Source organism: Aquarana catesbeiana, linkage group LG04 (genome assembly GCF_042186555.1).
Source record: "Aquarana catesbeiana isolate 2022-GZ linkage group LG04, ASM4218655v1, whole genome shotgun sequence".
Taxonomy (NCBI): Eukaryota; Metazoa; Chordata; class Amphibia; order Anura; family Ranidae; genus Aquarana; species Aquarana catesbeiana.
In genome coordinates, this window is record NC_133327.1 from 566,707,877 (window position 1) to 566,829,772 (window position 121,896).

General features: G+C 42.3%; 1 protein-coding gene across 2 annotated transcripts; it reads right to left on the reverse strand.

Moving 5' to 3' along the window:
• Window positions 1–1,659: 1,659 nt before the first annotated feature.
• Window positions 1,660–119,468, reverse strand: TMEM87B (transmembrane protein 87B). Of its 2 annotated transcripts, XM_073628040.1 has the most exons (20): window positions 119,137–119,468; window positions 103,504–103,567; window positions 79,787–79,878; window positions 69,737–69,847; window positions 63,160–63,195; window positions 53,794–53,838; window positions 53,028–53,118; window positions 52,535–52,596; window positions 45,283–45,466; window positions 45,103–45,202; window positions 39,309–39,402; window positions 38,022–38,097; window positions 27,147–27,251; window positions 27,007–27,065; window positions 14,731–14,834; window positions 9,711–9,781; window positions 9,545–9,615; window positions 7,451–7,503; window positions 7,000–7,030; window positions 1,660–6,573 (listed from the first exon to the last, which is right to left on the reverse strand). In XM_073628040.1, the coding sequence occupies exons 1-20, from the start codon at window positions 119,260–119,262 to the stop codon at window positions 6,532–6,534; spliced, it is 1,617 nt and encodes a 538-aa protein (XP_073484141.1). In that variant the 5' UTR covers window positions 119,263–119,468; the 3' UTR covers window positions 1,660–6,531. The 2 variants fall into 2 exon arrangements, with proteins under 2 accessions (XP_073484141.1, XP_073484142.1); XM_073628041.1 differs by lacking the exons at window positions 27,007–27,065; window positions 27,147–27,251 and having other exon boundaries at window positions 37,984–38,097.
• Window positions 119,469–121,896: the final 2,428 nt, after the last annotated feature.

Genomic DNA, 121,896 nt, shown 5'->3' on the forward strand with positions numbered 1-121,896 from the left:
AACCAAGTCTACTAGAGAGTGGTCTGAGGTGTCTAGCCACCCCAACTTTTCTAAAATTACATGGCTGCTATGGTGTTGGTAGGCAAGGTGCTCATAACGCAGGGTTATACCCATATGAGAGACCCAGTCTCGAAAACACAGGGGAGGGGGGAAGGGATTGTTGAACTTCCAAATGAATAGAATCAGTTTTTGTGCCTAAAACCGTGCCCTAGCGGCTGCCTCTTAACATTCTTCTGTTGTATAATATCATCCAAGATGCCTAGAATGCACTGTTTGGGCTCTCGATCAATATGGATCTGAACGGTCTAGTTAATTACATCAATGACTGTAGTCCGAATAGGTCCTTAAACATCGTAAAAATTAAAATTGCATTATTCTTGTCCATGCTTTTGCTATGCATAGCCGTTTTACATTTATACTGCATATACCTCATATTAATGCTGAGATCTAGCTTTGCACACTGCAGATTGGCAGCATCAAGCAGCAGGGAAGAACAACTGTACAGAGGGTCTGGATTAAAGGTGGGTTTTGCAGCAAAGAATTAAAAAATGTTTTTCTCATTTATTAGCTGCACTGGGCTGAGTTCATCTTTAAAACACACACAAAACAGAATAAGAAACAGTTTTATTCAAAGTCAGAATAAAGTTTAAGGCACAGTAACACAGACTTGTTTCAAGTAAAGAAATTCCTTAAAAATGAACATGCCATCCATTCTTGCATGGCAAAGAAAGAAAAAAAAAAAAAAAAAAAAAAGCAAAATTGTTTAGCAGATCATACCATTCCATCCTCTATCAGCATTAACAGTATAAAAATTATTTTTACAATAGAGTTAAATAAACAAAATATTACATAAAACATTTGTATTTTTTTTTTTAGGACATAGTGCAGTTAAACATAGAGAATGGTCAGTTTCATATGTTGATACAATATTCTCACATAAAATATTTCAAAAATGAATATTTTTCATACATTAACATAAATTTCAGTAAATGGAGAGACATGGAATTCTAATGAGGTTTTCTGTACTGAAGTGTTCTAAAGGAAATAAAATTATCCATAGAATTGCTAATTGTGTCCCAGATGTTTGGGATGTCTCCATTACCTTACACGTGGACTTGACACAATTCAAATATCAGCATTTATTACAGAACTATGACAAACTTTGTCAAAACTGTAATGATCGCTATTAAAATGTAAACTATACAACTTCTCTTATTGTGGAATTTCAGCCAAAACTTTAGTTTGTTTTGGATAGATTGGGGACAGTTAAAATCCTTTTTTTTTCCCGGTTGGACGGGATTTCAACTTCCAAATCAGAAGAATGGGAAGTGAGCAGAGGTTCTCAACAATTTTATTCTTTAAACATCTGACACCTCTTTCCACAATGCTACAGTCTTGTATCAAGTTACCAAAAAATCTTTTACAACAGCAAACTCTGGGAAAATCTCTAAATCCTTCCCTACCTCATGAAATCAAAAAAGTTGAGTTCCAAATGCTACAGAACTACAGTTATTTACAAACGATATCAATAGGCTCTCCAACATTATATCCATTTACAACAATATAAAAATATAAATAAAATAAGCATTAAATGCCACAACTAGAGTCCCATCCACCAATGTGAAAAAGGTGTTCTATATGTGAGGAAGTCTCTCTCCACTTCTTATTGTGACAATGTGTCACTCCGTGTGCGACTCCAATGCACTCACCCAAATGTAAAGACCCCCCTAGCAAAAGGGAAGGTCGTAATAGCTTAAACCTAGTACACATGATCAGAAAAATCAGATGAAAAATACCGCTTTCGAAGTGATTGGACATTTTTTGGTATCTAGTTTCTCAGCATGTAGAGCTTTGCTCTCGGGAGTCGGCGTGCGTTCTAAAGACCGGAACCAGAAGTGACGTCACCATATAAACCAGCTTTACATGGTGATGTCACTTCCAGGTTTCGGTCTTTGGAGCGCTCGTCTATTCCCGAGAGCGGAGCAGGGGTGAAGATTAGATACTACAAGCTGAGTGCATTGGTGCAGAGCAACTGGGCACCGAAAAATGTGAGTACTTTTTTTTTTTTTTGTGTGTGGGCACCTATATTCAATAAATACTGCACTATGAGAACATTCTTTTTTTTCTGTTGTGCATTGTATACTCCCTGAGATGAACTGGCAACATCATTGGGAAGAAGCATTTCTGTCGATGGATTACTGCCAATATCGGTATCGGCACCGATACCGAGTATTTGCCCAAGTACTTGTACTCGGGCAAATGCTCCCGATGCTTCCCCCGATACCTGGAAGTTAGCGGTGATCGGCACGTGCGGGAGTTGCAAGCTTCTCCCCAGCGGCTTTCATCGGCTTTAGTGACATACAGCAGTGATCGGTGCTTGTAACTCCCCCACACGCGATCACCGATGACTGTCACTGCATCCTCCTCCATGCCCCCTCCGTTCCTCTGTTCCCTCCGTTCTGCTGTTCCTCTCTGCTGTCCCCCTCCTTCCTTTGTGAATGGACAGAGTCAGCTGTCTATTCACATAACTGAAATATTGTAATCTCCTGTGATTACGATGTGTCAGTTTATGAATGGAGAGAAGCCGCTGTCTTCTCTCCATTCATTCTCAGTGCAGCTGAGGCTGCAGAGAAAGGGACTGGGGGATCTCTATCCTCGGTCTCTTTCTTTGTCTCAAGGGGGAGATATCAGAAGCCTGTTAAGACCCCTGATATCTCACTAAAGCCCCCGAACAGGGCTGATTTAAAAAACAAAACAAAAAAAAAAAAAAAAAAAAACAACACATACACCGTTCACCCCCTTCCCCCCCGAAAAAAAATAAAGCATTGTAAAAAAAACAAAAAAAACAAAAACAAACCCCCCCCCAAAAAAAAACCCACTGTCACGTGACATTAAAAAAAAAAAAAAGAAGTATTGGTAATCGGTATCGGCGAGTACTTGAAAAAAAAGTATCGGTACTTGTACTCGGTTCTAAAAAAGTGGTATCGGGACAACCCTAGTTACAACCTTCCCTTTTGCTAGAGAGTCATATCAGTGGAATGAGTGTATTGTAGTGGCGCACATGGTGACACATTGGGTTTTATTTACTAAAGGCAAATTCACTTTGCACTACAAGTGTACTGCAAGTGCACTTGGAAGTGCAGTCGCCGTAGATCTGAGAGGGACATGCAGGGAAAATAAAAACACACATTTTTGCTTGCACATGATTGGATGATAAAATCAGCAGAGCTTCCCTCCATTTCAGATCTTCCCCTCAGATCTATAGCGACTGCACTTTCAAGTGCACTTGCAGTGCACAGTGGATTTGCCTTTAGTAAATCAACTCCATACTTATACTTACATATAGAACACCTCTCTCACATTTTTACAATAAGAAGCGGAGAGAGATATACTCGCGTATAGAACACCCTTTTCACACTGGTGGATTGGACTTTTGTTGTGGCATTTAATGGTTAAATGGAATGTTTATTTTATTTATATTGTTGCAAGTGTATATAGCGTGGGAGCGTCAAGTCCATTAAATCCTTTTGTAAATCGTTTAAAGTGTTAACACACTTAAAGTGTTACTAAAGCCAGGACCCTGCATTCACTATATTCGGTCTCCCACAGTACACAGAACATGGAAATGCAATTATTTTAATTAATATAAAACTGCTAAATACTTTTTCTCATCAGCAGTAATAGCAGTCTTGTGACTTATATCAGTGTCCAGCCAAGCACTGGTTAAAGCATGTAGGGGGAGTTTTCTGACTGTCCTATTAGACTGCAAGACCCCTGACCCTCTGTCTGGACAGTGCTGATTGGCCCTGTGCTGATCACATGCACTCTCCCAAGAAAAAAAAAAAACCTCTCTAACAATACACATCAAACTGAGCATGTGCAGCCTGACTCCATAGACTCGGTTATCAGGAAATTATCAGGGGACAGTGGAAGGAGGGGAGAATCAGAGAAGCAAGGATCAAACAACCTTTTTACACAATGCGGAGGATTAAACTCTTAGGTTCCACAGTGAGTATAACAAGCATGCTTTACTGCATATACACACACACAGATTTGTACTGTTGTGGGTTTAGTAACACTTTACAGCTATACAATCTTTATAGGAAGAATCTGGTTTTGAAGTGGAGCAGCACACAATCTTCGTGGAAAGGAGTAGGTGCCTACTACTAATCTATTGAGAACTACAGGGATTTTGTGATTGCACTACATCATGATCAACTTGCCTGTGCTAGGGAATGATCAGCTTACAAGAGGGATCTGTACTGATTCTGAACAAATGTACAAAGCTATCACTGTTCACTGTCTTCAGGACCCAAACAGCAACATTCAGGCTTCATTCAAATCTAAGCAGAGGTACAATGCAACCAGCTACAGCCATATCAAAACATGGAACTGGCACACAAATCAATCAAGGCATTCATATTTGTGCTGAAATGCAGTGTATAATGGAAAACCCAGTCTGAGTCATTTTTACAGGATCATTGTGTGTTGTGGGGGCTCATAAAAATATTAATTTTGTTATGATTTATTTAATGCAATATGCTTTGTGATCAACACCTTTTTTTTGTCACGCAGTACCATGCAAAATGTGTGCAAGGAAGCGCAGTAAAGGCACATCAACACCCAAAACACATCACAATGCAGAAAACTGCACGCAATTTCACAATGCAAAGTGTGAAGCCAGCCTCACAGTCATTTGTAATATAACCTACATTTTTTTTGTAGATTGGCAGACATGATTCCTGGTCATTAATTAGGTTGATATAAAAAACACCCAAGTAATAAAGCACTAAAAAACACAAAAGGCTTTATTTATAAGTCAATGCTGCACTTTTGCAGTTGTGGGTAACTTGGTCCTGCAGGATCTTCTGCCTGTGTATATGTCAGAATCAGCTAGAACTCTACAGGTGTATAGCTCTGTAATGGCAGGGATAGGGAGCAAAATGTGCACAAGACTTCAGAGCAGCAGAGTGGGTGCAAAGGAACAATATAACACTTCACTGAGACAGGTCAGGTGTAAAGCTGGCCATACATTATAAAATTTAAATAGTATATTCTCCTTTAGATTTACCAACTCTATGTAATATTGAACAAACCTAACAACACTTTCCATTTGTGTCAAACCAGGCAGGCCCTTGAACTATATAGTTGATGGTAGAGCTACAGGTGATTGTACAATCAGACTGTATAGTGTATTGTCACCTTCACCCTCTCACTGTGCAAGATAAGCAATTTTGTGCAGACTCAGTGTTCAGAAAACATCATTCTTTGATAGGACAATACTAGATTCGCAAAAGCCAATTCCTGATTGGCACCTGCTCATTACTGGACATAACTGCGCAGTGCTCCTTTTACCTAGAGCTAAGATTTTCTGTTGAGTCTGAAACAATTGGTAGCCTAGCTAACATTAGTCATCAAATTAGTCAACGTCATTATCATTTGTGCAAGCTTGCTCCAACATAACATATGTGTCTATTATCCATTTCACAATAGTAGTACAGACCTATAGGACCATTAAATCTTGCAAACAATAACGACATCCATTATGGGCATATACTAAATGAACCTCTTTAAAAGATTTAGTTCTTCATCAGATTCACATTTTTAAAAACAAAAATTAATTCGAACCAAAATAGCTGCATACGCCCCATCACCAAATAAATGTAATATTCAGACATCTTCCCGAATAATTATTGCTTCTGTTATCAATGCCGCTGATTAGAATGCCAGCTATTGCATAAGCAATGTGTGGGGATAAAGTGCTGACCGCTCTCCTATCACAAGTGCTTTAAAAGGATCCTTTGAAAACTCAGCAAAAATGTATGCATATTAGCAAAGAAGCTTGCATCATCTATACTTTCCCAGAAAACATCTGCCAATTGCCCAAAATGTGCTTGCTTTGTTAATATGTTATGCATGGACAATGCAAAAAAAAACATCTGTAAGCAATAAAAAAATAGCCTGGACCATTCACACAACTGTATTGGAATGGCTAACATAAATTTGTTTGAAACAGAAATCACAGAACACACAGATTGTCTAGAATGAATTGCTGTTCACTGCAATATCCGTTATTGGAAATAATCAGCGACTATTCTGTAATGGTGAATGACCGGAACAGACATTTTGAAACTGTTGTTACTGAAAAAACATCTCATGATGCTCAATTGGCCAAGCATAGTATGTTTTAAGAGTGTGAAATGTTGCATAAAGTCTTTTTTTTTTTTTTAAATAATCTTAGAACTTAAACTGAATACAACAAAATTGTTTTTTTTTTTTTTAAATAGTGAATAATACATTCAAAAATTAAAATTTGCACGGAAGGTAAAGTCTTTATGCTGTAAAATAATCCCCTTATGAAACATTTTCAGTCAGATGTATAAAGGAGGAAGATCTGTTTATGAATGGATAGTACAAACACACCATATACTGAATTATCATAAGTCTCCAACACTGAAGTAGCCAGTACCAATCCTGGCCTCCCGGTGAAGCAGTTCACAGTTCATCGTCAAGGAGCAATCTCTGTTGACATCACTCGATCTTTGACATTTCATATTTGGTCATCATGATCTCCTGAAATAAAAAGTTAAAATCATTAACTCACAAAGTAAAAGGATTCTTTATCTATTTGTATATCTTCTAGCTTGGGATGTGATCTCTGCCAGTAGTTCTTCATTGTTGTTAGACTAATCAGGGTTTCACCTATTATCATATATTCTTTTTCTAAAGCTTGATTCCAATGAGGCTTCTTCACATACTTTTTATTTTTCTGTATCACTATGTCTTGTATCGGTGTTGCATTATGTGAAAATTGATGTCACCGTTTTTCCTTTTGTTCCTCTTTATGGTTTATTAGCATTGAGGATACAACTCATCTGTATTTTGTACAAATCTTAATAAAACTTTTTCCTGATAAAAAAAAAAAAAAAAAAAAAAAGGGGGGGGTGGGAAGAGATGTCTTTATCTCTTTATTATGCATCATTAATAATGCTCAATTACCTCATCGGAGTCCAATAATACTGGAAGCGCCCTAAAAATAAAAAAAAAAAGAAAACATAAATCATACCCCATAACCCTAAAGCAGGGATGCATGCAGCAAAAAAAAAAAAAAAAAATCTTTTCCACCCGACCCAAAACTCATTTGGCTTTAGATGTACATTAACATGACAAATGTTATCTGACACTAGGTCCACTTAAAGTGTTAACCAACTCAAGTTCTGAAGAACCATCAACAGATCATGCTTTCCAGAATACATAGCCAGCCGTATTAGTCACAGTTTCAAAGAAGCATTTCACATATGACTATATGAAGAGATCTAGAAAACATGACATGTAGGGCATCAGGGTCAGGTGTGGATTCAGAAAAACTGTCAAGATCTGCACACAAGAACACACCTTAAAAAGCATACAGAAAGGAAGAAAAAAAAAATATATATATATATATAATTACACATCAGCAAATGAAGATGGGATATTTTCTTCCACCCACTTAAGGTCTTCATCCTGGCAAAAATAGAAAACCATGTTACTTTAGAAGCCCCAAGTAATAAATGTCAAAGAAACACCAACACAACCCTTCCAGTATTAACTGGCACTATTAGTAAATGATGCTATATGGTCCCCACATTGTAGTTTGATAACGAGAATACAACTCTGTATGGATTCAGCTGGCTGTCTTCAGTACCGTTATCTTCATTGATACAGGTTTGACTAAGAGCACCGTCCAACACAAATTATGAATACGGAATACAAAAAGCACATTCAGTTCCCTACTATAATAATAATAATAAAGTTTAATATGGAACAAGAAAATGCTTGATGCTGGTTACAATGCAGTTGTTCGGCATTTCACCAAAAGCTGTGTCATGCAAAAATTGGTATTTTGAATAAATATCTGCCAGAGAGCATTGTCTAAAGTTTTCCTGCAAGTACAGTACATATTGTATTGTATATTAGTCTCTCTTGTGGCACTTCACACGTGAACCAGAAATACCTGCGCCTGTACTAAAGAGGCACATAGTACAATCTATGGGTCATCTTTGTTTCTGTTATAGAATTGTGTTTTCTCCTTCACCGACCGGCACTGATGAGGCGGCACTGATTTACATCTGTGATGGGCACCTCTGATGGGGGCTGCGCTGATAATCAAAGCCCTGATTAGCCGATCGGCTCTCCTCTGCTTGTGCCTTGTCAGCGGGAACTGAGGAAAGTCAATTACCGGCACATCCTGGTTACCACTGTGATCAGCTGTGATTGGTCACAGCTGATCACGTGGTAAAGAGCCTACGTCAGAGGCTCTTTACCAAGATCGGAGATGCGGTGTGTTAGTGTGACACACCGCACCACCGATCGCCATTCTGCGTGCCTCCATGGGCACGCACAAGTGGCTTATCCTGCTGAACGTCATATGACGCCCAGTCAGTATAACTGAGCCTCCTTGCGGACATCATTCCAGGCTGGTAGGGAAGTGGTTAAAGAATATCTAAACCCAAAAAACTAAAAGCTTTTAAATGTGGTAGCTGCATTCGTTATTTTTTCAGGCTAAGCACAGTTTCTGCAAGTACAGAAAAATAACAAATTATCTTGCAGATGTCCTTGTAACTTCTGGTGCACTGAATTGTTATTTTAAACAATTGCATTAATTTTTCCAGCTACCTGCTGTGAACTACCAAAAACGCCTACCTATACAATGGAGATGAGAAGTGGAGAAGGGGTTAGTAGTCCAAATCAAGAGACCAGCCTACAGACAACCATGGTTTATTCTATAGGTATATGAATATAACCACCCTAAGACGGGACGTGAGTATTTTCAGCTTTACCAAGTGAAGATAAATCCAGAAAAAAAAAAAAAAAAAAAAAAAAAAGGAAGATAATGCAGCCACCACATCTAAGAATGTATAAGCTACAATATAATACACTTGTGTTGCTGGGTCTAGATACATGTTAAATCAGAAAAAGGTTTAGGCTGCTTTAAATACCTACTGGGTGTGACACAATCTCCGGAAGATTTACCCCCCTTCATGACCAGGCCACTTTTTTGCGATATAGCACTGCGTTACTTTAACTGACAATTGCGCGGTCATGCAACGCTGTACACAAATAAAACGTAAGTAATTTTTTTCCCCACAAGCAGAGCTTCCTTTTGGTGGTATTTGATCACCACTGCGTTTATTTTTTGCGCTATAAACAAATAAAGATCGACAATTTAAAGAAAAAAAAAACCCACACAATATTTTTTACCTTCTGCAGATCGGCTTCTGCTGTGAATAATTACAGCAGAAGTGGTGTGCGCACGCCCCCTACATGCAAAAGTGTGCAATCATGTATATATACGTGATCAGGCACGCAGCTGCCGCCCTCTAGCAGTAAAACTGCTATAGGGCAGTCAGCGGGTTGTTAAAGATCCGATATAGAAAAGAAAAAAAAGAATTATTATTATTAAGAATAAGGCTTTTACACAAAAGTTCATCCTTTGAGGTTGATTGGGCTGATCCAAACTAATGTGAAATATTTTGCACAAATCATCTTGACAGTCTTCACTCACCATATTAGCAGCTGTAGACTTAGCTGTTCCATTAGGCTCTGACTTTGTTCCCCTTAACTTCATACCTTCCGCTATAAACACAATATAAAAACCATTTACCAATTGAGGATTGGGGAAGGAAGAGAGTGGGGCCAGTAAAAGTCAAAACTGCCAGAGCAGAAATTACCTAAATGATCTGTAACAAGGAATTCTTCTACTTCATCGTCTGAATCATCCATAAGAGGGGTGAATGCATACCTGTAAATAGGAAAGACCAGTTTAGTAAGCAAAAGCAGACGCCATTTTTGAGATCATTAAAAAATAAATTATTTGTTTATATATAATCTGTATGTTTAACCTCAAATCGACACTCAAAATTTAAAAAAAAAAAAAAAAAAAAAAAAAAAAAAGGAAGAAAAATGGTATTAAAAAGGCTACAGATGAGGATCTCCAAGCGAATATAAAATAAACCACTGGAGTCTCATTAAATATTCATTAGAACCACATAAAAATGTATTTTTACCATACCGCTGGTAAAACTGGATTTTGCTCTCATAGCAGTCAATTTACAGTGCCTTCAAAAATTTTTCATACCCCTAGAAATTTTCTATATTTTGTCATGTTACAACAAAAGATGCAAATGTATTTTAGATGATAGACCAACACAAAGTGGCACATTATTGTGAAGTGGAAGGAAAATGGTAAATATCTGAAAAGTGTGGCGTGCATTTGTATTCAGCCCCCTGAGTCAATACTTTGTATATCCACCTTTCACTGCAATTACAGCTGCAAGTCTTTTTGGGTATGTCTCTACCAGCTTTGCACATCTAGAGAGTGAAATTTTTGCCCCTTCTTGCAAAATAGCTCAAGCTCTGTCAGATTGGATGGAGAGCGTCTGAACAGCAATTTTCAAGTCTTGCCACAGATTCTCAATTGGATTTAGGTCTGGACTTTGACTGGGCCAGTCTAACACATGAATATGCTTTGATCTAAAAAAGGGGTCTCAAACTAGTGGCCCTCCAGCTGTTGTGAAACTACAATTCCCATGAGGAATTGGAAGGCTGACAGTTACAAGCATGACTCCCACGGGAGGGGCATGATGGGACTTTTAGTTTGGCAACACCTGAAGGGCCACCAGTTTGAGACCCCTGATAAACCATTCCATTGTAGCGCTGGCTGCATGTTTGGGGTTGTTGTCCTGCTGGAGGGTGAACCTCCGCCCCAGTCTCAAGTCTTCTGCTGACTAACAGGTTTTCTTCTAAAGCCCCATACACACTGTTAGATTTTCTGCAGATTTTTGTCTTCAGATTTACCAAAACCAGATAATGAGGTCAAACCTTTAGAGTTTCAATTTGTATGCAATCAGGCAGGCCCTTGCTCCCACCATCATGTTTCACGGTAGTGATGGTGTGTTCAGGGTGAAGTGCAGAATTAGTTTCCCCCACATATAGCGTTTTCCTTTTAGTCCAAAAAGTTAAATTTTGGTCTCATCTGACCAGACCACCTTCTTCCACTTGTTTGCTGTGTCCCTCACATGGCTTCTAGCAAATGGGACTTCTTATGGCTTTCTTTAAACAATGGCTTTCTTCTTGCCACTCTTTCATAAAGGCCAGATTTGTTGAGTGCATGACCTTGCCCGGCCTGTCAGTTTAGGTGGACAGCCATGTCTTGGTAGGTTTGCAGTTGTTTGCCACACTCTTTCCATTTTCGGTAGATAGATTGAACAGTGCGCCGAGAGATATTCAAAGCTTGGGATTTTTTTTTTTTTATAACCTAACCCTGCTTTAAACTTCTTCACAAACTTTATCCCTGACCTTCATGATACGGTTTGTTCATTAACTTCCCACCCGGCCACTGTATATAAACGGCCGGGTGGGCACTCTCTCCTTCTGAGTGGGCGTTCAGGAACGTCCTGCAGAAGGAGGGGGATCGTGCGTGCGCAGGCCCGCGCAGCGGTGCGATCCTGATGCGCTCGTGTCACCTGGACACGGCACATCTCTGATCGGCAGGAGGGCTCTGTGATTGGCCCTCCTGATCACATGACAGCCATGTCCAATCACGACCGTCATTTGATGTAAATACAGGCAATCGGCTCTCCTCACACAGAAGTTGTTGATGAGGAGAGGAGAGCGGATTGCTGCAGCCGGCTGGTGATCAGTGAGTATGAGCTGTTTTTTATAGCTTTTTACTCACTGATCACCAGTCTAGTGTGCCCACAATGTAAAAAAACACAAGTCCCTAAAACACATGTCCCCACAGAGTAAAAACACCTGTCACCCACATATGTAACAGTAAAATCACATGTCCCAATGATTATCTGCACAAATATGTCCATGATCACCTGCGCACATCTGTACCTGTACATGATCATTTGCGTATATATGTCCGTGATCACACGAACCAATTATTATACACTTAATGGAATTTTTTTTTACCAAAAACATGTAGCAGAATACATTTTGGCTTAAATTTATGACAAAATTAGATTTTATTGGATTTCTTTTAAAATAGAAAGAAGAAAATATTGTTTTTTTCCCAAATTTCCACTCTTTTTTCGTTTATATCGCAAAAAAAAAAAAAACGGAGTAGTGAATAAATACCACCAAAAGAAAGCTCTATTTGTGTGAACAAAATAATAAAAATGTAATTTGTGTACAGCGTTGCACGACCGCGCAATTGTCATTGAAAGTGCAAGAGCACTGAAAGCTAAAAATTGGTCTGGGAAGGAAGGGGGCGAAAGTGCCCGGTATTCATGTGGTTAAGGTTCTCTAACCCATCTCTGAGGGCTTCACAGAACAGCTGTATTTATACTGAGATTCAATTACACACAGGTGGATTATTTACTAATTAGGTGACTTCTGAATGCAATTGGTTCCACTAGATCTATTTAGGAGTATCAGAGTAAAGAGGGCTTAATACAAACGCATGCCACACTTGTAAACATTTATCATTTTCCTTCCACCTCACAATTATGTGCCACTTTGTGTTGGTCTATCACATAAAAATACTAATAAAATACATGTTTTTGGTTGTAACCTGACAAAGTGTGGAAAATTTCAAAGCACCGTAACAACTCATTGAAAGGCAAAATAGATGGTGTTTATGCAGCTTACAGAAAGAATCTCGCCAATGTGATTTGATGGCCAAAGAATAGTGAGCACACAAGTGTCAGCGGAAGCAGAAAAGTTGCCATGGGAAACCTTTCCAACTGTGTAGCATTGCAGGCCAGTGTGGCTAAACAGAATATTTTGGCAGGTAAAAAGCTCACAAACAAGTATTTCAACAGTGTAGTCGGAGGTTTATTTTAATGTATAGCAAGGCCTTGTAAAATGTTAGAAAATGGTCTTTACTGACCATCAGCTCTTCTCCGACTAAGGACCCCGGATGTATGCCTTAAAAAAAAAAAAAAAAAAAAAAAACCTCTAATTATGGCCACTCTACTGCTATAATTAGTGAAAGCAGGCTTTTAGATCTGTTTTTTTTCCCCAATTTTTTTTTTTTTTTAAACTATTAATATGCAATTTCTTTTCCACTACAGTATTCGTGCCAAATTTTACGTTTATTTTTTTGGGTTCCCATAAAAAAAAAAAAAAAAAAGGCACCTTTTGCTGTGCTTACCAAAACATGTATTTTTCATCTCATAAAATGGAACAAATTAGAAGTAATAACCAAATCAGCAAGACCCTATCTTAAATGTGCAGCAAACCAATGTGAAACTTTGCCTCTGTGCAGGAGCTTCCTTGAATAAAGACCACTCACTGCTGCTCTCTCTCCTTGTGCAGGGGAACTGGTCTTGTATCCACCCCTTCCTGTAGTTTGTCAGGCACCCTGTAGTGGGTGGACCTAATGGGTTCCTCCCACAGCTCTGCTCAAGATATGTGAAGCACAGCGGACGAGGTTACTGTTACTCTTACAAGGTAATATCTGGGTTTGAAAAAGCATTTGGTGCAGACATAGTGAATTTAAAATACTTGTGTCTATTTAGGCATATATTTAGAAGAAAGGTTTTTTTCATCTTTAACTTGTACCAACCATTGGTGCACATCCTCACTCTTCCTGTTAAAAGGGAACCCATCCACACCACTGGGGTGTGCAAGTGCACACTCAGTGTGTGTTATGCCAAGCCAACCTGTTCATTTGAAACGGCTGCCTAACATCCAAAAGAAAACACGCGTACCATTTCTGACATCTCTGCACCACAACATGTCTGTTGGCAAAGTGCATTGGGGTGCATTGGGGTGCCATTCACAATTAAAAGAGGAAGTACGGTCAAAGCTCTTTGGCCCTACTTCCCCTGTAGGTCACAGACTCTGGAGAGATCCCGACTTTAAATGTTGGGTCCACCCAGATGCCTGACTGGCAGCTCGATCAGCATCTTAGCATGCCGTTGAGAGCCTGAGCCAGCCGCTCCCGCCTCGAGTAGCTTGGCGCTCCAGTGAGTGCAGGGGGGGCAGAGCAAAGAGCCCTCAAAGAGGACTGGGTGGAGCTTACAGAACAGTTCAAATGTCTTTACTTGCACTTCTGCCAAGCCCCAGTCAAAAAGACGCTAATTCTGTGAGAAAATGCTTAACTGGGGGGGCTTGCAGAATTGCAGAAAAGTTCTCCATGCTCCACGCAGTCGTCTTTGAGGGCTCTCTTCTCTCTCCTTCCAGCGCTCACTGGAGCATTATCAGCCACTAAAGAGCATGGCAATTTAAAACTCAGCTTAAAGTGACCCTGTCCCACAAGGTCACTTATAAAGAGGTCAGCCCTGTAAAACAAGCTCATCTGGACTTGCCTATTTGGGCATCTGTCTTAAAATACCTTCCTGTTCCTTCTGCGGACTTGTACATGACTACAGAACGTACGAGTCCATGTGAGGTGCAGGTATTCGACCCATCCAGATGGTTCTAATACCTACAGCAGCCAGAGGAAAGTGAATCAGCAATGTTTCAAAACAAAGGCCACTGAAAAGGTAAGTAAAAATGAGCAGAGATGGGGTCAGCATAAATATGTACATGGCATAGGGATCTATACCAAAGACCCAGGGGAACAGGGGAGTATCAAGATCCATGTGACATTAGCAGGCACAACTAAAAGATATGGCACTATGGTGCAAATAGGGAGTTTATGTTGCCTTCAATTGAAAGGCAAAAGGTGTTGAGAGTCTGGAAAAAGCTAAATAAAACTAAGCTATTAATAAATGACCCTTGCAAATGTGTGTGTACCTTTGGTTGTTTGCAGATGGCCTCCATAAAAACATTATAACGAGTAAGACCACAGAAAACAGGAATCTCCAGAAAGCATCATCCACCCAGAGCTCCATCCAATCCTTTAAAACACAAAGTTAAAAAAAAGATTCAGTGTAGTCAAGACAAGTCCAAGGGAACAGTTCATTGACATTTGATGCGGATTCTTGTGTACATAAAGAAGTGTACTCTCCATAGTGCTTAAAGTTGAGTTCCACCCAAAAAAAAAAAAAAAAAAGTCATTATTGTGCATGAAATAAATTAAAAAAAAAAAAAAAAAAACACAAAACATTGAGAACATTTTTTTTTTACTTACCTTTTTATGCCTGTTGCTATGTGGTCCCTCGAAATCTGCCTCCTTCATCTCCTAGGCTCCTGATGTCTCTTCCCTTGGTGCCTCTGCTCGCTACTGCTCCTGGGAGATGTGTGTCATAATTTCCCAGGAGGCAGCGCCGAGGGCTAGGTTGCCATAACAATGGGGCGGGCAATTCCGACGATGCCGCCCGTTATGGCAACCTGTATACATTGCAGCACCCCTACGGCGCATTACTGCACATGCACAAGAATGGGCGGTGCATGATGGTCGCTCAGCTGCACCATGTCCCGTAAGATAGTGCTTGTGGGCTTCACATGCCCACAAGCAATATGGAAAATGCCAGCAAGGCAGAATAAAAGTTACATTAGTATAGGAAGTCGGCAATCGAGCGGCGACCTATATGAAACACGTGAGTAATATAACTAAGAGTATTAAAAAAAACGATATTCATGAAAAAAAAAATTAAACTGTGGGAACTCCGCTTTAATACCCGCGTTGCTTTTATAAGTGCAGGTAAAGTGATTGGGGAGTAAACAACTTTTATGCCTCCCAGAACACTTTTTTTCCCCGTGTTTAGTTCCTGCTTTATCAGATCCTGGACAAAAACAGAATTCTATTTCTAAATGTAGCTAAATGGACTGCATCTAAAACACAGGTAAATACAGAGTGTGAATGGCACCATTGAAAAATCATTACATGCATTTACACATATGCTCCAAATGCATAGAAATGCAGATGGGACAGGGCTAGTCTGAACGAGGCCTTACCCACCCTCTAGACCAGGGGTCCTCAAACTTTTTAGACAGGGGACCAGTTCACGGTCCCTCAGACTGTTGGGGGGACGCACTATAGTATAAAAAAAAATATGAACTAATTCCTAAATTCCTATGCACACATCTTTTTTGTAGTGCAAAAGAATAAAAGAATGAATAATAAATAATAATATATATAGGGGATGGACAGGGGGACAGAGGGATGGACAGGGGGGTGGACAGGGGGACAGGGGGGGGGGGGCTGAGGGGGGGACGGGGGGGGGGGGGTGGACAGGGGGGGGGGTGGACAGGGGGACGGGGGGGGGTGGACAGTGGGATGGACAGAGGGGTGGACAGACAGAGGGGTGGACAGGGGATGGACAGGGGATGGACAGGGGGGACAGAGGGGATGGACAGGGGGGACAGAGGGGATGGACAGTGGGATGGACAGAGGGGTGGACAGGGGGACAGAGGGGATGGACAGTGGGATGGACAGAGGGGTGGACAGGGGGACAGAGGGGGGGACAGTGGAGTGGACAGTGGGGGTGGACAGAGGGACCAGAGGGGATGGACAGGGGGACCAGAGGGGATGGACAGGGGGACCAGAGGGGATGGACAGGGGGACCAGAGGGGATGGACAGGGGGGACAGAGGGGATGGACAGGGGGGACAGAGGGGATGGACAGGGGGGACGACAGGGGGACAGGGGGACAGAGGGGTGGACAGGGGTCCTCACTTGTTAGTAGGCTGTTGCCTGAAGCCTCCGCTCTCGCTGTCACTCTTCGTGCCTCCTGTCTCTCTGTCACCCTCCGCGCCTCCTGTCTGCGTGAGGAAGACGTGAATCCGTGCGGGACTGTGCTGGAAACTACACTTCCCAGCATGCAGCGCGGCACACGGAGCCCTCCATTACTGGGGTGGGGGAGGCAGCTTGAGCGGAGCGGATATGCTCCCTGCCGAAGCAGAGCCGACCTGGCCCCGGCCCGAGCCTGGCCTGTCGGGAATCCGGCCCTGGGTGGGGTGGGCCGGATAAATGTCCTTGGCGGGCCGCATGTGGCCCGCAGACCGTAGTTTGAGGACCCCTGCTCTAGACAGTCAAAGGCACCAAATTTAGAAAGCCTATAGAACCAACATTTAGGCAATCAGTCCGCTTTAAACAATCTGTTAACTGCACCATTCAAAATGGTACCACCGCTACAAAAGGGCAAGAAATCGCAAGGGGGTCCCAAGCTCTGACATCTGATGCTATAGCAGCCAGATATTAACCCTACCTACATATTTTAGGAGAAGACACTTGCTTGTCTATAGACACTTTAAGAGTATGGACTCTTATTTAGAGATTACAAGAGGTTGTAAAAAAAATGCTTGGTAACTCATGAAACCAATGAGGAATATACTTTATTTTATTAAGCTCCAAGTACAAAGAGCACTGATTTGCAGTTACCCATACATATTGAAAAGACCTTTATCATTTTACAATCAAAATAATAAGATTATGTTAAAAGCCAAAATTGAATCTGTTTATATCCTATCCTGGATTCTTTCTCTGCCCACCATCAACATGCAAATTACTTTTCTAAATTAAACCAAATTTCATAACAGAACATAGTCATGGCCAAAAATATTGGCACCCCTGCATTTCTGTCAGATAATGCCCAGAAAATGGTTGCAATTAAAAAATGTTTAGGCATTCTCGCGTTCATTTCTTTTGTTTGTATGACACAAAAAAAAGTGAAGAAACAAAAAGTCAAAATCTGACACATTCCATGCAAAACTCCAAATTTGGACTGGACAAATTTATTGGCACACTCAATTTAATATTTGGTAGCACACCCCTTGGAAAAAAAATAACTGAAATCAATCGCTTCCTCTAACCATAAGTTTTACACATCTCTACTGAAATTTTGGATTACTCATCTTTCACCAACTGCTCCAGGTCTCAGATTGGAAGGGTTCCTTTTCCCAACTGCCGTTTTGAGATCTCTCCACAGGTGCTCTGAGGGATTTAGATCTGGACTCATTGCTGGTCAGTTCAGCACTATCCAGTGCTTTGTCTTAAACCGTTTCTGGGTGCTTTTTGACATGTGCTTTGGGTCATTGTCCTGCTTTAAGACCCATGACCTCTGACGGAGACCCAACTTTCTGACACTGGATCCTGCATTGCACACCAGAATTCATTGGTAGTCTTTAGATTTCACAATGCCATGCACAAGGTCAAGACATCCAGTGCCTAAAGCAGCTAAGCAACCCCAAAACATCAGTGAACCTCCACCATGTTTGACTGTAGGGTCTGTATTCTTTTCTTTAAAGGCCTCATTTCTTTTTCTGAAAACAATAGAATGGGCTTTACCAAAAAGCTGTAATTTTGTTTGGTCTGTCCACAGCACATTCTCCCAAAAGGATTTCGGCTTCCTCCGGTAAATTTTTGGCAAACTCCAATATGGCTTTTTTAGGTTTCTGTGTCAGCAGTGGGGTTCCTTTACCATAGCGTCCCTTTTCATTCAGATGACAACGTATAGTGCGAGCTGACACATTGTACCCTGTGCCTGAAGGTCAGCTTGATTTTGTCTGGAAGTTGATGGAGGTTCTTTATCCACCATTCAAACAATCCTTCAATGTAATCTTTAATTAATTTTTCACTTTCGTCCATGTCCAGGGAGATTAGCTACAGTGCCATGGGCTGTAAACTTCTTGACAATGTTGCACACAGTGGATACAAGAACATTAAAGTGGAAGTAAAGTAGGCATGGTATTTATGACAGAAGAGACCCTATTGGTCTCTTCTGCCATAAATGCATCCTTCTGCCGGTCAGTGCTCATGTTCGTTGAGCCACGCATGCGCAGCTCAGTGAACATTTGCGGCCCGATTTGTGCCGCGCTGATGTGACTTCCATATGCATGCACAGGAGTCACGTTATCGTGGCCTGGTCTATCAAAAGGCCAAAAGCACAGGAGAAAGACCAGGCGAAGGTGGAAGCACCGGGGGACAGCCGGATCGGAACCAGCGTTGCGCCGAAGGACACCATAGGACAGGTAAGTCTGCCATAATGTGCCAATATGCTGTGCATACTAGTACCTTATGGCATAACCCACCTGGGGGGTTTAACCACTTGCCGACTGCCTAAGGCAGATATACTGTGGCAGAATGGCACGGGCAGGCAAAATCACGTACCTGGTATGTGATTTGCCTCCCGCGGGCGGGGGCGCATCGCACCCCCCCCCCCCCCGGTGCCTGAGGCGGTCGGCATCATTAGGGGATCGATCAATGCTGAGGGGGAGGCCACTCATTCGTGGCCACCCCCTCGCGATCGCTCCCAACGAATGAAAATCTTCCTCTGCTGCTGTAATGTAAACAGCGGCAGAGGAAGTGATGTCATCTCTCCTCGGAAAGCCTTTTCGTTCCGGCTTCCGAGGAGAGAAGACATCCAAGTAAGTCTGCACCAACACCACGCTTACAGTAGAACACTCAGGCACGCATTTCACCCCCCAGTCACCCCCCTGTAACCCCTGTCACAGTGACACCAATAGCAGTTTTTTTTTTTTCTGATTATTGCATTGGTGTCAGTTTGTGACAGTTATAGGTGTTAGGGCAATTAGTGTTAGGCCCCTTGAAGTCTAGGGTACCCCCTTACAATGTTTTAACCCCTTGATCACCCCCCATCGCCAGTGTCACTAAGCAATCATTTTTCTAAACGCTGTATTAGTGTCACAGGTGACGCTAGTTAGGGAGGTATTTAGGTTCGCCGTCAGCATTTTATAGCGTCAGGGACCCCCATATACTACCTAGTAAAGGTTTTAACCCCCCGATTGCCCCCTAGTTAACCCTTTCACCAGTGATCACCGTATAACTGTTACAGGTGACGCTGGTTAGTTAGTTTATTTTTTATATTGTCAGGGCACCCGCCGTTTATTACCTAATAAAGGTTTAGCCCCCTGATCGCCCAGCGGTGATACAAGTTAAGTTTTAGGGTCAAATAGGGTCTGCGTCGCCATGGGCATCCGCAGCAGGGGGCAAGGGGGACAAGTGCCCCCCCTGGAATCGGCAACCTGACAGTGCGGGCAGTGCCGGCTAAACTGTGCTTGATGGCAGATGAACATGCACATCAGTACACAGTCACAGATCACTACCCAAATCAGACCTAAAGTGTCCTTGCAGAGCTGCAGCGGGGTGCCGAGTGCTGGAACGCTCCCTGCGCTCCTACACTCAGCTGAGAAGACATCAGTTACACTTCTCTGTCAGGAGGAGTGAACGCCGCTCCACAGATCATTTCTAGTCCCCGTCTCTGACATGATGTCAGGAAGAGAGAGAGAGGCACCCCGAGGGAGCATGCATGTTGCTGGAATTAGGTAAGTGTGCAATGGCAGACAGGGGGAATATATGTTGCTTAACAGTGTAATGTTGCAGTGACGCTTTTCCAGTGCACTGGACTGTTTAAAGTCTTGGGAGCTGGGGTGGGGTTTTGTGACTGGGGGTTAATTAAGCCATTAGCCAGTAATATGCAGCATGAAGGGGTTAATGTACTGACACTGGCCACTAATTCAGCACAAGGCGTTTATGAACACTGCCATTGATCTCTAATGCATTAGTGGCCAGTAGCAGTTAATTAATCCCTTTGTGCTGCATTAGTGGCCAGTGTCAGTGTTAACCTATTCCTGCTGCAATACAAAGGGGTAAATTACACTGCCACTGGCCGCTACTGCATTAGTGATCAATAGCAGTGTTCATGAACCCCTTGAGCTGAATTAGTGGCCAATGTCAGTGTTAATTAGCTCCTTCATGCTGCATGGTTTTAAATTAGCATATCACCACTGACATCTATGCTGGGGCTAATATTGCAGCTACTGCACCAACGCTGGGGATTATTATTGCAGAAACTGACACCAATATTGGGGATTATTATTGCAGAAACAGACACCAATACTGGGGATTATTATTCAGAAACTGACACCAATATTGGGGATTATTATTGCAGAAACAAACTGTGTCAAATGTGGCAGTGGAAGGGGGAGGGTTATCATGCTTTATGTGATAATGACTAAGCCCCTCCCCTTCATAACATTATCGAAAAGGGGCGGAGCATTGATGATCCTAAAATGATGCCCCCCCTGAAAAAAGTTCTGCGGACGCCCATGTGAGTCGCCCCAGGCAGCGTCAGGTTAGTGCCAGTACTGCTAACACCCACGCACGCAACATACACCTCCCTTAGTGGTACAGTATCTGATCCGATCGGATCTATAATAGCGTCCCCAGCAGTTTAGGGTTCCCAAAAATGCAGTGTTAGCGGGATCAGCCCAGATACCTGTTAGCACCTGCGTTTATCCCTCCACCCAGCCCAGCGTAGTATCGATCGATTACTGTCACTTACAAAACATACATAACTGCAGCGTTCGCAGAGTCAGGCCTGATCCCTGCGATCGCTAACAGTTTTTTTGGTGGTGTTTTGATCTAGTCGCTAACAGTCAGGAGCTTTTTTACCTGCGAGTCTCACTAGTGTACCACTAAATTTAGAGCCCAAAATGGCAAATCGAAGGTACACTAGTGAAGAGGCCTACATGTTTCTGAGCATGACAGATAGTGAAGAGGAAGTCACTCATCTGTCAGATTCAGGCTCAGAATACGATCCTGTAGAGGACAGCGGCTCCATGACAGATAGCTCTGACGACGGAGTTGTGGTCCCTGCCAAGGTCAGGCGTACCAGACCCCGAACTTCTTCTGTCGTTGAAGTGCAAGAACCGCAGGTCCCTCGTATGGAGCAGAGCAGTACTAGCGCCGCTATTCCTTCTGGTGAACTGGCAAGCACCAGCGGCCTAGTACACCCTGGTCATACATCCAGCACTGCAGTGTCACGTGGCGAGTCCCATAAGTGCAGTTTAAGCTGGTGAGGTGGCAAGCACTAGTAGTGTCCCGCTGCCACCAAGAAGATGAACACAGGCCTGTCGTGCCCATAGTGCCCTTCCTGCTGCATTCGCCAATCCTAATTGGGAACCCACCACTTCTGCAGCACCCGTACTTCCCCCATTCACTGGCCAACCCGGCATTCAGGTGGAAACAGTTGATTTTACGTCACTTGATTTTTATTCGCTGTTTTTCACCGAAGATCTCTATAGATCTATTATGGACCAAAGCAATTTGTACGCTGGTCAACACATCGCCGCCAATCCCCAGTCCTCCCTTGCCAGAGATTGGAGACCAATTACAGTCTCCGAATTTAAGCTCTTTCTGGGCCTTTCCCTCAACATGGGCATAACTAAAAAGAGTGAGTTGCGGTCATATTGGTCCACTGACCCAATTCACCATATGCCCTTGTTCTCTGCCTCCGTGACCAGGGCATGATACGAGCAGATCTTGCGGTTCATGCACTTCAATGACAATGAACTCTGCCGTCCTCGTGGAGATCCTGGATATGATCGGCTCTACAAAATTCAGCCCCTCGTAAACCACTTCAACCAACGTTTTGCAGACCTGTTTACTCCCCATCAAGTTGTCTGCGTTGATGAGTCCCTGATTAAGTTTTCTGGCATTGTCTTTCAAACAGTACCTTCCCAGCAAGTGTGCCAGATACGGGGTCAAGATGTATAAGCTCTGTGACAGGGCCACAGGCTATACATGTAGTTTTATGGTTTCTGAGGGAAAAGATAGCCACGTAGAGCCGATAAACTGCCCTGACTACATAGGAAGCGCTGGCAAGGTTGTGTGTGACTTGGTGTCATCCTTATTCGGAAAGGGGTACCACTTATATGTGGACAATTATTATACGAGCGTGCCAATTTTTAGGCACTTGTTTGATCAGCAGATTGGAGCATGTGGCACCGTGCGACCTAATCGCCGGGGCTTACCCCAGCGGCTTGTAGATTCCCATCTTAGGCTGGGGGAGAGAGCCTGCTTGCAGTGTAATAATTTGCTCGTTATGAATTGGAGGGATAATAAGAATGTTTTCGTTCTTACCTCCCTTCATGCAGACACAATGGTCCAAATTACTACGGCGGCTGGTGTTGTGGAAAAACCCCTCTGTGTCCATGAATATAACCAAAATATGGGAGGGGTGTACCTCAACGACCAGTTGTTGGCACCATACCTAATTGCCCGTAAGGCCAGACTCTGGTACAAGAAAGTGTCTGTTTATTTATTTCAATTGGCTTTGATGAACGCTTATGTGCTATACAGAACTTCAGGACGGACTGGATCCTTCCTTAAATTCCAGGCAGAGATCGTCAGAGCCCTTCTGTTTCCAGACGGTGCTCCACCTCACCTTCCCCAACCAAATGCAGTAAGCCGGCTGCATGAGAGGCATTTTCTTTATGTCCTCCCGAGTACCCCTACCCAACGAGCCCCCCAAAAAAAGATGTCGTGTCTGCAGCAAGCGTTGATATAGGCGTGACACCCGCTATTATTGTCCCTCCTGTCCTGACAATCCTGGTGTTTGCATTGGTGAATGTTTTGAACGCTACCATACACTAGTAGCGTAGGGTACAGCACTGCACAGACTAGGCACACTTTCACAGGATCTCCCAAGATGCCATCACATTTTGGAAAGACCCGAACCTGGAACCGGTTACAGTTACAAAAGTTAGTTACAAAAAAAAAAAAAAAAATATATAAAATAAAAAAAAAAAAAAAAATAGTTGTCTATTGTTCTGATCTTTTTTACTGTATTTTATTCTGCAATGTTTTATTGTTATTATGTTTGCTTTATAGGTTTGCAATTTTTTTATACTTTACTGTTTACTGTGTTTTATTGTTAAACATTTTTTTTTATTTTCAGGTACGCCATTCAGCTGCAGAGCGGATTTATTTATCTTGACAGCAACAGCGTTTGCTCCCACGATACATAAAGCCGTGACTCCAGCTCTGTAGGAGGCGATTTCACCACCAGACTTAAAAAAAAAAAAAAAAAAAAAAAAAAGGAAGAAGAGCATATATGCCGAAGCATGGGGGCAGACTGAGCGATTTGCTCTGGCTCTCCTGTCCCAACAGAGAACCTGAGAATGCAGCCGATGATTCAGCCAGCTGACCATAGAGCTGATCAGAGACCAGAATAGCTCCAAACATCTCTATGGCCTAAGAAACCGGAAGCTACGAGCATTTTATGACTTAGATTTCGCCAGATGTAAACAGCGCCATTGGGAAATGGGGAAAGCATTTTATCACACCGATCTTGGTGTGGTCAGATTTTTTGAGGGCAAAGGAGAGATCTAGGGTCAAATAGACCCCAATTTTTTCAAAAAAAAAAAAAAAAAAAAAAAAAAAAAAAAAAAAAAAAAAAAAAGAAGAAGAGTACCTGTCACTATCTATTGCTATCATAGGGGATATTTACATTCCCTGAGATAACAATAAAAATGATTTAAAAAAAAAAAAAAAAAAAAAAAAAAAAAAAAAAAAAAAATGAAAGGAACAGTTTAAAAATAAGATTAAAAAGCAAAAAAATAGAAAAAAAAAAAAAAGCACCCCTGGCCCCCACTGCTCTTGCGCAAAGGCGAACGCAAGCGTTGGTCTGGCGTCAAATGTAAACAGCAATTGCACCATGCATGTAAGGTATCACCGCGAAGGTCAGATCAAGGGCAGTAATTTTAGCAGTAGACCTCTGTAAATCTAAAGTGGTAACCTGTAAAGGCTTTTAAAAATGTATCTAGTCGCCACTGCACGTTTGTGTGCAATTTTAAAGCATGTCCTGTTTGGTATCCATGTCCTCGACCTAAGATGATCTTTTTTATTTCATCAAACATTTGGGCAATATAGTGTGTTTTAGTGCATTAAAATAATTTTCTCATGCAAAAAAAAAAAAAAAAAAAAAAAAAAAAAAAGTGTCAGAAAGGCCTTTGTCTTCAAGTGGGTGATGTGTGACATAAGCTTCTAAATGTTGTGCATAAAATGCCAGGACAGTTCAAACCCCCCCCCCCAAATGACCCCATGTTGGAAAGTAGACACCCCAAGCTATTTGCTGAGAGGCATGTCGAGTCCACGGAATATTTTATACCGTGACAAGTTGCGGGAAAAAGACACAATTTTTTTTTTTTGCACAAAGTTGTCACCAAATGATATATTGCTCAAACATGCCATGGGACTATGTGAAATGACACCACAAAATACATTCTGTTGCTTCTCCTGAGTATGGGGATACCACATGTGTGACTTTTTGGGAGCTTAGCTGCGTACGGGACCCGAAAACCAGCACCGCCTTCAGGCTTTCTAAGGGTGTAAATTTTTGATTTCACTCTTCACTGCCTATCACAGTTTCGGAGGCCATGGAATGCCCAGGTGGCACAACCCCCCCCCCCCCCCCCCCCAAATAACCCTATTTTGGAAAGTAGACACCCCAAGCTATTTGCCGCGAGGTATAGTGAGTATTTTGCAGACATCACTTTTTGTCACAATGTTTTGAAAATTGGGGAAAAAAAAAATTTTTTGTTGTCTTTCTTCATTTTCAAAAACAAATGAGCTGCAAAATACTCACCATGCCTCTCAGCAAATAGCTTGGGTGTCTACTTTCCAAAATGGGGTCATTTGGGGGGGGGGGGGGGGGGTTTGTGCCATCTTGGCATTTCAATATTTAATGGGCTCAACATGCCTCTCAGCAATTTCCTTGGGGTGTCTACTTTCCAAAATGGGGTCATTTGGGGGGGTTTTGTACTGCCCTGCCATTTTAGCACCTCAAGAACATAGGCAGTAAAACTAAAAGCTGTGTAAATTCCAGAAAATGTACCCTAGTTTGTAGACGCTATAACTTTTGCGCAAACCAATAAATAAACGTTTACTGACATTTTTTTTTACCAAAGACATGTGGCCGAGTACATTTTGGCCTAAATGTATGACTAAAATTGAGTTTATTGGATTTTTTTAATAATAAAAAGTAGAAAATATCTTTTTTTTTTTTAAATTCAGTCTTTTTCCGTTTATAGCGCAAAAAATAAAAACCGCAGAGGTGATCAAATACCATCAAAAGAAAGCTCTATTTGTGGGAAAAAAAGGACGCAAATTTCGTTTGGGTATAGCATTGCATGACCGTGCAATTAGCAGTTAAAGCAATGCAGTGACAAATTGTAAAAAGTGCTCTGGTCAGGAAGGGGGTAAATCCTTCCGGGGCTGAAGTGGTTAAAACAATTTTTATAGCGGGCTTTACTTCCTCTTTAAGATCTCTGGAGATGGACTTGTAACCTTGAGATTGTCCATGCTTTTCCACAATTTTTGTTCTCAAATCCTCAGACAATTCTTTGCTGCTCTTTCCCTTCTCTGTGCTCCGTGTGGCACACAGACACAACAGAAAGGTTGAGTCAATTTTTCACCATTTTAACTGGTTGCTGGTGTGATTTCTATATTGTCAGCACCTGTTAATTGATGCAGGTGATTTTAATTACAAATTACAGGAGCATAACAAACTTGAAAGGAAATTATTTCCTACAATTTTGAGAAGGTGCCAATACTTTTGTCCAGTCCATTTCTGGCGTTTTGCGTAGAATGTGTCAGATTTGGCTTTTTGTTTCTCCGCTTTTTGTGCCATACCAATACAAACAAAAGAAATAAACATGAGAATGCCTAAACATTGGTAATTGCAACAATTTTCTGGGCGAAGTGGTGCATTATCTAACAGAAATGCAGGGGTGCCAATATTTTTGGGCCATGACTGTAGCTTCTCAAAGCAAAGCAGACAGATGATGGCTAGGTTGAAGTGCCAGCAGCGTGCTAAACATAGCTACACGAAAATATCATAGGACCCTACAGAATCTTGCCCTGACTCAAGCAGTGGGCTGGCTCTTGGTTGTTTCTTAGACAGTATCAATCTTCTATATACCAGAGTGTCAGTCTGGACTAGGGGCGTACTAAGGCAGACTGCATTTGTATGCAGACCACCCTATATAACACTAAGCCTCAACGATTGAAAGACCTAAAATTCAATGAACACAGTGTGGGACTGAGACAGTAAGCCAGAGAAGAGCTAGATTATGGTGTATGTCTTCCAGCCAGGAAACGAGGTAGGCTCTGACTTGCTACAGTTTTCTAATGCACACTGAGAAGCTCATGCTGCTCAGTGAAATGAAAGTAAGCAATTTCAGTTCAGGAGAGGAGTCTATACAACTGAGAAAAAACTGAAGGTAAGGCTGGAGTTCAGCTTTAATAAGGCAAAGAGTTGCATCCCATAGAATATGTCAGAATGATTATAAAGACCATATAGAAAAATATACTTATACTACTTACAGATGGACATGGCGCCAGTCTGAACTTTTTTGTTGTCCATGCCATAAATATTACAGATGCTTAGAAGAAAAGAGAACACACACACATTACAACATGATCTTTGTAATAAACAGACTAAAGTAAATGGAGTTTAAACTTACCTAATATGGCAAAAATGAGTGTATTTGTAAAATGTCTGTATAGTGAGTATTTCACTGTGTTTTTTCTTAACTTCAGTGTCTTCATTGTTTGAGCCAAGCTTACAAATATGTATGGAGCAGCTAAGGAGAACACTAAAGGAATTTATATGATCCAACTACAAAGAAGCAAGCACAGACAGGAAATTCATACCTCTTAGCAAATAGCACTCTTCCCACATTAGGATGGAGCTCAAAGATCTGCACAAAGTTATTGCAATAAAAATGCCAGGATCAAGAGCATGTGTATTTTTAACCCCTTAACCACTTCAATACTGGGCACTTTCACCCCATTCCTGCCCAGGCCAATTTTAAGCGCTGTCACACTTTGATTGACTTGCATAGTGATGCAATGCTTTACCCAAACTAAGGTTTAATAATTTGAGACACAGAGCTTTTTTTTTGGTGGTATTTAAATCACCAAGTTTTTTTATTTTTTGCTAAACAAACGAAAAAAGACCAAAATTTTTTGGAAAAAAAAACAAAAAACAAAAAGTTTTTCTTTGTTTCGGTTACAAAATGTTGTAAATAAGTAATTTTTCTCCTTCACTGATGTGTGCTGATGAGGCTGCACTGAGGGGCACTGATAGGCGGCACGGATATGCAGCACTGATGAGCAGCCTTTATGGGCAACGATAGGCGGCAATGATGAGGAGACACTGAAAGGCATCACTGATGGGGCTGCACTGATAATTAATCCTCCCTGTCAGCAAAGCCACTTGTCGGCTCTCCTCTACTCAAGCGTTGTCAGCATGAGTAGAGGAATGCCAATAACCAGCACTTTCAATTTACACTGTGATCAGTTGTGATTGGACAAACCCAGTCACATGGTAAAGAGCCTCCGTGATAGGAAATGCAGTGTGTCCGAGCAGCACGCCGCCCCACTGATCACCGCGCCAGACGGCTTGTTCTGAAGGACATCCAGTCAGGACAATTAAACCACTGCCCGGCCGAGAAGTGGTTAAAATTAGCTGTACGCCAAGGTTTTGAAATTTATATGGGGGAATACGCGCACCCTACATACACCAAAGATAAGTGGTGGCCTGGGAGTCCCAGACTTAGCTAGATATTTTTATGCAGCACAATTGGCACAGCTAACCCGCTTTCACTCCTCAACACCCCCGCCCATCTGGATGAAAATCGAATCCACCTTGCAGCCCACTAAACTAATCAGCCACTTGATGTGACTGAGACCAAAAGATAGACCAGCCATGATGTGTCCTACACTATCATTTTCATTGAACCTATGGGACAGACTGACGAAACCCCATCATTTAAAATCTCCACATACTCCCATGGCCACCCTTGTGGGCAATCCAGACTTGACCCCAGGTCTCAATTCCCAGTCCCTCGCCTGGTGGACAAATAAGGGATTGATACGCATAGCCGATTTCTGCGATCATAGGGGGATTTTAACACAAAGATTCCTTCAAGAGAAGTATCTTCTCCCAAATTCAGAAATTTTTCATTATGTGCAAATAATGCATTTTTTTGCACACCCTACAACACACAGCCAATTTAACCTCATCCACCTCAATGGAGTACTTGTGTAGAACCTTTGACAAGCACACTGGCTTCATTTCCAAAATCTATAGTATATTGACTTCTACCCCAGAAAAATTGTTTTATATGACGAAGTGGGAACAAGATATAGGCGAGACACTCACACTTGCCAAATGGTCCACAACGTCACAGTGTGCGTCAAAATCATACATAAATACCTCATTAATCAAAGCAAACTACAAGGTTTTGCTTAGATGGTACATGGTACCAACGAGAATAGCCTAGTTTGTTCCAGGGGCCTCTCCCTCTTGCTTTCTAGGGTGAGGAATGGAAGGAACGGTGATCCATGTATGGTGGTCCTGTCCCAAGGTCAAATGTTTTTGGATCCGCCTTTATAATTTTATCTTCTCACTAACACAGGTGAACTTAATTAAATCACTGCAACAAGCTCTCCTGGGACGCCCAGTAGAGGGTACACCTAAACAGGCAGGGAAACTTGTAGCCTTTACTTCCCAAAACCACCCCCCCCCTCAGGGGAACGGGACTGTTCATATTTCCCATCTAGACTACAGTAATGTTGACTGGTTGCGTTAGCATTTTGTTCTTTTCGAAATTGTAATTATACGGCACTGGATGTGCAGGCCGGAAGAAAATGATTTACTTTTCTGTTAAGATCACATTGTATAACTATATTAAGGTATGGCAAACATTTTACACCAAAATGTCAGAAATGCTTTGCAATTTTCAATAAAAATGATTGAAATATAAAAAATTGGCCGTACACAAATATGTAGCAGCACAGCGGTGGGCTTTAATGCCAAACTGATGCATATGTGTGCAGCCCGAGCCCCTTGTTTGTTCTGGGCTCCTGAACAAACAGGCTCCTGATCATGTGATCATTGTGACAAGCCCATGATCTGGAAGCTCACCTCCCAGTGTTAACAACCCACCCCTTATAGGGCTGGCTTTCACTGGATGGAAGGGTTGATAAAGAAAACCTGTACTGGGAAAACAACTGATGCTACCAATTCTGACCACTCCTTTCAAAAATGCTAGTTACTTACTTGTCCGTCATACTTTTCCAATGACTTTATTATTCAAGAGTCACTGACCTGGTACAAAATAAGTAGATTAGGAGTTCTGACTTCACTTCTGCAAAACACTATTTGCTTCGAACTGACTTAAATTATCCCTGTCCAAAACTAAAAAAAACAGTCCCCTTCCATGATAACGAAACAAACAAAAAAAAAATTATTATTTAACGAGTTCCCAAGCCTCCAACAGTCATATGCATGTGAAAGGACTAAAAACAAGCTATTCCTCCTTAAAAGCTATAGTAAAGGCCATCTGTTGATTTATAGCTACAGGTAAGCCTATAATAAGGCTTACCTGTGGGTACAGTAAAAAAAAAAACAGTGCATGTTTAGGAGATATTTGCTTAAAGTTTTTGTTACCTCAACATTTCATATTCCTGATATGTGCCTGCTGTACCATGTACTTGTATGAGAAAGTCTCCTGTTTTCTTTGTATTGCTTCCTTTGTGTGAAATCCTTGGTGTTCCTGCCAGTCCCCATGCTTTTCTATTAAAAAACTGTCAATGGCGGAGAGTGCTGATCAAAGTGTTCTGGCGGGAAGGGGGGGTGTCCCCTTGTCAGAACACGACAGCTCAGCTGACTTTTTTGTTCAACCCGCCAGGTTGAATGGGAAAAAAAAAAAAAAAAAAAAACTTGTAGCGTGTACCAGGCTTTAGTTCTGCACTCCTGTGATCCAGATTCAGCTGACAGTGGGCCAAAAGTCACTCAGCCGGTCTAGGCGCTGCAGGAATATCAACAATAATTTCGGAATGCACCCAAATGCCTGACTGGTATAGCTGGCTCAGCCTCTTAGTAAATCTCTGGAGGGGCAGAGAACAGAGAGGTGACTGACAGTGTAGACGCAGGCGGACAGAAGAAGAATTGTATCGATGCTGAATCCACTTAGGGGAGTATGGATGTGTTTGGTTTGTCTTTTTTATAAATCCCGCACTTCTAAGTTTTAGGCTACAAGAGGAGACCGACATTACACACAGAAAAAAAAAAAAAAAGTAGTATAAATCCAAAATAATCAATTCTCTTGTGATTCTAGCAGTTCTTACCACTGATCCATTAACTATACAATACACTGATTAAAAATGTTGAAGCTCCCTTTTAACCATTTCATGCCTAAGCATATTTTTGACCTTTGTTGCTTATAAGTTAAAATCAGTATTATTTTACTAGAAAATTACTTTGAACCCCCAAACATATACATATTTTTAGCAGAGACCCTAGAGAATAAAATGGTGATCGTTGCAATATTTTGTGTCACGCGGTATTATCGCAGCAGTCTTTTAAACGCATTTTTTGGGAAGAAAGACACTTTCATGAATTAAAAAAAAAAACAAACAAAAAACGAAACAGTAAAGTTAGCCTTATAAAGTGAAAGATGTTACACCCAGTAAATAGATACCCAACATGTCATGCTTTGAAATTACGCACACTCATGGAATGGTGAGAAACGACGGTACCTAAAAATCTCCATTTGCGACGTTTTTTAAAAAAAATGTACTGGTAACCAGGTTAGAGTTACAGAGGAGGTCTTTTGCTAGAATTATTGCTCTAAGTCGCGGCGATACCTCACATGCTCTATTGCTCTAAGTCGCGGCGATACCTCACATGCATGATTTGAACACTGTTTACATTTGCGGGCGCAACTTACATATGCGTTTTCTTTGTTGCATGAGCGCTTTTAAAAAAAATTGTTTTTTTTCTAATTTTTTTATTTTACATTGTCCCTTTAAAAAAAAAAAAAAAAAATCTGAACACTTTCATTGCATCCCTTGTGACAGTAATAGGTGGTGACAGGTACTCTTTATGGAGGGATTGGGGGTCTAACAGACCCCCAATCCCTCCTTTGCACTTAAAAGTATTCAGATCACCAAAATTGGCGATTCTGATTTCTACCCAAAAAAATGCGTTTGAAAGACTGCTGCAAAAATACAGTGTGTCATAACATATTGCAACGATCGCCATTTTATTCTCTGGGGTCTCTGCTAAAAAAAAATTATATATATATATATATATATATATATATATATATATATATATATATATATATATATATATATATATATATATATATATATATATATATATATATATATATATATATATATATATATATATATAATGTTTGGGGGTTCCAAGTAATTTTCTAGCAAAAAATACTGAATTTTAGCCACTTCGGACCCCCGATTTACAGTCAGGTCCATAAATATTGTGACATCAACACAATTCTAATCTTTTTGGTTCTTTACACCACCACAATGGATTTGAAATGAAACGAACAAGATGTGCTTTAACTGCAGACTTTCAGCTTTAATTTCGGGGTATTTACATCCAAATCAGGTGAACGGTATAGGAATTACAACAGTTTGTATATGTGCCTCTCATTTTTTAAGGGACCAAAAGTAATGGGACAATTGGCTGCTCAGCTGTTCCATGGCCAGGTGTGCGTTATTCCCTCATTATCCCATTTACAAGGAGCAGAGAAAAGGTCCAGAGTTCATTTCAAGTGTGCTATTTGCATTTGGAATCTGTTACTGTCAACTCTCAATATGAGATCCAAAGAGCTGTCACTATCAGTGAAGCAAGCCATCATTAGGCTGAAAAAACAAAACAAACCCATCAGAGAGATGGCAAAAACATTAGGTGTGGCCAAATCAACTGTTTGGAACATCCTTAAAAAGAAAGAATGCACCGGTGAGTTCAGCAACACCAAAAGACCCGGAAGACCACAGAAAACAACAGCTGGCCAGATCAAGAACACTCTCCAGGAGGTAGGTGTATGTGTGTCAAAGTCAACAATCAAGAGAAGAAGACTTCACCAGAGTGAATACAGAGGGTTCACCATAAGATGTAAACCATCGGTGAGCCTCAAAAACAGGAAGGCCAGATTAGAGTTTGCCAAACAACATCTAAAAAAGCCTTCACAGTTCTGGAACAACATCCTATGGACAGATGAGACCAAGATCAACTTGTACCAGAGTGATGGGAAGAGAAGAGTATGGAGAAGGAAAGGAACTGCTCATGATCCAAAGCATACCACCTCATCAGTGAAGCATGGTGGTGGTAGTGTCATGGCATGGGCATGTATGGCTGCCAATGGAACTGGTTCTCTTGTATTTATTGATGATGTGACTGTTGACAAAAGCAGCAGGATGAATTCTGATGTGTTTCGGGCATTATCTGCTCATTTTCAGCAAAATGCTTCAGAACTCATTGGACGGCGCTTCACAGTGCAGATGGACAATGACCCGAAGCATACTGCGAAAACAACCAAAGAGTTTAAGGGAAAGAAGTGGAATGTTATGCAAATGGCCAAGTCAATCACCTGACCTGAATCCGATTGAGCATTCATTTCACTTGCTGAAGACAAAACTGAAGGGAAAATGCCCCAAGAACAAGCAGGAACTGAAGACAGTTGCAGTAGAGGCCTGACAGAGCATCACCAGGGATGAAACCCAGCGTCTGGTGATGTCTATGCATTCCAGACTTCAGGCTATAATTGACTGCAAAGGATTTGCAACCAAGTATTAAAAAGTGAAAGTTTGATGGATGATTGTTAATCTGTCCCATTACTTTTGGTCCCTTAAAAAGTGAGAGGCACATATACAAACTGTTGTAATTCCTACACCGTTCACCTGATTTGGATGTAAATACCCTCAAATTAAAGCTGAAAGTCTGCAGTTAAAGCACCTAAAATAGAAAAGGGTTTTGCCTGGATCAACCACCAATGAATAGATTGTAGATAATGAGATCAGATATTCATCCACAATTGGATGCAGTTTGGGTTGCCATATAAACCATACAAAACAACTAGGAGAAAGAGATTCCCCCAAAGAAGGCAATTACCCAAACACCATCTGCAAAAAACAATAAGTTTATTAAACTACAAAACACCATATATTTTATACAAAAGACGGGCAGATTAGGGAATACACCATAGACCAAATTAAAACAGATAACGTTATCGTTAAAAACAACGGAGCCGCGGCCAAACATACCCCATACACACACCAATCACCCCAGCAGAATCCTACTAAATTGGGTATTATCGTGTAAACTGTATCCTGAATCAATCCAGGTATAGGTAGGGTGGTATGAGGGCAAGGTGAATGAATAATTGAATATAGCTTGCGAGCTAATCAGCACATCAATGAAATTAAAGGCAGTCCGGGAGCGCGACCCATAACATGTGTATGGCAGCAGCAATGACCGGCAGTATTGCTTGAAAAGGCATTAGATCCAGGACATATAAACGAAGCAGCTAAGTTTTATAGAAGACAACAGGGGGAGCAGCTCAGGCTATATTGTAGGTATAAACTGGAGTAATACTTCTCTCACCAGGTTGATGGTTCAGTAGCTCTTGAGATCGAAAGCTCTACCCACAGAGAATAGCTGCAGATGTCAGTCCGAACGGCATCGGCCGTCAATTGGAAATGTCCCACTATGTCAGCGCCATCAATAGCGGTAGTGCAAGCCGGCCGTCAGCTGTCGGTTCCCGGTCAGATATTCAAACACCATATGTTCGCGGCTCCGAGGTGACGTGCTGACGTCACGTGGTGACGCGTTTCACCAGCCAATCACCGCTGGTTTCCTCAGGATACAGTTTACACGATAATACCCAATTTAGTAGGAATCTGCTGGGGTGATTGGTGTGTGTATGGGGTATGTTTGGCCGCGGCTCCGTTGTTTTTAACGATAACGTTATCTGTTTTAATTTGGTCTATGGTGTATTCCCTAATCTGCCCGTCTTTTGTATAAAATATATGGTGTTTTGTAGTTTAATAAACTTATTGTTTTTTGCAGATGGTGTTTGGGTAATTGCCTTCTTTGGGGGCATCTTTCTCCTAGTTGTTTTGCAGTTAAAGCACATCTTGTTCATTTCATTTCAAATCCATTGTGGTGGTGTATGGAGCCAAAAAGATTAGAATTGTGTCGATGTCCCAATATTTATGAACTTGACCGTACGTATTAACTTTGAAGAGGAATATATTAACTTTGAAGAGGAATATCGTTATGGCAGCAGCTAGCTGCCATAACCACGGTATCCCCTTCTTCGGCCGGTGGCCCGGTTTCCGACAATAGTGGTCTCTGCGGCCGATTCGCCACAAGATCTTTTTTCGGCGGCGGGAGAGGGGCCCCCCCTCCTCCGCTTACCGGAGCCGTCGGCTGCGGTGGAGTCGACTGGATGCTGTCCCTTGTGTGACATGGAGACGAGTGAGGAGAAGATGGCCCCACCAATCTCCATACCATTGCACTGCGTCAAAACGTCACTTCCGCCCATAGCTCTTAAAAGGGCCATTTTTTTCCCCCCTTTTTTTTTTTTTTTTTAACCGCTTCCGGACCAGCCGCCGCAGTTATGATGCGTCAGGTTGGCTCCCCTGCACGAAACCACATAGATGTACGTTGGCTCGCGGGGTCCTGATAGCAGGCGCGCCCGTGCCCACTGCGCAGCTGGGGTGCCGATGCTCGTGGTCGACGGTCGCGATGACCACCAGCCACGAGAGATCGTGAGCAGGAGACACAGGACAGGGACGAGAGTGTGTAAACACACACTTCCCTGTTCTGACAGGAGTGACAGATCGTGTGCTCCTATTAGCTAGGAACCACGATCTGTCACTTCCTAGATCGCCACCATTACTAGTAAAAAAAAAAAAATAAATAAAAAATAATAATAAAAATTCTATAAATCTATCCCCTATTTTGTAGATGCTATAATTTTTGCGCAAACCAATCAATATACGCTTACTGTGATTTTTTTTTTTTTTTTACCAAAAATATGTAGAACTATATATATCTGCCTAAACTGAACACAAAAAATTAGCTTTTTTTTAAAAAAAAAAAAAAAAAAAAATATGGGGATATTTACATAGCAAAAAGTACACAATAATAGTGTTTTTTTCAAAATTGTCGCAATTTTTTTTGTTTATAGCGCAAAAAATAAAAAACCGCAGAGGCGATCAAATACCTCCAAAAGAAAGCTTTATTTGTGGGACAAAAAGAACGTCAATTTTGTTTGGGTACAGTGTCGCGCGGCCGCGCAATTGTCAGTTAAAGCGGCGCAGTGCCGAATCGCAAAAAAAAAAAGTTTTGGTCAGGAAGGGGGTAAATTCTTCCAGGGCTGAAGTGGTTAAATGACAAAATCTCTTTTTTTTATTATTATTATTGCATTCTAGTGTAAATATGAGATCTGAGGCCTTTTTGAGCCCAGATCTCATATTTAAGAGGTCCTGTTATGCTTTTTTCTCTTACAAGGGATGTTTACATTCCTTGTAATAGGGATAAAAGTGACAATTTTTTTTTAAAGAACAGTGTAAAAATAAAAAAGGTGAAATAAATTAAAAAAAAAAAAAAGTTTAAATGTGCCCCGTCCTGCCGAGCTCGCGTGCAGAAGCGAACGCATACGTGAGTAGCGTCCGCATACGAAAACGGTGTTCAAACCACACATGTGAGGTATTGCCGCAATCGGTAGAGCAAGAGCAATAATTCTAGCCCTAGACCTCCTCTAACTTAAAACAAGCAACCTGTAGAATTTTTTAAACGTCTCCTATGGAGGTTTTTAAGGGTAAAAGTTTGTCGAAATTCCACGAGAGGGCGCAATTTTGAAGTGTGACATATTGGGTATCAATGTACTCGACGTAACATTTTCTTTCACAAAATAAAAAAAAAAATTGGGCTAAATTTACTGCGGTCTTATTTTTTAATTTAAAAAAGTGTATTTTTTCCCCAAAAAATTGCACTTCTAAGACTGCTGCGCAAATATGGTGTGACAAAGTATTGCAACGACCGCCAGTTTATACTCTAGGGTGTTAGAAAGAAAAAAAAATATATATGTTTGGGGGTTCTAAGTAATTTTCAAGCAAAAAAAACTTAAAAAAAAAAAAATCTCAAAAAGAGGCTCGGTCCTTAAGTGGTTAACTTGTAAGCAACAAATGTCAGAAATATGCTTTAGGCGTGAAAAGGTTAAAAGGAAGCTTCAAAATTTTTAATCAGTGTATTGTATAGTTAATGGATCAGTGGTAAGAACTGCTAGAATTACAAGAGTATTGATTACATTGGATTCTGAATACTGTCATTTTTTTACAATCCAGCCCAAGCCAATTTTCAGCTTTCAGCGCTGTGACTTTTTAAATGACAATTGTGCGGTCATGCTACACTGTACCCAAACTAGATTTTCATCATTTTGTTCCCACAAATAGAGCTTTCTTTTGGTGGCATTTGATCACCTCTGTGTTTTTTTTTTTTAATTTTATTCATTTAGCAAAAAAGACTGAAAATTTTGAAAAAAAAAAAAAAAAAAAAAAAGAAAAAAAAACATTTCTTTTTTTCCCGTTATAAAATGTTGTAAATAAGTAAGTTTCCTCCTTCACTGATGGTTACGGATAAGCTGCACTGATAAGGCGGCACCAATGAGGCAACACCAATGAGATGGCACTGATAGGCGGTACTCTCGGGTGACATTGATAAGCAGCACTGAAAGGTGGCACTGATAGGCATCACTGGCAGGCAGTTTAATTGCAACTGATTGGCAGCTGCCTGGGCACTGCTTGGCAGCAGCCTGATCTAGGGTGGCATACATGGTGGTCCTGGGCAGGCATCTGAGGGGGGGCTGCACTGATAAACAATCAGCGCAGACCCCCGTCAGGAGGGCAGCCAATCGGCTCTCCTCTACTCGCGTCCGTCAGAGGCCATTTACCGAGATCGGTGTAGCGGTGTGTCAGACTGACACATCGCACCACTGATTGCCGCGATATGCGCCCCCAGTCAGGATAACTGAACCACCACCCGGCCATCATTCTGCTATAGGCCGGGCGGAAAGGGGTTAAAATCGGCGCCATTGGCAGCTGAGTAAACCGAAAGTGACGTCGTGACATCGCTTCCGGGATTTTACATCGGAGCCGAATCCAGCTTAGTTACGGTCTCAACTTAGCCGGCTGGTGGCTGGGGTCTTCCGGTGGGACAGGAGGCCCGGAAAGAGCGGCAGAAGGTGGCGGGAGTGGGGGGTAAAGTCTCCTCCCGCTCCCTAGGATAACAGCCGAGCAGCTTTTAGCAGCATTGGTTGTTATTACTAACGAGTCAACCGCCCGCTATAAAAAAAAGGTACCGGGGTGATGCCTGCAGCTGCAGGCATTACCCCCGCAAGCCATGAATGCAAATTTGAGTAGGTTGCCGTGAAGGGGTTAAGGGACAGAATTATTAAAATGAACTGCATTTACTTCCTTTCTAGAATATATGTGATTTTTCCTATTAAAGGATATCCACCAGCACAATGCTGAGTCCAGAAGAGCCAATGGGATGCTTGCCAGTAAAACCAAGTCAGATTCCTTTGTCTGCAACAAAAAGAAAATACAGTCAAGCCTATTTGTTTTAAGATATAAAATACTAATTATGATTTTTCTGCTCATCAATTAATTAATGGTGCCCGATCTTTAGGAATTAAAAGTCTGCTAATCCTTGAAAATCTCTGACAGACATTCATGGGGTAAGCAGAATTAGTAGTTTCAAAATCGGCCACAAGGAGATGCAATCAAAAAGGCCTCAATGGATTCTAAGGGGGGAAATCCAATCCAACTGCTTTTAACAAAATGCATTTTTTTTATGGCTTTGATCAATTTTTATTTTTTATTTTTAATAAACTGTAATAAATTAATTTACAGCTCAACTTGTTTGATCGACTTTATGTATTTGATTCAACTCATGGGTGGTATAGCTTGTTTTCAGGCAACCACCTTTAATTCTATGTTCGAATCTCAGTCAATAAAAAGTAGTCAACATTGCCTGAAAATTGCTATATACATGGCTAGCTTTACAGTTGCTTAACGCAACCATTGATGTTCAGGGGATACATCACAGCTGCACTCCGTATTCTCTTGATGATCAAGTAGATGGCGCCACTACAGAAACCAAAAACCAAAATATCCATTTATCTCACCAGTACATCCTTATGCTGAAGATGGGTCACAGAAGTGCAGAACAAACTGCACTCCTGTGATACACAAGAGAAGTACAGCCAAACAAGCTTTGGCTGTACTTTTCCTTTATGAGGGATATGAGGGAATGTGTGGTTTTGTCAATATCACCATTTATGCTCCAAATTTCGGGTTTAGATTCCCAAATCTGTGCTCCTTCAAAAGTGCCATCCTCCATCTCCAGTTGTGTAAACTTCTTGCATCTTAACTCACATTTTGGAAGCTGAATGCACACGACGAAACGAAAAAGATATGCCTAAATAATTCTATCATCAGCCCTGTGCAACACTTGCCACACTAGGCAAGCTGTGAAATTCCAAAAGGTTACCTACAGCTGGCTCTGAGAAAGACATCTGGCACAGCAAAACATCCATACCAATATAACTATACGGGGGCCTTACATCACCCATCATTAACCAACTCCTCCACCCCAGTGTAACTAAAACGAGGACTCTCTTTGTGCTGCCAACAGTGCAAGATTTGGTAAATTTTATAAAAAGGTTAGCAGATTTAGTAACATAACCAACTTAATAAACACCATACTAAAAGTATATTAACAAATTTTCTCTTACTCCAATAACTCGCATCACTCCTTCAATGGTGGCGAATATCATATAGAGGACACCCATTCCAACTACACGATGCATCAGCGCTCCCAATCGTGGCCTAGCCAGGAACACAGGTTTGAGATATAAACATACATAACCAAAAGAGTTAAAGAACATTCGACAAAAAAAAAAAAAAAGATTTAAAGCGAAACTCCATTTATCTTGGAAGAAAAAAAAAAAAAAAAAAAAACACATTACCCTCTGGGTAATGTACATTACAAGGATTTTAACAAACTTTGTTGCAGATTCCAACCTTTTGTTATTCTGAAGAAATCCCTGTGTGTTAGTCTGTATCCATGTGGGAATGTGAGTCTAATGGGAGTGGTTTCATAATTATCAATCAGCTGTGCACCTGCAGGGCTCCAATAAAGAAAGCTGCTGGGCCTGCATCCTTTTCGATTTCCTATTGGTAGTATCTCACCAAAATTGACATTTTTGTTGTAGGGGATGCCTAAAATCTGACTTGTATCTTAGGGCAGACTTCTGGGAAAATTGGTGAGCCAATCACACAAGAAAGAATGGTTTCTGGGGGCGTTCAATTATCAGAAAATTACAGAACTGCAAATTAAAAAAGGAAAAGGTAATTTTTAACAACAATATGATTTGTGTCACAATTGTATACGCTATATAATTTTTTTCCTTTATTTGCTTTTTTTTTCCCCCCACGAAAGCGGAGTTACACAGTGCTAAAAGCATTTGACCAGAAGAGGACATTATGAGGGAAACCTTTGCACTATGTCCAAAGTGTTTAGAGCGGGGGCTGGCAACGAGTCAATCGCGGGCTACCTGTCGACCACCGACAGGTAGACCACGAAGACGTCCCGCTGTTGCCGACCTGGCCCTTGCTCTAGAGCGGTGCATGAGCACGCTCACCTAATCACAGGCTGAAAAGGCAGTCTCTGCCTCTTGCATACGTGCGGCTGCGGGGCGGGGAAAGGCTCCAGAATAGCTTGGGTGGGTTTGGGCTGTTCTCCGAAACCCAGCCCTCCTGAGCCCCTGAGTACCATACCCTCCAGTCCCATGCCCTTTTGAGACACCAGCCCTCCTGATCCCCCTGTACTGTGCCCACCATATCTCCTAGTACCATACTCTCCTGCCCCCCCCCCCACCCCAGTACCGTGCCCCCCTATACCTTGCCGAGCTCTACCCTACCGACCTCTGCACGCCGCCCTACAGCCTACCAACCTCTGCACGCCTAACCTACAGCCTACTGAGCCCTAGACACCGCCCTACAAACTACTTGCACTGGCTAGAAATCAGAGCAGATAGCCAGGCCTGAAATTAGTCTAGAAAATCAGCTTGCAGTAACAGAAGTTCTGTTTCATGATGAACTCCAACATCAGACTTGTGGGAGTGACCAAATACTCGGCATGAAACATGAAAAAAAAAATTGTGACTGAAAGTGAATGCTGAGTTTCTCACTGAAGCTAACTTTTAAAAGGTAGGCTAAGTTTTTATTTTATTTTTACAGTGATATTAGTTTTAGTAGATTTTTTCCAGGTTTTTACTTTTTATTGTGGGCTTGCTAGTTAAATGTCTTTTTAAAAAAAGGGGTGCTGCACCCTGGTGATCTTTGATCTCTTAAAATGTTGTCCAGGTAGGTCTCCACCACTCAAAGTTTGCCTACCCCTGGTTTAGAGATTCCTGTGCTCACCAACAATAGTGTAATCAATCAGCTACTGCAGAGAGTCAACTCTAATACAGAATCGATACAATGTTGTAGAGAAGCAAAATCGGTTGTTTGACCAGTGTACATATATAAGAGAATGGATAGTGGGAGGACTAATGGCACCACATACCATAATATGTTGCACACACACATAGATAGATAGATAGATAGATAGATACATACATACATACATATATATATATACACACATATACACACACACACAGTGGGGACGGAAAGTATTCAGACCCCCTTAAATTTTTCACTCTGTTGTATTGCAGCCATTTGCTAAAATCATTTAAGTTCATTTTTTTCCTAATTAATGTACACACAGCACCCCATATTAACAGAAAAACACAGAATTGTTGACATTTTTTCAGATTTATTAAAAAAGAAAAACTGAAATATCACATGGTCCTAAGTATTCAGACCCTTTGCTCAGTATTTAGTAGAAGCACCCTTTTGATCTAATACAGCCATGAGTCTTTTTGGGAAAGATGCAACAAGTTTTTCACACCCAGATTTGGGGATCCTCTGCCATTCCTCCTTGCAGATCCTCTCCAGTTCTTCAGGTTGGATGGTAAACGTTGGTGGACAGCCATTTTTAGGTCTCTCCAGAGATGCTCAATTGGGTTTAAGTCAGGGCTCTGGCTGGGCCATTCAAGAACAGTCACGGAGTTGTTGTGAAGCCACTCCTTCGTTATTTTAGCTGTGTGCTTAGGGTCATTGTCTTGGTGGAAGGTAAACCTTCGGCCCAGTCTGAGGTCCTGAGCACTCTGGAAAAGGTTTTCTTCCAGGATATCCCTGTACTTGGCCGCATTCATCTTTCCCTCGATTGCAACCAGTCGTCCTGTCCCTGCAGCTGAAAAACACCCCCACAGCATGATGCTGCCACCACCATGCTTCACTGTTGGGACTGTATTGGACAGGTGATGAGCAGTGCCTGGTTTTCACCACATATACAGCTTAAAATTAAGGCCAAAAAGTTCTATCTTGGTCTCATCAGAGCAAAGAATCATATTTCTCACCATCTTGGAGTCCTTCAGGTGTTTTTTTTTTAGCAAACTCCATGCGGACTTTCATGTGTCTTGCACCGAGGAGAGGCTTCTGTCGGGCCACTCTGCCATAAAGCCCCGACTGGTGGAGGACTGCAGTGATGGTTGACTTTCTACAACTTTCTCCCATCTCCTGACTGCATCTCTGGAGCTCAGCCACAGTGATCTTTGGGTTCTTCTTTACCTCTCTCATCAAGGCTCTTCTCCCCCGATAGCTCAGTTTGGCCAGACAGCCAGCTCTAGGAAGGGTTCTGGTCATCCCAAACGTTTTCCATTTAAGGATTATGGAGGCCACTGTGCTCTTAGGAACCTTCAGTGCAGCAGAAATTTTTTTTGTAACCTTGGCCAGATCTGTGCCTTGCCACAATTCTGTCTCTGAGCTCTTTAGGCAGTTCCTTTGACCTCATAATTCTCATTCGCTCTGACATGCACTGTGAGCTGTAAGGTCTTATATAGACAGGTGTGTGGCTTTCCTAATCAAGTCCAATCAGTATAATCAAACACAGCTGGACTCAAATGAAGGTGTAGAACCATCTCAAGGATGATCAGAAGAAATGGACAGCACCTGAGTTAAATATGAGTGTCACAGCAAAGGGTCTGAATACTTAGGACCATGTGATATTTCAGTTTTTCTTTTTTAATAAATCTGCAAAAATGTCAACAATTCTGTGTTTTTTTGTCAATATGGGGTGCTGTGTTTTTAATATATATATATATATATATATATATATATATATATATATATATATATATATATATATATATATATATATATATATATATATATATATATATATATATACACATACATATATACATATATACACACACACACATAAATATATCAAAATATATAGGAACACAAGATCTCCAACTTCTTTCCTCTCAGAACAGTCATCTGCCTTGTTTACATAGGCAGATCGCCATTCTGCCTCTCTGGGGAGCGATTGGGGCTGGCCGGCGGACATCAGGCCCGCTGATTGGCTTCCCCTCTGTCCAATCAGCGTAAGTGCGTCCCCAGTGTCTATTGCACGAAATGACGTACAGGTACGTCGTTTCGCGCAATAGAGCCACCCTGCTGCAGTATATCTGTGGTAGGCGGTCTTGTGTATATAAAATACAGAATGATATTTAACAGTGATAAGTTACAAACCTCACCTTGTTTTTTTTTTACAATGTCTTTCTTATGATGTGCAACTAGCCACCTTGTTTCCATCATATGTATGACCTGTTTTAATAATGGTTATATCATATTTCTCAGTCCCATCTTGGGGTAATGCCCTATGTTTCTTACTGATATGGCCCAGTTTGGGGACTTTTGGTGGACATACAGACACATGGGGCGCAGTGGGAGTTCAGGGGGGAGAGATGGATGGGCTCGTTGAGAGCAGCACACGAAGCTTGGCCTCTGCTCTCCTCCGCCCCCCTGTGTGTGTCTCCGATACCTGCTGACCGAGATCAACAGATCAGGGTTGGGCATGCCCAGTAGCAATTTAAAGTCATACTAAAGTCTCGTTTTTTTTTCTCTTTAAAAATAACAACCATGTTATACTTGCCTGCTCTGTGCAGTGGTTTTGCACAGACAGCCCAGATGCTCCTCTTCTCAGGTCCCTTCCTCCTGCTCCCACAGCAAGCAAGCTTGCTATGGGCACTCCCAAGCCGAGCCATAGCTCTGTGTCCATTCAGACACGGAGCCGTGGTTCGGCCCAACCCCCTCTGTCTTCTCATCGGCTAACTAACTTTGATTGACAGCAGCTGGAGCCAATGGCGCCATTGCCATGTCTCAGCCATTCAGAAGGTAGAGTCCTGGATGGCTGAGGCACTCGTGCACATCGCTGGCTCGAGAGGAGACTCAGGTTAAGTATTAGGGGGGCTGAGGGAGGCTGCTGCACACAGGCGTTTATCTTAATGCATAGAATGCAACAAGATAAAAAAAACATTCTGCCTTTAGAACCACTTTAATGCGTCTGCGATGACGTTACACACTGACAGGGTGGGAGGAGTATACATAACATTCCTCCATCGGCCATTTTGCAGACGTATGGGGATGTCTGTGCTATTTTGTGCTGTTTGACACGTTTACCATATTTTAACTCTTCACAGAATGAGCAACTGATAATCTAACGCAAAGGCGTTCTGTTACTTGTCTAGGCAGCCCATCTGCTGATACTTCACTCGCACACTTCCAGGTGTGTATAAAATCATGTCCCCCCTCTGGCTGCCGTGGTTCCTCCCGTTGACCCCTATATCATTACTGTGCTCTGTAAAGGCTAGGGGTCAGCTGGAGGAATAAAGTGGCCAGCAAGGAGAGGGAGAACTCCTCTAGGGTGATAAATTTCTGCAAAAAAACGGTGTTCAAATTTTGAAAACTATTTACAATTTGTTTGGTGTTATTTGTACTATTAGGCAGAGGTGCACTTTTATGTCTTTGTTCAATGCTAAACCACTATACTATATGGTGGTTTTTCTTTGAAATCCCATCACAATTATAGGTGTTTAGTTTACACCTTCTATATTCTTGTGTTCACTTTTTTATGATTTTTTTATCACTTAAGATTGCTTATATTGGCACAATTTACTGGTGGTACCGTAAACCACCACTAGGGGTTATGGTGTTTTTTGTAAACTTCATTTAGATATTTGGTACAGCTTACACTATCACACATCAGGACACCAAGGGATAACAACCCCCCCCCCCCCCCCCCCCACACACACACACACACACACACACACACACACTTCGCTGTAGCTGCTCATCCCATATAATCCTATAGGGAGCGCCATAGCCCATTGTGAATAATCTTTAACTCTTTTGGAGGATCCTTAGGGAAGCTCCTTTCAGGGGGGCTGCATACCTCAATTCTTTGCCCTAAGCGCAGCCATTATACATATTTATTTATTTACCAAACCATTTTCCTGCCCATAGGCCTTCTAGCCTTCGTTTTCCCCCAAGCTAGAACTGAAGTCTGCAAGTCTTGTTCCCTATTCAATTTACGTTCACAAAAAGTAAAAACACACACACACACAGACTTACTTCACTATACCATATCCTAAGCTAACAATGGTGACCAATAACCGAGCCAGGGTTCTTTTGATGGAAGAAACCAACTCCGCAAACACCAACAGACCGGGCGCTGCATAGAGAAGAGAAGGACATTTAATACTGATAAGTGTAGTACATACCGCATTTATGTAATACTGAGTCAAAACTTACACGACACTCCCGTACTGTTGATATTTTGATATTCAGCATAGAATACTGCTTTTTCCAGCATTCCCAAGAAAATGACAGCAGCAATCCAAAACTGTATCCTTAACAAATCTTTCCAATAGCAGGCAGACCAAACGAACCACATGAGTCCAAAAACTATGTACATTATGCACATCACCATGTAAAACTGTAACAAAAAAATATAAAAAAAAAAAAAAACACTCAAATACACAAAAATGTATAGTAAAAACTTTAAAAAATTTACACCCACATAACAGAGTAATGTGGATGTACTTTCTTAAATTATAAACACTGAAACCTTTCATATGCGGGGGGGAGCTTTGGAGCCCATTCACACTACTGCATTATATTAGTGTGTGCAACATTAAGGCAATCGTTAATTTGAACGTGTCACCTCATGCACCACAAGAAGCCATGTACCCAAACATGTTACATAGTAAAGCCTCATACACACGATCAGATTGTTGGCAGGGGATTGTCTGCTCACAGACTGTTGTCCTAAAATCTGACCATTAGTAGACTCCTTCTGACAATTGTTGTCCAACTTCTGGCCAACAAATGTTGGATGGCAGGCTAGTAAATTTTCAGTGGACAACGGTCTGTTGTCAGATTTTCATATAGTCAATACACAAGTTCGTCACACAAAAGTGGAAGGTACAAACACGCATGCTCGGAATTAATGCTCACCAAACACGAAATTAGCAGAAGGTGCCCAAGGGGTGGCGCTCAAGAGCTGAAATTCCTCGTAGTACTACACTACGTTCACGTTTGTTGGCAGACAATTGTGTATCGTTAGTATGCAAGACAAGTTCCTGGCATACGCCCTTTGGACAAATATCAGACGTTTGGTTGGCCAACAATCGGATCGTATGTACGAGGCTGTAGTCTGGTTGAAAAAAAACACAAGTTCATCTAGTTCAACCAGAAAAATATGAAGAGGGAGACAGAGCGCTCTCTAATAATGGGATTGGGGGGGGGGGGGGGGGGGATGATGTATCTGTTTAAAGTGAGCCAATACCACAGTAGTTAATAAAAATATACATTTTATTGCAAATATTTAAAAGATACACTACAAAAATTCCAAACAAACGTCATAATATATAAACCAAATTCACCAAAGGAAAATTATAGATGAAATAGTGGCGCTTATCCCCAGGTGGGGAGCTGCCAGACACTCTTATCCAGCCAGTGAGCTGGATACAGACGTGACTAGAGAAAAAGTGAAAAAACATATATTGCTAAATATCCCAAAAAGTAAAAATTATTAAATAAAATAAATTATTCAATAAATTCAATATGAGCTAATATAAATTATAACACTCAGTGAAAGTGATATACAAAATATATAAATCCAAGAAAATATATATATATATATATATATATATATATATATATATATATATATATATATATATATATATATATATATATATATATATATATATATATATATATATATATATATAATGAGAATTAAACACAGTAAATGTCTATAAAGTCCAGAAACCAATCAATCGTGAAAAATAATCGTGAAAATATTTGAGGAAAGTCCAAAAAAAGAGTGAGGGTGACTCCAAAACTGCTCAGCTGTGTTTTCAAGCATCCACCACACCTCTGTGACGTGAATCCACTCCCTGCTGCAATTCAAACTCACCAGCTGTTAAGGCCTCTCACTCTCGTGTTTGGCCTGACAGAGCCTCTAACCCACTTACATGGGGGTTAACATGCGAGCATACACCTCCACTGCTCCATAGGAACACTGCTTTTCTCAGGTTGGTAGTATGACATAAAAATAAAAGAAGCTCCAATAGTGTAATCTCGCTTAAAAGATTTAATCACATATAAAACAACTTGTGATGAACTCACATTTAAAATAAAATAACAGGCAAGTCACTTCACGGCAAATGGAGAACTCCCACACCACAGCAAGCAATAGCAACTGAAATAACAGGCAGGCCACAGCGGACCCAGGAGGTGTGTGTGCTCACGTTCGTCTCACCCGTCCGCAGCACTCGTCCCTTCACTGGAGTTCCGCTCTGCCCCCCTTCACTCCCTCCTCTAGCACTCGTGTGAGATTGCCGTGTAGTAACATCCCGCGATGAGACGAACGTGAGCACACACACCTCCTGGGTCCGCCGTGGCCTGCCTGTTATTTCAGTTGCTATTGCTTGCTGTGGTGTGGGAGTTCTCCATTTGCCGTGAAGTGACTTGCCTGTTATTTTATTTTAAATGTGAGTTCATCACAAGTTGTTTTATATGTGATTAATTCTTTTAAACGAGATTACACTATTGGAGCTTCTTTTATTTTTATGTCATACTACCAACCTGAGAAAAGCAGTGTTCCTATGGAGCAGTGGAGGTGTATGCTCGCATGTTAACCCCCATGTAAGTGGGTTAGAGGCTCTGTCAGGCCAAACACGAGAGTGAGAGACCTTAACAGCTGGTGAGTTTGAATTTCAGCAGGGAGTGGATTCACGTCACAGAGGTGTGGTGGATGTTTGAAAACACAGCTGAGCAGTTTTGGAGTCACCCTCACTCTTTTTTGGGACTTTCCTCAAATATTTTCACGATTGATTGGTTTCTGGACTTTATAGACATTTACTGTGTTTAATTCTCATTATATATATATATTTTTTTTCTTGGATTTATATATTTGTATATCACTTTCACTGAGTGATATAATTTATATTAGCTCATATTGAATTTATTGAATAATTTATTTTATTTAATAATTTTTACTTTTTGGGATATTTAGCAATATATGTTTTTTCACTTTTTCTCTAGTCACGTCTGTATCCAGCTCACTGGCTGGATAAGAGTGTCTGGCAGCTCCCCACCTGGGGATAAGCGCCACTATTTCATCTATAATTTTCCTTTGGTGAATTCGGTTTATATACATTTTATTGTTAAGTGGCAGCTTTGGTAAGGTTTTGACATTAATATAGCGCGGAGGTGGTAATACAGGTCAGGGGTGGCGTAATTTGCACCTGGTTATCTCCGGTTTTAAATGTCATAATATGACTATACAACAGGCTTGTGCTCTGAAATCAGTTCTCCCTCTTCATATTTTCCTGGTTGTTATAGGGATTGGGAGTTCCGTCTCTGTTTTTTCTGAAATACAGTCCAATCACCTATATATATGCTACATCTAGTTCAACCAATAATTGTCTGTTGGCAAGGTGCATTGGTGCAACACGTAACGAGTGTTACTGCAATGCAATAGTGTGAATGGGACCTTTTGATGTTCCTACTTCTCCCAATGCCATCTAAAATGTAAAAACTCGACTCCTATGCAGCTTTGGTGAACATTAAAGGAGATATATAGTCACAGCATACACTTTCATTTTAAAACATCAGCATTGTAATAGCAATACATACAATAGTTATTTGGCAAACCAATGTAAGCTTAGTTGAAAAATCTCCTTTCATGTTGTGAGTGGTGCCCCTCTGCTGGCAATCTCTCAGCTTTCAAATATGTGCTTACCAAAATTGGACAAAATTGTTTTTTCTTTAAAGCTAAAGACCAGGCACTACATAAAACAAGCCACATTATACCAAACACATTGGTAGCACTGGCATTGCTAAAATAGAAATATGTTTTACTCTATACCCAAGTTTAACATGAATCTCCTGTTGCAGTCTGGCAGCATCGATATTCAAAAATTACAGCTGTATGGATAGGCCAAAACAGCAGTGTTTTATGCAGTTGTGTTCAAACTAATAGCAGTGTGGAGTTCAATTAGTGAGGTCATTCAATCTGAAAAAATCAGGCGTCAAACAGGTGGCCCTTTAACCACTTGCCGACCGTAGGACGTCCATGGACGTCCTGGGTTTGTGGGTGTATATCTAAATGATGCCTGCAGCTAGATACATCATTCAGATATTGCCGGTTTCAGCCGGCGATTCCTCACACCATAAGAACGATCATAGCGGCGGGTCAGCCGCTTGAGCGTAATTACGGGCAGCGAGAGGGGACGTCCCCCCCTCCCACCGCCCTCTGGTGCTTCCTCCGGTGCTTCCTCCGACTCACCTCTGCAATCGGTGAATCGGAGAGCGGATCCGCCGGCCCCGGATGTTGATCATAGAGATTTCCGGCGGACCAGATGGTCACTGGAGTCTCTATGATCGTCGGAGGCCGGGCGCGATGTTATGACGTCACGCCCGGCCTCTGCATTAAAAAAAAACGGCGCCGCTTCGGCTGGGAAGCGGTGATCGCTTTTTTTTTTTTTATTTCAGGCTTCCCAGCCTAGTGGTGAGATGTGGGGTCTTATTGACCCCATATCTCACTGTAAAGAGGACCTGTCATGCCATATTCCTATTACAAGGGATGTTTACATTCCTTGTAATAGGAATAAAAGTGATCAAAATTTTTTTTTTTTTAAAAGTGTCAAATTAAAATTTAAGTAAAATTAACAATTAAAAAAAAAATTTTTTTTTTAAAGTGCTCCTGTCCCCGTGTGCTCGCACGCAGAAGCGAATGCATACGTAAGTCCCGGCCCACATATGAAAACGGTGTTGAAACCACAGATGTGAGGTGTCGCCGCGAACGTTAGAGTGAGAGCAATAAATCTAGCCCTAGACCTCCTCTGTAACTCAAAACATGTAAGCAGTAAAAAAATTTTAAAGCATCGCCTATGGGGATTTTTAAGTACCGAAGTTTGGCGCCATTCCACGAGCGTGTGCAGTTTTGAAGCGTGACATGTTAGGTTTCTATTTACTCGGCGCAACTTCATCTTTCACATTATGTAAAAAAATTGGGCTAACTTTACGGTTTTGTTTTTTTTTTAAAACATGAAACTGTTTTTTTTCCAAAAAAAAAAGTGTTTGAAAAATTGCTGCGCAAATACCGTGCGAGATAAAAAGTTGCAATGACCGACATTGTATTCTCTAGGGTCTCTGCTAAAAAAACATATATAATGTTTGGGGGTTCTATGTAATTTTCTAGCAAAAAAAAAATGATGATTTTTACATGTAGGAGCAAAGTGTCAGAATTGGCCGGGTTGGTAAGTGGTTAAGGACGAAGGCAGCAAATGTTGTACATGCTGGGTATAGTGCATTTCTCTCTGAAAATCTGAGTAAAATGGGTCATTCCAGACATTGTTCAGAAGAATAGTGTACTTTGATTAAAAAGTTGATTGGAGAGGGAAAAACATAAAAGTGCAGAAACTGATATGCCACTCAGCTAAAATGATCTCAAATGCTTTAAAATGGCAACCAAAACCAGAAAGACGTGGAAGATAAATGGAAAACTACCATTCAAATGGATCGCAGAATAGCCAAAATGGCAAAGACTCAGCCAATGATCAGCTCCAGGGTTATAAAAGAAGGTCTAACATTACCTGTGAGTACTGTAACAACTAGAAGACTGCCTATGTGAAACCAAGCTAATCTGTAAGAAACCCTTGTAAAGTCCCATTGTTGAAAAAACTGTGTGTGCTAAAGAGGTTACTATTTGCCAAAGAACACATTGACTGGCCTAAAGAGAAACGGCGCAAAATTTTGCGGACCGATGAAAGCAAGATTGTTCTTTTTGGGTCTAGGGGCTGCAGGCAGTTTGTCAGACGACCCCCAAACACTGAAATCAAGCCACAGTACACGGTTAAGAAAGTGAAGCATGGTGGCACAAGCATCCCGATATGGGGAGGTCTCTCATACTATGGTGCTGGGCAGTGGTGGCCTGTGCATTGTGGGCGCAAGGCGCGCCGTCCCCCCTATCCCTGCTGCCGCCTCCCTATCCATGCGCCCTTCCCCTTTTAGGACACTGGATGCATGGACTCCTATGACGGGGGCAGGAGGGGGTGTATTTAGGCTCTAATAGGCTTCAAAAAAGGGTGGGCTCAGGGTAGAGTGGTAGCAGGGTGTCAGCATATGATGGGCAGACTGGCAGCATATGATTTGATGGGCACAGTGGCTGCAATTTTTTTTTCCAAAATTTTTTTGTGCCTCCCCAAAAATTTTGAGCACCAGCCGCCACTGGTGCTGGGGCTATTTAATCGCATAACAGGGATCCATGGATCAGTTTGATTACATCAAAATACTTAAATAATACGTGGTCATGTTGTCTTAGACCGAAGAGGAAATGCCCTTGAAATGGGTTTTTCAGCAAGACAATGACCCCCAAAGCATACCATTAAGCGAGCAGCACCTTGGTTCCAGACCTATAAAATGAACGTTATCGAGTGGCCAGCCCAATCCCCGGACCTTAATCTGATAGAAAACTTGTGAGGCCGACATCAAAAATGCTGTTTGAGGTAAAACCAAGAAATGCAGAGGAATTTCATTGTGGAATGTAGTGCAATCGTCCTGGGCTGGAATACCTGTTCACAGGTGCAAGAAGTTGGTCGACTCCATGCAACACAGAAGCAGTTCTCAAACAGTGGTTATACAACTAAATATTAGTTTAGTGATTCACAGGAAAGCTAAATCTTCAAGCATTTTTCAGTTTATACAGTAAATGTTTGAGTTTGTAAAGAAAAATTCAGACACTATTTTTTGGAAAAACCTATTAATTCCTTTTTCTTCACTTTCTGTAAAGTAATAACAAATTTGAAACATTTTCATCACTTGAGGTTTTGATTTGGAATAGATGGCACAGTGCTACCAATGCATTTGCGTTTATGAAAATAAAAGCTATTATAAGGATTTTGAGCTTTACTCACTTTTTTGGGGATCGAATGAAAAATGGACAGGCGATCTGTTATCATCTGATCTCCCCATAGAGGAGAGCAGGGCTCTGACAGGTCAGTCTCAGCACAGCGAGCGGAAACAGGTTCGTCATCAGCCTGTTCAGCGGGGATCAGTGGATCGATCCCCCGCTGGACAAGCCCGTGTGAAATAGACACTAAAAGTGCTTGCTGCCCCATCAATTCATATTCCTGATATGTGCCTGATGTACCATGTACTTGTATGAAAACATATCCTGTTCTCCTTATATTGCTTCTTTTGTGTGAAATCCCTGGTGTTCCTGCCAGTCCCGCAGCTTTCCTATTAAAATATTGAAAACTGACCACACTAAGCAGGAGAGCACAGTGTGGTCAGGTCTCTAGCTGTGCTGGGAACTCAGCCTGCTCTACTCCAATGAGCAGGCTTGTCCTGACAACCCCCCCCACCCCCCCACGACAGCCATTCATTGAGAAGTTCAGTAAGCTGCTGTTTCTATTTTCCAGAAGGTCCAGTTAAACAGTTTTCTATTTAGTGGTCATGGCATTTCCAATAGATCAGCATACATACTTACAATCATTAATGGCCAATCTGAAGCAGAAATGTACCCATGAGGACCTTCCATTGAGGTATAAACTGTTCAGGAGTAAACAGAAAAAATAAATCAATCACAAACAAAAACGCTTTGAAATATTTATAATGGATACTTTGCCAAACAGATGTCATGTAAGTAAAAATGCACATAGGAAGATCATCAGCAATATTAAAAAAAATAAAGAATAGCAGGCTCTGACTGACAATATACCCATGCAGCATTTTATAATCTAACAATTTAGGAATCTTGCCATTTAAAAAGTATGGCAGACAGAAATAAAAAGACCTTTTGGTAAAATTGTGTGGAAAGGTTAGAACCTGTCAGGTTTTTATTTCTGCCTTCTGGGAGCTATGTCCTCAATTTTGCAACACAGGTTACTAACAAAGAACAATCATTAATGAACTCTATGGGCACCAAATTTATATTTCCTGTAATTGTTAAACCCCATTAAATCACGTCAAAAGAGCACTACCTGATAAACTCCAATCTTCAGCACTCTGCTCCGATTTTAGTGAAACTACAAAAATAAAGGGCCCATCTTGTGGTGTTTGAGCAACATAACCCTGGGGAAAATACAAGTATTAATATTTCTGACAGTCAATTGGACATGAGATCATTATGAAAACTACAAATAAAATTGAAAAAAGTCAAAAAATGGAGCAAGCAAATGAAAAAAAAAACACACATGGAAACTGGAAACCAGGAGGAGAGACACACACTCCCTACAGGACCTCAAATCACGTACCGGATGTCCCCAAATAGGATTTTTCATCCTTGTGTTCACTTTCTTTGCAAACTAGGCTCTCTAGTGCTTTCATGCCTCCTGTGATTGCCTGCAGTCTGGGCTTTGGTCTTAGGGTGTCTGCTTGACCGCCTGAACCATTATCAATTGCAATATAATTTGGGAAGCTTGGACAGCATCCCCTGAGGAAGCCCCATTTTATGGCAAAACATGTTGGGAACCACATCATCGTGCAGTACCTTTAAGGACTGTACTGTATACGTCTTTTCTAATGCAACTACATTTTTTTTTAATGCATTAATAATATTTCCACTTTTTAATACATTTTTCCTATTGATTTAATATGCACCCAAAAAAATCCCACAAATCTCTGATATACAAATTAGCATGAGGGCTGTTTTAAACATGCAGCAGCTGACATTTTGCCGATTAAATCTGTTACGCCAACAAGCAATGTCTCCACATATAAGAACATGCATCCCTGTTTTTTCCTTACCTTTGAATTGGAAAGAAAAGGATTGGTCTTAGAAGCGTTCTTATTCTAGGAAACAAGAAAAAGGGTATATGTAAAAGAAAAAAAAAATCCTCCAAGTTTTGTTATAAGCAAGCTTTACTTGCCATTTTTTTTTTAATGTAATTTATTTTATTTCTTTAGAGATTTTACTTCTGTGCCTGCACATGCACTAATTGGGACACATCAAATTAGAAGCAAGTCAATAGAAATAAAAAAATATTTCACTGCAGAACGTGTTATCGCTCCCAAATTTTTATTCTGCAGCAGGACAACGGCCTCGAACATTCAGCCAATGTCATTAAGAACCATCTTCAGTCTAAGGAAGAAGAAGGAGTCCAGGAAGTGATGGTTTGGCCCCCACAGAGCCCTGATCTCTACATTGAGTCTCGGATTACATGAAAAGACAGAAGGATTTGAGGCAGCCTACAGCCACAGAGGATCTGTGGTTATTTCTCCAAGAAAATTTGCGTGCATGTGTACCAATACTTGATAATGTTTTGAAGGTAAAGGGTGGTTGCATAAAATACTGCAATCTCTTCTTTTCATTTATTTTCCATTTTGCTAATTGCTAAAAAAAAAAAAAAAAAAAAAAAAAAAAAAACTATTACCACGTCCATTAATGAAAGCATTCTTGCTTTACAGCATTTCTTCACACTTGCCTTAAACTTTGCATCCATCTTTGGATACAGGAATGGTAGAACTTCCAGCCCTGACTAGCCATAGTACAAATACTGCAAAAATTTCCTCTACTACTTTTTTTTTTTAGGGGTCCCCCATTAAACCTCTTTAAAAGAAAAAGTATGCTGAGGAGAAAGGAGAGGGAAACAAAGTACACCAAAAAAAGAGAGAGAGAATGCACAAACCATAAAATATACAATTTATCCTTGCATATACTGTTATATATGCGATGCATACTAGCACGTTATGCAACTGTCTTGCAGGGGAAAGTTTTTTGTTTTTTTTACTGCAGCAGTTTGCAACCACTTTAAAATCCACGGTTCCCAACAAGCCGACATTCACATACAGAAAACGCTCAGGAAAGCAAATTTCCCACTCGCCCTATTAGAGAAACGCAACCTGGCAACATGTACCAATGTAGAAAACTGAAATGCCTCACATGAAAATAGGTGTCACATGGTAAAAAAGCCTTTCAGGTAAATGGGTAAAAGTCTCAAATTACTTTCCTTCACAATTTGTAGACAATTTCCCGATTTGCCCATGCAGGTTATTGTATGTAGGCTGAGCCATTAGAACTTTACATACTAGATCTAAGGAGCATAATAGGATTTTAAAAACAGCTTACCTGTAAAATCCTTTTCTTTGAAGTACATCAGGGGACACAGAGCCATAGTAGTTACTATGTAGGTTACCTGGATAAGGTTACAAACCAGAGAGTATGAAGCAAGTGGTCGTTGAAAAAAACACCGATAAGGCCGACGCCTGGCCCTTGATAGTGCTGAAGGCCAGCTTCATTATTGATCTCATCTGTAGGAAGTCAAGGATCCTACCTATGATATATTTCCTGGGGTGCCAACCCCTGGATTCACACCAGGAGACACATGCCTTTTTAGACTCTATAATATATGATTCTGGAGGTCGGCTTCCTAGCATTAACCAAGGAAGAAACTACTGAAGCTGACAGCCCACGGTCCTTTAGAATGTGGGTCTTAATAGCCAAACCGTTAAACTTAGCGTTTGTAAGGTAGGACGGAACACGGGACCATGCGAGAGTAGGTCTGGCCACAGGGGCAGGGTCCAAGGGTCCCCTACCGCCATCCTTATGATCTCGGCAAACCAAGATCTCCTGGGCCACAGAGTCACTTCCTTTTCCTTGATCCTGCGTAGGAGACACGAAAGCAGCAGAACAGGAGGGAATGCATAGATCAGTGAAAACTGATCCCATGGAAAGACCAAGGCATCTGTTCCGTATGCCATCGGATCCCTTGTCCTTGACACAAAGTTGTTAATCTTGTTGTGGATCTGTTTGCGTTCCGGTTCAACGTCCAGAACTCCCCATTTTTGGCATATTGACAGAAAGATGTTGGGGTGAAGGGACCATTCTCCCGGGAACAATTGTTGGCGACTCAAGTAGTCCGCCTGCCAATTCCCCATCCCTGGTGTGACACAGTGCGACTCTGAGCAAAGCATGAGAAGGTACGTGCTCATACAGCCCCCAGTGGTGACACTTAGGCATAACAACAACAACATTTACTTTAAAGGAGACAATGCATAAGAAAATTTTAAAAACTTCTTAGAAAAACTCCACTTACCTTTCCCGCCACAGGGTTTTCTGTGGTAAACCAACAGACCCAATCTTCACCCTTCACAGTGGGTTCCGTTAAACCTTCAGGAGCTGGGGATCCTCGAGGAAACCCACAATCCTGGACCTGCAATAGCACCACTGGCAGTAAACTTTATGGCCTGAATACCAAAAAGTACTGGATTCCGGGGTCCAGCTCTCAAAAGAGAAGCATTCACAGGCAAAAACCTCGCTTCTTCGGACACGATGCCCGGGTACCATTCAATTTGGCCAGAAAGACACCTTGAATGGATCCGTCTGCATAGCTAGCCCCAGCAAGGATTGCTCCAGAGGAGTTTAGCTCAGCACATCTTTACTCCGTGACCAACACAGACACTGGCGAAAAAACTGAGGTACTCCCAGTAGTGGGAGGAGTTATATAGGGAGTGCACTTTTTGTCTTAGGGTGTGCGAGTGTCCATCACCTGAAGGTGGCCTATAACCCACATAGTAACTACTATGGCTGTGTCCCCTGATGTATGAAAAGAAAGAAGGTTTGTGGAAGATGGGAACACAAAGCATAGCGTGTTCCCAGACACTTTGCTGAATTCTATGGCCTCTGATGTTTGTGTGTCTGGATAAGAGTTGGTCTCTAACAAATGACCTACTGCAGAGCAATTAATAAAAAATCATGCACGAGGTAGACATCCTGGATTTATACTTTGGATTGTATACTCCTTGTACCTGGGGTGGCTTCAATGAGAAAACTGAGATGAACGGGTATAAAAATATTTCAGCCGGACCCAGTTTATTTCAGATTTTCTTAATTTGCAGGGATTTCATTTTTATCTCATGTTTTGGCCACAGGACAGGAAGTGAGGGTAAATATCCCCAATGAGACACAGGTAACAAAATTAAACCCGACAGAGGTTGTAACCCTCCCTTACTCTATCCTAGATGAAGAAAAAAAAAAAAAACAAACACATTGCCTATAGTTCTACTTTAACCAGTTAAAGACCGCCCACCTCATATATACTTAAGCAGGGCGACTCTATTGCAGGAAATAACGTACCTATACGTTGTTTCCTGCAATAGATACTGTAAGCGCACGCCCGCTTCACGGAGGAGGTGCCGGCGTGTCCGGCGGACCCAATGTCTGTTGGCAACCCGCAATCACTCCACAGAGGCAGAATGGGGATCTGCCTATGTAAACAAGGCAGATCCCCATTCTGACAAGGAAGAACATGAAGATCTGCTGTTCCTAGTGACACAGTAAGAAAGCACAAACAGGGACTGCATTTAACCCTTTGATCGCCCCTGGCAATAACCCCTTCCCTGCCAGTGTCATTTAAACAGTAATCGGTGCATTTTTTTAGCACTGATCACTGTATTGGTATCACTGGTCACTTTGGTGTCAGATTTGCCGGCCGCAATGTCACAGTCCCGCTAAAAATCGCTGATCGCCGCCATTACTAGAAAAAAAAAACAAAAAAAAAAAAAATAATGTAAAAGTCCATAAACCTATCCCATAGTTTGTAGATGCTATAACTTTTGCACAAACCAACCAATGTACGCTTATTGGGTTTTTTTTAACCAAAAATATGTAGAATACATATTGGCCTAAATTAATGAAGAAATGTTTTGTTTTTTGTGATATGTATTATAGCAGAAAGTAAAAAATATTCTTTTTTTCAAAATTGTTGGTCTTTTTTGTTTATAGAGCAAAGAATAACTGCACAGGTGATCAACTACCACCAAAAGAAAGCTCTATTTGTGGGGAAACAAAAAAAAAAAAAAAAAACTACATCAATTTTATTTGATTACAGCATCGGACGACCGTGCAATTGTCAGTTAACCACTTGCTGCCCGCACGCCGTCATATGACGGCGGGACGGTGCAGCTGTTCTGGGCCGCCGTCATGTGACGGCGCAGCCTTCCAGGTAGCCCAGGGGGCGCTCGCGCCGCATCGCTCGGGTCCCGGTGCGCGTGCCCGGTAACCGAGCAGGACCGTGGATCTGTGTGTGTAAACACACAGATCCACGTCCTGTCAGATGGGAGACCGATGGTGTGTTCCTTGTACAGAGGAACACCGATCGGTCTCCTCCCCTTGTGAATCCCCACCCCACACAGTTAGAATCACTCCCTAGCAACACATTAACCCCTACAGCGCCCCCTCCTGGTTAACCCCTTCATTGCCAGTCACATTTATACAGTAATCAATGCATTTTTATAGCACGGATCGCTGTATAAATGTGAATGGTCCTAAAAATGTGTCAAAATTGTCCGATGTGTCCACCGCAATATCGCAGTCACAATAAAAATCGCAGATCGCCACCATTACTAGTAAAAAAAAAAAATAATAATACAACTGCTATAAAATCTATCCCCTATTTTGTAAACGCTATAACTTTTGCGCAAACCAATAAATATATGCTTATTGCGATATTTTTTACCAAAAATATGTAGAAGAATACGTATCGGCCTAAAATGAGGAAAAAATTTGTTTAAAAAAAAAAAAATTTGGATACTTGGATACGAGGGAAGAGATAGCCATGTAGAGCCGACAAACTGCCCTGACTACATAGGAAGCGCTGGCAAGATAGTGTGGGACTTGGTGTCACCCTTATTCGGAAAGGGGTACCACTTATATGTGGACAATTATTACACGAGCGTGCCACTTTTTAGTTACCTTTTTGATCATCAGATTGGAGCATGTGGCACCCTGCGACCTAATCGCCGGGGCTTTCCCCAGCAGCTTGTAGAGTCCTGTCTTAGGCTGGGGGAGGGAGCCTGCTTGCAGTGTAATAATTTGCTCGCTATGAAGTGGAGGGGTAAAAAGAATGTTTTTGTTCTTACCTCCCCTCATGCAGACACGGCTGTCCAAATTACTACGGCGACTGGTGTTGTGGAGAAACCCCTGTGTGTCCATGAATGTAACCAAAATATGGAAAGGGGTGGACCTCAACGACCAGTTGTTGGCGCCGTACCTAGTTGCCCGTAAGGCCAGACGCTGGTATTAAAAAAAAAAAAAAAAAAAAAAAAAGTGTCTGTATACTTATTTCAATTGGCTTTGCTGAACGCTCATGTGCTTTACAGAGCTTCAGGACGGACTGGATCCTTCCTTAAATTCCAGGAAGAGATAGTCAGAGCCCTTCTGTTTCCAGACGGTGCTCCACCTCACCTTCCCCAAACAAATGCAGTAAGCCGGCTGCATGAGAGGCATTTTCCTTATGTCCTCCCGAGTACCCCTACCCAACTAGCCCCCCAAAGAAAATGTTGTGTCTGTAGAAAGCGCGGATATAGGCGTGATACCCGCTATTATTGTGCCTCCTGTCCTGACAATCCTGGTCTTTGCATTGGTGAATGTTTTAAGCGCTACCATACATTGAGTTTTAGCGTAGGGTACAGCATTGCACAGACTAGGCACACTTTCACAGGGTCTCCCAAGATGCCATCGTATTTGGAGAGACACAAACCTGGAACCGGTTACAGTTACAAAGGTTATAAAAAAAAAAAAAAAAAAAAAAAAAAAAAAAAGGGATTACAATATATGCCCAACAAAGATCAGCAACATACTGGTATGTTGCTGAACTTTGAGTGGTTATACCAGAATGATGCCTGCAGGTTTAGGTATCATCTTGGTATCATTCTTTTCAGCCAGCGGTCGACTTTCAATTAAAAGCAATCCTAGAGGCTTTTACAAGCAGTGGGAGGGAATGTGTCCCCCCTCCCACCGTCTTCCATGGTTTTCGCTTTCCCAACAGGGAACCCGAGAATGCAGCCGGTGATTCGGCCAGCTGACCACAGAGCTGATCAGAGACCAGAATGGCTCCAATCATCTCTATAGCCCAAGAAACCGGAAGCTACGAGCATTTCAGGACTTAGATTTCATTGGATGTAAACAGCGCCATTGGGAAAGCATTTTATCACACCGATCTTGGTGTGGTCAGATGCTTTGGAGGGCAGAGGAGAGATCTAGGGTCTAATGGACTTTTTTTTTTTTTTTTTAAATTGGAAAGTACCTGTCATTACCTATTGCTATCATAGGGGATATTTACATTCCCTGAGATAACAATAAAAAAAAATAAAATAAATAAAAAGCACCCGTTGCCCCTTGCTCTCGCGCAAAGGTGAACGCAAGCGTCGGTCTGGCATCAAATGTAAACAGCAATTGCACCATGCATGGGAGGTATCATTGCAAAAGGTCAGATCGAGGGAAGTAATTTTAGCAGCAAACCTCCTCTGTAAATCTAAAGTGGTAACCTGTAAAGGCTTTTAAAAATGTATTTAGTTTGTCGCCACTGCACATTTATGTGCAATTTTAAAGCATGTCGTGTTTGGTATCCATGTACTCGGCCTAAGATCATCTTTTTTATCTCATCAAACATTTGGGCAATATAGTGTGTTTTAGTGCATTAAAATAAAAAAAAAAAAGTGTGTTTTTCCCCAAAAAATGTGTTTGAAAAATCGCTGCTCAAATACTGTGTGAAAAAAAAAAAAATGAAACACCCACCATTTTAATCTGTAGGGTCTTTGCTTAAAAAAAAAAAAAATATATAATGTTTGGGGGTTCAAAGTAATTTTCTTGCAAAAAAAAAAAAAAAATTTAAATGTAAACAAAAAAAGTGTCAGAAAGGGCTTTGTCTTCAAGTGGTTAGAAGAGTGGGTGATGTGTGACACAAGCTTCTAAATGTTGTGCATAAAATACCAGGACAGTTCACCCCCCCCCCCCAATGACCCCATTTTGGAAAGTAGACACCCCAAGCTATTTGCTGAGAGGCATGTCAAGTCCATGGAATATTTTATATTGTGACACAAGTTGCGGGAAAAAGTTTTGCACAAAGTTGTCACTAAATGATATATTGCTCAAACATGCCATGGGCATATGTGAAATTTCATCCCAAAATACATTCTGTTGCTTCTCCTGAGTACAGGGATACCATGTGTGTGAGACTTTTTGGGAGCCTAGCCGCGTATGGAACCCGAAAACCAAGCACCACCATCAGGGTTTCTAAGGGTGTAAATTTTTTATTTCACTCTTCACTGCCTATCACAGTTTCGGAGGCCATGGAATGCCCAGATGGCACAAATGCCCCCCCAAATGACCCCATTTTGGAAAGTAGACATCCCAAGCTATTTGCTGAGAGGTATGGTGAGTATTTTGCAGACCTCGCTTTTTGTCACAAAGTTTTGAAAAAAGAAAAAAAAAAAAAAAAAAAAAAAAAAAAAAAGTTTCTTTTCTTTCTTCATTTTCAAAAACAAATGAGCTGCAAAATACTCACCATGCCTCTCAGCAAATAGCTTGGGGTGTCTACTTTCCAAAATGGGGTCATTTGGGGGGGGGTTTTGTGCCATCTTAGCATTTTATGGCCTTCAAAACTGTGATAGGTAGTGAGGAGTGAAATCAAAAATGTACGCCCTTAGAAATCCTGAAGGCGGTGCTTGGTTTTCGGGGGCCCGTACGTGGCTAGGCTCCCAAGAAATACCACACATGTGGTATCCCCATACTCAGGAGAAGCAGTAGAATGTATTTTCGGGGTGCAATTCCACATATGCTCATGGCATGTTTGAGCAATATATCATTTAGTGACAATTTTGTGCAAAAAAAAAAAAAGTTTGTAATTTTCCCGCAACTTGTGGCAAAATATAAAATATTCCATGGACTCGACATGCCTCAAAGCAAATAGCTTGGGGTGTCTACTTTCCAAAATGGGGTCATTTGAGGGGGCTTTGTGCCATCTTGGCATTTTATGGCCTTCAAAACTGTGATAGGTAGTGAGGAGTGAAGTCAAAAATTTACGCCCTTAGAAATCCTTAAGTCAGTGATTGGTTTTCGGGGGTCCCGTATGCGGCTAGGCTCCTAAAAAGTCCCACACATGTGGTATCCCCGTACTCAGGACAAGCAGCAAAATGTATTTTGGGGTGCAATTCGGCATATAACCATGGCATGTGTGAGCAATATATCATTTAGTGACAACTTTTTGTAAAATATTTTTATTTATTTTTTGGTCATTATTCAATCACTTGGGACAAAAAAATAAAATATTCAATGGGCTCAACATGCCTCTCAGCAATTTCCTTGGGGGGTCTACTTTCCAAAATGGTGTCATTTGGGGGGGGGGGGGTTACTGCCCTGCCATTTTAGCACCTCAAGAAATGAGAGTCAAACTAAAAGCTGTGTAAATTCCAGAAAATGTACCCTAGTTTGTAGACGCTATAACTTTTGCGCAAACCAATAAATATACGCTTATTGACTTTTTTTTACCAAAGACGTGTGGCTGAATACACTTTGACCTAAATGTATGACTAAAATTGAGTTTATTGGGTTTTTTTTATAACAAAAAGTTGAAAATATCATTTTTTTTTTTTTTCAAAATTTTGGTCTTTTTCCGTTTATATCGCAAAAAATAAAAACTGCAGAGGTGATCAAATACCATCAAAAGAAAGCTCTATTTGTGGGAAGAAAAGGACGCAAATTTCGTTTGGGTACAACATTGCATGACCGCACAATTAGCAGTTAAAGCAACGCAGTGCCAAATTGTAAAAAGTGCTCTGGTCAGGAAGGGGGTAAAACCTTCCGGAGCTGAAGTGGTTATATAGACAAAAAAAAAAAAAAAAAGTCTATATAACCACCTTAACCACTTCAGTTCACTACTCCTCTAATGACCAGGCCATTTTTTGCGATACAGCATTGGGTTACTTTAACTGACAATTGCACGGTCGTGCGATGCTGTACCCAAATAAAATTGGTCTTTTTTTTTAACATTTTGGACAGAGTAGAGAGGCCACCAGTGTTTCTGTGCTAGGGAATGTCACCCTCTTGGTTTCTCCTGTTTATCATTACACACTGAAAGCGAAAGTAGTTTCAAAACTTTTAGCTGTCACAGGAACAAAAGAGGATATCTTCTAATGGGGACACTAGTACTAATGGCCCTTGTGACAACCAAGGGACTTCTCACTTTAGAGGGATTTCCTCTTACTTCACGTTATAGTTGGGACAGGAAGTGAAGCGAAAGCTCCCTAATGGGACATAGATAACAAAAAACAAAAAACAAATCTAGACAGGGATAAAAAAGGATAAAGCACAGGATTTGCAAACAATCAACATACCTCGTTTTCAGAGCGCTGTGCATTTTGCAACTTTAACTGTGACAAAACACAAGACAAAAAAAAAAAAAAGAGAAGAGTAAAAATTGTAAAACCCAAGCAGAATGTCAGACAGTTTGTTATATAAACGAAACCATGCACAAACTGTTACAGTGAATATCTACAAAAACTACTATATATTTTATTTCAGGTACTTATATAGCGCCATCAATTTTTACGCAGTGCTTTACATTCTCTTTAAAGATATCGAATACTTGCACTTTATGGCAGACTTACCACTTGGTTTACCCTCCTCCAGCGCTGACAGCTCCACATTTCCTATCAACGCTTTTTTGCTGTCAACTTTTGTGCATCTTTTTCCTTTGAAATGATGCAACGCTTGTGTGCTGGAGATGTACCATCCTGAAACTTCTCTCCACTCTCGATTTTTCACCTACAGGCAGTCCCCGAGTTAAAACATCCTACTTACATACAACTAATACTTACAAATGGAGGTAGACAACAGAAAGTGAGAGGAAATCTTCCCCTAGGAAGTGAATTCACTTGTGTAAGAGTTATTATGGGAAAAAGGTGAAGCTTTAAAATCACCAATCCTGGTTTCCACGACAACCCAAAATTTTCAAAATTCAATTGTCACATGAACAGAAAGTGAGGTGAAATCTTATGAACAGGGGCACAAACAGCAAAACAAAGTTACAGGGGTGTTAACCCTTCCCTATGCCTTCTAAAAAACATTTATTTTTGGCTAGTGTTGCACTTAAAAAAAAACCTTGTCCAACTTTCAAATTCAACTTAAGAACAAACCTATGGGACCCACCTTGTTTGTGACCCGGGGACTGCCTGTACTGGGAATGGGCTGGAAGTGTAAACCACAAGCAGAATATAAAAATAAATAAATTGCTAGGATAAAAAAGGACAGTTTTTTTTTTTGTAGCATATGCAAAGCCTTTTCTGTCAAAAAGCTCTACCTCTGCGAACCTATGTCTGGACCGAATGTCCTTGGGGCAGCAGTCTCCCATGCCAAACCGTGACACCAGGTTCAATCGCTTGATGTCTACTTTTAATTTGGTGGATACCTGGCGATACTTGCACCCCAACCGCCAGGCTTACTCCTACTTTTCTAGTTCATACTCGTCAAGGTCTCGTATAGACTATATATGGCTGTCCCGTGCCTTAATCCCTAGGTTGCGGGCTGCAAAATCTGGCCCCCGAATATCATCAGACCACTCCCCATTTTGGATTGAACTCTCCTCATATACTGCTCCACCATCCTTGAATGTGGTATTGAATCCATTCTGGCTAACCATTCTCCCTGATCGCGACAGGTTGGCTTTTGAATGGACAATTTTCTTAAACAACAATGCAGATACAACCTCTCTCTTAGTGATCTGGGAAGCTTTTAATAAACATGCCAGACTATTACTTACTGAATCCATTTCTAGGTTTGAATGCAATTCTAAAGCAGATTATGTACATGCCATGACTCAGTTGACAATGTCGGAGGACTGTTATGTCACCTAACCGTCATCTGACCCCCTGGCACAATTGAAACTGTAGAGCAGCTGTGCCAGGAACAGGCTTAACATAACTTGTTTTTTTTTAGCAAACAAAAGATTTTTGAGCAAGGCGAGCACCCGGGTAAATTACTGGCCTATCTGGCGCATCTGGACTCCAGACCCCCAGTGGTAATTACCTTGCATTCAGCCATGGCAGGGGACATCACAGACCCCGCGATCATTGTCAGGGAATTTGGGGATTTCTTCCGGGAAGTCTACACATCTAAAGTGCACTATCCCCCTCAGGGTCTCCTAACCCTTCTTGAGACACTGGATCTCCCCAAACTATCTGCCAAACAGGTTGATTTGTTGGAGGCTCCGATCTCAGCAGACGACATTACCCTCCCCCTAGCTCAATTTGCAAAGGCTAAAGCACCGGGCTCAGATGGCCTGCCCGACAAATTCATTGTCCATTTATCTAATGTGTTCCACCCCAACTTAGTCAAATGGCTCACTATACTTTATGATACACTGCAGGCTAGGGTGATAGGAAGGGATGCCCCATTTCGTCCCTTCTATATGCACTGGCTGTAGAACCCTTAGCGGTGGGACTTAGGGACCACCTCAATATTAGAGGGTTATCATCTGGATCTGGTGGTTGAAAGGGTGGGACTATATGCAGATGACATGATCCTTTACCTGGCTGACTCAGGTCCCTCACTTTCAACTGCAATATAGATCATAGACAATTTTGGTAGATTCTCAGGCCTTAAAATAAACTAGGACAAGTTCCAGATCCTCCCCATGGATAGGTTTCCCCATCTGAAGACCAGGCCAATATGCCCTTGCTGAGAGTTAGCACTTTTAAACACTTGAGGGTCCAGGTCCCTAGGGATGTAGCTGACTATATCTCGCTGAATGTAGAGCCTCTTCTCCCGCTGATTAAAGCCAAAACAGACGTGGACCAAAATGCCATTGGGAGTTATAGGCCACGTGGGACTGGTCAAAATGATACTGTTGCCCAAAATTCTTTATGTACTATGGGACTCTCCAGTCTACATTCCACTTAGATACTTTAAAACTATGGACACTTTATTAGTCTTTCAAATGGGGGCCCAGTAGACACAAATTATCCTGGAAGGTTCTTCAGATCCCAACTTCCCTAGGGGGGCTGGCAGTTCCGGACTTTGGATCTGATTACCTGGTGGCACAGCTCTCGCATTTTTATCATTGATAAGACTGACAAATGTAGATACCTCGCCTTGGCATGCCACTCAGTGGACTCACGGGCTCCACATCCATTCTACGACCTGCTGCGCAGCCTGCATGGTTCGTTGGGGCTCCCAAGCCGCTCGGGCCTTATATTCCAGCACAAACGGATATGGGATCTGGCAATGTCCAAGATCAGAACAACTGGGTTTCACATTAATACTCCCTTGTGGTACAACAAACTTCCCCTAAAACTCCTTTAGATAACCAATCCTACTACATGGATATCCAGGGGAGTTTACCTGTTGTCCCACGTTCTCACAAATGGAACACTCAAAACATTTGACCAATAAAAAAGGCAGAATTTACCCTCCCCAACTACATGTTCTTTCATTTTCTTCAGGTGCGCCATGCCCTATATACCCAGTTCACAGGCTACTACCCCGACCTACCATCCCTGGATGCACTTGATATAATCTGTGGAAATGAGCCACATCAACTCATATCCATTTTTTTTTTAGAACATGCTCATTACTCCAGCGGCCACTAAACTTGCCTACAATGCCAAGACCAAATGGGTTGACGATGCTGGGGAGTTAGATGATGAGGACTGGGGTAAGGCTGTAGAGACCTGCACTCGTCTCCCCCAAAATGTCGGATAGGCTTACAGAAGTCTACATAACACATAGGGCATACTCCACACCGCTTAGCCAAATTCTGTCCTTCGCATAGCTCTATGTGCCCCAGATGCTTGATATCATTTGCATTTCCTCTGGCATTGCCCCCGTATTCGAGGATACTGGTCACGGATTGTCCAGTTCCTACATGATCAGATGGGCTCACCAGTGTCCCTCGATCCTAAGCAATGCCTGTTGGGAATCTTTCCTGACACTGATACAGACAAACACACTCTTAGATTCCTACATGAAACCTTGTTTGTATCTAGAAAGATTATAGCCTGCAATTGGATCTAGGCAGCAGCTTCTACAATGGCCGTTTGGATTGCTGAAAATAATAATACACTAACATACAAAAAGATAATTTACATCAATAGAGGGTGTCCAGGCAAATGCAATAAAATGTGGGACAGATCTCCAGTCCTCGTCAACCTGTGTCTCCTGAAACTGCAATATGCATTACTAGCTGAATGCACCTGGCCCTATGTGGCATGTGTGAATTATTTACACCATTTGGTTTATACTGTAAATGGAACACAATCATCACCAGTATTGTTAATTCTTGTGGGTTTATTTTTTTATGTATGCATACATTTGTTTTTCTTTATTGGGTTATGCCTCCTTGATAGGACTCGCGATGCATGAATACCCTGTATACTTTTGCATAAAACTTTCTAAGAAAAAAAAAAAAAAAAAAAAGGCTCTACCTTTTTTTCAGTTCACCCCCAAAAGCCCCTCCCTAAATCTCCTTTTAACCTGACTTCTAACTAATCACTGGCGAAGGAAAAAACAAAATAAAAAAATATATTTACCAGAAGTCACATGACACACAGGTCCTGAGTCTTCACACTTCTTTTTACCTTCCGATGCCTATGTTACGGCTTGCGTGACCTAGACAATTCCTATAGGTTGTCCTGCAGTAGGGTCCTCTCAGGATGCAGAGGAGAACCGACATCAGGGGAGGGCACTATATTGGGATTAGTTGTCACCGATGGATTTGCATGTGATTAGCCGTGTCCAATCACAGCTGATCACAGTGTATATAGGAAGTGCTGGTTATTGGTATTCCTATCCTCACACTGTAAAAACATTTTGCTGCGCTTAGTGTTGATCAAATTCATATATACATACAGGACACACATAAAAAGGAAAAAAGTCCCATTAGGCGACGATAAATAGTGCTTGTGCTTAAATTGACATCTCCTGTGCAATGGTGCTCAGACTGGGTGTCCCACAGATGTAAACTCACCCTGGATGTTGACCAACTATCGCTAGTATGGTCTCTTAAGCATGTGGGGATACCACTATGGGAGCCTGTTGAAATGACGTCACATGCAAAAATACACCTCATGAGCATGGATGGAAATGACAAAGGAAAGCCTTCATTGGCAATGCCATTAAAAATGGAGTTTACACCGCGTCATCACATCACTTCCACCCATACGAAACTACCTGGGAATCTAGCAGAACGTGGTGAGTGGCGATTTCCCATGCCAGGGCCGATTACCCGCTATACATGCCGGGTGCCAGGACTATAAGACACTTATAAATGTGAGTGGAATGATTTCATTTATGTATTGAATAAACCATTTTTAATGGCATTGACAATGAAGGCTTTCCTTTGTCATTTCCATCCATGCTCATGAGGTGTATTTTTGCATGAGACGTCATTTCAACAGGCTCCCATAGTGGTATACCCACATGCTTAAGAGACCATACTAGGGATAGTTGGTCAACATCCAGGGTGAGTGTACATCTGTGGGGCACCCAGTCTGTGCACCATTGCACAGGAGCTGTCAATTTAAGCACAAGCACTATTTATCATCACCTAATAGGACTTTGTTTTTATGTGTGTTCTGTACGTATATATATGAATTTGATCAGCACTAAGCGCAGTAAACCATTTGTTTACATAAAACATTTGTTCTTTGCTCTTTTGCTGGATTGCTTTTTACAAGTTTTTTTTGCAAGTTTTTTGCTGCAGCTGGTGGCTGAGAATCAGTTATTCTATCCAAAGGGCATTAAAAGGTTTTATTTTTTTCCTATCCTCACACTGACAGCATGTGAGAAGAGGAGAGCCGATAAGCAGCTTTTCTCAGTGGGGGACATCTGCACTGATAATTAGTGCAATGATTATCAGTGCAGCCCCATCAGTGATGCCCACCAGCGATGCCTGTCAGTGCCACATATTAGTGCCTTCTCATCAGGGCTCATCGGTGCCATCTCATCAGTGCTGCCCATCAGTGCCCATCAGTGTAGCCACATCAGTGGAGAAAAAATAACTTATTTACAAAATTTTATAAACAGAAACTAAGGAAACCCCTTTTTTTTCAAAATTGTTGGTGCTTTTGCGTTTGTTTAGCAAAAAGTAAAAAAAAAAAAAAAAAAAAAGTGGTTGTTAAACACCACCAAAAGAAAGCTCTGTCTCAAAACAATGATAAAAATTTTAAATGTTGTTTGGGTACAGCGTTGCATGGCCGCGCAATTGCCATTCAAAGTGCGACAGCACTGAAAGCTGAAAATTGGCCTGGGCAGGAAGGGGGTGAAAGTGCCATGTATTGAAGTGGTTAAAAGTCTGCGCTACCATTCATGTAAGCCTTATGTTGGTGGCAGTGAAGGTGTTAAAAGGGTAAATGCATTTTCAAATAAAAGCATATATCCCCACCTCCTTTATGGTGTAAAACTAGAGTATACACCACAGGTGGCTGGGACATTTTTTAGTAGACTACTGGCATTGTTGCTGGATATAAATACCTGTACTGTCCAGCCCTGGGCAGGCCACAGCAGTAAGAAGTCAATATCTGTTTCTGAGGTTTATAAATCTATTTTGCAATTGATGATGTATACACGTTTGAGAGACTGTCCCCCTTAAAAGTGAACCTGTCATGAAAAAACGGACACAGGAGGTGGGGAAAGGGACAGCTGCCACTGCTGATCAGTGTACTTAACCGAATGACTGTTACGTTGACCCGCTAACTTTTCTAATTTCTGAATAATTGACCCAGAATCAGAAAAGTTGCATACGTGTCAGTCATTATCTGCTTATTTGTTTCAAATCAGTGACTAAAACAGTGAGAAAAGAGGGTCATCCCAACACCCAAGCAAAGAGATCAGCAACTGCAGACTACATGCTTCGTTCATGACTTTTTTTTTTTTATAGAAATGGCTGCATTTTCTGAACAGAGAACAGATACTTACATTTTGCACTTGCATGGAGGGAGCTCCTTTTTCACAAACTATCTCCTTAGAATTTTCATTATACGGCCCATCCACTATATGTTTGCGCACATCATCATTTTGAAGAGCCTCCTGATAAAGGAAAGTAAAGAAGAAGGTTTTGTAGAATCTAAATCCCAAAGTAAAACAGTTAAAATCTATAAAAAGAAAAGTTATCACCAACAGCACAAACAGAGAATAACAATGACACATTCATAATTGACCACTCCAATGCCTCTATTCGGACACACGTCTGAAATAAACATAATAAATGGAGGGCACAGTCTAGCTCTTGAGGAGAGCATGTGCCAGCCCTCTAGTTGTATTAACCCATGCCGCACTGAAATATTACAGCAGGGGCCATCAGAGGAGAAAGATTTAATATAAAAAAAGGAGTACACAGCAGCACAAAAGGCACACCCAACTTAAAGTGGTTGTAAACCACAGTTATGAAATATGAACAAAGCATATCCCTCTATAGTGTGTACTTATCTTAATTAAGAACACGAAGTGTCATTTCTGTCAGCTGCTTCGTTCCTCTGCTATCAGGATGAGTCACTTTTGACAAGTTGAGTTTTCCTGACATCAAGGAGAAAAATGGTGATGGCGGAGACCTCCAGGAGATGGACAGCCTTAGCTTTATTCCTGTGTGCTGTGTGGAGAGGGGGGGGGGGGTGTAAATCTCTTCCCCCAAATCAGCTCTGAGCTCTCCTCACTGGGCTCTGCAGAAGGTAATTTCAGCTGTCCACCCCCTTTTTTCTGAACACTCAGACAAGCTTAAAGTGCTGAATTATAAAAACTGCTATAGAGAAGAGAAGGCTGCAGATAAATAGGCACAACTTACAGTGCAAAGAAAAGCAACTTTTTTCATACCGCGCTAAAATACATAAAGTAACAAGTGAATAATTAAAAAATCCACCACCAAAACCCACACAAAGTGCTGATAAATCCTCTTAGAGTATCAAAAAAACGATGATAAAGTTGTGAAGTGCTAATTTCTCCAGTGCATTACCTTCCACCAACCACTAGGTAGATGTCCTACTCACCGGATGGGGTTGACATCTATTACAGGTAGTCAAAAACGGCAATGCATATTGCCGCCCTGTAGCGACGAAACGACGTAGGGAGGAGGAGCTACGTCCTGACGACACCGCTATTCGAGTCCCGGAAATTACGGGCTGTTCTGGAGCCGGCCAGCTTTTTTCTTATGCTGATTTACAACTGATGTTTGTAAGTTTACCTTTGTTTTATTCAATAAATGTGAAGATTTTATGCTATGTGGAGCAATTTATGTTTTTCACGCTGACACACCAACCCTGTTGCGGTCTGTGGAGAGGGTTCCTGTGGACATGATGATATCCAGTGCCTGTCTCTGAGATCCCGGGCTGGGGTTACAGCCGTCTGCCCAGTGAGGTCTCCTATAATCCATGGACCAACGTCCTCTGGTAAGCGGCAGCATTTTTGAAGGTGGAAGTTTCATCTACGCACCCCATTCACTGCAGCAAGAGTTTTTTTCACCTGTCACTTGGGGATATTGTTTTTTTTTTTTGGTCTTTGTTTTTTGCCTAACACTTTTTTAATACATGGACTTTCTTTTTTTGGGACTTTTACGTTCTTAATTATTCACTGTATATTGCGCACAGATCATATGGACATTTTTTGCGCCCTTTAAGATTGTTTTTTGTACATTGAACATCACTTGTTTATAATTCATTTTGCACCTTGATACTTGTTTATATATTTATTTCATTCCTTAATGAGGTCTTGAGGCATATATTTGTTGCCTTCATCACATTATTAGCGCAACTTTTTTTTATTATTTATCTGGCAATGCATATGGATATCCAGAGACTGGCAGCTCAGAAATTTTCACAAGTCATCAAATAGAAATTGCATATTTATCGGAGAGACAAGAACAGAAGTTCCTCAGTGCAGTAACATTAATAAAATGTATTAAGAAAATACAGGTTGCACTTACATAGATAGGAGATAAAATTGCGTGTTAGAGTATGGTAGGGACACAGTTTGCGCTCCACCTGCATTCCAAAGGGTGGCGGAAGTGACGTGGTACGTATCACCGGACCCAAAGCATTTTGTCAGCAACGTCTGACGTCATCACATGACCCCCGATGATGCCAGACGCTGATGAAACGCGTTGAGTCCGATGATACGTACCACGTCACTTCCGCCATCCTTTGGAACGCAGGTGGAGCGCAAACGGTGTCTCCTGCCATACACTAACATGCGATTTTATCTCCTAAGTGCAACCTGTATTTTCTTAATACATTTTATTAATGGTACTGCACTGAGGAGCTTCTGTTCTTGTCTTTCCGATAAATATGCCATTTCTATTTGATGACTTGTGAAAATTTGAGCTGCCGGTCTCTGGATATCCATATGCATTGCTGTTTTTGACTACCTGTAATAGGTGTCAACCCCATCTGGTGAGTAGGACATCTACTTAGTGGTTGGTGGAAGGAAATGCACTGGAGGAATTAACACCACAAATTTGTCATTTTTTGATACTCCAAGAGGATTTATCAGCACTTTGTGTGGGTTTTTAATTCAACCCTTGGTGGTGGAGTATTGGACTTTTTTCATTATTTAGTCGCTTGTTACTTTTGTATATTAGCGCGGTATAAAAACCGTTGTGTAAAGAAAAACTTTTTTGGGGCTTTGAGCCTTACTACCAGCTGTTTTATTTATACACCAATTTTTGTATTGCATTATATATATTTTTTTTTTTTTTTGCACAATAATTTTTGCACTGTATACTTAGAAATCCAGGGTGCGCAGGTTAGAAGGGATTTTTAGGCTCATTTTTTTTTTTTTAATCACAACTTAAAATGCACCCGGAAAGTATTCACAGTGCTTACATTTTTCCCACATTTTGTTATGTTACAGCCTTATTCCAAAATGGATTAAATTCATTATTTTCCTCAAAATTCTACAAACAAAACCCCATAATGACAACATGAAAAAAAATATCACATGTACATAAGTATTCACAGCCATTGCCATGACAATTTAGCTCAGGTGCCTCCTGTTTCCCCTGATCATCCTTGAGATGTTTCTACAAGCTGTGGTAAATTCAGCTGATTGGACATGATTTGGAAAGGCACACACCTGCTAAGGTCCCACAGTTAGCAGTGCACATCAGAGCACAAACCAAGCCATGGAGTCCAAGGAATTGTCTGTAGACCTCCGAGACAGGATTTTATAGAGGGACAGATCTGGGGAAGGGTACAGAAAATGTTTTGCAGCATTAACAGTCCCAATGAGCACAGTGGCCCCCCATCCGTAAATGGAAGTTTGGAACCACCAGGACTCTTCCTAGAGCAGGCTGCCCGGCCAAACTGAGCGATCGGGGGAGAAGGGCTTTAGTCAGGGAGGTGGCCAAGAACCTGATGGTCATTCTGACAGAGCTCCAGCGTTTCTCTGTGGAGAGAGAACCACCATCTCTGCAACACTCCACCAATCAGGTCTGTATGGTAGAGTGGCCAGATGGAAGCCACTCCTCAGTAATAGGCACATGACAGCCTGCCTGGAGTTTGGCAAAATGCACTTTTAGGACTCTCAGACCATAAGAAACAAAATTCTCTGGTCTGATGAAACAAAGATTGAACTCTTTGGCCTGAATAGCAAGTGTCATGTCTGGAGGAAACCAGGCATCGCTCATCACCTGACCAATACCATCTCTACAGTGAAGCATGGTGGTGGTAGCATCATGCTGTGGGAATGCTTTTTAACAGCAGGAACTGGGAGACTAGTCAGGATGGAGGGAAAGATGAATGCAGCATTGTTCAGAGACATCCTTGATGAAAACCTGCTCCAGAGCGCTCTGGACTTCAGACTAGGACGAAGGTTCATCTTCCAACATGACAACAACCCTAAGCACACAGCCAAGATAACAAAGAAGTGGCTAGGGGACTACTCTGTGAATGTCCTTGAGTGGCCCAGCCAGAGCCCAGACTTGAACTCGATTGAACATCTCTGGAGAGATCTGAAAATGGCTGTGTACAACGCTCCCCATCCACCCTGATGGAGCTTGAGAGGTCCTGTAAAGAAGAATGGAGAGAAACTGTTCAAAAATGTGCCAAGCTTGTAGCATTATACTGAAAAGGAATTGAGGCTGTAATTGGTGCCAAAGGAGCTTCAACACAGTATTGAGCAAAGGCTGTGAATACTTATATACATAGGGGTTTTTTTTAGGTTTTTTATTTTTAATAAATTTGCAAAGATTTCACACAAACTTCTTACACATTGTCATTATGGGGTATGGTTTAAAGAATTTAAGAAAATAATGAATTTAATTCATTTTGGAATAAGGCTGTTACATAACAAAAATGTGGAAAAAGTGAAGCGCTGTGAATACTTTCCGGATGCACTGTATGTAGGAGGATTTGTTTCATCTCTGAGTTTCACAGTCACTTCACCGGATATACGTGAGGGTTTACAACCACTTTAAGGTGAGCAAATGCTTTTTTTTTTTTTTTTTTTTTTTTTTTTTTTAAACTTAGGCTTTAAGACTTAATGTAAATGGGAGGATGCAAAACCTCTCCTGAACGACATAGTAACCAAATGTTTAAAAACGTCCATTTTGCCACGTTTGCAAGCTTTTTTTCCCCCTTCAAATAGTCAAAAATGTATCTCCATTAAAAAAAAAATGCCTGTAAACCAAATGCGGCTAAAAACGCAAGTTACGTTTACAAGCTGTTACAGGCATTTGGCGTTTCAAAAGCCTCTAAACATCCGTCCTGAACACATTCTTTGCTTTCCAAAAAATGCTTCTAAACTCAATTGCCTAGAATCGACACCTATAAAATGACCATGTGTACATGTACTGATAAAATAACAGAGGAGAGTTCAAGGGCAGCTTGAGAGAAAAAAAAAAAAACACCCAACTGCTCCTAAACGTTCGTTTACCAGCAGCAGTGTGCATGAAGCCTAAAAGTGCACAGACTATGATCATTACACAGTTTACAGATCTTAACAAGCAATTAAAGCTTTAAAAAAAACAAACCTTAAAAATACCCTCGTAGCTATTTTGAAGGGTGAATATATTTTTATTGACACATTTTTAAAAAGGTTACAAAAACAGTCACTCAGAATAAGTGAGGTCAAATACACATACAAATTTTTTATTACCACCGGAGCAGAAACTATATGGTAAAATGAAAAACAATCTCAAAATGGGTCAATATCCACAACAGAGCACGGTTTGTGAGGATTATTATAGAAGTAGTACAGTAAACAACCATGAAACCAGGAGACCAACAAACAAAAAGAACAAAAAGAAATGGGGGGGGGGGGGGGGACCACAAACAAACACACCACACAGGTCCTCAATAATATTCATGGTAAGAATCAGAAGACAGAAAAAAGTATAGCAAAAGAAGTGAGCAGAAAAGACAGAAAAGAGAAAAAAAAACAGTGAAGACGAGTTCTCTTAGAGTGAGAATAAAAAAAAAGAAAAAGAAAGGGGGGGGGGGGGGCGGTTTGAATCTATTGACGAATTCAATTGGTCAATTTCTAAGAGGAGTAATGCATCCATATAAACTAGATGTTGGTGAATGTTTCCCACTAAACCTCTCTAGCTTGCATCTCCTCCATGAGCATATCATTAATTTCGCTTACCCACAAAGATAGGGGTGGAATAGATGTACTCTTCCAGATTCTGGAAATTAGTTGTCTAGCAGCAGAGTGGAAAAATCTAAGCTTGGTTTCTGGGATTTAACCCTGCCCAGGAGGATGGATAACAGAGCTATGGAGGGAGAAGGGATGAGAGGCCCATCATAAATCTGAGTAGATCTGGAAGATTTGTGACCAAAAAGGACGTAGCTTGTAGTTTCTCTTGAGCGTAGTCTGAGATGGAGGATTTATCAGAGAAGAGAAATACAGTCTGACGATCTCCGCTGGGAAACTCAAACCCCAGCTCCCTGGACCAAAGTTTAGTGTAAGCATGTATTTTGAGTGCAATCCAAAATTGATTTGTAAAATCGCTGAAAGCGTGTGATGGGTAACCTCTGGGAGAAGAAACAAGCGTTCAAATTCCAGCAAAGGTCTATGTATTTGACTGGAAGTGAATAACGACTTACAATAGGTTGATAATTGGAATTTCGTCAACCAGTTGATCTCAGAGAACGAAGCATCAGGGTGAACTACAAAGGACCCGAGAGACTCATGTGAGTGCTGTAGGCCAGGAGGATCCATTATATGACCCAAAAGTTGACACTCTTCTGCTCTCTGGGAGGGTTGGATTACGTAATCCCGCAGCTATTTTTAATGTGAAGAAGTTATTCATGCTCAAAGTTCTTAAAAAAAAATCAAAGCACAGGAGGAAGTGAACAAAATCATGGAGGCAAAAGGATGGGTTCACGTTACCAGCGATAGAGAGTAACAGTTCAGGGACATCTGGTCTAGTTTAATGCATTACGCTCTTGAAATTGATAAACTTGTTTGAACACATCCGGTCATGGATGAGATCCCCTGACCTTCAGCTGCCAACGGATTTGCTATTGCAGGATACCAGATCCTTACATTTCTATCACTGTTGCTTAATGATCCATACACCCCTGGCTCTCAGAGTGCTGAGTGAGTACTGTTTGACCAATGAACCACTTGCGCTTCAGTAAGGTTTTGTGTCTGTCTGTCTCCTTTACTGGATCTGGTTTTCTCTTCACTGTCTTCTATACAAGGGGGGCTGCTAATTGTTTTTGTTACTTTCCCATTCTATCCAAAACTGGAACACGGTAGTGCACACGGTGTTAATATTTTTATCTACACTGACCTTGTGAATCTTGTACTTCACCCATAAAGTTATGTATGAAACATGGAACTACCTATAACAACTCATATTGTATTCTGTATTATGATGTGGATACTGTATGCTAGGTGACCCATGATATTACTGATATACCTTCTAATGGCTGAATACAGTTTTTTTTCTTCTTTTCTTGTATTCTATCCTTCTTGATGAAAACATTTCAATAAAAGGAGTCGATTACAAAAAACACAAAACAAAAAAACACAAATAAAAAAAACACACACACACACACAGTAAAGTCCATAATGTCAGGTTTCAACACATTCCTTACAAATTCTGATTGAGAAACAACTGCTGATTGTCTTTACATCACAGGGCTGGCAGGCTGCAAAGATCTGCTCTAAGACCCCTTTCACACTGGGGCAGTTTTCAGGCACTTTAGGGCTAGAAATAGCCTCTGCCAAGTGCCTGAAAACTGCCTCCCATTCATTTAAGTGTGACTTTTCACACTCAGGAGGTGACCTTGCAGGAAGTTCTGAAAAGTCCTGCAAGCAGTATCTATGGGGCGGGTTGGGGAACGCTGTATTTAGTGCTCCCAAAATGCCCTGCCCATTGGAATGAATGGGCAGCGCAGCAGCACGGGAGTTTTTAACCCATTCTTTGGAATTAAAAGCACTCTGCTAGTGGCCGAAAAGCACCGCTAAAACAAGCGGCGCTTTACCGCAAACGTGGCCCCCAGTGTGAAAGGGGTCTTATTGAAAATAGGCTTAGATGGGAATGCCTCTGTTGTGATAGTTGAAGATCAATTTCTACATAGCTATAGAGACGAATGAGGGATTGTTTTAACCACCGGAAGATTTTGCCCCCTTCCTGACCAGGGCATTTTTTGCCAATCAGGCAATTGCTCGGTCACACACATTTCATTTTTTTGGTGGTATTTAATCACCACTGGGTGTTCTTGGAACGTAAATAAAAAAAAAAAAAAAAAAAAAAAAAAAATTTGCCAAAATCAGTGTATAAAAAGTTTTTCTTAGATTCTGTTAAATAATTTTGCAAACAAATAATCTTTCTTCATAAATTTAGGCCAAAATATGGTCTGTCACCTTTCTTTAGTAAAAAAAAAAAAAAAAAAAAAAAAAAAAAAAAATTGCCCAAAATCAGTGTATATTTTTTAGTCTGTGTGGAAGTTAGAGTCTACAAACTATGGTATATATATTTGAAAATTGATTTTTAAACATTTTTTTTCTTTTTTTTTTATCTGGTCATCAGAGTAGTTCAGTGTTACCATTGTTGGGGGTGATCATATATTTTTTTATTTGTTAATACAGGTATTGCTTAGAACATCGATGATCGCTGTTATAAGAAATAGTTTTAGCAGTCAGTCATTCATGATAGCTTGCTTACCATTTTGATATGTGATTGGCTACAGCTAATCACATGGCACAGGTACCATGTGTTGGCTGTGGAACAAATCACAGCATCACAATAGTAAGCACATGGTAATCATGTGATTATTATGATTGGTCATAGAAAATCACGATACCCCGGCCATAGGAGCCAAGATCGCAATGCTGCGCTCCCCAGGGGGTGCACTAGTGATGTACCAGTACGTCACTGAGCCTGTAGCTCCTGCCCGCTTGCATTAAAAGTATTGTGAGCGGGTTGGCAAGTGGTTAAAGTACTTTTACTGTTTGCTTGGACTATAAAAGTACTTTAGTGTGCATGATCTGGGCACAGTTTCACTTTAAGCATGCGTTTATCTGAGTGCTAAGATTTTCATACTGAATACTATATTTATAGCTGCAAATTGTTTTCCAAACATTGACTAATGTGCATAAGTTTGCCTTACTTACCGTCTAAAGTGTGTACAATTATTATAAAACAGAAACAATTCAATGTCCTACATTGATTTATAAAAGATACTATTTGCTAGAAAAAAAATAAACTTTAAAAAAAAGAAAAAAAAAAAAATTAAAATTAGTCATGGGTATTTAATACAAAGTTACATTGGTCCAGCTATTAACTATGTATATACACACCAAACCTGGCCAATGCCCCTGGAAGCGAAGATCCCTGAAGTAGACAATGCTATTCCTGTGATCTCAACTAGCTTCCGAATCCCATGACAAGCCGCTGCAATCACAACGCAGGGAGTGGGCCACTTGGCACAATAGCCAGAGACTGGTTTGAATATATATTCTGAATGAATGTACAGAGTTCTCTGACTGGAAGACGAGGTGGAGATCGTGAAGTCACCACCCCTCTACACCTCATGCAATCTGAGAACGATTTGCATCCATTCAAAACATGAAAGCATTCTCTGAATAGCACCTGTGCTGAATCACCGACCTCCTTGGTTCAGTGAGCATAAGTGCAGCCTTTCAGGACAGGACCTGGAAGCTAGTAGAGATCACTGGAGTAGTGTTGTCTACTTCAGTCATTTTCAGCTTCCAGGGGCATGGGCCAGGTATGGTATTGTGACACTATGAGGCTCTGCCACTGTGAAAATGTTTGGAAAAAGGACACACGGTTCACACATTTGTAGAATGCGGGACTCCGGAGTATTGATTTTGAAGTGGTGAAAACCTTTCCCTGGATCTCGGTATTCTCAGACTGGGCTCCGTAGTTTGGAGATTTCTAAGTGCATTGGGAGGGAAGAACTTTCCAACCCAGTGTCCAGATTTTGTTAAAGATCAGCAGGGTGTGTGTATGTAGGTACACACAGCCTTTATAATGAAGGACTGAGAATAGTTTAGGGCTCCAGCCAGGAGGGAGGTGCGCTTCCATTTTGGAGACAGGGCTTCACCCGACAGGCATGAGCCAGTATCGGTGTGTTCTGCTGTGTGCATTAAGAAGGAACCATGTGCACCGATGTGCTTGAAGCTATGGGCACTGAAGAGACGATAATCTGAGGGACCCATTATTAAAAGCAGAGGTACTGCTGAAGAGAGCCAGGTGGCTTGGTATTTTTGTTACCTGTTTCTGCTGTCTGCAACCAAAACCCCGACATGGTCAAGTTTGTGGACTTTATGTTAGTCTGTTTTAATAAAAGTGGGCAACCAGGCCCTTAAAAACAGTGCCTACTGGCATGGACTTCACTAAAAAATGCATCTACCACGAGTAGATGCGAGTCTAATCACCCCAGTATCACATTATATTCTGTACAAAACGTATACGGTATGGTATAGAATGTACCCACTTATAAAATACTCATGCCTGTAATTAACAGCAAGCAAAATTCTTGGGATAATCAGTGAAACACTTACCTCAAGGGTAGAAAACTTATTGTAGCAAATGTAATGCATCAGATACCACCTTACAGTAATCTTAACAGGTTTGGGGCACTGGAAGTTCTCAACTGTGAAAGAGAATGAATACATATAGATCAATCAGAGGCTCCCAAACACATTAATCTGAATAACTTACACGAGGACGACAGCTCCCGGGAACCAGGGAGAACACCAGCTTATAACCTGTTGCTGTTGATACATAAAGGCCCTATCATACTGAAATATACAGCCAATTAACTTTTTTCAATCCAAAAGAGTTAGTATTGAATTAAGCAAAAAGTAACAAAATAAATGTTATGTTGTACATATTCAAAAGGAATGGATAATTATTTCAACTAAAGTGGGCGCACTGTCCCTTAAATTCAAAAGTGCTACTGTGTATACAATAAAGGTTTATCATACTATTACTATACCATGAGAAGGTAACTCTGTACGGATATATACACTTTATAAGTTAAGTGCCTTTTGCCACTTCTAAACTAATACTGAACAGCACTATTACACCATTGGTACCTTTCTCATGGTATAGCAATAGTATATAACATTGTATGCACTGTAGCACTTTTTTTTTTTTTTTTTTTTTTTAAATACAAAAAGGAAAGCATGCCACTTTAGTTGAAAAAAGTTTTTTTTTTATGTCTAGTATCTAGATTGTGTCATGGATGCAGCAGTACTTCTTTTAGATTTCGCTAGCGCAAGGAATTTAAATTTGGTTTGTCTTTACTAAAGGAACAGATAAGACAAGGTCTCTCTAATTTGCCATACACAGAATGAATGTATTATATAGGCAATTGACATATTATTAAAATTGTTGAAGACAAATGAAACAAAAGACCTAAACAGACTGTTTCTAGGGATAAGTGCAAAATAAAAATACCAAAACCCATATAAAATAGGAGTATAACTGGTGGAGAAACTATGGAGAAAAAAAAAAAAAAAAAATTTATTACACAACACCAGCCCAAATGTGCTGTGTGCCACCTCAAATATAAGGGTATATTTGGATCTTAGGCTGCATTTGTACCTGAGCGTATCGTTTTCAGGTGGAAGGTCACCAATGTACAAAGCAGAAAAAAAAAACAAAAAAAAAAAAACAAAAAAACAAAAAAAAAAAACGGCCAAATCTGCCCGAATTGAACTACAAAAAAAAAAGCTCCAGAACTTTGGCTTCAGGAGACATGGAGTGGAGATGTGACCCGATTCCATAAAGAATAATTGATTTTTTTTTTTCTCCTCTAGCGTTTGAGCTTCAGGCTTTAAGCTACAAAAACGCTGAGGTGTGAATGAGGCCTTAGTAGTACAACAGATCACAAATATTTGACACTGCAGCATAAGTACATCGGATCTGAACACATAACAGGCACTGTTTAAAGTAGCATCTGTTTGGCCTTCTTCTTGTTCCGGTAGACCTAATATACGGACATTATTGCGTCTTTGTCTATTCTCTATTCCTTCCATTCTTTGAGTTTGATCCCTTATCTGTGTTTTTATCAGATGTATATCCTTTTTTATCATCGTTATTGAGTCCTCCAATTCTCCTACTTCCACCGCAGTAGTTCTTTCACATTTTCTGATTCTCATGTCTCATAGTTGCGATGTCTCCTTTTAGTTCTGACATCTGATTTGTTAATAACAGTGAATTATTACAGGCCTGTAATGCCATAAGAACGTCTCTCAAGGTTGGTTCCACCATTACAAGGGGGGTGGGGATGTTCTGCCGTATATTTACATCTTTATTTGTGTTACATCTCATAATCCATCTTGTCCATCTCATAATCTGGTGTCTCCGTACATCCACTTGGATCTGTTACTGATACCACAGACGTATTTGCGACCGATCTCCCCTCCAATCCCCATGAGATTCGTGGGATCTGTGATGTCTGTACTGTTTCGTGCTCCATCTGCGAGTTTTCCATTATGTCCAGATTTACCATTAGTTCACTGCTTTCTTTCACAATGGATTTTGCTTGGTTGAGAGAGTCTATTCCTTGATTAGCTAGGTTTTCTATAGGCCCTTTTTTCTGCTCTGACTTTTCATGGATTGTTTTTTGTCTGGGCCTACTATATAAAAGACTCCTCATTAATTTTCAATGCTTTCTCCATTTCTGCATCCTGTTCCCTCCTCCTTTGTTGTGTCATATTCCACTATGGTTTCAGATAGCGTTTGCTAATAGCGGTTTAGAGGTGGCAATAGTTTATCAGCTGTTCGCAATGCTAACAGCTTGATGTAATTAGTCTCCTTGAGTTCATTCCACAATATTTCCGCTGTTTTAATAGCAATTTACTATGTCTTTTATATAAGTAGGAGAGAATATTATATATATATATATATATATATATATATATATATATATATATATATATCATTATTTGCTGTGAGCTGTTATCTGTTATAACTCTAGGCATATGACTTCCACTCAGCAGTTAGTGGAATATAAAACAAACACAGTCTGTCAATATGCCGAGTTTATTTTCATTTATTTATTTTTTAATTGGCAACAGTTTTTAATTAATAGTGGTTGACACCATCCACAACAACTTATAGTTATCAGCTTTTTAAGTCACTCCATCAAGAACTAGTAGCAACAATTCCCCAGTACATCAGTATCCACAGCAAGATATCAAATAACAATGATTCAATTACTGCCATCAGTCTTTGAGAAAAAAAAAACAACTCCTTCAGTTGTGAGATTTAGTAGTAGGCCGGATAGCTTTATAACATTTATATGTAGCACTATGTAACAATAGAAATATGTAGCATGTCTTTGAGCAAACAAAAAAGATATTTAGTTACAGTTTGTCACAGTAGCAGAGGTAGCCAAAAAAAAGCAGTACAATGGATTGTTGAAGCAGCAGTTTGACAGTTTAGTTTTGGCTGTTTTAGGAGTTTTTGATGGTATATGGCGTATATGACAACAAAGCAGCAGTGTGATAGAATGCTGAGGCATCAGTTTGACAGTTTAGCCGTTTTTAATGGCAGTAGAATATAGCAGTATATGGCAGAAAAACTCCAATGCAATAAACTGCTGAAGCAAAATACTGAAGCAAGTGTTTAGCAGTTTTTAATAGTATATGGCAGCATGTGGTAGTGTTAAATACTATACAACGTATCTTTATATAGTCCAGAAGCAGAATGAACATACAAAGTCTGTGAAGAGAAAAAAAAAAAGGAGAAAGCAGTTACCACAGCTGCCACTGCTTTTATCTTCCGTAACTTTCCTTCTCCAGAGAGGCAAAGTGCCGTGCTGTTACTGTTACTGCTGATATTATAGCATCTAATGCCCCGAATTATTGCTTTTTATAGCCATATAGCCACACTCATGAGCTGGTGAACTTTTGGCTGAGGGTTCAGATTTCTTCTAGCCAAGAGTGGGAGTCAACAGGTGTTCAGTGTTTTTATCATCCTGTGCTTTCTGGAATTCCTCCGTTCTCCCGTCCCGCTCGGCATTCAGAGATGTCCTGACCTCAGGTATGGCAAGAACAGCAGGAGAAACAAACGGCTGAGGTATGGGGAGACCGAGGCTTGCCCATACCCAAACGAACAGGTGGAATATAGTGCGTCTCCGCTCCTCTGTACCCTCACTATCCTGGAGAGCTTAGATTGGTTTTAAATTTTTAGCAGCTTTAGCTTTTTTTTTTTTTTTTTTTTTTTTTTTTTTTTTAGGAGAGCTCGTTCCCCAACTCCTCCGCTTCTCAGCAATCCAGGCACCGGTGTCAGCTTCCACATGGAATAGAAGTTTAGGACTCAGGAGTATCAGTTGTCGGAGCACCAGCTGAATGAGCGTGGTACATCACGGAGCAGGCAGATCACCGCCCGCTCAGCCTCCGTCACATCAGAACGTGCCTACGCCAATCAGCTGTTACATTTTTTGAAAAATGGTTAAATGGACATTTTTGGGGTGGAGGGCTTCTCAAAAACATTTGCAACAGAACGAGCACATCGTATAACAAGTCGTGCCCCCTCCACTGAAGGAAGACCTAGGCCAATTATTATTAGATTATTAAATTGCCAAGATAGAGATAATATACTGTCTAAAGCAAGACAGAGGCAGTCCTGAGTATAAGGGCAACAAAGTGTCCTTCTACCCAGACTTCTCAGTAGAACAAGTACAGAAGCAGAGGGCAAAATTTACGGAAGTTAAAACGGCGCTTATTTGCACTAAGGATTAAATATGCAATGCGGTTTCCGGCAAAACTACGTATTACAGATCGGGATGGAGTTCAGTTTTTTGATACACCAGACGCAGTTAATACGTGGCTGGATAGGAGGCAGGAGTAGTCTGGGCATAAAGATCGAAGAATAGATGAGAAAAGTCGGGGTGAGAGGGGGATTTTTTTCACCTCCGGAGCCTACCTGTAGCTTTTTTTTTTTTTTTTTTCTTTCCCATGGGGGGTGTCATACTCCTCCTCCCCCACCTGGGTAGATATGGTACGGATGTAACATTGGAAATGGCTACAGTGGGCCCCCTGTATGGGTCCCGTGTGGACAAGAAGCATGTTGGTGTAGCTGATCCCTCCACCCCCTTTGGGGAGGGACTCTCAGCTTGGAATGGTAGTGTCCAGATACAGATTGAAGTGAGATGGGAGGGGGGAAGGGGGGATGGAAGTAGTAGGATTTTATGTAGTGAAGGAGGTTGGGGGGGGGTGGGCTTTTTTTTTGTATGGTTTCTCTCTCTCTCTCTCTAAAAAATTCTTATTCTCTATTTGTATTCTTGTCTTCTTTTGATGCAAGATGACAAGTGAAATTAAAGTGATGTCATGGAATGTCAGAGGATTGGGGGATAGTAGAAAGAGATGTGCGGTAAAATAACTAATTGAATTTTATAATCCCACAATAGTCTGCCTACAGGACACACATAAGGGGAATGAGGATGACAAAATGTTTTGTACATTTAAATATAAATATGAATTTCATGCTACATATTCTACATACTCCCGTGGTGTGAGTATTTTGATTTCGAACTCTATTAGGTTTACCTGTAAGCAGTGTATTAAAGATCCGGCTGGTCGATATTTGATGCCATTATGCTTCATAAATGATAGAATAATCTTCTTGGTGAATGTGTATATTCCCCCTCTATATAAAGACGACGTATTAAAAAAGGTTTTTGAAAAAAATGGCACAACTGCCTCATGTTCCAACAGTGATAATTGGGCACTTTAATAATGTACTAAATGAAGAGTTGAACAGGCAAAGTAACAAAAAGAGTAATGGGAGGGGAAAGGCCACAAGATGGGCCAGCAGGATACAAGAGATGGGTCTATCAGATATATGGAGAGTAAGATTCCCGGTTAGTAAAGAATACTCATGCTATTCAAGTACTTATGGATCACTATCCAGAATTGACATGGCCTTGGGAAATGGTCATTTTTCTCCCATTAGTGAAAATAATTCAGTACGAAGCAAGGGGAATCTCGGACCACTCTCCATTAACTGTGACTTTGGAGTGGACAGAACACCTGATCCGGCCAATGTGGAAAGTCAATCCACAGTGGCTATCCTTGATCCCAGAGAGTAGTCAAATAAAACAACTGCTAATGGGCTTTTTTGGAGATAATAAGAGCTCAACTTCAGCGATGATGGTGTGGGATACAATGAAAGCATACCCTAGAGGCCTAATAATTAAAGAAATATCTACTTCCGGTTCCGGCGCCGCATGTAGTAGCTGCTCTCCTCACCAGCTCCCGCAGCTCGACTCCAAAATCTGCATATAAAGCCAGAAAACCCACAAAAAACACCGGCACTCACCCCACGCCATCCCAGGGCACAGGATGGACCGATATGTAGAAAAAACCGGCTCGCGATCGTACGCGGCCGCGGCGGCGCAGACCCCACAGCCGCAAATCGAGGCTCCGGCTTCGGCCTACACGGAGCCTCCCACAGAGCCAGAGCCTAACATGGAGGTAAGCGGCGCTGCGGCCCCCTCCTCACCTGCTGATGCAACTCCACAACTCACAAGCCCATCCAGCACATCCGACATAGAAATGATAGCACAGGCTGTGGCAGCCCTCCTCTCCCCAATGATTACAGCCTCGGTGGAGAAAGCAGTCAGCGCAGGCATGCAGCAACTACAAGCTCAGCTAGGGGAACATGCCTCCAGGCTTAATGAAACGGAGCACCGTATAAACTAATATAGAGGAAGAACTATACCACTCTCAATCCTCAGTACAGGCCCTAAATAAAACCAACAAATATATTCTTGAAAAGCTGGACGATTTGGAAAATAGATCCAGAAGGAACAATTTGCGATTTGTGGGCGTCCCTGAATCGCTGCAACCCTCAGCTCTCACTGACCTATGCGCCAAACGCATCCCTGAAGCATTAGGCCTGCCAGGCCCCTGCACAGTAGAACGGGCACATCGCATGGGATCTTTTAACTCAGAACGCAAATCGCCCCGTCCCATAATCGCAAAATACCTCAATTACTCGGACAAAGCCTACATTTTGCAAAAATTCAGGCAATCTAGATCTCTTCAAATCGACGGCATGAAAATCCTGATTTTCGCAGATTATTCTATTGAAGTGTCCCAGAAGAGGAAAGCCTTTCAACAGATATGCTCGGAACTGCATCATCAACAACTCAAATTCACTTTGGCTTTCCCGGCCACCCTCCGACTCAAAGCCCCAAATGACGACCAACTCTCTTTCCAAGACCCAAAAGAAGCTGAGGCCTTCCTACGGTCGCTACACTCAGGCCCCAACCTCAACCCCTCACCTAGAGCGGCTCCTATCAACCGTGCCCTAGACCAAAGGAGCCCACGCAAAGACTCTCCAAAACGTTTCAGAGCATCGGCACCGGACCAACACCGCTCCACTCCTTACTGAAGACCACAAGCACGGTCCCATATTGCTACCACATACCGCCTCGCCTCTACGGCTATGGTGGTCTAACTCTTAACGGGATATCCCACTCAAGAGACGAAGTTAAAGGGTTCTCTTTCAAGCTTGTTCTCTCCTCCTTACCAGGCATGATAACTACTGGTAGGCCAAGCGATTTCTCTCTCTCTTATGTTTTATACTTACGGTTTACATGTTACTAACTGGTAAATTTGTTTTTTGTGACAACCAAGGTTTTGACTCTCTCCCCTGGCTCACCTGTGTATCCAACCCCCCTGTCAACTACTGCACAACTCAAGCTGCCAATACAATTCACCTTTTTAATAAGGGTTCTCAAATACAACAGACTCTGAGTCCTGCAATGGGAGGTGGATTACACAGTCGACTCCATGCGGAAAAAAGTGAAGTTCTTTGAATATGTTTTATTGTTTCTCTTTTCTACCCCCTCCTTTTTACACCCCTCCTTATACTACGCACCCCCATCTTATGGCACACACGCCCTTAGCGGCCACACAAACCTTCGTTCAAACAAAACAACCCCCTCTACAACCCAGCCTACTTTCACACCACATCACCACCTATTAACAGGCGAAAATTATACAATATCTTCACATACCCCCCCAGTGACCCCCCCTATATGAAACTAGTCTCCTGGAATGTTAAGGGGCTTCGATCACCCAATAAGAGAATGAAAATCCTCCGTCACCTCAAAAGACTTAAAACGGACATTGCCCTACTCCAAGAAACCCACCTTTCCACCCCTGACTTCCACCGAATGAAAAAACTATGGGTAGGTACAGTACTAGGCTCAGACTCCAATGGACGCAAAGCAGGAGTCCTGATACTCATCCACAAAAACCTGCCATGTGAGGTCTTATCTACCAAAGCAGATGCACAGGGTCGCCTTATCTCAGCCCACATCAAAGTAGGAACCAAGGAAATGATAATATCAAACATATATGCGCCCAATAACCCCACAAAACAATTTTATAGTGAACTGTCAACATGGCTCCTCAGCGACCCGACTCTCCCGCACATAGCTGGCGGAGACTTTAACTCCACAATACACCCGATAGACGACAGATCCACCTCAAAACGCACATATCTCCCCTCAGATCTCGATTCACAAACCCTACTAGCCTCAACGATGGAATCCCTCCATCTACACGACATTTGGCGACTCCGGCACCCAGCTGATAGAGATTTTACCTTTTACTCCAATCCCCACAACGTATTCACCAGAATTGACTATCTCTTCTGCTCGGACGACCTTTTACCACTGATATCAGACGCAGACATCCACGACATTGCCATATCCGACCATGCACCAATCTCGACCACGATTGATAACCCTGACTTGCACCCGAATCCTAAAATATGGCGTTTCCCTTCTTATCTCCATAACAATTCTGACTTCCGTCAGTACATGGAAAACGTCTGGTCAGAATATACTTCGACCAATGACGAACACTCCGACAACCCCAATTTATTCTGGGAAGCAGGCAAAGCATTCCTCAGAGGCCGTATAATCTCATACGCAGCATCCTTTAAAAGAAACGCACTCAAAAAATACAAACAAGCCAGCTCCCAACTGCACCTAGCCCAAAGATTACTTTACATTAATAACTCCAATGACAACAGGAAGGCATGGCAATCAGCAAAACAATCCTTTGATACTTGGGCTGAAACCCTAGAACAAACAAAAAAAGCACACATGGATGCCACCCTCCACAAATTCGGCAACAAGGCAGGTAAACTCCTCGCCAACCTATGTAAGGGACCCTACCGACCGACACACATCTCATCTCTCCGCGACTCTCAGGGCAACATAAATACCACCCAAAAAGACATAAATAGAACCATGCTACGTTACTACTCATCCCTATACGGACCAGATCCCATAAACCCAACACAAGCACAATCCTTTCTTGAAAAGGTAACCCTTTCTCAAGTAACACCTTCACAGTTAGAAGCACTAAATGCCCCAATATGCCCGCTTGAAATCTCCACTACAATTAAAAACCTAGCCCCTTCAAAAGCCCCAGGTCCTGATGGATTCACGGGAGAATTCTACAAGTCACTACAACCACTCTTATGCCGCGTACACACGGTCGGACTTTTCGTCTACAAAAGTCCGACAGCCTGTCCGACAGACTTCCTGCGGACTTTCGGCGGACTTGCAGCAGACTTTCTAACGAACGGACTTGCCTACACACGACCACACAAAAGTCCGACGGATTCGTACGTGATGACGTACACCGGACTAAAATAAGGAAATTCATAGCCAGTAGCCAATAGCTGCCCTAGCATGGGTTTTTGTCCGTCGGACTAGCACACAGACGAGCGGATTTCGGGGTCCGTCGTAGTTACGACGTAAAGATTTGAAGCATGTTTCAAATCTAAAGTCCGTCGGATTTGAGGCTGAAAAAGTCTGCTGAAAGTCCGGAGAAGCCCACACACGATCGGATTACCAGCCAGCTTTAGTCCGTCGGCGTCCGTTGGACTTTTGTAGACGAAAAGTCCGACCGTGTGTACGCGGCATTAGAATCCACACTTCATGAAGTTTATCAACATATCTGGTCAGGGGGAACATACCTACCCACGGGCAATCAAGCCATTATCAAATTACTAGCCAAAAAAGGTAAAGACCCCCAAGAACCAGGCTCATATAGGCCAATTTCACTTCTAAACCTAGATGTCAAAATCCTTTCCAAAATTATTGCCACAAGGCTAGCGGACATCATTCCCTCTCTGATACACCCTGCCCAATCAGGGTTCGTGAAAGGCAGAACTGCCACTATGAACATCAGGAAGGTAATGATGGCCCTGGAACATGCCAAATGCAACTCAGAGGGAAAGTATGCTATCACTCTGGACGCGGAGAAAGCCTTCGATAACGTCAGCTTCGAATGGCTCTCTCTGGTCATGAACAAAATGGGATTCTCCGGTTCCTTCACCCATCTTATAAACACTATGTACACCGCCCCAGCCGCTAGACTGGTAGCGGCAGGCCTCCTATCAGAAGAATTCCACCTATACAAAGGAACTCGGCAAGGTTGCCCCCTATCACCTCTCCTCTTTAACATCGCATTAGAACCACTATCTAGGTACTTATCACACGTAGCCCCACTAAATGGCATCCCCATCGGCAAACATGAAATTCGCACCTCACTCTTTGCTGACGATGTCCTTATATTCACAGCAAACCCCTCCTCTGACATGTTCACGATTAAGCTAATCTTTGACCAATTTAGATTATGCTCGGGCCTTCGCATAAACTACAACAAAAGTGAAATCCTCCCCCTAGGCACCGTATCCAATCCCCCTTGGACACAGAATTCCATATTCTCGGTAGCACATTCCCACATCACCTATTTAGGCATAAGAATAGGAAAATTACCCTCCTCTCTCTAGCACCTCAACTACCCACCTTTACTCAAAAAGATCTCTCAGGAACTAGCAAACTGGATGGACCTCCCTCTCTCGCTACTGGGAAGATGTCATCTAGTGAAAATGGTCAGCTTCGCCCTCCTACTTTATCCATTACAAACCATTCCTTTACTCCTGCGGCATAAAGATACAAAAATTCTTAACGAGGCAATATCCAAATTTTTATGGCGGAATAGACGACCACGAATTGCATTCTCTAAATTATACCTTCCCAGGCGCGAAGGGGGTATTAGTCTCCCTAATGTCAGGATCTATAATTTAGCTTGCCTCCTGAGGATAAGTCTAGATTGGGTAGCGCAAACATCTCGTTACTCCAACTTTTACCTCGAAACCGAAATGGTCAACCCATACTCAATGGTAGCCCTCCTCCACTGCAAGTGGAAATCCATCCCTCCACCCCTTCAATATAACCTACTACTCCGGGACACGGCAATTGCTTGGAGGGAGATCCGGAAAACCCTCAAACTTTCACCGTTTATCTCTAGACATCTCCCAATACAAGGAAACCCGAGCTTTCCCCCAGGTCTGGAACGTCAGCCATATAATACTTGGCAACAAAAGGGCATCTCCAACTTTTCTTCACTTTGTGATCCAGAATCTGGCCGCCCCATTCCCTTCAAGTCATTAGCGGAGACATTCCAACTTCCACAGTCACACATGTTCCATTATGGTCAATGTATAAGCTTTCTCAAAAACGCTTGAAGAGACGATCAAAAAAGATTTAGAACGTCCCTATTGGACTCTCTTCTTTCAAAGGGCTCCTACAAAATTTCAGACATTTATCAGCCTCTCCTCCTAAAAGCCATTCCCTCACTGGAGACCTCATCAGTAGCTAACTGGGCAAAAGACTTCCCCGATGCCGACTTGGTCAACAAAATTCTTCAAGGCCTCAACACTATTCACAAGCTGGTGCCCAATGAATCCTGGAGGGAAACCCAACTTAAGATCGTCCATCGAGCCCACATACCTTTCCTCTCGAACAAACAAGCTCAAACCTCCTCCACGTGCCCCCTATGTATTCACCCCAGACCTTCTTTGACCCATCGTTTCTGGGCATGCACTTACATATCCAGCTTCTGGGACCAGGTCCTACAATACATATTTGAGGTGACTCTGCTAAAAATACCTAAGGACCCCCTACTCCTCATTTTTGGACACTGGGACCCCCAACTGCTACCCTGGTCTTCAATCTCTACCCCTTCATGCAAGGATTGGATCCTGATATGCCTCCTCTTCGCTAGAAGAGCCATATTAAAAAATTGGATCTCCAACTCCTGTCCCAACACCTCTCAAATCAAAAGGGACCTCCTACAGTTGCTCTACAAAAACAGGATCAACACGGACTTCACGAATGAAAGAACCAGGACACGCTTCCACCACAAATGAGGAACTTTCATGACCTCAACACTCTCTCCCACGGATATAGCTCATCTGGAGACTTTCTCTTTCCTTTATTATCAACCTCCCCCCCCCCCCCCCCCATCTTAGACGGAATGATCCCCCCAAACCAAGATTCTACAATATAAGGAATCCAACTCCTACCAAATACTACAACATAAACCAGGACGTCCTCACGCTCTTCAAAACTCCATATTCTCTCCATATAAGAAAGTGATGGCCACAACTGTTACAAAAGACATAAACGACATTACCACAAAACCATAATTAGTATTATCATTTTAGCCTTATTGTTATCATTTTAACCTGTATTTTCTACCCACATGCTGCATATTTCCGTCCAAAACATGATCTTGGTGCTCTTTCCTTCTCACCCCCCCCTGATGTTGTTAATCTGCATCTACCTGGCTTTCCCCCACTCCCCCCCCCCCCCACCCTACGCGGGGTACATCCAGTAACATTCTGTTAGCAACCTCAGGGAATCCCCCCCCCCCACCTAGATCCATCCAGTTTTACCTCCTCTTTTCCACATAAAAGGTTACCTTTCTCCCCATTCCCCAGGTTACTAGTCTTTATCAGCTGCTTTATATTTCTATTCTGTATCGAGCTGATGTTTTTCTTTGTTATTTTTGTATAAAACACAAAATACAATGATACTGTCTTTTGATGTCATTCCCTGTATGTTACATCCTTCAATAAAAACTTATTTAAAAAAAAAAAAAAATGAAATATCTAAAATTAAATTAGCGACAAGACAGCGGGAGGAAGAGTTAACCCAGAGAGTTAAGCAAACAGAACAAGAATACACATCAGATCCCAATAGGGAGAAATTTGGAGCATGGCAGGACGCGCAGAAGCTATATAAAAATCTGGTTATAACTAAGACAGAGAATAATAACAATACTTCTTGCAGAACCAAAAGCACTACGAAATGGGGGAACAGGTGGGTCATATGTTAGCAATGATAACACGGAACCAGGAAGGCTCATCCACTATAGCTGCCATTGAATACAGAAAGGGGATAGTAAAGTATGATACAGAGGGCATCCAAAAGATATTTGTAGATTTCTATTCAGTTGTATGAATCTGAAAACTTAAATGTAAGGGAAAAAAGACTTAACAATTCTTAGATAATTTAACTATGCCCAAGCTGACCTCAATGGAAATGGAATCCTTGGATATTCCTATAACTATGGCAGAGCTGGAGGAAGCAGTGGGACAAATTCAAAACAACAAAGCTCCAGGGATGGATGGAATCCCCGTGGAGATATATAAACTATACGGTCAGATCTTGATCCCAGAACTCCTCGAAGTATTCAATGAAGCATATGTCACACGGGAACTCCCTAAATCAATGATGGAAACAAGAATAATAATTCTAAAACCGGATAAAGATCCACTAAAGCCCGGTTCTTATCGCCCAATATCTCTCCTTACATCTGATGTCAAAATACTAGCTAAGGTCTTGGCAAATAGGTTATCTAGACACATTGATACTTTGATCCATAGGGATCAAACAGGTTTCATCCCCTCCGGATCAGCAGCAACAAATATTCGCAGGCTCTTTTTGAATCTGCAATTGCCAATGGATAACGGGGGAGCTGGTGCCATTCTATCGTTGGATGCCCAGAAGGCATTTGATATGGTAGAATGGGAGTAACTATGGATGGTATTGATTGCCTTTGGTATAGGTCCAGGCTTTATAACCTGGCTAAAACTATTATATAAAGATCCTAGGGCAAGGCTGCGGATCAATGACACTATGTCACCAGCTTTCCCGTTATCCCGGGGGAACTAGACAAGGCTGCCCTCTATCCCCATTGCTGTTAGCATTGGCAGTGGAACCATTGGCCGCCACGATTAGACAGTCTTCGGGGATAGAGGGATTCTATGCAGGAAGAGGGGACAAAATAGCCCTATATGCAGATGACGCCTTAATCTTCCTGAGTGACCCCACAAAATCCTTAGAGGAACTCATGACACTTGTATCTGCATTTGGACAGTTTTCTGGGTTTCGCATCAACTGGGAGAAGTCGGTATTGATTCCGCTATATAAAACGCAAAAATTTCATTACCAGACTGTGCAAAACAAATTCAAATAAAACATAAAATTAAGTATTTAGGGATCCAGGTAACACGAAAAGTGGGGGACTATGTGGACCTTAACCTTGGACCACTATTGACTAGGCTTAAAGATAAATGTCGGACCTGGTGCAAACTCCCATTAACTGTGATTGGCAGAGCCAATCTTATAAAGATGATTTGGGCCCCACAATTATTGTATATTTTTCATAACTGCCTGATGTGGATAGCCGCATTTTGGTTTCAAAGGATAGAATCTCTTTTTCGCTAACTCATTTGGAAGAAAAAATATGCACATATTAAATTAACAACCTTAATGCTGGCTTAAGATGAGGGGGGCTCTATCCCACATACAAAAAATTATTTTTTGGCTTCACAAACCCAGCAATTTTTTGGCTGGACAGAGGTAGATGAGAATGATCCCATACAGGGGTTATTACTTCCACGGGGTAAGGGATATTCACTGATGTCCCTACTAGAGACAAAAACCTTTCAAAAAGATAAGAAATTCATGACCGGTGAGCTATTCAATAAGGTATGGCTAGCAAAAAAAAAAAAAAAAAAAAAAAAAAGAAAATTACTAGCATTACAGGTTATACTTCCTATACACCAATATGGAATAACGCTAACTATGAGGAAGTGCAGAGATTGGAGGGATTTGGGCTTTGGCAAACTCAGGGGCTGAGATATGTGGAACAACTGTTCTGGAACGATAACATAAAATAATTTGCGCAAATATCTGAGGAATTCGGGATTCCAAGACAGAGGTTCTTTCAGTATCTCCAGCTTAGACATGCCTTTCATGTCCAGGCCCGTACATCTGTATTTAAGTTTAATGTCTCTAAAATAACAATATTGTTGAAGAAAAGGGATCAAAAGAAGGGACTTCTCTCTAAAATATATGAGATATTGCAGTGTAAATTTAAGGAGTCGGTAGTGGTTCCGGCCAGGGCGCAGTAGGAATGAGACCTGGGAGCACTGACTGACGCTCAGTGGTCGGAGGTCTTGTCTGTGATCCCAAAAGGTATCTGTCAGCTACTCAAAAATTAACACAACTTTTTATTACACATAGATCATACTATACCCCCGAAAAACTATTTAAGTGGAAACGCAGGGAATCCCCCTTATGCCCCCGGTGTAGTGGTGCACCGGCTAATCTAATACACATGTTGTGCAAATGGCCCAAACTCCATCGATATTAGCAGGATATAATTAAAAACATAAATAGTGCATTAGGTACAGAAATTTCACTAGACCCAAATTTATGTTTATCAAATATAGTGGAGGAACCAAAAATATTTCAAAACATACCCATATCGCAATGACGAGAGGCTTGTTTCAGGCACGAAAGCTATATACCCCCCCAACGGTCGAACAATGGAGAACACAAATAAAAGAAGCCATAATAAAGGAGGAATTTATTTATACACATAGACGGAGCCGAAATAAATTTGATGCCATCTGGAAAAGCTGGGTAGAGGCCTGGGACAATGAAAATAAAAGAGGAGTCAATATGGGAGAGGGACAATATTGGTAGAGGAAGGGAGGACGGGGGGAGGGGGATACAGTAGGAGGGGAGGAAATCTTTTTGTTGTTGGGTTTTGTTTTTTTTTTGGGGTGTGTGAATGCTAGAAGTTAGATTATGTATCTGGAATAAAATGTATGTATAAATTGTACTGCTATGAAAAGAATTAAAAAAAAAAAAAAAAAAAAAAAAAAAAAAATAGTAGCATCTGTGCTGGACAGAAAGTAGAAAATTCTGCAAGCCACATACAGTGCCTTGAAAAAGTATTTATACCCCTGAAGTTTTCCACATTTGGGCATGTTACAACCAAAAATGTAAATGTATTTTATGTGATAGACCAACACAAAATGGCATGTAATTGGCAACAAGTAATCAAACTAAATGACCCGTTCAAAAAAGTCTGTATACCCTTACCTATACTGCGTATTGCCCCTTTAGCATCAATGACAGTGTGCAGTCTTTTGTAATAGTTGTCTATAAGGCCCCAAATTATTGCAGGTGGTATAGCTGCCCATTCGTCTTGGCAAAATGCCTCCAGGTCATGCAAAGTCTTTGGTCGTCTTGCATGAACTGCAGGTTTGAGATCTCTATCCCCCCCCCAGAGTGGCTCAATGATATAAAGGTCTGGAGATTGATGGCCACTTCGGAACCTTCACCTTTTTTTGCTGTAACCACTGGAGGGTCAATTTGGCCACGTGCTTAGGGTCATTATTGTGCTGGAAAGTCCAAGAGAGTCCCATGCACAGGTTTTGTGCAGAAGAATGCAAATTGTCTGCCACTAATTTTCTGATAACATGCTGTATGCATCTTGCCATAATCACAAGATTCCCCGTGCCTTTAGAGCTCACCGCTCCCCAAAACATCAATGAGCCACCTTCATGCTTCAGTGGGGATGGTATTTTTGTCACTATAGACCTCGTTATAGAATACTTTGTTTGTTGACCCATATCCAAACATAGCAAGTATGGTTGTGACCATAAAGCTCCATCTTGGTCTCATCATTTCAGATTACATCATGCCAAAAGCTGTGAGGCATGTACAGGTGTTGTGCATATTGTAACTGGCCTTTTTTGTGGCATTGGTGCAGTAAAGGATTCATTCTGGCAGCTCGACCATGTAGCTCATTTTTATTCAAGTATTGTTGTATTGCACTCCTTAAAACAAACACACCTTTTTCCAGAGCAGCTTGCATTTCTCTTGAGGTTACCTGTGGGTTTTTCTTTGTATCCCAAACAATTCTTCTGGCAGGTGTGGCTGCAATATTTCTTGGTCTACCCGACCTTGGTTTGGTATCAAGAGATCCCTGACTTTTCCACTTTTAAGTGATTGACCAGTACTGACTGGCATATTCAAGGCTTTGGATATCTTTTTATATCCTTTTTCATCATTATAAAGTTACATTACTGTACCTTGTTACACAGTTATATTACAGTTCTTTTCTTCTGCCCATGGTTCAGTACCTAGTCTGCTCAGTGCATCCACATGAGAGCTAATAAACGCATCAACTATGCACAGACACAAATTACAATTTAAAAAGCCACAGATGTGGGAAATTAACATTTGATTGCCATTTTAACCTGTGCGTGTCTGCAACATTCCAGAGTATGGAAAACTTTTGATCAGGGCCATTTGGGTGAATTCTGTTATTATGATTTAAAAAGGAGCCAAACTATGTGATAATAAATGGCTTCATATAATCCACGTGCTTAAAGAGGAAGTAAACCCTGATGGGTTTTATAATAAGCTGGTGTTCAGACTTACAATGCCTGCTGCTGCTGCTGCTATTTCCTTTTCTGCAGTTATAGCTTTTTAACCTGTCCCCAATGGCTGATCCTGACTTCAGTTGTAAGAGTGGCTGCTTGTCTTGCAGGATTCTATGGAGAGCAACCCTTGTGTGCACTCCGGCAAACTACTGGCCAATGTAAATATGCTGCCTGCGTAAGCAGCTTAAAGTGGTTGTAAAAGTTCAAGGTTATCTACCATCATTCATTCTATATGTAAAAAAAAACCTGTGTGCAGCAGCACCCTCTGGTCCTCAACCCCCCACCCCCGCCCCCCAAACTTGCCTGAGCCCTATCTCGATCCAGTGATTTGCACAAGAGCTTCGGCTCTCCCGGGTCTCCCCCTCCTCATTGGCCGAGACAGCCATTGTCAATCACAGCCAGTGAGCCAATGAGGAGAGAGTGGGGGTGAGGCCAGGCAGGGGTGTGTGGGTGTGAGCGAATGGACACAGTAGCAGCTAGAGAGTGAGCCTGCTCGGGTGCCCCGATAGCAAGCTGCTTGCTCTGGGGGCACTGGAGAGGAGAGGAAAGGAAAGGAGAGAGGGACCTGGAGCACCGGCAGGGAGCCCAAGAAGAAGAGGATCAGGGCTGTACTGTGCAAAACCATTGCACAGAGCAGGCAAGTATGACGTGTTATTTTGGGAAAAAAAAAAAAATGAACCTTTAACCACTTCAGCCCCGGAAGATTTTACCCCCTTCCTGACCAGAGCACTTTTTACCATTCGGCACTGCGTCTCTTTAACTGCTAATTGCGCGGTCATGCAATGCTGTACCCAAACGAAATTTGCGTCCTTTTCTTCCCACAAATAGAGCTTTCTTTTGATGGTATTTGATCACCTCTGCCGTTTTTATTTTTTGCGCTATACATGGAAAAAGACCGAAAATTTTGAAAAAAAATGATATTTTCTACTTTTTGTTCTAAAAAAAATCCAATAAACTCAATTTTAGTCATACATTTAGGCCAAAATGTATTTGGCCACATGTCTTTGGTAAAAAAAAATGTCAATAAGTGTATATTTATTGGTTTGCGCAAAAGTTATAGCGCCTACAAACTAGGGTACATTTTCTGGAATTTACACAGCCTTTAATTTATGACTGCCTATGTCGTTTCTTGAGGTGCTAAAATGGCAGGGCAGTACAAAACCCCCACAAAAACCCCCCCATTTTGGAAAGTAGACACCCCAAGGAAATTGCTGAGAGGCATGTTGAGCCCATTGAATATTCATTTTTTTTGTCCCAAGTGATTGAATAATGACAAAAAAAAAAAAAAAAAAAAAAAAAAAAATTACAAAAAGTTGTCACTAAATGATATATTGCTCACACAGGCCATGGGCATATGTGGAATTGCACCCCAAAATACATTTAGCTGCTTCTCCTGAGTATGGGGATACCACATGTGTGGGACTTTTTGGGAGCCTAGCCGCATACGGGGCCCCGAAAACCAATCACTGCCTTCAGGATTTCTAAGGGCGTACATTTTTGATTTTACTCCTCACTACCTATCACAGTTTTGAAGGCCATAAAATGCCCAGATGGCACAAACCCCCCCCCAAATGACCCCATTTTGGAAAGTAGACACCCCAAGCTATTTGCTGAGAGGCATGTTGAGTCCATGGAATATTTTATATTTTGACACAAGTTGCGGGAAAGTGACAATTTATTTTTATTTTTTTATTTTTTTTGCACAAAGTTGTCACTAAATGATATATTGCTCACACAGGTCATGGGCATATGTGGAATTGCACCCCAAAATACATTCTGCTGCTTCTCCTGAGTATGGGGATACCACATGTGTGGGACTTTTTAGGAGCCTAGCCGCGTATGGGACCCCGAAAACCAATCACCGCCTTCAGGATTTCTAAGGGTGTACATTTTTGATTTCACTCTTCACTGCCTATCACAGTTTCGGAGGTCATGGAATGCCCAGGTGGCACAAACCCCCCCCCAAATGACCCCATTTTGGAAAGTAGACACCCCAAGCTATTTGCTGAGAGGCATGGTGAGTATTTTGCAGCTCTCATTTGTTTTTGAAAATGAAGAAAGACAAAAAAAAAATTTTTTTTTTCTTTTTTTAATTTTCAAAACTTTGTGACAAAAAGTGAGGTCTGCAAAATACTCACTATACCGCTCAGCAAATAGCTTTGGGTGTCTACTTTCCAAAATGGGGTCATTTGGGGGGGTTTTGTGCCACCTGGGCATTCCATGGCCTCCGAGACTGTGATAGGCAGTGAAGAGTGAAATCAAAAATTTACGCCCTTAGAAAGCCTGAAGGCGGTGCTTGGTTTTCGGGGTCCCATACGCGGCTAGGCTCCCAAAAAGTCTCACACATGTGGTATCCCCGTACTCAGGAGAAGCAACAGAATGTATTTTGGGGTGTAATTTTACATATTCCCATGGCATGTTTGAGCAATATATCATTTAGTGACAACTTTGTGGAAAAAAAAAAAAAAAAAAAATTGTCTCTTTCCCGCAACTTGTGTCACAATATAAAATATTCCATGGACTCGACATGCCTCTCAGCAAATAGCTTGGGGTGTTTACTTTCCAAAATGGGGTCATTTGGGGGGTGGGTTTGAACTGTCCTGGCATTTTATGCACAACATTTTAGAAGCTTATGTCACACATCACCCACTCTAACCACTTGAAGACAAAGCCCTTTCTGACACTTTTTGATTACATGAAAAAATTATTTTTTTTTTTGCAAGAAAATTACTTTGAACCCCCACACATTATATATTTTTTTAAAGCAAATGCCCTACAGATTAAAATGGTGGGTGTTTCATTTTTTTTTTTCACACAGTATTTGTGCAGCGATTTTTCAAACACATTTTTTGGGGAAAAAAAAAAAACACACTTTTTTACATTTTAATGCACTAAAACACACTATATTGCCCAAATGTTCGATGAAATAAAAAAGATGATCTTAGGCCGAGTACATGGATACCAAACATGACATGCTTTACAATTGCGCACAAACGTGCAGTGGCAACAAAATAAATACATTTTTAAAAGCCTTTACAGGTTACCACTTTAGATTTACAGAGGAGGTCTACTGCTAAAATTACTGCCCTCGATCTGACCGTCGCGGTGATACCTCACATGCATGGTGCAATTGCTGTTTACATTTGACGCCAGACCGACGCTTGCGTTCGCCTTAGCGCGAGAGCAGGGGGGACAGGGGTGCTTTTTTTTTTTTTTTTTTTTTCTTTATTATTTTTTTGCTTTTTTATCTTATTTTAAAACTGTTCTTAATTTTTTTTTTTTTTTTTTTTTAATCATTTTTATTGTTATCTCAGGGAATGTAAATATCCCCTATGATAGCAATAGGTAGTGACAGGTACTCTTTTTTGAAAAAATTGGGGTCTATTAGACCCTAGATTTCTCCTCTGCCCTCAAAGCATCTGACCACACCAAGATCGGTGTGATAAAATGCTTCCCCAATTTCCCAATGGCGCTATTTACATCCGGCGAAATCTAAGTCATAAAATGCTCGTAGCTTCCGGTTTCTTAGGCCATAGAGATGTTTGGAGCCACTCTGGTCTCTGATCAGCTCTATGGTCAGCTGGCTGAATCACCGGCTGCATTCTCAGGTTCCCTGTTGAGACAGGAGAGCCAGAGAAAAACACGGAAGACGGTGGGGGGGGGGGGGGGGGGGGCATTCTCTCCCACTGCTTGTAAAAGCAGTCTAGAGGCTAATTAGCCGCTAGGATTGCTTTTACATGAAAGCCGACCGCTGGCTGAAAAGAATGATACCAAGATGATACCTAAACCTGAATGGTGTACCTGAAGACAAAAAAATGGTTAACAATAAAGCACAGTAAACGGTAAAGTATAAAAAAATTGCATACCTGAAAAGCAAACATGATAAAACATAATAACAACAATAAAACATTGCAGAATAGAATACAGTAAAAAAGAGCAGAATAGAGAGAATAGAGAGAGAGAATAGAGAGAGAACAATAAAACGACAACTATTATTTTTTATTTTATACTTTTGTTTGTGTTTTTTTTTTTTTTTTTTTTTTTTTTTTTTTTTTACACTTTTTTTGTAACTGTAACTTTTATAACTGTAACCGGTTCCAGGTTCGGGTCTCTCAAAATGCGATGGCATCTTGGGAGACCCTGTGAAAGTGTGTCCTAGTCTGTGCAATGCTGTACCCTACGCTAATACTCAACTAGTGAATGGTAGCGTTCAAAACATTCACCAATGCAAAGACCAGGATTGACAGGAGGGACAATAATAGCGGGTGTCACGCCTATATCCGCGTTTGCTGCAGACACGACATCTTTTTTGGGGGGGTTCGTTGGGTAGGGGTACTCGGGAGGACATAAAAATGCCTCTCATGCAGCTGACTGCATTTGGTTGGGGATGTGAATGTGGGAATTACGGGCGCTGCAGAAGTGGTGGGTTCCCAATTAGGATTGGCGAATGCAGCAGGAAGGGCATTATGGGCACGACGGGCCTGTGTTTGTCTTTTTGGTGGCAGCGGGACACTATTTGTGCTTGCCACCTCACCAGCTTGAACTGCACTTATGGGACTCGCCACGTCACCAAGTGTTACTGCAGTGCTGGTTTGACTACGACCGGGGTGTACTAGGCCGCTGGCGCTTGCCAGTTCACCAAAACGCTACCAAAAAAACTGTTAACGATCGCAGGGATCAGGCCTGACTCTGCGAACGCTGCAGTTATGCGTTTAGTGTTTTGTAAGTGACAGTGATCGATCGATACTGCACTTGGGTGGGCTGGGCTGGGCCGGGCGGAGGGGCAAAACGCAGGTGCTAGCAGGTATCTGGGCTGATCCCACTAACACTGCGTTTTTGGGAACCCTAAACTGCTGGGGACGCTAGTATAGATCTGATCGGATCAGATATTGATCCGATCAGATACTATACCACTAAGGGAGGCGTATGCTGCGTGCGTGGGTGTTAGCGGTACTGGCGCTAATCTGACGCTGCCTGGGGCGACGCATATCACCGCCGGGCGATCAGGGGGCTAAACCTTTATTCGGTAATAAACGGCGGGTGCCCTGACACTATAAACGAACTAACCAGCGTCACCCGTAACGGGTATACGGTGATCAGTGGTGAAAGGGTTAACTAGGGGGCAATCAAGGGGTTAAAACATTTATTAGATAGTATATGGGGGTCCCTGTCGCTATAAAACGCTGACGGCGAACCTAAATATTTACGTCCCTAACTAGCGTCACCAGCGACACTAATACAGCGATCAGAAAAATGATCGCTTAGCGACACTGGAGACGGGGGGTGATCAAGGGGTTAAAACTTTATTAGGGGGGTTAGGGGGGTATCCTAGACCTAAAGGGGGCCTAACACTCACTGCCCTAACACTGTAACTGTCACAAACTGACACCAATACAGTAATCAGAAAAAAAAAAAAAAAAACCTGCTTGGTGTCAGTTTGTGACAGGGGGGGGGGAAATCGGGGTGTTTTGTGTGCCTGGCATGTTCTACTGTGTGTGTGTTGGTGCACTCACATTACAGTCTTCTCTCCTCGGCCCGGAACGGAAAATACCGAGCCGAGGAGAGATGACATAATTTCCTCTGCCTCTGTGTACAATACAGAGGCAGGGAAATGATCCCATTGGCTGGGAGCGATCGCGAGGGGGGGGGGGCCACGAATGGATGGCCTCCCCCTCACCACCGATCGCCGGGGGAGATTTGCCGACCGCCGCAGGCACCGGGGGGGGGGGGGGGGGGGGGTCCGATCGGACCCCCCACCCGCGGGCAGGCAAGGATGTACCTGTAAGTCCTTTTGCCTGCCCGTGCCGCTCTGTCGACGTACATCGTCGTGCGGCGGTCGGCAACTGGTTAATGTCACTTTAAGAGTAATAAACACATTTGCTTCTTTAATACACTAGAGGAAGGCAAGAATCCCTGACAGGTTTTTATCTGGGTCTGGTGTTGCCGTTGTATATTCCCACTTCCCGTCTGGTGAAGCTGTTGTCAACAAGACAGGAAGTGAGAATACATCTCTCCAACAGAGCCCTGGATAGGAGTGAAAATTTGACGAAGTTCAAACCAGTGCCCATGCCATCCAAAACGGGTATTTGAAAAAAAAAAAAAAAAAAAAAAAAAAAAAAGTGGGGTAGGTGGTTTTGGGTTGTAAACACTTTACCACATCAATAAAGAATGAGAATTATTAACAAACCTGACACAGATGATAGATAAGCAATACAATACACGTTTGCATGTTACAACTGTGGTGGTAAAAGTAACTGACCATTGCGACACTTCACAAACAAGCAGGAAACACACGCTGTCCCACTCATTGTAAAATAACTGTACTACTGCAAATATATGCAATATTTCTTTTATCAAATTGCTCCAAGCCTCTCAACTTCTTTATGAGCTGTACAGGAATTGGACCCTCCAGATGCCCATTTATGTACTGAATGCAGATGAATTATTTTATAATAAGAGAAGAGACATGATCAACAATTAAGCCTGTCAAACTGTAAAAACTACACCTATTATCACTGTAAAACATGAGTGTTTTCAGCATGTTACCTATAAAGCTGATGTAGGACTAAAAATTTACAAAACCACCAAAAATGAATGCAGAAAACACAGCCCACACACAAAAACAGTTTGTACTTACGTTTCAGTTCTATGGATGTTTTGTTGAATAATATCTTCCTGAATAAGAGAGGCATTGTATCACCCTAGGAGATAAAAAGATAAGCTTTTACAACGCTGGACATATATCAAAGTAATACAAAGTATATTGGAAGCAGTGTTTTTTTTTTTTTTTTTTTTTATTATTTTTAGCATTTCAAAGAATTCCAAACATTATCTTGAAATATATACAATGTAATTTATCTTATCAGTTCCCGTCCTCTCTCCTCCAATAGCGACACACAAAAAGAAAAAAGGAGAAAAAAAAAAAAAAATTCCAAAAAAGGAAGAAAGCAGTGGTATTTTACCTTTTTTATAGGTCCTCTGTTACAACCACCCATGCAGTAACACATCACAGATTCCAACACATCACATAGATTTTTGTCTTCAGATTTACCACAACCATGTAGTGCAAGGGCCTGCCTGATTGCATACTAATTGAAACTCTTATGCTGCGTACACACAAGCGGACTTTTCGACCTGACTGGTCCGACGGACCGAGTCCGGCGGACAATTCGACCGTGTGTGGGGTTCATCGGACCTGCAGCTGACTTTTTCGGTCGAAAATCTGACGGACTTTAGATGTGGAACAGGTTTCAAATCTTTATGTCGGAACTCCGCCGGACCCAGTTCCTATCGAAAAGTCCACTCGTCTGTATGCTAGTCCGACGGACAAAAACCGACACTAGGGCAGCTATTGGTTACTGGCTATCAACTTCCTTATTTTAGTCCGGTCGTACATCATCACGTACAAATCTGTTGGACTTTGGTGTGATCATGTGTAATCAAGTCCGTTTGTTCAGAAAGTCGGAAGCCTGCCGAAAGCCCGTCGGATAGACGATCGGACCAGTCCGGTCGAAAAGTCCGCTGCATTAAAGGTTTGACCTCATATGTTTTTGGTAAATATGAAGACAAAAATCTGCAGAAAATCCAATAGTGTGTACGGGGTCTTAGCCAGATGTAGTTTGGATTCCCACTACATTTACTCAGTGGACTATCAAAACAGAGCAGGACTGCATCAAGATGTAGAACATCTTTACCAGTTACATCTCACCTTGAAGTTACAGTGCCTTGAAAAAGTATTCATATCCCTTAATACTTTGAAGAATCACCTTTCGCTGCAATTACAGCTGCAAGTCTTTTTTGGGGATGTCTCTACCAGCTTTGCACATCTAGAGAGTGACATTTTTGCCCATTCTTCTTTGCAAAATAGCTTAAGTGCAACGCACTCCTGATCCCTGCACTCTGAGCCCAATGCACTCCTGATCCCCGCATTCTGTGCTTTTATTAAGATAAAAGCCCTCCTCAGCCCCCAATAATAACCCCCATCTCAAGCCAGCGATGCTACATAGGAGCCTCAGATGTCCAGGACTCTCCCTCCTGTTTGGCTGAGGCACAGCAGTGGGTGCCATTGGCTCCTGCTGCTGTCAAAGTCAGTGAGTCAATGAGGAGAGAGATGGGGGGGGGGGGGCGCAAGCCACAGCTCTATGTCTGAATAAATATAGAGAGCAGCTCAACTCGGGTGCCCCATAGCAAGTTTCTTGCTGTGGGGGCACTCGGAAGGAGGGAGGAGCGCCGGTGAGGGACCCGAGAAGAGGAGGATCTGGGCTGCTCTGTGCAAATCCACTGCGACAGAGCAGGCAAGTATGGATTTATTTATTTATTTAAAATAACAAAAGGGACTTTAATATCCCTTTAAATCTGCAGTAATTTAAATTGGTCAGTTAATACTCCGGGGACTTAATTATTCTGGTTTCTAGTTCAGCACTTCTCTGTGCTGATCAGTTCATTGTATTGGATATTTTTTTTTTGCTCAGAGAGCCACACCACCATATATATATTGGTGAGTGGGTGACTATTAGGCCTTATGCACACTGGGCATTAAAAATGCAGCTGTTAATGGTGTTTGACTAATTTTTTTTCCTACCTCTAAATGCCCTTCTAAGTTAGCTTATGTGTCCCTGCACACATAGGCATTTACAGATAAGAGCATTAAAAAGGCAGAGAAAAAAAAAAAAAAAAAATCACATTTAGGAGAGAAGAGAGAGAAACCCACCTGGGTCTTCAAGCCCCAAGGATCCCTAAAGTTTGTCTTAAATGATTTCGTACATCTTAGTTATACTTGCACTTTTAAAGCAGAACTTAAGTCATTTTTCCCCACTTTCCATCTATTAAATCTTCTGCCCTTGTGGTTTTAACTTTGGATAGTAAAACATTTTTTTATTACAAATTATGTGAGCAGACTGCAGTTTCTCTTTCAGCATCCAGAGCTCAGGGACATGCACCTACACAATGTCATATTGGGCCACAGTGGCTGTGTCCATGCAGCCACGTGTCCCAATAGACATCTTTGGGACTGCCAGCACAGGGATGCACACAACACTGGTGTATCCCTGTGTCCACAAAACAAGGCCCTGCACTGTGCACACAAGTATTCGCCCATGTGAACGAGGCCTTAGAGCCTTTTGGGTTTTGTGCTGGAAGTCAGGACATGTCAGTAGCTTTCGGTTACGGGTAGGCAATGCTTTATCTGAGAGCAGATGGAAACTTGAACTCTGAACAGACCATGTGATAAGATAAAATGATGGCGCTAGATAAATCCTACGAGTCAGTGTGCTTCCGTTACTCAGTCTGATCTTATCACAAGAAAAAGCAATATGGAAGGTGCAAAAAATTCAAGTTAGACTTACCGGTAACTTGTTTTCCAGGAGTCTTTCAGGACAGCACCTTGAGAGCATGGCTCCACCAACTTGTCAGGAAACACACCTCCACCAATCTTTAAAAGGAGACTCCTTCCCACTTATCAGTAGTAGAAGAGAACCTGCGATCTAAGCTGGAACACAATCAGAACATGGTTAGTCACAGCATAGTAATTTAATACATAAGGGCAGGTTGCTGCTGTTCTGAAAGACTCCTGGAAAACAAGTTACTGGTAAGTCTAACTTGATTTTTCCCTTAACGTCTTTCAGGACAGCACCTTGAGAGGATAACAGAGACTTACCCACTAGGGAGGGACCACAGCCTGCAAGACCTTTCTGCCAAAAGCCTGCTCACTTGCTGACAGAAGATCCAGTCTGTAATGACGGACAAACGTTAGGTAACTTGACCACGCAGCCGCCTTACAAATTTGATCTGAGGTGGCACCAGCTATTTCTGCCCATGTAGTGGCCTGAGTCCTGGTAGAATGTGCTTTAATTCCCAGCGGGGAGTGTGGGGGGGTGGGGGGTGGAGAATAACCCCAACTGGGAGTAGGCTAACAGAATAGCGGATTTAAGCCAGCTAGCTATTGACCCAGAAAAAAAGTATAAAACAAAGAGTCCGAAGACCGGAAATTTTTTGTTACTTCCAGATAATGTAATAAAGTCCTTCTTACATCCAAATTGTGGAATTTGCTTTCTTTCTCCCCTGAAGGGTTTGAGCAAAAGGTTGGTAGGATGATTTCCTGCAACCTGTTGTGGGCTGACGCTACCTTTGGCAAAAACCCCGGATCGGTTTTGAGTATAATCCTATCAGTGTAGATGGATAAAAAGGGTGCAGCTCACTAATCCTTCTTGCTGATGTTATTGCAACCAAAAATAAAGCTTTAAGAGTAAGATTCTTCAGTGAAATTTCTTGTAGTGGTTCGAAAGGTTCCTTCGCGAGGGCTTGTAGGACCACTGATAGATCCCAATTGGGAAAGTGCCTAGCAGGAGCTGGTCTGGATCTGGTAAGCGCCTTGAAAAATCTTATAACCAAGGGCTCAGAAGAGATTGGTCTTCCTAGAAAGACTCCCCCAAAGCGGCTACTTGCACCTTAAGCATGCTGACTGACAAGCCTTTGTCAGCACCATTTTGAAGAAATTCTAAAATTGACACTAAATTTTTTACTGTTCTATTTGTTGAGTTGTAGACTTTCCAATATTTATCACAGATCCTTCTGGTCACTATTTTTCTACTGGAAAGTAAGGTAGTTACTAAAGGTTGTGACAGACCCTTGTTTCTTAACAACTGCTCCTCAGATACCAAGTGATGAGGCTTAGACTGGCCACTTCCGGATGATGTATCGGACCTTGTAGGAGCAAGTCTTGCCATCGAGGCAGCTGCCAAGATGGCTTGACTGCCATCTGTAGAATGGTGGTAAACCATGCCCTTTTTGGCCAAAATGGAGTAATTAGAATTACTGCCACTTTCTCCCTCTGTACCTTTCTCAATACTAACGGGATTACTTGAAACGGAGGAAAAGCGTAACCCAGATTAAATTTCCAGGGCTGTATTAACGCATCTGTCCCCTGGGAACTGTCGTTTCTGTGAATTTAGAATACCGGGAGTTGCGTATTTTCTTCTGATGCAAACAAGTCTATTTGTGGCTGGCCCCAGGCCCTGGTGATCATTGCAAAAACTTCCGGATTCAAGCTCCATTCTGCCTCTTGAACCGTATTCTGCTTAGATAATCTGCCACTATATTTAGAGTGCCCTTGAGGTGGACTGCTGATAAGGACAGCACATGATTTTCTGCCCATCCCAGGATCTTTGAAGCTATAAACTGCAGTGTTATGCTTCTTGTGCTCCCTTGCTTGTTCAGGTAGGCTATGGAAGTGGTGTTGTCTGAGAGAACCTGGAAATGGGAACCTTGAAGGATTGGAGAGAAGGCATTCAATGCTAAGGCAACTGCCCTTAGTTCCCTCCAGTTTGAGGACCTTTTTGCCTCTGACTGAGACCAAACTCCTTGTGTGAAGCTTTGACCCAGGTGAGCCCCCCAACCCCACACGCTGGCATCCATCGTTACCACCTTTTCTATTGGAAAAGAGCAGAGCAGGCCCTTTGACAGATTTGCCTGATTTCTCCACCACCAAAGCGATTGTTTGACTTTGATGGGGATTTTTACCTTTGCCTCCAGAGCTTCTGTCCTGTGATTCCATACTCTCAGAAGGAAAGTCTGAAGAGGTGTGAAATGTAACCTTGCCCATTGAATGGCTGGCATGGTTGAGGTTAGGGTTCCTAGTGCTGACATGGCTCTCCGGACTGACAATTCCTGATTTGTCTGTAAGGAGGCCACAACATTTTGGACTTTTACCTTTTTTTCTCTTCTCTGAGAAAAACTCTGTTCTACTGAACAGATTTGATACCCCAGGAATTGTACTTCCTGGGCTGGATTGAAATTTGACTTTTGCATATTTGCAATCCAACCCAAGGCTTCTAGATGACCGCGGGGTTAGGTCCTCTAACAACTTCTCCCTGGAAGGAGCAAAGAAAAGCAGGTCGTCTAGGTACGGAATTACCACGATCCCCTGCAGGCAGAGAGGTGCAAGAGCTTCTGCCATCACCTTTGTAAATATTTGCGGGGCAGAAGAAAGGCCGAAGGGGAGGGCCTTGAATTGTAGGAGAACCTCTTTCCCCATGTTTAATCGCCATTCTTAGGAATTTTTGAGACTGAGGGGCTATGGGGATGTGCAAATAGGCATCTCAAAAGGTCGATCGATGCCATAAAGCACTCCTTTGTCAATAGGTTTCTGACCGTGAAGATGGAGCCAATGTGAAATCAGTTGTATAGAACTGATCTGTTCGGCGGTTTCAGGTTGAGGATTAATCAAAAACTTCCGGATGGCTTTCTTATCAGGAATATATGGGAATAAAATCCCTGATAATGCTCCCCCTGTGGAACGTGAGTCACAACCCCTTGATCTATCATATCCTTTAACAGGTTCTTCATTGCTAGGGACTTTGTTGCATCTCTTGGAAGATTTGTTACCAAGTACCTTTCTGGGGGAGATCGGAAAAATCTATACTGTAACCCTGGGCTAGCATATTCAGAATGTACTGGTTTTCTGTTATGCTTGCCCAATAGGGGAGAAAACCCTGAAGTCTTCCTCCCACCTGTAACTGGCTGTCATTGCGTTTTGCTGGATGACGCAGGAGGATGGAAAAGGACATTCCCTTTGCCCTTTCCTCTCTGCCCTGACCAATTTTTCTTTTTCTCTTAAGGCTTGTTTTGTACCCAAGCCCTTTGAGGACGAAAAAAACATCTGACTGGTTGTTTCTTCTTCTTGACAGGAAAAGATTTTTGGACTCAGTTCTTGACAGGACTGCAGATAAAAATCAGGGCCAAACAATAAATCTCCTAGGAAAGGGACCCCGCATAATTTATTTTTGGATGCTGCGTCCCCCTGCCAGGTTTTTAGCCATAGTGCCCGTCTAACTGAATTAGTAAGGGCTGCGGCTTTTGCGGTCATCCTGATAGATTTAGCTGATGCATCAGAGACATAGGCTACAGCCGCTGAAAGAGTTGAAAAGGAATCAAGGATTTCTTGCTTAGGGGAATCAGCTATTATATGAGCTTTAAGCTGATTCACCCAATACTCCATATTTCTGGAGACGCAAGTAGTTGCCATTGCTGGCTTAAGATTACCCATAATGGATTGCCAAGCCCTCTTCAGTTGTTGATCCATATTTTTATCCATGGGGTCTTTTAAGATCCCCATGTCCTCAAATGCTAGAGCAGTTGATCTTGACACCTGAGAAAAGGCTGCATCGAGTTTTGGAACCTTATTCCAGAGAGCCGCTGGGTCCTCATCAAAAGGGAATTTTCTCTTATGAGCCCTTGAGAAGAATGGTTTCCTTTCAGGATCAGCCCATTCTTTCTTGATTGTCTCAGAAATCACTGCGTGGACAGCCTCAATAGGCCGTCCACTTGATCCAAAGACAATTAATATTTGGAAGGCATATTTTCCAGCTCATCCTCATCTGATTCTTCATTAGAATGAGAGGGGGAAAGTCCTTCCTGGTTCAGAGGACCCACTTCTGCCTCTACTGCCGGGACTAACCGTGAGCCTTGAGGACTGTGAGGTAGTAGGCTGACTTGCGGACAGTGGCGTCTCCAGCTTTCATATTTAGGGTGGGCACATGGGGGGACAGGGACAAAAGTAGGGGGGCAACTATAAAATGCAAATATACAGTGGGGGCGGAAAGTATTCAGACCCCCTTACATTTTTTACCCTTTGTCATATTGCATCCATTTGCTAAAACCATTTAAGTTAATTTTTTTTCTCATTAATGTACACACGGCACCCCATATTGACAGAAAAACATAGAATTGTTGACATTTTTTTGCAGATTTATTAAAAAGAAAAACTGAAAAATCACATGGTCCTAAGTATTCAGACCCTTTGCTGTGACACTCATATTTAACGCAGGTGCTATCCATTTCTTCTGATCATCCTTGAGATGGTTCTACACCTTCATTTGAGTCCAGCTGTGTTTGATTATACTAATTGGACTTGATTAGGAAAGCCACACACCTGTCTATATAAGACCTTACAGCTCACAGTGCATGTCCGAGCAAATGAGAATCATGGAGGTCAAAGGAACTGCCTGAAGAGCTCAGAGACAGAATTGTGGCAAGGCACAGATCTGGCCAAGGTTACAAAAAAAAAAATTCTGCTGCACTTAAGGTTCCTAAGAGCACAGTAGCCTTCATAATCCTTAAATGGAAAACGTTTGTGACGACCAGAACCCTCCCTAGAGCTGGCCGTCCAGCCAAACTGAGCTATCAGGGGAGAAGAGCCTTGGTGAGAGAGGTAAAGAAGAACCCAAAGATCACTGTGGCTGAGCTCCAGAGATGCAGTCGGGAGAAAGTTGTAGAAAGTCAACCACCACTGCAGCCCTCCACCAGTCGGGGCTTTATGGCAGAGTGACCCAATAAAAGCCCGCATGGAGTTTGTCAACAATTCTGTGTTTTTCTGTCAATATGGGGTGCTGTGTGTACATTAATGAGGAAAAAAAATGAACTTAAATGATTTTAGCAAATGGCTGCAATATAACAAAGAGTAAAAAATGTAAGGGGGTCTGAATATATATATATATATACACATATACATACACACACACACACACACACATACACATAGGGGCCCTTTACTACGATCCCACAACAGCCCTTTCACATGTTCTGCAGTGAGCTCCCTTCCTACTGTATTGCCCCCCCCCAGGGTGGCAGAAAACAAGAGATGTCACCAGCATATCAAGAAAATATAAGGGTCCAAAGCAGTGGGAGAACTATCAGGGTTGCAAAGGTTGTCTTGCTACCGGGCCCTGGTCTGCCACCATGGGGTTCCCCACCTCCTCTTGCTGTCCTGCCCCTGCTATTGACAGCGCTGGTCTGGCATCTCTTGGAATATACAGGCTGGTTCTCCTGTCCTAAGGACAGGAGAAATCAGTCTGTTTTTTTCAGTAACTGAGAGTCCTGGTGGAGTCCTTCCTGCAACTTGCTCTTCTCCCTGCCAATGAGGATGCAGGGTAAGGAGCAGATTGAGCGGCCGTGGTTGTGTGAGCACTCGTATTATGCAGTGTCAGCGAGCAGAGGAAGGGGGGAGGAATCACCCACAGGAGCTGAATGGGGACGCTCTCCCTTAGACATTGCTTTTTTGTAAAAAAAAAAATATGTTTTTTTTTTTTTTTTTTTTTTTTTTTTATTGGGGGGGGGGGGGGGCACATGATGGGGCACAGCATAATGTTGCCCCCCCCCCCCCCCCCCCCCCCCCGGGACGCCAGGCCCCCCCCAGGGACACCATTGCTTGCAGATGGATTTGTGAGGATCTGAAGGATTGAATGGTAGCATCAAATTCCTTTTTGACAGATGCATCCTAGAGATGCGATCAGGTCGCTGCATGCGGAAGCAGCTTCTTCCTTCACCAAGGAGTCAATGCATGCTTGACAGTCTTTTTCCAGCCTTCAGGTAACTTAGATTTGCATGAAGGACATTTCTTTTTAATCCCTGGGTCAGAGCTCTTGGTCTGCCATGATAAGGGGAGAAAGAAAAGAAAAAAAAAAAAAAAAAAAAAAAAAAAAAAAAAAAGACAAACCATGCTTTAGTCAGCCTGAAACACTCGGGATGCTCACCACAGGTGCACAGTGAGAGAAAACAGCCTCATGTGCCCAGACAGGCCCCTGCCACCAGGGGGGAAAAACACTCAAGCCCCACTAAGAACTAGGGAGAAGAGAGCAAGAGAGAGACCCCACAGTAAAATAGAGCAGAATCTACAGTCTGTTCCTTACCTGGGCCTTGCTGGTGCCTGTGCCTGTCCCACTTGCTGCGGTTCCTGAGTCCATGCCGAGGCAGCAGCGTGATGCTTGTGGCGAAAATGCCGGTTCCGGACTCCAATAACGCCTCTGCGCTGGTTCAGAACTATATAGGCACCAGACCTATTCCTCCCTCCTCCCCCTTTGCTTTCTGGCGGAAATGACGCCCAGCGCCTGCTCGTTGGATGCCGCCCCACTTCCGTTTACCTCACATCCGGCGGATGTAGTCCTCTGACTGTCCTTCCCAAGATGGCAGCGGCATTAGGTAAAAAAAAAAATAAAATAAAAAACATGTCCTGGCCAGAAAAAAAAAAAAAGGCCTAACATGCCTAACACCCCCCAGCCTGGGAGCGGCGACTCTTGGAGCAGTCCTCCGAGCACTGATGAGGGAGAAGGAGCACATCCACTCAGCACTACATCAGCCTGTAGAGATGGGAGGAACCGGCTCTCTTGAGGTAAGAAAAAAAATAAATAGTGGAGTAGGGAGCCTGGCCTCTCAGGACCGCACCTTGAGAGCTCCCACATGTGTTCCCTCGGAGGAAACAAAAAAAAAAAAAAACTTATAAGTGGGAAGGAGCCTCCTTTTAAAGATTGGTGGAGATGTGTTTCCTGACAAGTGGGTGGAGCCACGCTCTCAAGGTGCTGTCCTGAAAGACGTTAAAAGGAAAAATAAAATAAATAATAATAATAATAATAATAATAATAATAATAATTTGAGGGAACCTAGCACAGAGGATTTTAACAACGGATATAAAAACTACAAAAATATTGACATCCTCCATGTCAAGCACAAGAATTTATTGGATTTTTTTTTTTATTAAACACACGTTAACTCCAGCTGTAGAAAAATGTGTCTGACAGCAACTGCAAAGTTATAGATCCTTTGGTAGGTAAAACAATACCCATGTCAACTCTGTACAGTACCTTTGTCTGTACGTACTGACCCGAACAGGTATAAGGAAGTCTCTGATTCACTGGTGTGGAAAAAGTAAATCAAAGTATTAAAGTGGAAATCAAAATAAAATAATACCCCTTGCCTCTGCTTATACAGAATATAATGCTGGTTTTACTATGGATCTTATTTGTAGAGCAGTGCATGTGACATTCACCAAACGCTTATTGCAGGTGATTCAATCACTCTCACTTGAATTTCAAACATTTAATAAATGTATTCACATTAATAGAAAAAAAATAAAATAAAATGTCTGCATTTATTAATTACATTTTTTGCACTGAAGAGTGCAGAGCATTACAACCATGTTTAGTGGATCCCAGGTACAATGCCTAGGCTCCTGCAGACTCTTCCCCCAGCCCCAGGTCTGCATGGTGGGCAAGTACCTTGCGAGGCTGGGGGAAGAAAATCAAGAGAATAGCTGTGTTGTGACATTTCGCTCCATTGAAAACCATTCCTCTGCTGAGATAGAAGATAGGACTTGTAGTTTCTCCATTCACCAATCTCGGTGAAGGCGCAGCTGTGTGGGCAGAGCCATACACAACTGCACCAAATTCAAAACTAAACAGAAGACTGCTGTAAGAAGCACACTACAATGCAGTTAGTGGGGGGGCGCTTTTTTCTTCCTTTACTTATAATGCCAGAGAATGAACTGTCAGTTGTCCCCACCACTAAAGTAAACAAAGGGGCAGGGTGACATCAGCCCACGGCCCGTCCCCTGTGTTTACTTCAGTGGTGGGGACAACTGACAGTTCATTCTCTGGCATTATAAGTAAAGGAAGAAAATGACAGCTCCTTCTCCGGCAATATAATATAAAGAAAAACAAAAGAAGAAGAACAGCCGACAATTACAGTCAGTGCCAGAAAGTGAGGGAGCCTGTCTGTACACCCTGCCCCCTCACTATATATACTGTTCCTTTCCTCTCCTGCCTCTCTCCTTGCACACACTGTGCGCCCCCATGTCTGCAGCACACACAGCCCCCCAACACCCCGTGTAACTACAGTCAGTCTGCCTTTTTTTTTTTTTTTCTTTTGTTTACTCTATGCTGTCAGCAGAGATGAGTCACTGGTTGTTAGGACACCAGCCGATGCCGGCTCCTAATAACCAATACAAAAATGGACCATTTGTCCGTTTACATCCATCTATCCTCCATTCTGTTTTTTTATTTTAATGGAACAAAAATAGGGCTTTAATTCGTTAACAGATGATCATCTGTTTGCCCATAGGAATGCATTGCTGTCCGTTTTTCATGCGTCAATAGACAGATAAAAAAAAACAGACATACGGAATGCCTATGCGAAAGGAGCCTAAAGTTATACTTTAACCACTAAGCCACCGCCCACCGTCATATGACGGCGGGACGAGGCTTCTGTTGTTCTGGGCGGACGTCATATGACGTCCTCGCCCTCCCGAGCCACTAGGGGGCGCGCGTGCCCGCTGCGTCGCTCGGGACCCGGTGCGCGTGCGCGTGCCCGGCGGCCGCGATGTCCGCCGGGCACCCGCGATGTCCGCCGGGCACCGGCGATTGCCGGGTAACAGAGCAGGACCGTGGATCTGTGCATGTAAACACAGATCCACGTCCTGTCAGAGAGGAGAGGAGACCGATGGCGTGTCCCTTGTACATATCGCAATATCGCAGTCACAATAAAAATCGCAGATCGCCGCCATTACTAGTAAAAAATAAATAAATAATAAAAATGCCATAAATCTATCCCCTATTTTGTAGACGCTATAACTTTTGCGCAAACCAATCAATATACGCTTATCGCAATTTTTTTTTTACCAAAAATATGTAGAAGAATACATAATGGCCTAAACTGAGGAAAAAATTTGTTAAAAAAAAAAAAAATTGGGTATTTATTATAGCAAAAAGTAAAAAATATTGTGTTTTTGCAAAATTGTCCCTCTTCTTTTGTTTATAGCGCAAAAAGTAAAAACCGCAGAGGTGATCAAATACCACCAAAAGAAAGCTCTATTTGTGGGGAAAAAAAATGATAAAAATTTCATTAGGGTGCAGTGTAACATGACCGCGCAATTGTCATTCAAAGTGCAACAGCGCTGAAAAATGAAAAATGGCTTGGGCAGGAAGGGGGTGAAAGTGCCCTGTATTGAGGTGGTTAAAATGAAATTAAAGCTCGCCTTTCAAGGATAAAATTAGTTTGGCAAGAAAAAAAAAAAATGTGCATTTATTATGTTTTCCTGCAGAAGCCTGGAAAGCATTGCACCCATGTTAAGGGGTGGAATGTCAGGCTTCTGCAGACAAGCCCTGCAGCTTTCTGTGCTTACCTCTGATATGGGCTGACTGTTAACAAGCAGCAGGGCTTGTGAATGAACTACGACAGTGCTCGCAGTTCATTCAGCCGCAATGCATAATGGTACTTGTAGTTCATTCATTCACAGGAAACTGAATTAATTAAGCCGTGCGGTTTTTAAATTGTGACAGTGGCTGCGGGGAGAAGATTCTCCTGCCCCTGAGCGGAGATCAGGGTAACTGGCAGCAAAATCTGTAACAGGTTACATGTTCTACCCTAAATATGTAACATGTCCCCAAAGGTGAACTTATCCTCTCTTGTTCTGGGGCACCATCATATTATGCCGCCCCAGTGTCACTGCTATCATGCACCCATGGGGGCAGTGTTCCTAGGACCCAGATGATTGGGCTCTTTAACCATGTGATCGGCTGTGTCCAATCAAAGCCGATCACATGTAAACATGGAAGTGCCGATTTTCGGCTTTCCTCGCATCACACTCTGTCAGTGTGAGGAGAGCCTAGCCGATCAGCGGTATCTCCTCGCAGCAGAGTGTGTATAGGTAATCAGGGAACGGATCATCAGCAGTGCCACCAATCAGTGATGCCAGTCAGTGCCTGCTCATTAGTGCCCAGTGCCACCTATCATTGCCTATAAATGCCGCCTATGAGGGCCTGCACATCAGTGCCACTTATCTGTGCCGCCTGGCTCTGCCTATAAGTGCCGCCTCACCAGCAAAAAAGGAGAAAAATTACTTATTTACAAAATTTACTGACAGAAACTAAGAAAAAATAATTCTCAACATTTTCAGTCTTTTTTCGTTTTTTTTAGCAAAAAATAAAAACCCCAGCAGTGATAAAATACCACCAAAAGAAAGCGCTATTTGTGGGAAGAAAATTATAGAAATTTGATTTGGATACAGTGTTGCATGACCGCTCAATTGTCATGCAAAGCGTGAGAGCGCTGAAAGCTGAAAATTGGCCTGGGCAGGAAGGGGGTAAAAGTGCCCAGTATTGAAGCAGTTAAAGGCAAACCTTTTATTTGGATCATGAAGGATAGAATCACTGTCAGGTTTTATATCGGTCCCCATTAGGAAGGATCACTCTCCAATTGTCCTGACCACCAATAGCACCAGGATTGAAAGTGGGGGGAAAATCTTTCAAGGGGGACATGTGTTCTTGTGACAACTGTCTAAGGCCTCTTTCACACTATGATGTGCGACACAGGACGTCACATTTATGCATGTTTTGTGCACGTTTTCATGCTACGCGCATGGGGCAGCCCATACTTTTCAACGGGCTGCCCTACAAGCAACAAGACACGTCAAAGTGGCTCATGTCGATTTTTGCGAGTTGAGCTTCATGCATTTTGATACATTTGTCACATGGTTATCCACATCAAAAAAAAAATGTGCATCTGCAGAATTTAGGGTGCCAGTAACAATTAACAGCACCGCAAATGCTAAATGTGTTTTTGCTTAGGCTTCATTCATACAGGTGTGAACAAGCAAATGCCCATGGGAGGGCCATTTTTGCCCACATAGGGTTGCATAGGTGTTCCATCCCATAAATGTCAATTGGGACAGAGTAGCTGTATGGTTACAAGTGGAAATGAGGCCCAAAGCACAAAAACGGAGGTATTTTACAATTGGTGAGGAAGCAGTGGATGGGGCTCACCACCTGCTGCAGCCCTATTTCCTTCAATGGTCATGTTCTGTAGCAATACAATGTAAAAATGTGACATGCTGTTTGATTCTTGCTGTGGACACGAAGCAAAGCATTGCAGCCAAGGCATGTGTACAGCTCTGAATGACCGCATGCCTTTATTCATATGGGCAGTCGGGGGGGTAAAACTGCTTGCTTTCGCTGGCCCTAAACAAGCCCTAAAAAACAAAAAACACCACACACACTTTCATGGTTTGTTATAATATTTTTCAAATAAGTAATTTTTCTTCTTCACTGATGGGCAGTTTTGAGGCTACACAGATGAGGTGGCACTAATGGACACTAGGAGGCAGCAGTGAGAGGCAGCACTGGTGAGCAGCAGTGAGAGGTGGCACTGGTGAGCACTATGAGGCAGCAGAGAGGCCGCACTGAGGGACACTATGAGGCAACAATGAGAGGCGGCATTGATGGGCAGTTTTGAGGCTGCATCGATGAGGTGGCACTGATGGACACAGACAGCAATGAGAGGTGGCACTAATAAGGCAGCAGCGAGAGAAGGCACTGATGGACGGTTATGAGGCTGCACTGATAAGGTGGCAGTGAGAGGCGGCACTAATGAACACTAGGAGGTGGAAGTGAGAGGTGGCACTGATGGACACTATGATCCCTTTCACACTGGGGCTCTTTTCAGGTGGTTTAGCGCTAAAAAGAGCGCCTCTCAAGCCACCCCAGTGTGAAAGCCTGAGTGCTGAGTTCACACTGAGGCGGTGAGTTTGCAGGATGGGAAAAAACGTCCTGCAAGCAGCATCTTTGGGGCGGTGGAGGAGTGGTGTATACACTGCTCCATCACCGTCCCTGCCCATTGAAATCAATGGGCAGCACTGCCGAAGCGCCTGTAAAGCACTTCGCCAGCGCCGCAACACGGGCGCTTTTAACCCTTTCTTTGGCCGCTAGCGGCCGAACAGTGCCGCTATAACAGCAGTAAAGTGCCGCTAAAACTAGTGGCGCTTTACCGCTAATGCCCGCACCACCCAAGTGTGAAAGTGGTCTATGAAGTGGCACTGATTATCAGTGTAAATGTCTGCGGTCACAGGACAGCTGGTTATCGACTTTCCTTTCCACATACGATGACAGCGCTGAGGAAAAGAAATGTCAATAAGCGGCATTTGTTTACATGGGATTAGCTGTGATTGGACACCGCTGATCACATGGTAAATAATCATGATGCGCTGTATCTGAAGGACACGGCTTTCCACCAATCACCACGCTGCGTACCCGGAAGGACATCATATGACGTGCCCATTAACTGGACAAAAAATAAAAACGAACTGTCCAAAAGACAGATTTTCGAATGATTTCTTGTCTAGTGTATGGGCGCCATTATACTGAACGCAAATATTTCTCACATTGAGCCCTCCTATGTTTGTTATGTGAATGCAGAATATTCTGGAAAGGTTTGTCAGTTCTCCCCATAACAACAGTCCTATTCTTCTTCTCCTCAGGTACAGGTGAGTGTTCAGTCCTTGTCCCTCCTCCGGGGACACTTCCTGTCCCACAACTCACACAACTCCGGTGACAGCGCTGTGACCTGAGGAGCGCGCACACATTCACAGAAAGCCAGCGCGTCCACGTAGAGCGCGCCCCCGGCACCTTTATGAACCCCCCCACCCCGGCCGTACACAGTGTCCCACACCTACCTTAGAGTAGGGCTTAGTCCAGGTCCCCGGCTCCGGCACCGCCTCCACCCCTAGCGGCACCGCGAGGCCCAGGCACAGCAGGAGGAGGCTCGGGCACAGCAGGCGCCTGATAGAAGCAGCAATCATATTGCAGCCACTGAACTCTCCGTACGTCGTCTTCTTCCTTCTTCTGTACGGACAAGCCGGCCCAACCCGGAGCCTGCTCACCTGGCTGGCTGTGACATCACCGCTTCACCTGGAGGAGGCGCTCTGCTACAACGCCCCCTTAGCATGACCACAGACGAGCCACTTCTGCTTATGGGGTTTACATTACAGTGGAACACTAGAAGAACAGGTGTATAAGCCTTTCAGCGAAGTATGTCCCGTTTTTATGGCAGAGGTCGCCATTTTCTTGAAGACTTTTGTGTTGAATCCTATGGGTGTTTCTCCACAAACATGGCGGCTGAGTGTTCTAAATAGATAGCTGTCTCTCTTGTTTCTAGTGTGGAAGTGAAACGTCATCACTAGACATGTGAAGTCTGTTTAGGAATGCGGTGTAGTGACACCTGTAATGACAGGGAAACGTGGGAGTAGGAAGAGCTGAATTGTTATTTCAGGAACTAGAACCCTCACCCTGGATTTATGACCTGGAACATGTATGCAAAGGAAGTCTGGAGAAGGCAGATTTTCTCAGTACATGACTCACAAGGCACTGGATCACACATCAGTGGGAGCCATTACTCTTGCTGCTGTAAATCACAGCTGGTGAGCCAATGAAGAAAGCCACAAAGAAGAAAGCCAATAACCAGCTTGTGTTAAAGGGACAGCAGCATTGATTGATGCTGCCAATCAGCGCCCACCAGTGCTGCCAATCAGCGCCCACCAGTGCTGCCAATCAGCGCCCACCAGTGCTGCCAATCGGCGCCCACCAGTGCTGCCAATCGGCGCTCACCAGTGCTGCCAATCGGCGCTCACCAGTGCTGCCAATCGGCGCTCACCAGTGCTGCCAATCGGCGCTCACCAGTGCTGCCAATCGGTGCCCACCAGTGCTGCCAATCAGCGTCCACCAGTGCTGTAAATAAGTGTCCACCAGTGCTGCCAATCAGTGTCCACCAGTGCTGCCAATCAGTGTCCACCAGTGCTGCCAATCAGCGCCCACCAATGCTGCCAATCGGCGCTCACCAGTGCTGCCAATCGGTGCCCACCAGTGCTGCCAATCAGCGTCCACCAGTGCTGTAAATAAGTGTCCACCAGTGCTGCCAATCAGTGTCCACCAGTGAAGCCAATCAATGTCACCTATCAGTGCAGCCTCATCAGTGCACATCAGTTTGTTTAGCAAAAAATAAAAACCTCAGTAGTGATTAATACCCCCAAAAGAAAGCTCTATTTGTGTGAAAAAAATGATAAAAATGTAATTTGGGTACAGTGTTGCATGACTGCGCAATTGTCATTCAAAGTGTAAGCGCTTAAAGCTAAAAATCGGCCTGAGCAGGAAGGGGGTAAAAGTGCCCTGTAGGCAAGTGGTTAAAAGAAAAATATATAAACTTTACAATCACTTGTAGCGTTCTTATTACGTTGCGGATTGTCACTTGCCACTGTCGCCTGCCACCAGATGCGGATTGCCATTTGCCACACCACCTGCCACATGTTGCGGATTGTCACTTGCCACGTCACCTGCCAGACGTTGCAGATTGTCACTTGCCACAAGTTGTGGATTGTCATTGTCACGTCCCTGCCACAAATTGCGGATTGTCACTTGCATGCCACCAGATGCAGATTGTCACTTGCCACGTTACCTGCCACACGTTGTGGATTGTTACTTGCCACGTCACCTGCCACAAGTTGCAGACTGTCACTTGCCACATCACCTGCCACTCATTGTGGACTGTCACTTGCCACACATTGCGGATTGTCCCTTGCCACGTCACCTGTCACTCATTGCCGATTGTCACTTGCTGTGTCACTTACCTGCTAAGGTGGGGATTGTCTCTTGCTGTGTCCCAGAGTCAGGCAGCAGAGAGATGTAATCTGCTGCCCGCGACTGCCTGCACAGTGAGGGCAGAACTGCAGGGATGCAGGGCGGGCGGTGGGAGATGATGTCATCTCTCTTCTCCCACTCGCTGGCTCGCTGATTGGCCAGCTGCCCTCTCACCCACTGAGCTGCCTGGCCCACCTGCTCTCTCACCCGCCCGCCGAGCCACTCAGCTGCCCAGCCCGCCCACTCTCTCACCCGCCTGCAGAGCCGCCTGCTCTCTCAGTCCCCCACCCACTTTTTCAGCCGCCCGCTCTCTCACCCACCCCAGCCGCCCACCGAGCCGCTCAGCTGCCCGGCACCGCCCGCTCTCTCAGTGAGCCACCCACTCTCACCCGCCCACTAACTCACTCGCATCTAATTTCTCGAGGGGGGGGGGGCAATTGCCCTGTTGCCCCCCTGGACCCGCCCCTGTTCCAGTATGCTGTGCAAGAGAAATATAGCACATGCTTACAGCGCAGAGGTGTGGGAATGCACTAAAAGGTAGACTTTGATTATTGACACAGAAGTACTTGTAATTTACTTACGTAACGCTAATGTTGCTATTGAACATTATATTGACCTATATGTCAGTATCTGGTGGTGAGCTGTTTGATTTTCTTTACTTCAAAGTTTTGTTCACTTTTGCAAACAATTGCCAATGCAATTAAGGGACAAAAAGAGTAAAAATCAGTAAACAAAAACAAACTGTGCTGCTATGACCAATATTAACTACTGTACCTTCATCGGTGCATGTTATGAAAACCATA

Excerpts from the sequence above, each read along its gene's own strand:
- TMEM87B (XM_073628040.1), bottom strand. The coding sequence starts at position 119,262 with ATGATTGCTGCTTCTATCAGGCGCCTGCTGTGCCCGAGCCTCCTCCTG. Across the intron at positions 53,839-63,159 it reads CACAGCGCTCTGAAAACGAG|AATAAGAACGCTTCTAAGAC; the intron begins GTATGTTGATTG and ends CTTGTTTCCTAG. Across the intron at positions 9,616-9,710 it reads CCTTGTTACAGATCATTTAG|CGGAAGGTATGAAGTTAAGG; the intron begins GTAATTTCTGCT and ends TTGTGTTTATAG.